Consider the following 134,679-nt stretch of genomic DNA (forward strand, 5'->3'; position numbering starts at 1 on the left):
TTTGATAACAGTGGTAAATTCAGAGAGGTTATTCCCAAAACACTGAGACTGGTAATATTAACCGAACTTTATTATCACTTTACCACTGAGCATCTGGGTGTCCAGAAAACAAAAGTCAAAATATCCAAACGGGATTACAAATTTGGTATGAGAAAGAACATTTATAATTGTGTTGTCATGCCATGTTTATCAAACAACTATATTAATACAAAAGAGACTAGCTATTCTTGATGATGAGAAACCAACTTAAAACAAAAATGTATCTCAGAACAGGCTGGTATGGGTATTAACACGATTATTGATATAGAGAGAACAACATTTCGAATTTCCGAGGTCATCTCCAGGTGAAGAAAGAGAGAGTTTGAATAAGACCGTTGCCAGACACATGTCTTACGGACAAGAGTATAAACGGGCACAGGATTATAAGGGGCGTTACCGTTGGATGTTAGGCTGTTAATTAATATAGATATAAAGGTATTCCTTCATATTGGTTTAACCTGTTCAGTGCCGTAGACGAGATAACTCGTCCAAGCAGATCGGTAAAACAGTGCCACAGAGGAGTTAATTCCTTCTCAATAATACCTAACTTCAACGCTAGATGTCAGCACCATACATGCATTTGACCTACTTACAAATTGTTTCACTTTCGATCCAAAATGGCGTCACGAAAAAGTTACAAAGTGAAGAAGCATTAGAATTGTATTGTAGCATGAAATACTTGGCAGTGAACAGGTTAATTTTGGTTTTAGTTGCTGCATAAGTAGGGCTTCTTTGATTTTGCGTTTGTTTATATTTGTTTTCCTACTTAATATCTGGGTGTTTCCTATGGTTATGTTGTGTTTATTTAATTTGCAAAATTAAACTGTTCAAAAACGTGTGAAAGTGTCATTTGTGTTCTTTTGATCTAGTTTTCATTTTTTGCTTCTTTCTCCAATATAGTAGTCGTGGCAGTTGTTGCATCGTATTTTATAAATTATGTTGGTGTTATATTTGTCAGTGTAGATTTTACATATTATGGAATTTAGTTTTGTACCTGCTTTTTGAATAAATTTGGTGTTTACTGGAATGTTGTGTTTTGTTTTAAGTTTTTTCCAAATGTTGGTTATTTTTCGCTGACGTCAGGAACATATGGCCCGGCACATAAATGTGTTAAGGCATTCGACTCGTAATCCAAGGATCGCGGGTTCGAATCCCGGTCGCATCAAACGTGCTTGCCCTTCCAACCGTGGGGGCGTTATAATGTGACGGTCAATCCCACTATTCGTTGGTAAAAGAGTAGCCCAAGAGGTGGCGGTGGGTGGTGATGACTAGCTGCTTTCCCTCTAGTCTTACACTGCTAAATTAGGGACGGCGAACGCAGATAGCTCTCTGTAGCTTTGTGCGAAATTAACAAAAAACAAACAGGAATATATGGTATACAGCAGTACAAGGTTTTGTAGTTTGTTTTATCTTGGGATTTATTGTTGTTTCTTTGTTGTTGGTCTAGGTGTGTGCGTATAATTTTTTCCACGGTTGTTTAGGAAATTTGTTGATGTTGATGAAGTGTTGTTTTATTTTGTTGATTTCATCGTTAATTTTATCAGATGAACATAATTTTGTGGTTGTGTTTATTTGGTTTCTTAATATGTTGAGTTTTAGTTTTTTTTCATGTGCTGAGTCCCAGGGAATGTATAGTCCAGTATGGGTGATTTTTTCTGTGAATTTTTGTTTTGAATTGTGTATCGATTCTAGTGATTTTGAGGTTAAGAAATACTATTTGATTAGTTTTTTCCTGTTCACAAGTGAACTTAATATTGGGGTGTATCGAGTTAATATGATTGAAAAAAACCAAGTGTGTGTTCTGTAGATGTGAATCCAGTAATTGTATCACCAACATGCCTGTACCAGTATAGTGGTGGGTGTAAGGCTGAATTGATCGCTTGAGATTCAATCTGTGTCATAAAATTGTTGGCTATAACTGGTGACACGGGATTCCCTATGCTTAGGCCATTTATTTGTAGGTAGTTTTGGTTATTGTACATAAAGTTAGTTTTGATGGTAGTGAATTCTATAAGGGTTGCTGGAGATGTGTGTTAATGGGTTGGGGTCTTGGAAATAAATTTCTAAAACTATCTTGCAAGCTTCAGTTGTTGGGACTTCTGTGAAGAGGGAGATTACATCAAAACTGTCCATTAAGGCTTTATGATTTAGTTGATTAAGAATATATTTAAAGTTAAAAAAGTGTTTGAAAAAGGAGCCGGATGATGTTACATATTTAGAAAATGTCCACGCTGTATATTTACTGAAGTTGTAGTAACTGATTCATAGACCCACATTATGGGTCGTAGTGGACAATTTCTGATTTTTGGGGGTGCCGTATAGTTGTGGTGTGTGTGTGCCGGTCTTGCATAGGTAAAAATAAATGTTTTCTGAGATTGTGTTGGTTTTCTTCATTTGTAGTAGTATTTTGTTTAATTGGTTTTCATGTGTTTTTGTTGTAATTGTGTTCAGTAGTTTAAATTTGTTTGTATCTGACAATATGTTGTTCATTTATTGAATTTATTCATTTGTGTTCATTATAACTATTGCATTGCCTTTATCTACTTTTAGAATTTTGATGTTGTTGTTTTGTTTTAAGTTGTTTATATAATTAATATCTTTTTTGTGTGAGGTTGTTTTTAGATATCTTTCCTGTGAAATTATGTTGATAGTTGTGTGTGAAAATTCTTTGAAAAAATGTTTAACATACAGTTTTGTGGTGTTTCAAGGAAATAAATGTTTCCAGTTCTACCTGGAAAGATAGGTTGTTGGTTGTCGGTGGAAGAAGTTATCTTCTTCCTGGTGGGTGTTTTCCGTTATTTTGTCGGTGTTTTCAGTTTGTATAGAGTGGATCACCAGTCTTCTAGCTAGATATTCCAGGCAGGCGTTCATTTCGATGGATGGAATATTTCTAGGTGTTACTGCGAAGTTGAGTAGATGTATTTCTTCGTTTCTTAATTTTCGGTCAGATCTGTTAATTACGAGGTTTGTTGGTGGTTGGTCGTGTCGGCGCCTTTTTTGTTGTTGGTACCTTAATTTATCTGCTTTCTTGTTGTCGTCACCTTAGTTTATCTAGTTTCTTGTTGTTGGCACCTTAGTTTATCTAGTTTCTTGTTGTTGGCACCTTAGTTTATCTAGTTTCTTGTTGTTGGCACCTTAGTTTATCTAGTTTCTTGTTGTTATCTCCTTAGTTTATCTAGTTTCTTGTTGTTGGCACCTTAGTTTATCTAGTTTCTTGTTGTTGGCACCTTAGTTTATCTAGTTTCTTGTTGTTGGCACCTTAGTTTATCTAGTTTCTTGTTGTTATCTCCTTAGTTTATCTAGTTTCTTGTTGTTGGCACCTTAGTTTATCTAGTTTCTTGTTGTTGGCACCTTAGTTTATCTAGTTTCTTGTTGTTATCTCCTTAGTTTATCTAGTTTCTTGTTGTTGGCACCTTAGTTTATCTAGTTTCTTGTTGTTGGCACCTTAGTTTATCTAGTTTCTTGTTGTTGGCACCTTAGTTTATCTAGTTTCTTGTTGTTATCTCCTTAGTTTATCTAGTTTCTTGTTGTTGGCACCTTAGTTTATCTAGTTTCTTGTTGTTGGCACTTTAGTTTATCTAGTTTCTTGTTGTTATCTCCTTAGTTTATCTAGTTTCTTGTTGTTGGCACCTTAGTTTATCTAGTTTCTTGTTGTTATCTCCTTAGTTTATCTAGTTTCTTGTTGTTGGCACCTTAGTTTATCTAGTTTCTTGTTGTTGGCACCTTAGTTTATCTAGTTTCTTGTTGTTGGCACCTTAGTTTATCTAGTTTCTTGTTGTTATCTCCTTAGTTTATCTAGTTTCTTGTTGTTGGCACCTTAGTTTATCTAGTTTCTTGTTGTTGGCACCTTAGTTTATCTAGTTTCTTGTTGTTGGCACCTTAGTTTATCTAGTTTCTTGTTGTTATCTCCTTAGTTTATCTAGTTTCTTGTTGTTGGCACCTTAGTTTATCTAGTTTCTTGTTGTTGGCACCTTAGTTTATCTAGTTTCTTGTTGTGGCGGACCTTCTTTTCCTTGTCGTTCTTTCTGTTAAATGTTCTTTACTCTGTTTTCATAAGCAAGACATCCTTTAGAGAGTTAATATGTTTTACTTGTATTTATGTTACATATTAGAATCAATTTGATAAACTATTTTCTTTTATCTTATACGCAAACCACATATTGCCTCAATGATTACTTTTTTTGTTATTCTTTATAAAGAAATAAATACATTAGTAAACGAAGCCTGCGTATTTACTCTCAATAGCAGGAGCTTCTATGTAACAAAATTCCGCGGGAAAAGATTTACTTGTTCATAACTGCTAAACAGAAACTCACTACCTTTAGAGTTGAAGTTCCTCTTAAAACAGAGCTAAGTGACTGACTATATTAGTAATTAACTCATCATGTCTGAATTGTTGAAGAATACGTGAATATTTGTATCTCTCAATGGTCCATTGTCAATGTACTTATCATAAAGTGTTTATACGTATATCTTTAAGAATAACTCCAGCTATAAAACAGAACAAAGAGATATATCTCAGAACGGCTAGTGTGGATATTAATAATTTTATTGATAAGGAGAGAACCACGTTTCAACCTTCCTAGGTCATCTTCAGGTTAAGAAAGAGAGAGTTTGAATAAGACCGTTGACGGACACACGTCTTAGGGACGAGAGTATAAACGAGTATCGGATTGTAGGGGGTGTTGCAGGTGGATGTTAGGTTGTTAATTAGTTAGTTAGTTAGTTATCACCATCAGATTCCATCTAGGAACATAGGGCCGCAATCGCTTGCGGATTATTCAACAAGTATTTAAGTGAGTAGGTTGTTAGCCCACTGCACCGAGCCGTCCCTAATTTAGCAGTGTAAGACTAGAGGGAAGGCAGCTAGTCATCACCACCCACCGCCAACTCTTGGGCTACTCTTTACCAACGAATAGTGGGATTGATCGTCACATTATAACACCCCACGGCTAAAAGAGCGAACATGTTTGGCGCGACGGGGATGCGAACCAGTGACCCTCGGATTACGAGTCGCACGCCTTACGCGCTTGGCCATGCCAGGCCAGGTTGTGAATTAGTATAAAGGTGTTCCCTTATATTTGTTTAATTTTGGTTTTAGTTGCTGTATAAGTAGGGCTTCTTTGATTTTGCGTTTGTTTATATTTGTTTCCCTACTTAATATCTGGGTGTTTTCTAGAGTTATGTTGTCTTTATTTGATTTGCAGAGTTCAAAAACGTGTGAAGGTGTTTTTTTTCTTTGAATCTAATTTCCATTTTTTTGCTTCTTTCTCCAATACAGAAGTCGTGGCAGTTGTTGCATTATATTTTATAAATTACGATGGTGTTGTGTTTGTCAGTGTAGTTTTTACATAGTACGAACTTTAGTTTTGTATCCGGTTTTTGAACAAATTTGGTGTTTACTGTAATGTTGTGTTTTATTATAAGTTTTTTTTTTCCAAATGCTGGTTACTTTTTCGCTGATGTCTGGAACATATGGTATACAGCAGCATAAGGTTTTGTGGTTTGTTGTATCTTGAGATTTATTGTTGTTTGTTTGTTGTTTGTCTAGGTGTGTGCGTATAATTTTGTTCACGGTTTTTTTAGGAAATTTGTTGATGTTGATGAAGTGTTGTTTTATTTTGTTGATTTCATCGTTAATTTTATCAGGTGAACATAGTTTTGTGGTTGTGCTTATTTGGTTTCTTATTATGTTGAGTATTGTTTAGTTTCATGTGCTGAGTTCCACAATCCAGAAAAGGTGATTTTTCTGTGGATTTCTGTTTTGAACTGTCTACAGTTCTTGTGATTTTGAAGTTGAGAAATGCTATTTGATTATTTTTTTCCCTTTCATAGGTGAACTTAATGTTGGGGTGTATCGAGATACATTTTTATTTCAAGTGGGTTTTTCGTTATCAAGAACAAAAATGTATTATTGTTTAATATGAATACTTCATAGTATCGCTATATATCACTGTATTTATGTATAACAATAACCATAAAATTTAAATACTTCATAATGTATATTTATGTATTACTCCACCTGAATTTCAAAACAACGACCTATTATTATGAAAAGTAAATACTTCACATAATGTTTATGTATCATTCTACCTATATAACAAAACATGACTAGTACTAAGAAAAGTCTTCTTAATTTTGAGATCAGGCAAAAAAAAACGTAGCGTTAAATTCATTGAATAAACATGCAAGCTGGATAAGATAAGGTTTTTCTATTCAAAGTATTTGTTAAATGATTTAGACAGAAATGTACCTTTCTCAATTTCAAAATATTCTACAAACACTTTCACATCTGCGTATTTGGAGAAAATTGGGTCATTGTTTTCAATAATGCATGAACTAAAATTAGTGGTTTAGATTTTAGTGCATTTAATGATTATAAGAATAATCACAACTATTTTTAAATTTTAATTCCAAAGAAATCGAAGTTCTGTAAATTGGATTTCTGGATTTATAATATAATAAAAGGAGAACTAGGTTAAAAAATATTTGATACGACTAAAAGATAATAGAGAAAGATTATCAATAAGGGACAGCACTGGGACAGGCAACCAAGAATATTCTTTAAGTTATAAAAAAAATTCATAAAGAATTGTTTGTTTGTTTGTTTTTAAATTTCGCACGAAGCTACTCGCGGGCTATCTATGCTAGCCGTCCCTAATTTAGCAGTGTAAGGCAAGAGGAAAGGCAGCTAGTAATCACGACCCATCGCCAACTCTTGGGCTACTCTTTTACCAACGAATAGTGCAATTGACTGTCACATTATAACGCCCCACGGCTGAAATTCGAGTATGTTTGGCCCGATGGGGATGCGAACCCGCGAATTACGAGTCGCACGCCTTAACACGCTTGGCCATGCCGGGCCGGTTCATAAAGAAGAGTGTCTTTTCCGACCTGTAGTAGTTAACATTGGAACATAGAATTATGATCAGGCTGGAATTTTTGTAGACAATCTAAAGAAATTTACTCGGAATGAATGCATTTTAAAAGACGGTTCTCAGTCAGGAAATTCAACACTTAAAGTTTTATGATAATGTTCACAGCACTAATTTTGATATCGGATCACTCTAAGCCAATACAACATTAGAAGAAACAACACAGCTGTATGATAACTTAGTTTACAACAGCAACTCTAATGAAATTAATGTTACAAAAGTTAATCAACTTTGCTATCAAGGCTGTCTCCATCTCTTGTCAACCTATGTTTATGTACTTATGAAAACCTATGGCTGGACAGTTATCTATTACAATTCAAACCTCTCTACTAATGACACTTCTATTGTCTTTAATAATTCAGATTTAGTCTCCTGATTTTTAAAATATTGAATAGTAAACATGGTAATATTACATTTACTACTGAACACCAGGAGGATCAAAGGAAATTTTAAACGCAGTGTTTATCATAACAAAACTTTCACTCGATTATTTTAATTTTGAGAGTTTCATTTCTAATATCTAATGGAAAACTTTGCTAAAATATTTTTTTCATATTGGTTATGAGATACCTAGCAAATGTGATAGTGTTAGTAAAGAGATACCTAGCAGATGTGATAGTGTTGGTAAAGAGATGCCTAGCATACGTTATAATATTAGTAAAGAGATACCTAGCAAATGTGATAGTGTTAGTAAAGAGATACCTAGCATATGTGATAGTGCTAGTAAAGAGATACCTAGCACATGTGATAGTGTTAGTAAAGAGATACCTAGCACATGTGATAGTGTTAGTAAAGAATTTTTTTTGCAAAAGTGATTTTCGAAATCGTTTTGTTGAAAGCATTTTTCGTGCTTATTTAAATAAATGAAGTGTACTTACATCTTCTGTTTATGATGTACCTGAAATTATTATAGTTATTAGTTTACCTTACATGTGCAAGTATTATTTGATTGTTAAAAGTAAGCTGAGAAATATCATCTACAGAGTATAACCTGCAGGTACTAATGAGGTTTATTTTTAAACCTATTTGTCGTTTTAATTATTTTTTTATTCAAAGACAAATCTCATTTTGTTGTGTGAAAATTCGCTTGTTTTCATTGGCAGCAGGGATATTCTGGTTCCACCACGAGAAAGTTTATAATTTGTATAAACTGCTACTTTTAGGTGTTTAGTGAAGTCTGACATATTTACATACGCAGAAAATAGATGTGACGTACTGGTAACTTATAATTTATTTAAGGTCTTGGCTGCGGCCAATAATGTGTTAGGCTTCCGTATTAAGGAGACTGATTTATACACTGAGGCCCGAGATCGACATTATTAGTTCGATTTATAAATACTTCATAGTTTTTTTTTTGCGTATCATTCCGTCAATATAACGAGACGAAAACCTCCTGCCATGAAATGTAAATACTTCATAGTATCTTATTGTATATGATATTCAGGCATATTATATTATTTCTACCTGCTATAGATATTTACGAATTTATGAAATATTTATTTTAGTTAGTTTCGTGTATTTTGGTGTAAATACTTGGTCCAGATTGTTCTAGTTGCTTTATTATAGTTAGTAAATAATGTACATTCTGTCCAAAAGGATACTGCAGTAACATGTAGTATCGAGTTCAAAAATAGTGACCTTAACATTTTTTGCTGATCGATTCAACATTGTCTGTATGCTACAGCCTAACAGTGATGTGAGGGGTCAAAGTTCGAGAAATGACATTGCCGACCGGTCTAAAAAATCGAATCTACTTGTACAATTAAAGCACACTTTCGTAGTTCATTTTCTATTTAGAGATCGACAAGTGTTGTCTTATTTGGAAACCACCTTGTTTGGTGAGGCAAAAGTCTATTCCGAGGGAAAGCTGTGAATCTCATTGTAGTCCACAAGTGACTGTCTTTTCGTACGTACAAGCACACAGGTCTACCTTGTCATGTTGACCAAACATCCATCCTTTTTATCAATGTTTCTCGTCTACCTCGTCATGATACTTTTTGTTTCGTATGTTTCATAATGACGGTTGTGCTCCTTTTCTTCAACTTTTCTTTATTATTTCTCACATATCCTCGGAAAAACTCAATGAAGTGACCAAATACACATTTCACTCCTAATTTCCTGGAAGAATGAGAGGGGAGTATTTTCTTATAGCAAAGTCACATCGAGCAATCTGCTGTCTCCACCGAGGGAAATCGAATTCCTGATTTTAGCATAGTAAATCCATCGACTTACCGCTGTCCCAGTGGGAGATTTCCTGAAAGAACCTGCTGTTACTAGTAGATCTAACTTTATGTACTTTATTTTAATTAAAACTTTAATACCCGTACCAGCCGTATTATAAATAAGTTGTAACTTTCTGATAATTTTCAAGAAATCAGTTTTCGTCTGAAAATATCGCATTATCGCTCCATCTACATAGCAAACCTAAGATCTCTTATCAAGAAATATAAATACCTCAGAGTGCCTTTAAATATAAATACCTTAGAGTACCTTTATACATCACTTCATCTATGAGATAACAAAACGATCACATCCTATTATATTTATCGAACTTACATTTCTTTCATTATCCATTAAACTCTCTAAAATAATCGATCGATTAATGCCTTCGAGCATAAAGTTCCGAGTAAATACCGAAAACAGAGTTCAGTTACTAAACCTAGTGTGCAAGAAACAAAACAAAAAGTATCTTAATCTTTTGTATTTTAACGATAACTCAGTGAACTGGTGACGTATTTAACTACAAAAATACACAATTTTACCACGACATTTCACAGGTAGTGTATCAAGGCAGGCATTTCCTCAGTAATAAATGTATGTAAACAGAAATATATAGTTATGATTTGAATATTTGCTAGTGGCAAGCTAGCCTACGTTTTTCTTCTTTATAACGTTATTGATTCATGGTTGGAAGAGTGACTTGATAAAATTATTTTAATTATCCTTTTTTATTGCCCCACGTAATATTAAGCACCTAGTTTGACAGACTAGCATTGTATCATTTTTATGTATAGAAATATGTTCAAAGGTTTTTGAACTCACAAGAAAGTATATAAAGGAGCAAACAAACTTTATGCCATGAATAATATAAACGTATGATATCATCTTTGTATATGCTTGATTTTATTTGATTTTGCCCTAGCTGACGATCTTCACTCCAAAGGTATCAGTGTTTTATTATAGCCATATCGAGCTATGTGCTCAGCTTACCAACAGATATCGAACCCTTCATTTTAGCGTTGTAAATTCAAAGACTGACCATTGTCTCACTGGAGGATACACTGCAGAATCTTGTTTGTAGTCAAAGAGCTTGTTTAATTGGATATTAACAACAAGTGTGTAACTCTTTACAAAAAATTTACACACTCGTCTAACATGGCTTTAAGTGTAATAACGTTATCGTACCCGGCATGGCCAGGTGGTTACGGCACTTGACTTGTAATCTGAGGGTAGCGGGTTCGAATCCCCGTCGCGCCAAACATGATCGCCCTTTCAGCCGTGAGGGCGTTATAACGTGACGATGAATTCCACTATTCGTTGGTAAATGAGTATCCCAAGAGTTGACGGTGGGTGGTGATGACTAGCTGCCTTTCCTCTAGTTTTACACTGCTAAATTAGGGACGGCTAGCACAGTTAGCCTTCATGTAGCTTTGAGCGAAGTTCAAAACAAATCAAACCAGAAACATCTTCTTCTTGACAGCCTGAAGCATTAGGAATACTTCTTTTATTCCGTATAAAAAGTTCTGAAATGGTCAAAAACAATTGTACTATTTATATCCAAAAACAGGAATAAAATACTTGTATGTAAGTGTAAAAAAAGAAACAGAGAAAAATACTAATATTATTCCATAGGCTATTATAGAAAGACCTAAAACCAGATTAAAAATAATCATATATATATATATATCTTTTGGCTATAGTAAAAAAAACAACAACTAGTACTAAGTATTCAATTAAGGTATTTTTTTTCGTTTATTTCAAAATATTTTGTTCCAATGAAAGGCAATGAAACAAACATGGTCCTGGCATGGCCTAGCGCGTTAAGGCGTGCGCTTCGTAATCTGAGGATCGCGGGTTCGCGCCCGAGTCGTGCCAAACATGCTCGCCCTCCCAGCCGTGGGGGTGTTTTAATGTTTCGGTCAATCCCACTATTCGTTGGTAAAAGAGTAGCCCAAGAGTTGGCGGTGGGTGGTGATGACTAGCTGCCTTCCCTCTAGTCTTACACTGCTAAATTAGGGACGGCTAGCACAGATAGCCCTCGAGTAGCTTTGTGTGAAATTCCAGAAACAACAACAACAGAAACAAACATTTTCTGTTTTCTAACTAATCTTCACATTTAAGGATACGTATTGTTTGCTCAAATAGGTTTGAATACTGTAATCTTCACTTGTTGTAGCTCATATTGTTTGTTCAAATAGTTCTTTCTATAATTTTGCATAACGACTCATTTTTGTCAAGAACGTTTAATGTCATTTAATTCTTACGTTAAAGTAATAAAGAAACGTGTGTGTGTGTGTGTGTGTGTGTGTGTTTCTTATAGCAAAGCCACATCGGGCTATCTGCTCAGCCCACCGAGGGGAATCGAACCGCTGATTGTAGCGTTGTAAATCCGAAGACATACCTCTGTACTAGCGAGGGGGCAATAACGAAACGATTTGCCTCATATGTCCTGTGTACAAGAATCCAAATTCAATTATATAATACAAGAATAAGGTTATCATAGTTAAAACATAAACCATTGAAAGTATTTTCACAATTTTTCACTTTTAAAGCATCTCATTTTTTTTAAAATTTCAACCAATACGTATAGAAATGCAGTTTATGTACTTCCTGAAATAATACTTTGTTGGATTGAAATAAAATTCAATCTATGAACCAAAAGATCTTACACAATAAAAAATATACTGTTTGTACCGTATTTCAATCTTTCATTTGATAAACAGAATTATCTGTAAATACATTAAAATCATTACAATTGGAAATTTAAGGCTAATTGGGTATATTAAAAATAACAATTGAACATATTTTGTCTTGGCTAAAGGAACAAGATACGAACCAATATTAATCTTGTATTTGTGATGTAAGAATTTTAATTCTATAGCTTGTGGTATCTTCAGATACACTCGATTTCTAAAATCTATCAGACAGATAATTTTACAATACAAGCAGATTATTTTAGGTGTTATTTACAAAGATAACTGAGTTCTCTTAGTGTTTATGATATAATGAGACGAGACAAATTAGTAAAATTACTAACAGTTTCAATTATTTGACAGGGAAAGCACAGCTACTTCAATAAGACTATGGTGAGTCTTAGAGTTTTTTCTCTCTAGATTAGCTTACATTAAACTAAACACGATTATCTTAAAAGTAAACCTTTACTTAGTGATCTATTCAGGTAGAACTGAATAAAGAAAACACTCCAAAATTCAATAGATTAACACGCTTTCTTTATCCAGTCGACAGCGTCGCTTCATAACCTTTGTTCCTTCACAGCATTAATCAACTGTTATACTTGGACAACGTCATAATCGACCAGCAGAGGATACTACAATACCAAACCTTTTAACCTGAATGCTATATACATATTACCGCAATATCCTTGTAAACAGTAGAAACATCACTTACTATATAAAACAAAGCAATTTGAACAAGGTAGTCTTAACGTCTTTCTGAACCACGTGCTGCAACCATTACAACATGGAAACTAAATATGAGATTTTTATAAAATTTATATGTCGCTAAAGAAGGCAGAAAATATAAAATATGCTTATTTATCACAATATTTCTCTTTATTTGATCACAAACTATTTACTAAGCACAAACATTTATATATATATATTAAATATCTTACAAATTCGAAAAAACATTGTTGTTCATCCTGTATGGGGCATAGTAAGAAAAAATACACGATATCATTACAATCGAGATGCCTGGCATGCCAGAAATTGGTTTTGCTTTGTCCAAGCAATGTAAAAAAATAAGACTAATGAATGATCATAATGAAGATGTAGGAGTTGAAACTCGATGTGTCATAAAAATGAGCAGTGTGCATTTCTTTTAATTATTGCTATTAACAGAAGAGAAGGAAAGATATAGAATAAACAGCGTTGATATAGAAATTGCAGTTAATCCCTGGAATTATAGGCTCTCCATAAAATTATTTTAATAATCAAGATATCTGGCAGCAAGGCCATGACAAAAAACCTTAACAATTGTCAAATGTCAAACAATACGAAATTTCTTGGCTGGAAAATAGGTAAAGAGAGAAGTTCTCCAAATATGATGCCATAAGTCCAAAAACAACAGTTTATATACTAAATATAAATATCTTCAAGATAGACCAAAATCTGAGGAAATTAGTTATTTACTGGAAGTTACCTGGAAAACACAGCTTCTCAAAATCTGCAGTCTATTGTCAAAGGAAAAAGATAATTTCAGACAGTGGCCATAAATCAGTCAAAATCAAATTAATGCTTTATGCAAATACAAGTGGACCTCTCAGGGAAAGAGTTTGTCAAATAGGACTTCAAAATATTTAACTTAATTGGGCAGTCATATGATAATATTCTCGATTTAAATGTCAAACAATGATAAATCACAACAGGGTCAAAATATAAGCTGGGCTAGATCAAAGGGAATGACTTTGAATTGCCTTTCTCATTTGAACTTCAATCAAACAAATAACATTTTTAAGGAAGTGTTCGAAAACGTGTGAAGGTGACTTTTTATGTTCTTTGAATCTGGTTTTCATTTTTCTACTTGTTTCTCCAATATAGAAGTCGTGGCAGTTATCACATTGTATTTTATAAATAATTTTGGTGTGGTGTTTGTCAGTGTAGTTTTTAGATAGTATAGACCTCAGTTTTATGCCTGGTTTTTGAATAAATTTGGTATTAACTGGTATTTTCGAACACTGATCAAATAGTCAAATAAACACAACATAACCATAGAAAACACTCAAATACTAAATAAAGAAACAAACATAAACAAACGCAAAATTAAAGAAGCCTTACTTATACAACAACTTAAACCCAAAATAAACCAATATAAAGGAACGTCTTTATACCTAAATTAATATAATAAAATAAATAAAATTATATATTCAAACATCTAACACCGCCCTCTACATTCCGACACTCAGTTACACAACCCCTTCCTAACATGTGGTCAGCTTCCGGTCAGTTACCTCTTTCCTTTTTTGTGAACCTGACAATGACCGAAGAAGGTCGAAACGTTGTTCGCTCTTGTATATAAAATATTTTCTCAACCCAAACGAGCCGTTTTTGCATATATATTTCTTTATAAGTGGGTTTCTCGACATCATTGAGTATTTTGTGTTTGTTTATGTTTCTTTTTTTATCGTCCCCCGCTAGTACAGTGATATCTCTCTGGATTTACAACACTAAAATCAGTGGTTCGATTCCACTCGGTGGGCTGAGCAGATAGTTCTTTGGGGCTTTGCTATATGAAATACACACACACACACTCTTTCTTTATTTAGTATTTGAGTGTTTTCTGTGGTTATGTCGTGTTTATTTGATTTGCAGTGTTCGAAAATGTGTGAAGGTGACTTTTTACGTTCTTTGAATCTGGTTTCCATTTTTCTACTTGTTTCTCCAATATAGAAGTCGTGGCAGTTATCACATTGTATTTTATAAATAATGTTGGTGTGGTGTTTGTCAGTGTAGTTTTTACATAGTATAGACCTCAGTTTTGTGCCTGGTTTTTGAATAATTGTGGTATTAACTGGAATGTCATATTTTGTTATTAGTTTTTTCCAAATGTTGGTTATTATTCTGCAGATGTCGGGGAATATATGGTATGCAGCAGTATATGGTTTCGTGATTTTTTAAATCCTGGGGTATATTTACTTTTGTTAGTTGATTTTGCTTTTTATCTAGTTGTGTGCGTATAATGTTTTCTACGGTTTGTGGAGGAAACTTGTTGGTGTTGATGAAGTATTGTTTTACTTTGTCTAATTTGTCGTTAATTTTATCTGGTGAGCATAGTTTTATAGCTATGTTTATATGGTTTCTAAGAATGTTGAGTTTTTGTTTCGTTTCATGTGCTGTGTCCCAAGAAATGTATAGTCCAGTATGGGTGATTTTTCGGTGGATTTTTGTTTTGTATTGTGTATCAGTTCTAATGATTTTGAGGTTAAGAAATGATATTCGATTACTTTTTTCTTGTTAACATGTGAAGTTTATGTTTGGATGTATAGAGTTAATGTGACTGATGATTGAAAAAATTAAGTGTGTGTTCTGTAGATGTGAATCCAGCAACCGTGTCATCTACATATCTGTACTAGTATAGTAGTGGATGTAATGCTGTGTTGATTGCTTGTGTTTCAACTTGTGTCATAAAAATATTGGCTATAACTGGTGATACTAAATTGCTCATGCTTAGGCCGTTTGTTTGTATATAGTTCTGGTTGTAAAACATGAAGTTTGTCTTCATCGTGGTGAATTCTATGAGGGTTGCTAGTTGGTTGCTGGGAATGTCTATTGATGGGTTAGGGTCTCGGATATGGAGTTCTAAGCCTATCTTGCAGGCTTCAGTGGTTGGAACTTCTGTAAAGAGAGATATGACATAGAAACGGACCATTAAGGCTTTATGATTAAGTTGATTAAGGTTGGATTTGAAATTAAGAGGGTCTTTTGATGAATGAGCTGGCTGATGTTACATATTTGGAGAATGCCCATGCTATGTATTTACCAATATTGTAATTAAACGATTCATATGTTGGCATTATTTGTCGTAGTGGACAATCTGGTTTATGAGGTTTGGGAATGTCGTATATTTGTGGTGTGCGTGAGTCGGTCTTGCGTAGGTAGGAATAAAGTGTTGTGTTTTTTAAATTGTGTTGGCTTTTTTCATTTTTAGTAACATTTTGTTTAGTTGCATTTCGTGTGTCTTTGTTGGATTTGTGTGTATTGGTTTAAATTTGTTTGTATCTGATAGGATGTTCCTCATTTTTTGGATGTATTCATTCATGTTCATTATAACTATAGCGTTTCCTTTATCTGCTTTCAGAATATTAATGTTTTTGTCTTGTTTTAGGTTTTTAATGGAATTAATGTCTAATTTTTATAAGGCTGTTTTTTAGTTTTCTGTTTTCTGAAATTATGTTGATGGTTTTGTGAGAAAAGTCTTTGAAAAAGTTCTTTGAGATGTTGCTTTTAGGTGTTTTTGAAAAATATAAATATTTAATTTTTACTTGGAAGTTTGGCTGTTAGATGTCAATAGAATTGTCGAAGTTATCTTTTTTCTGTTGGTTGTTTTCGGTTGTTTTTGTTTTCTGTGGAAAGTATCACAAGTCTCCTGGTTAGGTCTTCTAAATATGTTTTAATTTCTAAGGTTCTACATTCCTACGCTCAATTACACAACCGCCTTCAAACATGTGGTCAGCTATCGGTCAGTTACCTCTTTCTTTCTTTGTGAACCTGACTATGACCAAAGAAGGTCGAATTGTTGTTCGCTCCTCTACATAGTGCTTTCTCTATCCATATCAGCCGTTTTTATATATATTTTTCTCTACAAGTGGGTTTTCTCGTCATTGCGTAAAATCTGAATAATGCTATTATGTAAAGTAGTGAGATTTATCACGTGAATGATTATACCAGTTCATACCAGATACTAAATGATCTGTTATTTAACTTATTGGTGGCTATATTTCTTTATATTAGTAATATAGACGATGTTTAAGTTAACCTGCTCACTGCCTCCCTGCCCCCCAGTGGCTCAGCGGTATGCCTGCAGAGTTATAACACTAAAAACCAAGTTTCGATACCTGTGTTGGGCAGAGCACAGATAACCCATTGTGTAGCTTTGTACTTAATTCAAAACAACACTGCCTCCCCTCATTTTAGTTATGAGCGAAATGTGTTTCAGAATATAATCCCTAGGTGGGTCAGCGGCAACTTTTTATACTGATAATGCTAAAATCCTGTGTTAAATTTTCACGGCCCGGCATGGCCAAGTGGTTAAGGCATTCGACTTGTAATCTAAGGGTCGCGAGTTCGAATCCTCGTCACATAAAATATGCCTGCCCCTTCAGCCGTGGGGCCGTAATATCGTGATGGTCAATCCCACTATTCATTGATAAAAGAGTAGCGCAAGAATTGGCGGTGAGTGATAGTGACTAGCTGCCTTCCATCTAGTCTTACACTACTAAATTAGGGACAATTAACGCAGATAGCCCTCGTGTAGCTTTATGCGAAACTCAAACCAAACTTAAATTTTCAGTGGTTGACAGAGTGCAGAAACATTTCACAATTTATTCTTTTTCGATATTTTTGTGTTGATTTGTCAAGAGTAGTTGAAGCCATCTCTTTACAAGAGTTTAAAAAAGATTCGGTGAGTTCCTGAGATAAAATATAGGCTGGGTTTAACTTTTTATTTTCTTGTTTTTAACCCGGGTATATAAGGATAGCCTTAGAACCAAATGGACCGTTTAAGACGGCTGTTATTATCATATATTTCATTTTAGAGCCGAACGCCCACATCGATGACCACTTAATAATGGTTCAAACCAAGCACCCAGATATCGCAAACAACCAACGGAAATCTTCCAACATGAAACCACCAAAATACCGCCGAGACCAGATCGTATTAGAAGAAACATGAAGACGGATTCAGACAACCCGACTCAGAAGACGACAACTCCCATTGTTAGCAACACGCCAAGTTCCAGTAGTTCAAGAAAGAAAAAGGACAGTTCATGCCAGACTTCAATCCCAGTTCCACAGAATTCAACAACCAGCCAGACTCAAACCATTACGAAGATAACCATCGACGCGACAGCACAAACTGAAAAACAATCTACCTCCACGCAGAAAACTCAAACCAAAATCTCGAGAAGAAACAAAGCATCACAGACCAGCGAAGAACAACTCACCGAAGAACAGCCAGTAGTTCCACCACCAAGACCACGTTTCTCGCTTGCACCAATGGGCTTCAAGTGTGGAAACAAGTTCATGATGAAGTTACCACCCGATCTACAAGACTAGCAGCTAACAGTTTCCACGTATACCACCAACATAGTTCATAATTTTATTTTTATTTTTTATTTTTTTTGTGTGTGTTTTTCTTCTTCTTCTTTGTTTGTTGTTTCTCTTTCTTCCCAGCTACTTCCGGGCACGGTCTGGATAGATTATTCGGCGCCCAGGCCGTGAAAGTGGGTTTTCTCGGGTACTCCCGTTTCCCCCCACAGCAAAATATCTGGCATCGGACCTGTAGGTCCCAGCCTCATTCTGAAAAGGGCCGTTTACCCAGTCAAGGGTATCTAATCAATCACAGTAAATTTTAAAAATCTATTCGCCAGCCGCCAGTGTACTCCGTCCTCGAGCTAAGGTCTGGCTCACTTCACTTTCGCTGCTTTCGTCCAGTTCTTCCGTCCTTCCTCTCACTCACAAATACACCACTCCATTTTTTGAAATGTTAAAAATAAAGTAAAAATTCCACGGATATTTTAAAACATTTCTCATGTAAGGGGACGATGAGGAACTACAAAGTTCCTGAACACCCCAGTTGGAGAGAGAACTCTTCTGATTTCTCTCTCTCTAAACTAAACCCCTGCCACGTTAGTTTGCGTTTGCGTTTGCAAATGGACCATTGTTTTTCGTGTCTTGTTGTGTTTAGTTATATTTAACTAGTTATTCGTGAATTATTACTTTACTCAAATAAATACATTTCAGTTAAAATATAACATTCATTTGTATTAATAACTGTTGTAAAACAAATTTTAAAAGCATTTACCCTTTTCCTGATTTAAAACGTAAACGTAATAATGTATCACCTTTCTTGATATATTTAAAACTTTGTAACTGTAGATGGCAGTGTGTCTTGCTTGAGAACTATGGAAGCGAAGAAAGCGAAAAGATCGAAAAGTAAGAGCAGTTCTTCTAAGAAAAAATCGAGAAAAGAAAAAGAAATAATTCAGTCTTTACAGCATTATGATACATTGTAAGTATGAACATGGAAGTTAAAAGAAAAATTATAGTAATATATTTCCTGTAATGAAAAGGACTTGGTCAGGTTTGTACTGGCGGATAAACTGGGCTGAGTGTTTCAATGTTTATATCACTGTATTTACTGTTTTGTAATTATTTTTGGCTGCAATGACTGTGACAGTATGATTATGGATTATGATTGAATACAAAGTACAGTTACTTTATAAGCCCTTGTTCTGATCAGAAATATTAATACTTATCTTATCTGAAAGGATAATCTACCAATGAAACTTTTATTATTATACTTAACATTTGGTAAACTCGTTTCTTGCGTACTAAATAATAATTTGAAGTTTACTCTGATAGTTTTGTTCAACTTAGTGTAAGATAGTGAAAAATAATAATATTTTATTAACAATAGTGGAGCACATGATCTCAAAGTATCACTTGTTTGATAATAAGTTTATTTTAATCTGAGATATGTGAATAAATTACTGTTATTGAAACTTCAAGAATTTAGAAGTAATATTTAACTTGTGGTATCCCAGCTTAGAACGCTAACAAATAGTGAAATAGATATTCTGTAAAACTTCGTGTGTAGTATAATGAAGAGTAAAATACATTATTTATACTGTAACAATGTCTTACCGTTTTTTATATAGGGAATTTATGAAACCAAATATGCCTTGAAATTAATGCTTTTACCATAAGGGTTTGTATGTAAGAAGAAACAGTAACTTGTTATCCATAAAGAAAATCAACTTATGTCAATATGTAACTGTGTTTTAATTGTTCTTGTTCAAAATACTTGACTACTTATACCTCCACTTTATCATGTTAACTTCAATTTCAGAACAGGAAAGATAGACAGTTTCACAAATATTAACACTGATAACAATATGTTCCTATACTAACAGTCTTTTAAGTTAAGAAAGAGAGAATATAATGGACTTATGTAAAAGGTAATAAGTAGAGGAAGTGGTGAAGAAATTAAACAATGTGGCTGTTTGTTTAAATACATTCTAGTTCATAGTAAAACAAAATACACTGTTTATAAATGTAAAACCCCTGTGTGAACTTCAGAAGGGGAATGGAGTCCCCTATCATCTACACATATATTGCAAGGAGTTTATGTGATTTATTTTTGAAGTATTATATGATAACAACAGTAAAAAAAAAAAAAAAAAAAAATCATATTATTCCATTCTTTGGACTACCAGTTGGTGTGGATGCCTGTACGTGGTGAAGGGACCTCCCAGAGAAGTTTCTGTTATTCTAGTTTAACTCCTCTGGGATCTGAATGCCCACTCATGTTTACTGTGTATGAAAACCCATGAAGGGGATGAGATGATCTTGATAGTTGAGTGTTTTAACCCCAATACATCAATTTGGCCTTGAATTCCCGCAGACTGTTGGCCTCGGGGTGGCTTCCCAGGGCTAGTTGACTGGTCTTCTTGGGCTCGAGCCAACTGAATACTATTGTTGGACATTCTCAGTTGGTGTTGTGGACATTGTGTCTCATGCTGATGTTTGTGCATAGTGCTCATGAAACCCTGGCATTGCTACAGTGCCCTTGTTTGACATTATAGTTTGTCTCCTTGTAGGACTCCATTGTGGGGGGGGGGTCATTGGGCACCAAATCTTTCTTCTTTTCTTATGAGTTCCTCAAATTCTCTGAAAAATTAAACCATAAAAAATAACTAATTGGTAAATCATCATATCTTGAAAACTCAACAGCAGCTTTCACTCAATTATGCACCTATATCTCATTTTCTCTTACTACATTCTTTTTCGGATAAACCTTTAGGGATTACAAGTGCATGCTAGCTCTCCAAAGTTAGTAAAGAAGCTACATTTTGGGGACATCTTGGTGAAAACATCTACCTTGAAGTACAGTGAACTCTTGAATTCAAAGGCCATTGGGGAAAAAACCCATTGAGGTATTCTTCATGCTAATTTGAATTCCTTATGAGGAGTTATTGTTTAGGCACCTTTGTCAGTGTCTTTTTTTTGCATCATGTGGAGATTCTTCTGACTTCAATAGATAATCAAGTCAACAAGTGATTGTCTACTCCTATATCTGTCATTCCTTCCATTGACTACATACGTCAACTTCCTTTGGCCCTATCTTTTAGTGTTTCTTTGAGTCCATCTTCCTCAGTCATGAGAAGCAGAATGATTATGTGTTCACTGCTTCATTTGCTAGAATCAATGTCTGCCAATAGAGACCTGCCCTCTTGTTAAAGAAAAACAATGTAGTCATAAATCAAAGGATTCATTGCCCATTTTTCCTTGAGTCATCTGAAGAAGATGGATGCTCCCAGTTGAAAGTACTAGTAGTCTTATTTTTGCTGAACATCTTTTGAACCATTCTGCTATTCCCATTTATATGGGTGATTGAAAATCAGGTGACTTCATGGGTTCTGCCATGGATTGTTATGACTTGGTGGTCTCTCACAGCATCCCTTTTAAAGTTGTTTTTATTGCTTAGTTGTATGCCATTTTTCATGCTGTAGGTCATGTAGAAGCTATGCAGTACACTGATTGCACTGTTTACACTCATTCTCTTAGTTTTCTACTGGCCCTGAAGTCACTTCTTGTTAATACTTACCTTGTTCTTGTCAATATTTAATGACAACTGGCTTATTTAACTTCATTTTCGTCTAATTTTCACTTTTACTGGATACCTGGTCGTGCTGGTATTAACTGGAACAAGCTCACTGACATCACAGCTAAATCTGTCTGTTCTGTTGCTATCATGGCCATGCCTGTTCTATATATGAACTACAGTCTTCTCTTGAAGGCTCAGCTTTGCATCAGTTAGCAGTTGACTTGGTGTAAGCATCATGATAACAAGGTCTTCCAGATCAAACCTTCTTTTACTCTTTGGCCGTTCTGTTTCTATCAGGATTGGAAGGAAGAAGCTGTGCTGGCTATGCTACATATTAGTAACAGTTTTTTTTTAACTCATTGTTTTCTTTTTTCTGGGTCTAATCTACCAAGGTATGGCTTTTGTGACACTCAAGTCACAATAGGCCATATTTTACTGTTGTGGTACCCATTAACGGTACCATCATTTTCAACGTCTTTTCCATGAGTTTATCTATTATGTTGGACAATGTCATTATTGATAGCACCACTGTGCAACTTAATTATTTTTTAAATTTTATTTTCATTGACCATTGGTCTTTCTGATTTTATTAAAATTTTTTTTTACCTTCTTTTGGAGCCTTTTTGGTTCTTAACTTGATTTATTTTTATCTTGTATAATATTTTACTTTGATATTTTTACAACTTGTTTAACACCATAGAACAATAATCATTCAATCTGTTTTTGGACTTCTCAAAGATGTTAGCACAAGTTTTACAAATCTAGAAGCAGAGCAAATTTGGATCATGATTCTTGAAGACATTTACCCAGTTCTAAGATTCATTGATTGTCTAGCAATTTCTGTTTAAGCTACATCAGAGGCAATTGTTGGGGCAGTAGAAAAAAAAAATTAGAAGAAACTTCCAGATCCAGACTGAAAAAAAAAACTAATGTGGTTTTGTGCAGATGGAGCTAACATTAATCAAGACACCTGAAAAGGAGCTCAAAAATTTTTCAAATAAGAAGTTTCTTTGATTTAACAATTTTGAATTTATACTTTGAGTTGACTGAGTATTTAAAAAAATTTACAGTACAAGAAGATAAAGAACTGAGCACATGAGGAATGCAAAATTCATTTTATCCCTGTTCGGCTGGAGTGTGAAGTGAGGATTCGTGCTATTCCATATGAAGACATACTGATCAACTCATTGGATACAGCACATGTAAAAAAAGTATTTGAATGAATTATGACATTAAATTGTAAAATGGTTTCTTTATTTAGGCTCTGCCTAATAACTGTGTGCAGTAATCCTGTGTGATATACTATGTCAAACTTCTGTTAAAAATTCTAAAGGTTCTTTAAGTTTCTACTGTACATGTTAAAAACTAGCTTAGAATGTCTATAAACTATAATTATAGTGTTCTATGCTTCAGTAGATTAAAAAAATGTGATAAGTCATTATTAACAGCAATCATCCATTTCCAAATATTACAGTTGCACAAAGATACACAGCATCATTCATACAAAATTATAAAATTTAATTTATTAAATGTGTTTGTAAGTTTTATTTATTATTTTTTTAAATTTGACATGTATTTATAAAAAGCATATATTAACTTTTAGAAGAATATTAAATTTATTTTAAATTTGTATAGATTGTATTTATAAAACTTACTGAATTAATATTAGTAAATATAATTTGTTAAGATGTGTATTATAATTTCTCCTTTCAGTTAGCAGTCTAAGTATAGGAATTCTAAAAATCCAAACAAGCCATTGGAGATAGAATGAGTTCAGCATTGACTGCTGTCTTGTAAAGCTCTATTACACAACTTGGATGCTACTATCCTGCACTGTAATCAAGTGAGTAACTTGTTTTTCAGGAGTTTAATAAAGTATTATGATAAATAGAATTATATTTATAATTGTTTTCTCAGTGACAATAGAAGATCACCTGTTTTTATTTCAACTTTTTTTTCAGGTAAAGCACAGAAGTAGAGCAACACCCAGCTAGAATGGGCAGTAGCTGTTTTCCATTAGACAGCAGGAGAGCTGTATAAGTTCTGTTATTTGATAGTGAAACACTTTGAGTGTTTCAGGCCCTTGAGTGATCTTTTACAGAAAGAAAATGTTTGCATTAAAGATATAATTTAGCATTAAATGTGAGTAAACTGTCTCTAAAATCAGGATTGATTAATGTTAAACAGTTACTGGAGCAAATTATTATTAGTGAGGGCCATGCCAAAAATTGATTGTTAATCATATGCAAAATCTAACTACTGAAGTAAATAATGCACTGCATGAAGAAGATGAAATCATACTGTGAGATGAAGATTTATGTTATGCTGTACTCTAAGCTATAAATCCATTATCGTAAAATGAGAATGATAACCTAGTTCTCTTAAAATACGATAATGATCTTGATGAAACATGAGATTAAACAGTATTACAGGTGGTGTCTGTAATACCCATATCATTAAGTTTGGACTAAAACAACTGGCTGTACAGAAGATAAAAAAAATGTTGAACATTTTTTAATCTTTTTTTAGTGGAAGATTTAGTTGGTCAAATTATGTTCTCTTAAATCCCAAGGAATTAATGTCTGTGATTAAAATCTGATATTTGTTCAAAAATTAATATGAACTGATACAAAGTTGAGGGGAAAAAACCCTTAAAAATAACCTATTTTACTTCAAAAAATTTACAGTGAATGAGCTGAAATTTTGGCTTAGCTGACTACTGTTAAGAAAGCAAGTAAAATGTGTCACATGATGTGATATGAAGAGTGTACAGAATTATTTTCTTGATGATGATGATTGGAAAGAAGGAACCTAGAAGAAGACTACAGTAAAAGAACTTACAACTACTTAGCTATATACAACCAGAATGTGCATATCTTTAAATTTGGAGCAAAAGTAATTAAAAAAAATAGCATTAGCGTTATGTAAGGTAGGAGATGCCATGATCATGTTTCATGCAAAACAACATGCCATCGATGCAAGAATGTTTTTTTCTTCGAAACTTTCAGGTTGTATACGTCTACTTTGTTAATAATTTACCACTAGTAAATGAATTGGATCAAGGTCTTGGTATAATTTTGCCGTTAATTTAAATTAACATGTAAACAAAAGGGTTATATTTTCAATTTCAACTTTAAAATCAATAAATCCATTTAATATATGTTAGAGGTTGAGTAGATTAAGTTTAAAAAAAATTAAATTTGTAAATTGGCAAACTGTGTGACAGCCACAGTTATTGTAAAGTCAGAGTGGAATGCATTATAAAAATTGCATTGTGATATTGTTATTTCATAGAAGGGTGATAGTACCTGAAATTTATTGCTTTTAGGAAGGACATATAACCACCCTTTCTGATGCAAAATATTCATACACTTAGATAATAAAATTATGTTAAGATCATGGAGTTAGAATTCTTAAGGCAGAAATATCCCTTTAGCTTAACGTTACTGGTAAGCAAAGGAATATGGATCAAGTTTGGTCACAATTCTAAGAAAGACCTACAATGAGTCATGCCTGCTGTACTAAGCTAAGTGTAACAGATAAAAATCTGAGATAAAAAAAAGGTCAGGCAAAAGTTGTCCACATGTATCAGACAACAGTATGCTACATTGAAGAAGGATCTCCATCTGAAAATAAGACCAAAAGTACAAATAGTGTAAAGATGGAAACAGCAGAGAAGATAGTATCAGGTTTATTTAAAAATAGGAGAGAAGATGGTGCCTAGTTTGTTTGGAATAGGTCACTGAAGATTTTTATCTGTTAAACGTGCTATTTATCTCCAGTTCAACAATCTTATTCCTTATGCAGCTGATGAATGAAATGAGGATTCATGCTTTTCCATATGAAGAGATACTGACCAGCTCAATGCACACAGCACAAACAGATTTCTGTTGTAATCAAATAAGAAAATGATGGTTTATGATGTACTTTAAACATGACAATCTGATGAAAGAACCCATTCCAAAAATAAGCTACTTTGCAATGTTATTGTTGAGATAATAGTTATCAAACAGATCAGGATGAAACATGATGGAATGGGATGTAGCAATGTGATAAGGCTCCAAAATTGTTTTAGTATAATTTAATCAATCCTTTGTGGACACTGGTTTGTACGTTACTGTTGTATCAGCATGCCAATACTAGTTTTCGTGTGAAAACTAGAAATAAATAAAATTATTTATGTGTTGTTGTCTTAAATTACTTATCAACATGTGATAAAACTTATAAACTTTTATCTGATTTCCATACTTATCAATGCTCCAAAGCTATAAATAGTTATCTAATCAGTTTATTTTTAGGGCTAAATTTGAAAAAGAAAACAATCTTTATAATATTAACTGTTCTTATTTGCATATTGGAGATTTGTGTATCACCTTATTTGTGTTTTATGGAGAGCACAGTTTTATTAAAACAATGTTTGAACAATAGAAAAGACCATTTTGAAAAAAAAATTCAAGCAAATATATGATGTAGATGTGAACAAGCAAATGGTAACAAATACATTTTAATTTTAATTTTGTTTCTTCAATAATAGCTATAATTCTTCAATTCAGCTTTACTGCTTGAAATTTGGTTATGAAAAATATTGCTAGTTTATGAGTTTCATAACCAAATTACATACATAATTTGAACTCTGTACTGATAATGGATTTTTTTTTAATGTGGTAGTTTCACAAGTTTGAGATGTATTCATATGTGTTGGTGTTATAGATCTTGATTCTTTTTTGTTTTTACTTCACTGTAGTTATGTTCTATATTCATTGTTTGTGTTTTCATTTATTTTATATGATATTTTGCAAGCTTTTCCTTGTTACCTGTGTCCTTAAACATCTATGTCCAAAATGCATGTCTACATAACCATATATCTTATAAGCGTAAGATACACCAAATTCATTGCATTATAATCTTGTAACCTACAATAATTAAAAAACTTGTGAGTAGGCTTTTAATATTATTGTGTGTCTCATATATATCTAGGACAAATTATTAAAAAAAAAGCACATGCAATACTAAGTGTTGTTATAGTTTCCATTAAACTCAACAAATGCAAAATTTGGTAGAAAAGAAAATTTCATTAAATGTTAAATTGCTTGAAAGAACATACACTAAGGTGTTTGGATCCTATTATCACATTATGTAAAGTAAAAGGTGTTTGACTTCTTCAGAAATGAAAGAGAACATATTATTTGGTTTCATTATAAGCAACTTAAAAGACAGTGTCAGATTTATAAACAGGATAGAAGATGGTGTTAGTTTTTCTTTTTATAAACAGTATAGAAGATGATGTCAAGTTTTTTTTATAAACAGTATAGAAGATGGTATCAGGTTTTTTTATAAATAGTATAGAACATGGTGTCAACTTTTTTTTATAAAAAGCTGAGAAGATGGTGTCAAGTTTATTTATAAATGGCTCAGAAGATGGTGTCAGGTTTTTTTGTAAACAGCTCAGAAGATGGTGTCAGGTTTTTTTGTAAACAGCTCAGAAGATGGTGTCAGGTTTTTTTATAAACAGCTTAGAAGATAGTATCTGGTTTGGTTTGAATTAGATCAATGAATATTTGTTTTTTAAGATGCTATTAGTGATAAACTTACAATTACTATTTATATTTTTTGAATAATTTTGCTTTTTAAAACCCATTTTTTCTACAACTAATGTGTTTTCTTACTTGTAGCTATGGTCAGGCACCACCTGGCCTTGTCCAGGAAGAGAAAGAGAAGCCTGAAGACTGTATTCCAGACACTCCTGAGAACAAACAAGCTAGGGAGTTCCTTGCTAAAGCTCCAAGTAGAGGTCTATGGATGCCCCTTGGTAAAGAAGTCAAAGTTATGAAGTGTAAGAACCAGATGATTTTGTATAAATTATAACCTCAGTTTAAAAAGTATTAGAAAAGTGAAAAAAAGCATGTAATTCAGTCTTGTATGATATTTGATATCTACTTTTGTTTAATTGCTATGAACTCCAACTTTAGAATCAAAATCATGGCAGAACTTTTCAGCTGTTTCAAATAGCTATAAGATATTTGGTGCTACTATCATGTGCGGACTACATAGATACTATTGTTATTATGACAGCACCATTTTAAATATGTTCTGTCCCAAGGTTTGTCCATAATGTTAGACAGTGTTATTGGTGATGGTGACACTGTCTACTTTGGTAAAGTTTTTAGTTTTTTAAAGGCCATTAATATTTTTAATGTCATTTAAGTTTTTAATTTATACATTAAACCTTTTTTACTGTGGTTCCCTTTTAAGAATCACAGTCAAATTAGACAGTCACAGAAATTAGACAATGACTGTAACATTAAACAACTCAACACCAGGACTGGAAAGGCAAATTTTCAGGTGACTAATGCTGCTGTTTGAACTACCCGCTAGTCATTCTGGCAAGTTATTATTAAAATTTTGCTGCACGTCTTTTAAAACTTTTATTGCTTTACTTTTTGAAAATGGCCATAATGTCACATGACTCGGAACCAGGACTGGAAAGGCCAATTTCAGGTGACTGACGGTAGTTTTTTTACTTACCTGTTAATCTTCTTGGCAGGTTATGATAATTATCATTATGCTACAGAAAGTCCTTTACAACTTCTCTTAATGTCGTTTTTCTCTTACTGCTGTAGACTAGATGTAAACATTGGTTTTATGGTATTTATATTTTGTTTTACCTTAATTTCCTTTTATGAATTTTCTTATGTTTACTTTAATTTTACCTTTTTACTGGATATTTGGTGGAGATAGCCTGGCTACTTTGTGCCATAAAACACTAAATCAACCAACCAACTATTGTTATGACAGTTTTACTGTTCATTTATTTGCAGTTGGTGCCAGTTATTATAAATAAAACTTTTAAAGTAACAAGGTACAAAGTACTATTACATAACGTGTTTGGGATCTAATGGATTCAATATTATTTTAATATCTATGTTTGATTCAGTTTGATATTTTATTTATTAATGGATGTAACTTATATTGTTAAAAATGTATTGCCCAAGTTCTGCCTGTTCTTTAAATTTGTAGAAGATTCTTGAGAGAAAGAATCAACAATATGTTTTATGAAAGCACAAGCATATTTTCAATTTTGTTGCCAGGTGAAGTTTTGAGAACGTCACCTTAATATGTCAATTTATAAACTTTGAGAAACAGTTGAATAGAATATTATTGGTATGCTACAGTCAGTATACTATAAAGTTTGGAAGCTATAATTGTGGTAAATGCTTATTAATCAGAAAACTATAGATATTTGACCAGGAATGTGTGTAGATTTTGAACAATACAAAAGTTTGACTTCAGTGAATTAACTTTGGTCATTAGTATTTCTACGAACACATTATATAACTTCTGCAGTTATATAAAGTTTCTAAAAGTTTTATATATATGTCATTATTTCTAACAACTATTTGTAATAATAATTATTATAAATTGTATTGTTGTTTGTATATTAAAATATATTTGTGTTGAGAAAGAAAATTGTGTTTATCAATCTCATTGATAAGTATCATAAATTTAATACATATCAAGATTTAATTAACTTCTAAATTAAGATTAAAATCTCCAGTTTAAAATAATACATAATGTATATAATATAATATATCAGAGACTCGTCTGAGATAAATTATAATACATAACATAGAGCAAATATAATTGGAATGAAATGAGTTCCACCAATCAAAACTAACATAATTATAACTTAAATGTAAGGTATACTTTTGGAACAGACAACTTAGTTATTATTATTATTATTATTTTCTGAACAAAAATGTGGGTAGATATAGATTACTTAGTAAGAAGTTATGTCTTAGGGGATCATTAAAATGGTGAGTATGATAGTATTTGTGTGGACCGTACGCTATATTAGTACCAGATATTTTTTATCACGTTATAAAAAGTAGTCTGTTGTTACATAGTTATGCCGTATTTTCCTTTTATCTTAATATAGGCTGGAGGTGCAAAGTTTATGGCCACAGGACTGGTGACAAAGAGTGTCCATTGTTTCTCAGTGGCAACAAAGAAATAGAAAAGTTCCGATATGTAAGTTTTTAATAATAAACTTCTCTTTTATTCATACCATCAAATTTGCCTTGTGAAATTATACTTAATACATGACACTATCCATTTGCTGCTTATATAAATTAATTCATTTAACTCTTTTGTGACAGGCTTGGTATAAAATACAAAAGTGATATCCACATCTGCACATTTTAAGTGTTTGTGCAATAACTTTTAATACAGTATGTGTATCTTCACAAAATTTAGTAGACTTTAGTAAACATTACATGTCTTTTGTATATAGGAAATCATACTTCCAATAATGTACTTTTTCCTTTATTTCCTCAATAGAGTACCACCCATTGCTAGCAGTATTGGTAGCTACCCTGAGGGCTTAGGTCTTGTGTTTTTTCACACTCCCCATGGCAATTGGGGACTAAGGACTGGTCATCAGTTTTTTGTTGTCTCAACCACTTCATCATACTCCACAAGTTCCCCATGGAGTATTTTCTTTTATCCAGAAATGGAAGTTTTCATCTGGTGATAAGGGCTGGAAATGAGTGTCTCCTTTGCATATCTCCCTCTCCATGTCTAATTAGCACTTCAGTTTTGACCTTTTCCTCACTTTGTCCATCTCAGGGTAGTTTAACCAATTTATGCATTCCCATTGGACTTGCTTCAGCTCCATAGATGTTTTTTTGCACACTGTACAAACTTTTGCTTATTATTTTCAGGCTCTGGGGATGAGATTCCATTATTACATGGACATATGGCTCCTTTTAACTCATTTCAAGCAGGAACCGGCCACTCATTACCTGCTTTCTGTAGCAGCTCTTAGGCCTGGTTGTTACATTAGAGGTACTTACTTCAATCCACCAAGTCCCTGTGCTTTGGGAGTTTTCTTCAATATCAATCATGCTTGACCTACTCCTTAACATCTACATTCCATGGACCTTTTAGTTCATTGTGCCCTCTTGGCTCGGTCACTTATTGCTCACAATGGAAATTTGAACAGAATCTTCTTTTGCTACCTTCATCTTCCACCTTTCCTGTGGTGATTGACCTAAATCTATAAATCAGCAAGCATGCCACTTCTTCTCCCTATCCCTATTAATACCTATTCCTCTTCCTCTGTTTCCCTCACTTCTGCATCAACCTTGATTTCCACTTCCCATTCTACATCCCATTCTGTGTCCTCATGCCTGGTTTTTGTTTGGTTCTTGTCAAGAGAATCTGACATCACATGTGGAGTGACCTCTCTGTTAGTTTCTTCCATTTGTTTATCTTCTACGGAAGCGTACCAGTGCAGGTAGACTTCCTGCTGACTAGCCTTCTGTGATTTGGGTGACAGAATTTCTCACCTGGGTCCTTGGTCTCCTCTTTTTCTGGTTTCTGGGCAACCCTTTTTTACACCTTTCATTTTTCCAGTTACCATGGTTTTTTTTAACTTTCTTTATTCTCACCCTACTTGTATGTTTCTTCCAAGTTCAGAGGCCTCCTAGTTCTCCTTCCTTTTGGGATTGGATTATTACCATGGTCCTTTGTGCTCTGACCTTATCTCCATTTGAATCACTTTTCTTGTTCTCCTTGTCCATTAAGACATATTTCCTTCTTCTCTTAGCCTGTAATGCTCCTACTCTGATTTATTTGCTGTTGACATTTCATGTACAGGTTATCACTCTGCCTATCTTCTCCTTGTTTTTACCAAATTTCTGGTGGCTTGGAAGAGTTGTTTTTCCTTTTTTTTTACTTTCTACCTTCTATCTTCCATCTTTACTCTCCTCCAGATTCTAATAGACTCTGTGTATAATCAGAGATCTGAGGTGCAATAATGCACGTACAGCTACCCTTCAGGGTATGGATACCTATCTTTTTATACTCTGATAGTCTGTCTCCCTTTGGGTCCATTTGGCCTGTTCCTCTCTACCTTGTTCATCCTGTATCTTATTCCATGTTTCTTCCAGCCCACTCCTTTTTCTCACATTCTCCATCACTTTTTGTCTTTGTTGAGATTTTCCATACTGGGACGTGGACTATGCCCAATATGTTCTTCTCTTGCTATTTCAATCGCATTGTGCTTTTGTCCAATGTCAGGATTTTGTCTTCCACCTGTAGCTATGCTGTAGACTTTGATATGACTAACTGGTAAGTTTTGTTCATTTTCCATTTTTTTGTAGGGACTTTTCTTTCTTCCCTTTTATAACATGGATCCTGCTTTGTAGTAAGCGGTGTCTGAACAGGCATTTTTTAACTTCGAATCAGCAATTTAAGTCGTGTAAATTTGCTTTATTGTCCATGGTTGTACATGGTCATCATAGAAATGTGATGTTCCACAAGAATGCTGGAAGGTTATATACCTCACATTAATTGCTTCATAAACATGATCATTCTGGACAGTACCACGCATGGATTTTATGGGTAAAGCAGAAGGGTATAACTACGCTTTTTTGCCATGCCTTGAATGTATAATTTAGTATGGTCTGCTTTTCAAAATATGGTTTTGTCATCACCTATTCCACTGCCTTTAGTGGGAAGATTCCTCTGTACTCTGCAACACATTCTCACAATTCTTATTGAGCGGAGTATGGGAGTCCATAGTTCTTACCACTTTCCAGTTCTAAGTTGCTGGAACTCAAAAGAGTTGTCTATAACCACTCAGTTGAAAGTAGAACAGTGGTGTTCTATTGGTGTAAATGAGATTTGGCCTCCTTGTACTATATACACATTTAACATTATCAACAACCACTGGAGTTGATTTTTTACCAAACTGGTTAACACATAGTCTTTTTTTACACATTCCATACCAACTGATTTTTGTCTCAAATGCAGTTCACCATTTTTGATTGGGAGCCCTCATCTTACCTACATATGGACATCAGTTCCCATCATTGAGTTGTGTTCAAGTGATACAATCAACATATGTCCTTGCACAAGTTGAATCCATCCTCTCAAAACTGGATGGCTAGTCTTGGATTGCTCTAGAGTGTTGGTCTTTATGTAGTACTCCATAATTGAAGTGGATCTTAATCCTCAATTATTGGGTAGGAGGTGCAAATGGTATGATTCTCATTCTGTCCTCGCTTGGGTGTAGTTGACTTGCTGAGTATGGTCCAACATGTTCTATCCACTCTACAATTTGCAGTTTTTGCCCTTCTGTTTTATGAATTATAGACATGAATGAAAGGTATACCTGGCTCAAAAGTGGTGTGGTTCCACCTCCTCTAATCTCTTGATCTTGCGATTGGTTATTAGTACCATATGAGAAATTATAATTTTTCTTGTGCTGAAAATGTATTTTTAATAGGTACTTACCTCCCCTCAGACTTATCACCCTTTCTTCCCACTTCTCCAGCACTCATGCCTTCTGCCAAACTTCAAAGTGAAGGTTTGGTAGAGGAGTGTAGAGGGATTTATGTGCATTACATGATCATGCTATGCTGCTGTTGGTTGATGGATGATGATTTGAATGAGATGCTGAATCATACTAATTTTAACATTAAAACATTGATATATATTTATTTTTATTATATTGACTGTACTTGGCTAACATTATAGAAGTTGCAATGATGCAGTGCATGTGCACTCACATTACCATATTTAAGAATATAAAAATGGCTTCAACAAAATGACCTGTGATGGCTGTGTTTTAATTCATTGGTATTTTTGTAAGATAGTCACTTCTCAGTTATAATACACTATTACTATTTACATATAGGTTGTTAAGCTTAGTTTTGTTAAAATATAGAGCTGTATATAAAGAACTATAACTAACAATTGTCTTCTAATTACAAACTTTTCTACCAATTTGCCTACATGCTGTGGGGTGCTGAGCCTTATTAATTTTCTTGCATGTAAGATGTGAAAGAAAATAAATTTTTTAAGGTTTTATATATACATTTTGAAATAATATCATAGAATTCCACCATAACTTACCAAGTGTATTAACTTAGTTGTATTTGGATTTAAAAAAATAAGAAATTTTATGCTCATTAAAATATTACCTTATGATTTTGAATTTGGTATAGAAAGAAAGAGTTCCACATCTGTTTATTTAAAAAGGGCTGAGAAAGCCACTAGGAGGACATTCTGAGCTTTCAATTGGTTATTCATACATCATGGACAGAGATTTGGGTATGTAAGCATTTTTGAGTGGGTGTGGAAGCTGTGTTTGAGCCAGTAACTCCAGAGATTACTTAAGCAGATAGAAGGTTCTTATTTTATTTTTTAGTTTGTCAATGTAGGTAATTTGAGTTTCTAACTCATAAGTAACTAAATACTTTGTATTGGGACATCACAAACATTTAATATGAACCCATGCTTCATTTAGTATGCCATGTGACATACAAAAGTTGCCATTTAGATGTGTTTTTTCAATATTTACCTGTAAATTAAGAAGTTAACTAGTGTATAATGCTAAAATTTGAGTCGTAATCTTCAATTTGATGCCAAAGTTATTGACATAAAATACTAGTTGATTACAATTTTGAATGTTAATTAACAAATGCAATGACATGGCCTTTGACCCATGACCTGTGTCAGTAGGGTTAAAGAATAAAAGATACAACAGTTTATCATACTTATTAATGTATACCATTGACTTTTTGCTTTCTATTTGAAATGTTAAAATAAATTTGCCAAATTTCAAAGAAGAAACCTAATTTATTAATATGCCCATGTTTTTCTTCCCTTGAAATATATTAAGTGATTGAGTTGTTTTCAGTTTGTTTTAAAAGCAACTCACCCATTGTGATTTGGATATGTAATTATTACTTGTATAAATATGTTTTTATGGTGAATTTGCACTTTGTATTAAATGTTTGAATTTTTTTCTCATTTGCTTCAAAATCTTTTTTTCAAAATGTTACCATTTGAGTGCTTACAAACTAAACCTTCAGTTGGTACTTCTGTTTTGTGAGAAAAATAGTTTTAAAATGTGTTCAGATGTTTTAATATTATAAAATTAAATGACTTTTCTGTAATTAAATGCAAATTCTTATTGAAAATAGTAGAATTTATAAATTAGGAACAACAATGTATTCTTCATAAAGAACTATTCCATTTTCTGTTACCTTAGGTCTTTACTGGGGTGAATGTTATAAAAAAAATTTCTTTAGTCAACAGAATTTCTACAATAGATTCTGAGTTTCATGTTCCTACTTTAGGTGTTATACCTCAAACACTATTTTCACAAGATGTAAGTGGGGGAAACTCATCATTGGATTTCTCTGTTATTATTTGCCATGAGATTGATCATTGTATGAATTAGCCTCCTCCTTTTGAACTTGCCTCACTAGTCCTCCTAAACAAGCTGAACCTGTTTGAGTCTATGAAGATTTGATAACCTTTTTATATCACCATATTTTGCAATTTTTTTCCCTACCTCTCCTGCAAAATCAGCTAGTCCTGATACTCCATTTCTTGACATGATGTCTCAAGTGTTTAATATTTTATCTAGTTCCCCATTTTTTATGATTCAGTATTATCTCAGTGTTAGCTCATTTGTCTTCTTCTGCTCTTGCTTTACATGTATGTTTTCACTGTTGTTGTGATCTTCTAGGTTCCAATGCAGCTTTTCTCCTGGGTTCATGTGCTGCCACTTTCTTTTGTATATTTATGTATGGCCCTTTTTTTCCTTTATTGACATGTTTTTGATCATGAATCTGAAACTTTGGAATTAGATGTGAAATTTATGCATTCAGCACTCTACCTTTTCCTCTTTGGTTGCACCTTTATTTCAGTTGGAGCCACAACAAGCCCTTTTTTCTTTCCCATCGTGGTTTTTACCTACCTTTCCATGTTTCTCCCTCCAGGAGTTTATTATTTTGTTTTATTCAACATTGATATGCATGTTGTCAACAGTACCAGAGACTGACAGTCTAGTTGGAGCTTGATTGTATGATTATGTTACCCTTTGGTGATCTTTCACAAAAGATTCATAGGTTCTTTAGGTTTTATCAGAAGGACTTGTCTAATTATTTCTTTCCCCATCTCCTTTGCCTCATGTATGATTTTCCTTTCCCAGCACCTGTCCAAGGTGGTACAATTGTTTATCTCAACAGACCACTGTACCTGTTCATCATTTTACTCCAGACTGCTTGCTGCCCTCTCATTAAACTGGAGACTGGCAATCTGTACTAGGTTGTCCCACCTTAGTCTAATTTTAATATGCCCCTTTTTACCTTGGAGTATTTTTTACCCTAAGGTGGGCTTTTATCCTGGTGTAGAGATGACCAAGGGGATTGTCACAAATGCTTATTGCATATCTTGATATCTCATCACTTGCAAACCTCTCTTTAGTTTGTACTCTATATAGTGTTTTATTTGTCTTGCACACTTTCTTTCAGACTTGCTTTGGCACTGTATGCTTTGTTGAGTGATTGGAGCATTTATTTGTCACTCACATGCTCTCAGGTTGCACTTTCCACTTTGTTTGGATGATTGAATAATGTGAACTTGTTCTGAACAGGAGTCTGCCTGTTACCTTTATCAGCTGCTGCTGGAAGCAGCTATAATGGGTTGGTTGATCAAGTTGGAGAAGTTCTTATGACGACCTGTCAAATATCTTGTTAATTTGAATGTTTTGCTTTATCAACGTTGTCTTACTTGAGTCTGTCCTTTTTCTCTTCAACTTCATTCAATGGGTTTTCAGTTCTGTTACAGTATTTGAGTTTCTGTTGCTTTTGGGGATGTGATCTTTCATAATAGCCTTTATAACCTTTGGTCAGGCTCATATGGGCTCTTCAAAACCAGTGGAATCTTGCATGGGATACTTTATTGGCTTTTATTACCATTCCTCCCACCCTTGTCAACAATTGGCATTGCGGTTAGACACAACTTGCAGATCAGCAGATGTCCTATTTTTTATCTCTTCATCTGGTTTTACACATTTCATGGACACATTCCTTCAGGAATGGTCAACAAAAAGATTCTGGGTTAAGGTCTGTTGTTAAGGGATCTCATCATATCAACATTCTAGAGCTTCTCACTGTAAGTTAGTTAATTTTCTCCATGTGGCCAGCAGTTGTCTGTCAATAATCCATTCTGACTTTTTTTCAGTGGTTGCTTATCTCAGTCACCAGGATGGCACCTGTTCTTGACCCTTCTGTATTCATAAGTTGGATCGTTTTTTGAGCCCCCTCACTTGATATTCATATTAATGTGTGTCATGGTCCAGGTGCTTTAGCTCTTGTCCTGGGTCAGATTCCTGTCCAGACAAAAATCTATCCAATGGAGTGGTCTCTTGGTCCTTTTTCTTTTCCAGTGGCATTAAATTCATTGGAGTTCTTCTCACACTGAGGGTTTTAGTATGTCTGTTACCCATAAATTGCTTTGGTTTTTGTCTCCTGTCCCTTATATTCTTGCTCTGGTTATTGATGTTTTTTTGCCAGGAATGGACCAACCCATTTGTCTATCCTCCTGTTCTTTTTCTTTGGGTGACTTCAATGATCCTTAACACTCTATGTTCAGTATGCGTTCCATCCTTCTGTTAGCAACTTCTTAGCTATTTCAGCTGTGGTTTCAGTGACTTCTCCAACTTCCTCCTCCATATCTCTTTCTCTGACTCTGTCCCTTTGCCATCTTCAGTTACAGTGTTTCATCCAGACATTCCTATGCTCCTTTATAATACTTGGTTTTCCTCTTGTCATCAGCAAGAAGATCCAGCTTCTCCTAATAGTTAGCTTCTTTTATAGCTTGTTTCATTTAACTTTCTTCCATAGAAATTTCTGAATGCAAATGGAATGTTTTCTGTCATTGGTTTCTAGGTGTAAGGTTTTTTCCTGTTCAGTCCACTGTTCTTCATCATGTGCATTTTCTCACTTGACTTTTGGATCAGGGATTTCCTGTCTGTTCAATTTCAGGTTTTCAGGTAGCCCTGTATCACACCTACTGTTTTCCAGTTCTGCAGGTATTTACCTCCCCTATCTTTGATCTGTTGATGTATTCCTTTTGGTATTTGTCATTCACCAAAGTGGGCTGCCCTTCCAAATGAGGATATTAATGTGGTCCTGCACTGCCTTACTTTGTCTACATTCAAATCACTCTCCCAGTGCCTCTTGTTTTACCATCCCTTATATCTTCCTTCTTTCATTTATATGCCTGTAGGTGTCAATGGTCTGTGTATTTGCCATTGATGTTTTTCATGCTCTTTTTCCTTGTATATATCTTCCCTTGTTTCCACATTGTTTTTCCTCTTTACTTTTTGGCTGCTCTTGAGACTAACTCCAACATTTAGCTGTTTTTACTTCCTTACATTTCACATCTTTATCTTTGGCCTGATTCAGATAGACATCTGTATCTTGTACATGCCTTTCTTTATTATATTGCCTTTTCCTATGGTGCCTGTTGATGCCTTTTTCTTCCTTGACAGCTATCCTCTATTTGTGATCTTTCTCCTTCTAACTTTGCCAGTTGGATTTGAGTCTTACTTCGATTGACTTATTCTTCTTTATCATCTTTTTCTCATACTTTGTTCCAGATAATTTTTCATCCAATTTGACATTTGGTCTTTTTATTAACATTTCATCTTCATCATCTCTTAAAGGTATTTTTTCAATTGGTCATGGAGTCTGTTCATGTTATCTTTCTCTCACTATTTGCATTGCATTGCAGTTTTCTTCCTCTTTTGGTTATTGTCTTCTGTCGATAACCATTCTTTAGAATTCACTGAGACTTTGAGTATTTTTTTTTTAACTTTTCAGAGACTTTTACATATTTTTTTCTTCCTTGTTTTTATCCTGCTCTGTGGTGAATGGTTTCTGACCAGGTATTCTTTAACATCAAATCCACACTGTATGGCCATGTTGACTTACATATTATATTTCCATAGCCATGCAACTTACACTGCAGAGGTGGGTGTTCCACAAGATTGCTTGTAGATTTATCCTCATGATGAAATTTTAACAAAAAAATGTGTCTTATCCAGATTGCTCATCCTTGGAGTGCATGGGTAAAGCAGAAAGGGATATCTGCCCATCCTTACCATGCTTTGTGTTAAATAAATTGGTATGGTCTGCTTTTAAAAATAGGATTTTGTGGTCACCCATTCCACTATCTCAGGCATTGTCATTCCTCCAAACTCTCCACTTCCAAGTTGCTGAGGTGGTGGACAATGGAGGCATTCTCCTGAATGGATTAATGAAATACAAAATATAAACACAATATAGAAATGATTATACAACCATTCAGTTAAGAGTTGGGCAGTGGTATTCTGCTGGTGTAGATGACATGATATCCTTAGTTATGAAAGAAATATAAATGGGAGTGAGCCATAAAAATTGTATCTCATCCCTTTGATTGTTATTTCTCATCCTACTCACAAGTCAATGTTGGTTCCCATTGGCTGTTGGAGTTAAGTTGAATAATCAACATAACTCCTCACACATGTATTATAGATGTCTATATTCCTCCATAAATTATACTGTTCTTACTCCATCCATGTTGTGGAACAGTGAAAGTACTTGTAGATTATTATGATTCTTCTCCTTCTACAATCTTTTGATGTTACTGTACTTGGTGTTGTTCTGGTCAATTTCACTTTTGAGGGAGATGGTTTACATCATGCAGACATCTTTTTATTTCTGGATGTAAGGTTCCCGGATTAATCTGTCAGTTCCTTATATTAACATGTGCCTCATTTGTACGTTTGAGAGTTCTTGATTCTATCCAGCCTTATGAACTTGAGGGGAAGACAGTGTAATTTTAGAATCTGTCTTCCCTTAGGGAGTGGCCTTTAGATGTTTTTCAAGGATACATCTTTCTTTCTTTTGCACCAGTCCCTCTACTTATTCATTGTGGGATTCAAGTTATATCTGTGAGAGAGATAATGTACCATATTACAAGTCATAATTTTTCTATACTGAACATGTATTTCCATAGGTACTTTCTTACACTTACACTTTCTACTTGTAGTTTTATTACTTTTAGTCCATCATTATGTTGGAATGTTATTGCCTATATTTTGGCTTTGAGAATTTCAGGTTAGTGACTGAAACATACAATGAAAACTGTTCTTATATTGTTTTTTTCCAACTGTGTTTGCCAGTATATCTTCCAGTTCAGCTGAGTTTGCATAGAAATCAGAACAAGGTTGTTTATGCTCAGATTAAATACAAAAGAATTCTAGATTTAGTAAGATTGGTAAGTGAAAATAGTAGTATTAATATATTAAGTTAGAGCTTAATGGTGTAACTTGTATTACAGTGTTAGATTAGGCTTAGAATGTGTATGAGGCTTATTTATAATTCAACTTACTGGTAAATTGTAAAATAGGTTAAGGAAGCAATGGCCCTTAAAACTGAGCAAATTCACATGCTTAGGAAACACTTGACCATTTCTTACACTCTTCAAGTTGAGCACAAAACAAACATATGATGTTACACTGTCTGAAAGTACACTTTCTGTCATACATCATATAAATAATTAATGCCACAGGGATAAACGAAGACATAAACTGTTTTAACACCATACTTAGGAATAAGGAAAACTTGAAAATTAATACAAATGTTCTCTATAAACATTCTCATAACTTGAATTAAAAACACTGCCAATTGTCTGCAACATTAACGAGTTATGGACAATTAATTTTTATGCCTTAATTAGTGGTAATTAGACTCGTAACAAGACAATTGGGAAATATTGTTGAATTTAAAAAATTTCAAGCTATGGAAGGGTTTAATATTGACAAATGTAATAAATTCATTGTATAGGTCACTTGTTAAGCTACAGTTGGAGTATTGTGTTCAGTCTTGAGCTCTTTATCTTAGGAAAGAAATTGAATTCTTGGAAAGGGTTTGGAAGCGGGTTATTACAATGTTGCCTGGGATGGAGGGTTGTCATATGAGAAGATATTAAAATTTCTGAAATTTTTTTTCCTTAAAAAAAGAAGAGTTAAAGGAAATCTGATTTTGGTGTTTAAGATTTCAAAGGGAATTGATAGTGTTAGTCTTTTTCCATAGTTTTTCATATTTAACAGTTGGACTAAGAAACAAATATAAATTTTGGCAAGATAGCAGTCATCTTCAGCCAAACCAAAACAGTTTTATTTTTTTCAATAGGGTGGTTGACCTTTAGAATGGGTTACCTTCAGATGTTATTAAAGCAGAAAATTTGTATTAAGATAAATCTTAATAACTAAATGAATTATAAAGGGTGACTTTAAGCTTTTTATTTATTTGCTTATTTATTTAATGGTTTTCAGTTAGTTTAGATGATGGAACAACTAAGATAGACTAATATGTCCCTGGTTGTTTCAAAACATTTATGTTATAAGCTTAGCTTGGTAATATGTTGATGAGAAAAAATATCTGTTTATGAAATTCTTTCCCCAAATTTACAATCGATATTTTTTTTAAGTTATCTTTATGATTATGTACTTTATATGATTTATAAAGTTGCAACATGAACTTTTTTTTTCATGCAGTAAGAAGTAGTAGGCTTGGTAACTTCTTTTTATACACTCAACTATATAAAGTTTTATTTCACCAGTAAAGTTGCTGTGTTAGGCTTTGTTTATTCTGGGTTTTATTGGCTTATGTAATTGCTTGAATGAGCAAAAAAATCTCAAAAAAAGAAATGGAAAATATCTGTAAATAAATATAGAATGGGTTTAAGACTTATTAAACCTTCTAATGAATCATTTTAAGTTCCCTTGCTTATAATTTTTGTATTGTAAAAAAAATGCTATTTTATTGTATATTAGTTGTCATAATTAATTAAACACAATGAAACTGTACACAGAGATTTTTCAAATCAGAACAAATGTAAAATTTACACTTTTTAAAACTTTTGTTTTGCAAAAATGTAGGAAAACAAAAATCAGTAATTGAACTGCAACAAAAGTAAGCATTTTTATTATTTCTTAAAATAGATGTCACAATAAAATATTTTCAAAATTGCAAACTCATTAATTCACACAGATATTTTCAAAAACTACACAGTCTGTAAAAAAAAAAAAAGCCAATCTGAAGTTTCAAGTTATTTTATTCAGTAGTTTATTCTAGCAATTCAATAAAAAAAATTAAATCTTTGAAATTATTTTGCTAATGACTAGTAGATAATACTTTAACATGGTAATAATTCAAAATTATGAACTTTCACTTTTGTAAAAATAATGTTTTGATCATAATGAAGGGTTTTCACTTACTGGCTTAAATCTACACACACTTTGTGTGCAGCCATGCTTTAAATGTGTCATTACACAGCTGAAAACACATAGGTGTATGTGTGTATATAAATAATGTTATTATTGTAGTTTTTCGTTTCTACTAATATTGAGGTCAAGCTCAGACGTTGATCTTGGTTTCTTTTATATTAACTTGAAATGAGTGAGACAGTTTAGCAGAAATTTCTGTATATATATATATATATATATTAGTAGTTTATAATGCAGATGTTAGAATTACTTTAGCATACTTTTTTAAATATAATCCATGATTGATAATAGACACTGGCCTAGCCAGCTTATTTTACACAAGTACAAAGGCAGTGTTAAAAATTACTTGTATCTAATTGTTGGACTGAGCTATTTGTGAATAGTTATAGATTTGCATATCAGGTTATGTTAGATCATATTAACAGTTATTGGCACAATATTCAACTACTAGTCATTGTTGCCCTGAACAGAGAGCTAATCTTTTCCATTTCTTGTCTGCTTCTTTTGTTTTATACATTTTGCTGCTTGTGATCAGAATTGTTTGTTCTTTTCCTCAACACTTGACTCTGAGATACCTAATCAACATCAGAAATATTTATCCATCTAACTCCCCTCCCAAAACAAATTATTTTGTGGGTCTATCCTGTCTAATCTCTAAAAAGAAGCAAATCTTGTTTGTCAGTTGACATGACAGTATTCCATGGAATTTCATTTTGACACCACAATGGCAGAACACGTCTTTATAAAATACATATACATTTTCACTTAAATCAGACCAAAAATGTCGTCTGTCATCTATAGAAAAAATTGTATTATAGAGTTTTCATTGACACTAAAAATATAACGAGTATGCTAATTCAATATCCTTATGGGCCTACTATTATAGGGGTTTAAAGATACAAACAAAAAGAAACAAACCTACCTTTATATATTAGATTCTTGTTGAAAAATCTTACACTGTTATTGAGATTTAATCCCTCCCTACATCACTACAGCTACATAACTAGGTTTGTTAAAACTCTTAATAATGTGATTTTAGAAATTAAGTATTTTTGGTACTTTATTCTCAAGCACTTTGTGCCTGCTCTCACAATGACCAGTGACACTGCAATGAAACATTTCAAGGTATTTCCCATAGCCTCAGATGAACAATACTTTCCTCAGCCTTATGTCCTTACCTTTTCTTTATTTCAAGACTTGCATTACATAATACTTATTATTTTTTCAGTAAATATTAACAGTAAATAAAATACATATGTACTGGAAATTCAATGCTGCAGTTATTTTCAAACTAATCATTTCTCTTTCCAGATACATGAAGATCCAATGCTGCAGTTATTTTCAAACTAATCATTTCTCTTTCCAGATACATGAAGATCCAATGCATAGTTACATTACAGAGTCCAAGAAAAATGAGAAAGAACAAAGGTTAGTTGCTAAAAATGTTTGGGTTGTTATATACTTAGCAATTGGAAATCATAAATTATTGTGTTTTTCCAGTTGCTTGTTCTTTTCTTGGCTTTTTCTTTTTTACATGGTGCAGTGTCACATGAAAAAACATTTTTTATAAAATAAAAGTTTTGCATAAAAGAGGTTGATAATGGTATCATTTTTTTAGCTGTGTTATATTGATTCTTTTTTATGTCTGTGAAAAATATAACTGATGTGGGTAATGTTTGAGAAAAAGTAATTTTTCATAAATAAAGATTTGTTTATCTATTTATTATTATTATTAACATAACTAATTTTATTTTATTTATTATTATTATTAACATAACTAATTTTATTTATTATTATTATTAACATAACTAATTTTATTTTATTTTTTCAGAATTAAACAGCTACAGGCCTTACTTATATCTTCAAGTTCTAGTTCTGATAGTGATGATGACAGTTCTTCAACTTCTACCAGTTCTGATCCAGAACCTGAAAATAGACATCGACAACCATCGAAAAAGCATAAACATGATAAAAAGAAGAAAAAGAAAAAAAGAAAATCCAAGACAAAAAATCATAAACCCAAAAAATAGTTTTTTTATGATTATCAATTAGAAATAACTTTTGAAACAATTCGGTTTGTTAGTTTTGTTATGCAATTGACATATGATGCTTTTTTCTTGTTTTTTTTTTATATAAAAATGCTGTCTATTGAAGAATGAACCCATACTTTGAATTCTTGGGTCCATAGTGTATTATAATGGGATGAGTGCATAACAAATGCAGAAAATTATGGCTTCTGTTGCAAAAGATGTATACATTATAGTCTAAAGTAACTTAACTGTTGTGTTCTGTGTATCAAAATATATTTTAAAAATATATTTTACTGGTGGTAAACTTTTCTGTATTTTTGCTTAAAGATAGGAACAACTCTTAGTTATTACTGCATAAGTACTAAAAGTGTAAATTAAAATATTTTCTCACTTTAGATGCTTAATATTTTTTTTTTAGTGAAATCCATCATATTATGAGATTAGCATCAGACATGTGTACTCATTTTCCAACTGTCACAGACTTAAAATCTGATTTGTATCCATTAATCTTTTGTGAGATTAACATCATGCACATGAACCTCATTACAGTCTTGGGTGCTAAGTTTCAAACTGCTACATAATTAGAATCTGTTTGTATCCTGTAATGTTATATTGTGAGATTAACATCAAACAGTGAATCTTATTACTGTTAAACCATCAGTTTCTAATTGCCACAGCATTTTTTCTTCTTCATTCACTATGAGTGTATTGTACAAACATGTTTCTTTAACAGCAACAAAAATGTATTTCCTCCAGAAATCCATGAGTGTATTCAAATGTTACAGTATTGATTTCACCCTGAAAGTTACCTCTTCGTGTATAATAGGCAGAAGCTAATATTACTGAATGACATTCTGCACCAAGTCAGTTTTTACTTCTCTTTACATCATGAATTTACATTTTGTCCTCATCCTACCCACTGAGATTCCTTTTACTAAAGTTCTACAAGTCATGAGAGTTGGAGAAGACAAGTCTCGTGTATTTGGACCATGTTTCTCATTCATTCTTGTCTTGATATGAGCAAAACCAGTGTTGATTTAGGATCTTGTAGCCTAAGAAAAACTTATCAGGAAAGGTAATAAAATCCTAGAATCATGATGTTTCCAAAATAGGTTAGTCTCTTTAACATTGTTAATTTGATGTAACTTTATTTTCTCTGTTTTAGTAAACTTGAGAGAACAAAGATAGTAAAAATACTAACACATCTACATGGAAACAATTGCTGACTGTGGATGTCCATCAACTTGAAATGTTTTCTTTTCTTGAATCCAGAAGCCAGTAAACTAAACTTTACTCCTTGATGGATTGTAAAATTAGTCAACAAAATGGACATGTTTTTGAATATATCCTCCAGTAGTTTCTGTATAGTCCACTATTAAACAACACTATCCATCTAAGCATATTTTATACATTGCCAAATAGCTTTAGCAGTGTAACTTAAAATCTTTGTTTTTGGTTTTCACATTGTCCCTCAGTTTGATAGATACAGCTGTGTAGTAAACCTCAACAACAGCCCACACCAACAAATTATCTTTAGCTATTTATGCAATTATAGTAAGAATTTTAGATGTAATGATGATAAATGAAGTCACAATAACACAGTGAAAACCTAATTTAACATGAAAATTCAGCTATTTGCCATTTCATATTACATATAAAAATCATTTGATGCAAGCTTTGTGAGTTTTAGAGAAATCACTTAAGTAATAGATGTCAGTTAACAACCCAGTATTGACAAGAAAACAATTCTTGTTTGATTTCACATGGTATATTCATGAGGGATTTATTTCTGAAGCTTTAGATCAAAGTGTGTAAGCTTTATCTTCAGTATAAAGTCTGAACTGCAGTCCTGTTTATTAGTTAAATAGGCATGGGGGGATCCAATGATCTGTTATCTTATTGGAAAATTTAATGTTAACTCTACTTTTGAACTTGATACAATCTTTTTGTAAAATGTGCAAGTTTGTTGTACACAAAAAATCATATGTATTGCAATGGTATTTGTACTCGAAGATATGTCAGCAAATTTATGATATCAATCTTACTCAAATTCTGACAAGTTGCAGGATAAAAATACCTTTTTTGTGTGTACAATTTATATATTGCATACACATAACCTCTAGATGCTCCAAAATGTACATCTGTAGTTTTCTACTGTGTTTTGTATACTGTACCTCTACCATACTAAATCAGTAATGTAGGGTAAAGTAAACAGTTGGTACATCTGAAATCAAATACATAATACTTTGTTAAATTGTACCCTGTAAAAGATTTTAGAATTCACATTTTGACCTCCATCTGTGCACATAGACTTAAAAAAACCTTGGAGACTTGCTTGCACAATTTAATTTTTTTGTTAACTACATATGTTAAGTGGTACATTTTCGGGCTAGTTAATTCATCTTCTGTATTTTCATAATATGGCTTCAAATTCTTCATATTGTAACTGATATAGTATGTTCTAATTGGTGACTATCTGCATTTTCACAAAATTTAACCATTGTTCATGGTATCAGTACCCTATGTGTTAATATTACTGTCATGTATAGGTTCTCGGGTAGTAGTGATAAGGGACTATGTAACTTTTTATACAACACCCTTATAGGTTTTGTATAATTTGGGTGGCTGCAATTGTTTAAATCATGGGTTTTTATACATCTTATAAATAAGAAAACATTAATTCCTTGAAAGTTCTACATATCTATTTACGTGCATATTAGATTCAGCATGTGTGAATAAATTTATAGAATTACGGAATGTGATAATTTTTTACTTTTCCTTAATATTTTTAGTTCACCACAGTGGCTCAGTGATATTTAAGTGGGCTTACAGTGTTAGAAATAAAACTCCTCTTTTGAGTATTACTTTCCAGGTGTTTACTAGATCTTTAGATATGTTGAATGGTATGGGTTTGGTTAATGTGTCGAGTGGTGGATCGTAGTGTATGAGGATTCATTACATAATGCTATTCAACATTGTGTCACTGTGTCCCATTGTTTGGTTCAAGGAGCTGAACAAAGTTCTTGTGGTTCTGGGTGCTGCTAGCTGACTGCCATTCATGTGTTCAATAGCTCGAAATTAGGAACTATTATCCCAAAATCCTAGGGTCTTCCATCAAAAGACGATTAGGTCTGAACCATAGGGTTTTGACCTGACTGTTTGACCTATATCAGAATAAGATGTCATTCAAAATATGCACGTTTATTTCTCCATAATTTTTTTATTCAGTAAAGCATCAAAACTTTTAACACCTAAAGTTTTTATGTTATAACTTCATTTAACAATCTTTAACAATTCTAAAGTTGCATTTGAACTAAGTATTGCACATTTCACTGTTAAACCTTGGTTAAGCTTAACTCTTATTTCAAAATACTTTAGAAATTCCCTTCTTTTTGATTCTCTATACAGTTTCTGTTGGCTTAAATATCTTGCTCTTGAAACATTTGCAATTAATTCCAAGATTGGTTATCACTTATTCACTTTAAGGATTTTTTCATATCTTTTATTCTGTCACATTATTAGAGATGTAGCATTTTTATGGCATAATTTAATAGTAAATAATGTGCCCGAACTATGAACCTGCGGTCGCAACTTCTTTGTGCAGTAAGGTGCTATTGATATGCTCTTAGTGTTATGACCCAATTCCTGTGCTCGATCGGACAGCGTTACTACAAGATTTAGCAGATAAACGTAGAATTTGCATAATAATCCCAATATGTAATAGAGATTAACATGGCAGCTAAAACTACTAATTAAGAATATGTTTTCATTGTATATGCATCACGTTCAGTGAAAATAATATTAAACGTCTAATAAATTTAAAATAATTAAAGTCGTATTCTGTTTGTCCAATCTGACTAATTCTCCTATAAATGGCTTCCAACAGAACAATAGAACCTCGTTAAGTCTAAGATTTTCTTTTGAGAAGGTTTTGTTAAAATCTAAAATATGTTTATATGAAGTAAATGTAGATATTTTTAAGTCTTTGCTTTCTTTTGTATCCACATAATTTCTGTAACTTTAGCAGAAAGGTTATATAAACAAATATGTTAACTAGTATCGTTAGTTTATACCATCTAACTAGCAGCGTAAATACCTTGTTTATAAGTCTGAGGTCAGTAATACACATACATAAATATGAATAATAAGCTTCTAATTTAGTATTTGTGGGAGAAGGAGCAAATAAGGAAAATGACGTCTAGTTCTTGTTTCGTCTTGTATGGCTTATAATGTAAAAATTAAAAGAGCTAGTTTATTCCACCCTCATGTGAGTACGAGGTCTGTTCAAAAATACGCGGACTGTTTGAATTGCGCGGCTCCAGTTGGTTCCAGGGGAATCCGCTTGGTGTCGCTACGTTCGCACAGATCAGCTGATTACGACGCCATTTCCCGATTGCAGATATCTTCATTTGTGTATTAGCTACGCGGTTTTAAGTGAAGTGCGATTTTTTCGTTTGGCGGATTTCAGAATGAATGACATGAAGGAGCAACGACTTGCTGTGAAATTTTGTGTTAAACTTGGAAAATCTGCGACTGAAACTTTTGCTACGCTTAACACGGCTTACGGTGATGTTGCTATGAAGCATACGGCATGTTTCAAGTGGCATGAACGTTTTAAGGATGGTCGACAGTCCATTGAAGATGATGAGCGTCCTGGACGTCCTTCCACGTCAACTGACGACCCACACGTCGACAAAATCAACACCCTGGTGTGGGCAAATCGACGTCTGACTGTCAGAGAGGTTGCTGAAGAGTGTGGGATATCAGTTGGATCTTGTTACGAGATTTTGACCGAAAAATTCAAGATGCACCGCGTTGCTGCGAAATTTGTGCAACGCCTGATGACGGACGAACAAAAAGCCCATCGCGTCCAGGTTTGTCAGGAACTGCTTGATCGTTCAGAAGAAGATGAAAACTTCTTGTCAAGGATCATAACAGGTGATGAATCATGGGTTTATGGTTATGACATTGAAACGAAGGTCCAATCGTCCCAGTGGATGGGTGAAACATCCCCCAGACCCAAAAAAGCTCGCCAAGTTCGATCCAAGGTCAAGGTGATGCTGACAGTTTTCTTCGATGCTAAGGGTGTTCACCACGAGTACCTCCTCGAAGGCTCCACAGTGAACCAGACTTACTACATTGAAGTTCTGAAACGTCTGAGGGACGCCATCCGTCGCAAAAGGCCAGAAATGTGGAGGAGTGGCGACTGGTTTTTCCATCACGACAACGCTCCAGCCCTCAGAACTCGTGAGTTTTTGGCCAAACACTTAATCACTGTTCTTCCCCACCCCTCCTACTCATCTGACCTTGCGATTTTTTCTTGTTCCCCAAACTCAAAAGACCCTTGAAAAGAAGAAGATTTGAGACGATTCCCGAGATTAAGGCAAATGCGACGAAGGAGCTGGAGGACATTACAAAAGAGGCGTTCCAGGACTGTTTCAACAAGTGGAAACACCGTTGGGATAAGTGTGTGCGTTGGGGAGGAGAGTACTTTGAAGGGGTCCCAGACCTGTAACTTCTAAATAAAGTACATGTTGTTTTATGACGTCAGTCAGCGTATTTTTTGAACAGACCTCGTATGTATTTATAAATGTACTAAAATTTATACGAGTGTTCTGCATATGGTTGGTTCGCATCCTTCTGAACAGGATGGGAGAGATAAATTTGTGCTTCTTTTCTAACTACAACCTTACTAAATGCTGTTAGTGTTTAGTCCTGTTCCTGTATCATGCCTTTATAGTTTAAGGCCACTGTTATTTTGGAAAGGTCGGATTTATCAATTTTATATTAACTTTTGACACATAGAAATAATATTTAGAGGTCGCTAGCATTACCCCTGAACTGACAGATAATTTCCCTCCTTGCCTAGTATTAATCTAATAGAAAAATAAAAGCTGTACTTTTGTGGAAAATTGCCCTTCAGCTGCTGGTTAAATTTGAAGTTCGTTGAAGGATACCTGCAATTAGATAAAGAAGCAGGTTGGAAGCATGTCTACACAAGAGTAAAAGTATCGTATATCTCACTTCGAAGTAATTCAGAAGTTCTAGTAGCTATTTTAGATTTCCATAAATGCTATAATTACTAAAGTAGCTATATTTTCGGATAAAACATCAGGTTAGTTTACATTTTAGAAATATATGCAATTAATTAGTGTGTATCTTTTACAATACAAGGTAGAATGCATTTCCGAATGTCGAGATTAACCTCTCTGAAATAGCTTTTACTCATTTTATGGCAATTAAACTCCATTGTATTTTTATCGATAGTTTGTTTTTTAATAACAATGTATATCTTGTATGTATCATGTCATTGAAAAACAATTGACTGATAATTAAATGCGTGTCCGGCATGTCTAGGTAGTTAAGGCGCTCGAGTCGTAATCTGAGGGTCGCGAGTTCGAATATGGTTAATTTCAGTGATTGTATTTATTTTCATTATTTTTTGTTATAGGTCCTGTTATGTTTAAAATAATCAGTTTCTGTTAACCCTTGATCTATGGCTATTTTAAATGCGTACAGAATGTTTGCGAACCGTACACCGTATAAACACCTTCTCATTCAACTGCTGGCGGCAAACCGTACGCTATACAGTAAATCAGCGGTCAAAGGGTTAAAAATAGTCCTCTCATTCCTGTTATCTTAGACTTGAAAGCCTAATTTAATACTTAATCCAGCGTGTATTCAAAGTATACATAATCCTGCCTTAATCCATCCGTTCATGAAATTATAAGTAATCCTGTCATAATCGAACATGTATTCAAATTATATATAACCCTGCCTTAATCCAACCTCTTATTAGGTTATACAAATCGTATCATAATCCAGTCTGTCATCAAATTATAAATAATACTACTTTAATCCAGTCTGTAATCAAGTTATACATAATCTTTTTAATCAAGTCTCTTATTAAGTTGTGCAAATCCTAGCATAATCTAGCCTTTTATTAAAGTTCACGAAGTATCATTAGAAAGCGTGTTGTTAGGTTTGTTTGTTTTGAATTTCGCGCAAAGCTCACGAGGGTTATCTGTGGTAGCCGTCCCTAATTTAGAGGGAAGGCAGCTAGTCATCACCACGACCGCCAACTTTTGGGCCACTCTTTTACCAACGAACAGTGGGATTGATCGTCACTAAGAACGTCCCTACGGTTGAAAGAGCAAGCATGTTTGGTGTGACGGGGATTCGAACTCGCGATCCTCAGATTACGAGTCAAGCACCCTAACCACCTGGCTATGTCGGGCCTGCGTGTTATTAGGACAGGCGAAAACCAGAGAGAAAGTTGGTAGGTTTGACATCGTAGTTCCATGAAGTGGAACCAGAGGGTGCTAATGCCATGATAGACGCAAGTTGTCCAGGAAACGTGTTGGTAGTTCCATGAGTGTAACAACACGATTTAGAATTTGTATGATATAGATGTGTTTTTTTCTTATAGCAGAGCCACATCAGGTTATCTGCTGAGCCCATCGAGGGGAATCGAACCCCTGATTTTAGCGTTGTAAATCCGTAGACATACCGCTCTACTAGCGGGGGGCATTATGATATAGCTAAATATAACATTAACATTAGTAAAGTCTTAAAACTAATAATTTAATCTGATTTTTTATGTTTACAGTTTCAATTTATAAGTAAAGCATTAAATACAATTTACAAAGGTTAACAGTCTTGTAAGGCTGCACACACGTCTTAACTTATGTTTTTGTTTTCAATTATATATTTACTTGTATTACATGTGTTTCACAAAGTTGGGCATTGCCACTAATAATACTGTTTGTATAAGAAGAGGAGGATAATAAACGCATTATTTCAAAATCTGTTGAACTTCTTTGTTTAATTAAATGTAAGTATATTATTTGCTTGATTTAACAATAAATCAGTTATCAACACAATATTTCTTTTTAAGAACATGTCCCAACATGTTTTAATTATGTTCTAAAAGTAATATAGTTGCTTCATGTACAAAAGACTTCAGTAATTCATTATTTCTATGTTTAATCATACGTTTTGCTGTTTCAAGAGCTGGTTAATGTTAGTATCACATTTACCATAGTGCTGTAAAGCTTTTATCACAACTAATATTTTTACAAATATTGAATGAGACAACTGATTTTGTTTTTATAACTTGAAGTATTGAACTATATTGTTAGTTTCTGTATTTAATCATACTTTTCACAGTTATTGTTCTGAAAAGGACACTTTCTTAAATATCGTACACTTTCACTTGTTTGTATTTATGCTATTTATATAACTATGGCTTTTTGTTTTTCTATGGAACATTGTCTGTTTAAAGTAACACTGTCCTTACTAATGATAATATCTTGGGCCAGACCTAATATGGCCAGGTAGTTAGAGTGCTTGACTTAAAATCTGGGGGTCACGGGTTCGAATTCCCGTCACACCAAATATGCTCGCCCTTTCAGCCATGGGAGCGTTATAATGTTATGGTCAATCCCACTATTCGTTGGAAAAAGATTAGCCCAACAGTTGGTGGTGATGACTAGCTGCCTTGTCTTTGGTCTTACACTGCTAAATTAGGGATGGTTATTGCAGATAGCCCTCGTGTATCTTGGCGCAAAATTCGAAACAAACAAACGTCTTGGGCTTATAGATACACTGCAAAGTAACATAAGTAAAATGACAAGTTTAGATAATATGAAAATAATATCAAACATTCTTTAGTTTATATTGTTAAGAGAAATCAAACCAACAATGTTAAATAAATAATACGCGTAAACCAATGAGTAAGCCATTCACATCATTGGATTTAGAATACAATACGTAATTTGTATTGGTAATTATTTTTCTATCCTATTATATACATACATAAAACAACATTTTGACCTTCTTCTTTCTTAACCTGAAGATGACCTCGGAAATTGAAACGTTGTTCTCTCCTCATCAGTAAAAGTATTAATACCCATACCAGCAGTTCTGAGATACAAATGTCTGAAATTATATTTCAACCTTTATAAGTGTGTGTAGAGACTTCGTCAAAGTTCAACATAACTAAACTATTAAAAAAGCCATTAACGTCATTACACTACAGGCCAACGTCTATATTTGTTCATTTTAGGCGTTTTTTTTCTTGATTAAAATGGATTCTTTAATTTTTCTGTCCAGAAATGTATGGTATTTAAATAAGACCTCGACATTTGATAAGATGCTATCGTGTTTGTGTTATGCCATGTTATTTTCCATAACATTCTGCAATAGCGTTGTTAGGATTGAGGTTTTAAATGCTACACACATGTTCAGGTATTCGATCATGTTCAAGTCGACAAGTTTCTCCTGTATGACTACCAGAGCTTCTATCACAAGTTACTTTTTTTTTAACTTCGCACAAAGCTACATGAGGGCTATCTTCGCTAGCCGTCCCTAATTTTGCAGTGTAAGACTCGAGGAAGGGCAACTAGTCATCACCACCCACCAGCAACTCTTAGGCTACTCTTTTACCAACGAATAGTGGGATTGACCGTCACATTATAACGCTTCCACGGTTGAAAGGACTAGCATGTTTTATGTGATGAGGATTCGAACCCGCGACCCTCAGATTATGAATCGAATGCCTTAACCCACCTGGCCTTGCCGGGCTTAAGTTACTTAAAAAAAAAACGACGTTTATGCTTTGGCATCTATCATGTTGTCCATATTTAGTAGCTTTACAGTTATTTTTCATTTTGTTTCTTTCCTGTATACTGAACTTATTATTAATGATTTAAAAGAAATACATCTGGTTTTATACTAGTGTAATAGGTAAGTCTGACACTATTTATTCTACTTACTCTCGTGATGATAGTACTACCTATATATAGAATCTCCAAATAGTCTGATCTTTAAACATGCTTTCTTTATTTCTACGGTTCTTTTTACCAATCAGAACTTCTTATTATGTTGTGTATAAATTCCTGTGAATAATTTTTTTTTACTAAAGGAGTCTACAAGGTTTTCTTAGCCTCCTCTCACGTTTTTTTTTTCTTTTTACAAACTTTGTCAATCTTGTGGAGGTTTTCAATAAAATCTCTTTTTTTCACAATCCAGACACGGCTAAGTGGTTAGGACTCTTGAGTCACACTCTGAGGATCTCGGGTTCGAATCTCAATCCCTCTAAATGTGCTCGCCCTTTCAGCTTTGGGAACGTTATAATGTGACGATCAATCCCACTATTTGTTAGTAAAAGAGTAGTCCAAGCTTGCGCCGTAAGAAACGTGTCCTCTATTTAAAGGTTGATAAAAATACGACGTTTTCACTAATTACTGTAAAATACTGCCTTTATATTCATAGGAGAAAAACGTTGCAGCGGACTGTTAAAATAAATCAGTTTACTGTATACTGTTTATCTGTCTGTATGTTCTTCCATCAGTTTGTCTGTATTGATGTTTATTTAATACTTTTATATATAGTTCGTGTTTAATATCTTGCCATTTTCTTTAAGGGTATCAGTTCTTTTATGCATGGTGGGCTTTTACTGTTCTACACATCGATCTACAATATCAATATACCCGATACTGTTTTTACAAACAGTAGTGTTGTCTATGGAGGTCTAAAAAAAGAACTGAGTGAAAGTGTTGAAAGCTATCTATTCAAAGAACAGTAAGATTTGATCAGATGATAAAGATTATAATGAGGGATAAAACAGACGTAAGTGTGATGAAGTAAACATTGGCGCGTCTCTTACAATGTTAAGATTCGGAATTCGATCCACTCGATGAACACAGCAAATAGCTCAATGTGACTTTACTGAAAAGCAAACAAACTCTTACAAAACTAGTTAGTATGATAAAACTGTTAAGAGTGTCTTTCAATGCCAGACAGAACTGAAAGATTGTAAACGTGGATGAATTAACAACTAATGTGCAAAGACTAATTTATCAGAGTGTCTAGTAGTAGTAAATTCAGTGTAGTGGATGTGGTGATAGAGAAATGTAATTTATAGAACAAGGATTAGTGATTATCGTATCATAAAAAGTACCTGTCTTAGAGAATAAGACATTATCATTATCAGTCAACATAGACGAATCCTCCAGCAATATGTCTGCAGACCCACCCCTCTAGAAACCGGGTTTCGATACCCGTGGTGGGCAGAACACGGATAGTCCATTATGTAGCTTTGTGTTTAATTTTAAACAAACAAATAAACAAAAACCACGGTTGAAATAACAGAGGATATCTAGATACTCAGATTAGAAAGTTTAAACCAAATCTGAACTGTTAAATGGAATCATAGAGCACATCCATTAATGTGATTAACATGGTTTATATCAAACTCGAACAGTCTGATTAACATGGTTTATATCAAACTCGAACAGTCTGATTTACATAGTTTATATCAAAGCCGAACTGTTAGAAGGGATATGAGAGAGAGGAAACATTCAAGTTGTCTGGTTAACAAAATTTAGATCTAATTCAAAATGTCAGGAGGAATAAAACATTACGTCCAATTAATTAGATGATCATGGTTCAGAACGAACTCAAAATGTCAGAAGTAACAATAAAATAAACCTAAAATGTGGATTTTACCTTAGTTTAGGTTTCTTCAGTTCCTTGGATTAGAGTGTTGAGGTCAAAGTTTTGTAAACGTTTTCGTAAATTTGTTATTACGATGCAGTAATAGTGTGAAACGTGCTACTTTGTCGATTATTTCGTGCATGTATGGACGCAACAACGAGCGAACATAGATATGGATTTTAAACATGTTTAATTACACAAAGAAACTTTGAGAGAAGATTGAATTATTGTATCCTTTTAACTAAAATGTGTAATCATGCTTTCTCTGATAAATGAAACATTAAATTAGCAAAAGCCAAAGAACATTTATCTTAATTATTTCCTTAAGCAAACAGAAAGGTTGTCATACACATTTCAATGGAATTATATATTCCTGAAGTAATGACAATTGTCGTCTGCCGGGAAAAACTCGTGCTCACTGCAGTGTTTTATATATTAAGATAATTTAAGATTAAACTATGTACTGTTTTTCGTTATTTTGTACTTAAATCCAGGGCAGGGCATGGCCAGATGGGTAAAGACGTCTGACTCGCAATCTGAGGGTCGCGGGCTCGAATCGCCGTCGCACAAAACATACTCGCCCTTTCAGCCGTGGGAACGTTATAATGCGACGATGAATCCCACTATTCGCTGGTGAAAGAGTAGCCCAAGAGTTGGCGATGGGTGGTGATGACTAGCTGTCTTCCCTCTAGTCTTACAATGCTAAATTAGGGACGGCTAGCGCAGATAGCCCTCGAGTAGCTTTGTGCGAAATTTTAAAAAAAACAACAACAAAAACTTAAATCCAACATACAGATTTTTTTCTGTTTCTTCAACATTACGAATGGACAATCATCAGGAAATTAACTTATAAAATGTATCTTTGTTTTGCTTACATTTAAGTTGTCTTTCTGGGAAATATATTTGTTCTTTTGCATATTATTTTTATTACTTTGCTTGTGAATCTGATAACTCAAAAGTGGCGTGATTCCCTCTATTCGTCTCGATCGTATTCACGGTTTAGCTTCTCTAAACTAAGACTGTGGTTAGATAATGTTTGGTTAGCTAGTCAAGTGTTGTTAATCCGTTGATTTTCTAGTTTTTAACATTGTTATGGAAAATACCATTGCATATGTTTATTTCATATTTTTAGGCTACTTGCTTGTAGATTTAAAACGTGGAGCCACACAAAGTGGGACTATTCGCAATAACCTATTGGATGAACCAAACCCCGAATTTTAAAGTTATAAGCCCACAATTTTACTTCTCAACCACCTGATGAGGCAACCTTCGGGTTACTCTTAGCCGAAAAGCCTTTTAATATCATTGAATGGAATTCAATTTTAGATCAATCAACTAAAGTACAAAACGTGAAAACTGTTAGATGACTACATCTGCAACTTTTACTAAATTCTGTTATGTAAACTTTAGAAACAGATAGTTCACTTTTCTTTCCATAAATGAATACGTACATTTTTAAGTTTATTAGTAATTGAATCAACTTCTTAAGAAGAAGTACAGCATGATTTAAACGAATATTTCTTGAGAATATTTCAGAGATAAATGAGCTACATAATTTTGATTGGATTCATAACACTATGTAACATAAATTTTGTTCCTGGATAGTGTGTGTTGTTTTTTAATTGCTTAAGTTGTAAAAGTACAGAAAAATGGCCATTATTCTCTTCAAACTTTGCTTTTGTGACCTGGATAATAAAATTTAGAAATTAACCTATTTTCTATGTAAAAATGGGCAAATTTCCATATTTTCATTTACATAAGGTTTGAATAAAACAACATACGAATTAAGATTTACATGTATTTACACTAAAGTTATATAAAAATGAACAAAAATGTTTAGAAGTGAGTAGTTTTCCGAGATTTGCGACTGTAATGTAAATCACTTTCACGTATCAACCCCAAATATACTCTCCCACGCTCTTTGGTAGTGGCGTTCAAAGTCCAGTATATCTTATTGGAAGCGCTCGCCTTGCTACTCTCAGTATGCTCTCATGTTGTCCTTGAATTTATCAAGATGAGTGTCAAGAACATAGACTTTCAGGGACATCTTGCAGCCCATTTTGCCGAAGTTCTTTACCAGAGCCTCAACCAGTTTCACATAATTTTCGGCCTTATGATTGCCTAAGAAGCCCCGAACCACTGCGACAAAGCTGCCCCAAGCTATTTTTTAAGGCTGCAAACTCCTTATCAAGAGCTGTGATAAGGTTCAAGCTAGCTGTACTCGTTATGTCTCAAGTATTTAATTTTCCAGTGAATTTTGGATGGATCGTTATTCCTGTGCTTACTTTCCTAGGGTAGGTAAGACTCCAGTTGGATTTGCATCCAAAACTTTAATAAAAATCCCATTGTCTATTAAATTGTCTATTTATGCGTTTACTGTATAAATAGGATATTATATTATGTCTATCAATATAATATGTTATTAATTCTTGTTTCATTTCAATTTTTAAACCTGTGTGCCTTGTCTTAAATGTCATATTGGCAAGATGTTAAATTTACTCTAAGTTTTGGTTGAGAATAATAAACACTTATTGCCTAAATTAGAGTTCTAGAACAAACCTTCCAGGTTGTCATGGAGATACATCTTTCTTTCTTTGTTTTTGTCTTTCTGAAAGTACTTGATAGGTTTCATTTGGTTCTCTCTGTCTTTTTGGAAGTCGCTACATTTTGTTCTCAGTTCTCTTTCCTTTTGTCTATTACTATATTTTCCAGTTCGGAGTGGATGCCGAGACCCCTCTTTCTTTGACTTCCTTCAACTCGCTTTCCTCTACTTTGATTTCCAACAGGTTTCCACTTTCTCTTATTCTTTGGTTTAATTTATTAACATCATTTTCTTTCAAACACTTACTAACACCATTCACTTCATTTTGTTTCGCTTCTATCTGTTGTTTTCCAACAGGAAACGAGGAAGTGGCTTCAGTTACTGAGGCGAATGTTTTCAATTGGCAAGCAGGGAAATTATGGTCATTCCACAATTCCGGCAGTTTTTCGATTCTTTACTGGCGTGGTCACAACATCAGCAAATCGCTACATCACATGCAGCGGCAAATTGGTGAATTCCCTGGCACCTTGCACAGAACGTAACCATTCCTTGATATTTACCGATCATCAACAGCTGTGGACAATTACAAAATTAGGGATAAGTTTTAGCATATACATTTTTCTTCTTACGGTTACCAATGGTTACTTCGGGGAAATCACTGTAAATTTTTCTAATTACCTTAAATACTTTACCGTATTCTGATAATACTTATGTTAAACTGTAATTAGGAATTTCATGGTGGAGACCCTTAATATTCACTTATTTAAAGTTAGCCCCTGTTAGGGTGAGCTTAGTTTTTTCGCTTTTTATCTAAAATGAAAATCCTCACCCAACGCTTTGTTTGTAGCATATATCTTTTACCCTCCCAAACTTTGTAAACTCCCCACTTCATTATCATGGATTTACACACATTATGAGGGAACATCCCTCCCGGAGGACTTAAAATACTACCGAATTCGGCCTTTGTAGGCTTTGGTTAACCATGTTACGAACGTAATTAATTCCACTTACTGGTCTTTTAACAGACAGGAAACCCCTTTTTCTTAAGTCTTTAAACTAAACTTAAAAAATGGGAAACTTACTTTATTTTCTTCCTTGAGTTGTTCTTTAAACTAATTAAACCTGGGGAAAGTTAAGAGAAGATTTAACTTCCTAAGAACTATGGTAAAAACAAAACGTTCTTTCTTTTTTTGAGCCCAAAAACAACCTGGCATGGCTCAGTGATTAGGTCACTCGACTCGCAATGCGGAGGTCACGGGTTAGAACATGTTCTTTCTTTCCGTCATTAAGGTGTTGTAATGTGGCAGTCTATTCCATTTAAAGAGTAGCTCAAGAGTTGACAGTGAGTGATGATTGCTAGCTGCTTTCTTCTTAGTCTATCGCTTCTAAATTAGCTAAATTGGAAATGACTAGCTCAAGTGAAACTAAACAAATGCACAAAAATGTGACTCAAGAGATCACCTCGTTTGCCTTTTAAGACCATCTTTCTTATAAGTAAAACCAAAATAACCTTCTACACACATACTTGTATCCAATAACATTGGACTAGAGACACATGGTCAGGTAAACACGTGTATAAAAATTGGGGAAGGTGCAACCTTTATAAAAATCACATTCCTGATAAACAACTCCCCTATATGATGAGGACTATTATTTCTTTTTTGAATGCATTCTCGAAATAGATTCCGAATCACGCTACTCTGATAAATCAGATATAAATTTACAAACTTTCGCACCTTAAACTTATTAATCCATAGCTGTCAGCTTCTTCTTCTCGCATGTGAGCCCCAAACCATTAAACATTTCAAGATTTCTTCTCTTTATTAAAAGAATTCTAAGAATTTTTATGTTATGTGACCTATTTCTAGCTCAGATTGTTTAATGGCTACCACTTTTTCGAGCATTTGGACAACTTTTTACGGGACAAAAGATTCAATAACAGAGCAGCACCGGAGAATAGCTTTAAAGAAATTTTAAGTTCTATGACTTGAGAGTTTTATCGTCATGACATAAATAATCTTGTTTATCGTTGGGAAACGTGTGTAGATTCACAAAGTTCATATTTTGATTAATAAAGTTCCTTTTGATTTTTGTTTATTTCTTATCAAAGTTAAAGTTTATAATCCGTCATTAGTTTTCGAACAATCTCTTACAAATATAAGTCCAACATATTTATCGTTAACTTAAATTTAAGAAGAAACTAAAATACCTGTAACTTATAACAACTTAAAGTTGTCGTAATAACTTATAACAACTTAAAATTGTCGTAATAACTTATAACAACTTAAAATTGTCGTAATAACTTATAACAACTTAAAATGTCGTAATAACTTATAACAACTTAAAGTGTCGTTGTATTAATATCGTATTCTCCTTCATTTCTGAACTTTTTTTAAGAAAACAGTAAAATCTTTGTTCAATAAATTTAAGCTCATGACCATGACTGTATTATCAGTCTTACCTCAACTGTTATTTTCTTTTTCTCGTGAACTTCAGAATGACACTTATTTCCTTTAGTATTTAACACTTATATAAGACTGGTATTTTTAATATTTAATACTCATATAAAATTAGTATTTTTAATATTTAATACTAATATAAAATTAGTATTTTCAATATTTACTACTAATACAAAACTAGTATTTTCAATATTAATTACTCATATAAAATTGCTATTTCCCATATTTAATACTAGTATAAAACTATTACTTTTAATAGTTAATACTCATCTAAGACTGAAAATTTTCATTCATTAATTTTTTTATATTTCTATTCATTAATGCTTAAACAAATGAGCTGCAATTAGAATGAACTATTTCACAGTACTGATAATATAAACAGAGGGACTTTCATGTGAAACTGGCATTCATTCCATGAAAATTAGTCACCAATGTGTATTAGCATATGTCTAGCGCTGCCTAAGTCACCAGTGTATACCAGTATGTCTAGAGCTGCCAAGGTTACATCCTTATGCACGAGATTTGTAGTTATTCGATCTGCATGTAGTTTACGTTGGGTCACGTACTTAGACTATTGGGTTTCCCAAGTTTTGTGACTGAAGGTTAAGGAATAGAAAAGAGTGGAAAATAATACCAACACAATTAAAATCATTGTTTCACGTGGATATACTTAAATTGCGAATCTATTGGGAACGTGTGTATTGTAATACAGTTGTTTCTGTTGTTTTGAATTAAGCACAAAGCAACCCAATGGGCTATCTGGGCTCTGCCCACCACGGGTATTGAAACCCAGTTTTTAGCGTTGTAAGTCCGCAGACATACTGCTGAGCCACTGGGAGACTTGTAATACAGACTTAAGCTCTTGCTTCTATTGTTGTTGATAATATAAATCTGTTCTTCTGTGTGTGTGTATGCACGTGTGTAACTACAACTATTTACAAAACATTTTAATAAACGCCCACAGATTGTTTTCTTTTTAAAATTTGCATAAAAATATTGTATACTCACTATTTTCTATGATAAGTATATTAACTTAGAAAAATTTTAAACGCATAGAGAAAGGCTTTGTGGAATTGAAAATCATGGTAACTTACTCTGCGATGTGATTTTTGAAAACATACTCTTTTATGTATGCCAAATATCGTCGTAAGAGGGACTACAAATATTTGTGTAAAGAGAGAAAGAAAATAAATTAAATTTGCTTTTGAAGTATTTAAAACAAATACATATAAATATTCTATACAATTACATATAAATATTCTATATAATTAATTGTGAAACGTTTTCTCTTTTTCTTGGTTTATTACAGAGCAATTGTAATAAATTTTAAAAAACCAAATCCCAATCTTCGTGTGTTTTTACAGTTCATAGAATTAGATTGCTTTCGATAATGGGCCTAGATGTAGCCTAGTGGTTAATGTGTCGAACAGTGAATCCAAAGATTTAAAGCTCGCGTCTAGTTATTTCAAAATAAAATTGTGTAATTACGCTCTGAACTAAGAGGCATCGTAAGAATGACAGTAATATCCCAGCATTCAGTTAGAGTTACCTAATTTGAGATTATTAATTCAAAATTAGGAATAACTAGAGCAGATAACTCTTAAGTGGCATTGCACAAATATCCCTAACAAAATGTCATAATAATAAACTATAATTCTGTTTGGTTAGAAGAACAATACTAGTTAAAACTGAATTAAAATTACTGTAATGGTGCTTTGTTGTAGGAAAATACTTTTATAATCTTGCTTCGAGTAGATTGTTTTTGTTTTGAATTTCGCGCAAAGCTAGACGAGGGCCATCTGCGCCAGCCGTCCCTAACTTAGCAGTGTTAGACTAGAGGGAAGGCAGTTAGTCAGCACCACCACCGCCAACACTTGGGCTACTCTTTTACCAACGAATAGTGGGATTGAACCGTCACATTATAACGCCCCCACGGCTGAAAGGGCGAGCATGTTTGGTGTCACGGGGATTCAAACCCGCGGATTACGAGTCCAGTGCCTTATCCGCCTGGCCATGCCAGGCCACTTCGAGTGGAAGATAATAGGAAAATAATAAACATATGGTACACCTATTTTGTTGCATCTCTTTGTGTTAAATAATTATGTCATTATTAAGGTGCTTCAGTTCGTACAAATATTAGAGAAAATTGGGTATCTTTTTCTGCAGTCTTATATACGTATAGGCAATATAGTTATTTGGGAAATATATCAATCAGAGAAAAAAAATACTGTTTATCTATTTTGATACAAATTAGCTTTAGTTTATTTTAGTGCAAAGCTACCCAATAGACTATCTTCACTTTGTTCATCGTGAGGAATTGAATCCCGAATTTTAGCGATCTAAGTCCAGAAACGCACTGCTGACGTACCAAGAGACCTGAATTACATGATAAAAACAAAAATCTACTTGCGATTAAGATGTTCACGTCATGAGTTGCTTGGTAAAGTGGAAGTAATTGTAATTTAAACTTGCAATGAGGAATTGCTGTTACAAGCTACAAATAACTTGTAACTATTCTGTTTTGTAATGGGGCACAACCTGAAATGTTCAGTTGGCTGTCCATTCTTATTATTTTGTTTGATATTGAATTTTTCGCCAAGCTACACGAGGCTTATCTACGCTAGCTGTCCATAATTTAATAGTGTAAGACTAGAGGGAAGGCAGCTAGTCATTACCACCCACCGCTGTTGGGCTACTCTTTTACCAATTAATAATGGGATTGACCGTCACGTTATAACGTCCCCATGGGTGAAAGAGCGAACATGTTTGATGGAATATAGATTCGAATTCACGACCCTTAGATTGCGAGTCGAACGCCCTAACCACCTGGCTTCTTTTTATTTAAGATATTCATATTCAGTAGCTTACCTCAAGAGTTAAGCACAATTTATTAAACGTATCAAGTACAAAAACTCATATTAAATTAGCTCTTTTCTATATTCTTGTTTCAGTTTTAGTTTGAAAATTATAGCAATCTATAATAATATATTGACAACGAACAATTTTAAAATTGTCTACTTTATGCAAACAAATTTGAAATTTAAGTACAACAAGTTAATTACTATAGTTACACACCATTTAAATTGTTTAGTTTGAAACTTAGTTCTCATTTCGTAACAACAACGAAATGCATTTAGAGCAACTTTCAAAAACACTTAAGTCCTTGGGAAAGAAAAGACCTTACTTCTTAACTGCTCAAACCTGTCTGTGTTGTTTATTGTTTGCTCCAGGTGGCTATTTTGTTGCTATATTACATATAAATAGAAGTTTGAAAAACTCAGTGTTACAACGAATTATACACTGCACTAAATATCAACATTTTCAGGAAAAAATATGATTAATGCCAGAAAACTTATATTCTGTTTGAAGAGACATGATTATTAATTTACAAAACTACTTTAACAGAATATTTGAAATTCATTATGAATGTTATAAAATTAACACTGAGAACTGAGTGAGCTACAAACAAGTACTCCAGAATATTTTCAAAAGTTTTTTTTCTATAAGATGCTATTTTAAATATAAGTATTATAAAAAAAATTGCGTTACTTATTGTAATTTATCTCAGATTAGTTTTCGATTTATTATGTTACGTATTACGATTTCAAATAGCGAGGAATTTTAAGTTCAATTTTAAAGTTAATTAAATATTAATATGTATCAAATTTATGATATTTGCCAATAAGATTGGTACACACAGTTTTCTTTCTTAACACAAATATATTTTAATATAAATACAACAATACAATTTATAATAATGGTTATTACAAATTATGATTTATATACAAAAGTTTTATAAGTAACAAACTATACTCAGCCTTCTATCTGGGCTAAAACTGAATATTTTATCGATTGTCAAGGTCCACGACGATCTAATTAATTTTGTGTTGATACACAAATACATTTCACTTGACAAGAATACTAGCTAGCTCTATTTTTGTTTGGCCTAATTCGGTTTACAAGCATACTTTTCACAAAGGAATATAGATATCTAATGTCCTCGAAGAAATTCCAACGTCCGAAGTTATTCTCTAATGTAGAACAGTTCTTGATGTTCGAAATCTATAAATGGTCCTCGTCACATTCTATAATTTTCTGAAGCGTTAATCACAATTATGGCTTCCGAGGCTTATAGTATACTGACCGTAGCTGACCAATAATAATTATCTTTTTTTGTCTTGGCTACCTTTTATACTCTTTTGGCGACATTCTCGAACGTTTAACAATATTCGAAGATACGCTAGTGTCTTCACAAAACACTAGTGTTAACAAAAACCAGGATCTAGTTACTACAGACTTATTCTATTTTACAGATCCGTTATGAGTGTCGAGTTATCACTAGTATTAATAAACATCAGTGGTTAGTTACTACAGACCGTATTCTGTTTTACAGATCAGTCAGCAGAGTGTAGTTACAACAAATATTAATAAACATCAGTGGTTAGTTACTAGAGACCGTATTCTGTTTTACAGATCAGTCCAGAGTGTCTAGTTACAACTAGCATTTATAAACACCAGTGGATAGTTACTACAGACTGTATTCTGTTTTACATATCTCTCGAAAATCTTCTAAAAATTTAGAGAACAGGCAGGACTTGTGCAATACACATTTAACAATGCAAGCCACGTGCATCAAACTGAAACAAACGCAAATATTAAAATGTATAACAGTAAATCCGTTGTAGACTACTATAATCTCTAAACATATCCTAGGCAAGTTATAACTTCCATCTTCACAGGTTCAATGGTGATCTTTACTTCTCACTCTACAAAATATAAATAATTTGTTTTATTGCTAAAGGTACAACTTCAAATCTACAACGAAATAATTATAATTTCACATTGTTGGTGTTTTCAACATAAACGGCTCATTAAGCACGACAAGTAAGTTAAATGGACAGGTCATTTAGGCATAATCACTGCTTTAGAACTGCTAACATACTTGGTTATACTCTTCACTGAATACGTATTCATAAACAGCCCAACGAGATAACCATTATGACATGACCAACTTGTAGCGAGGACTTTCACATTTCACAAAGTTCGTGTTTATTGTTGTTGTTTGGTGTTATGTGTAGAAAAGTTTTTAAGTGACAATTATTCGAAGTATATTTAGAAGAGCTTTAAATAACCCGACACTGAAGCTAGTGGTAAACATATGAAAGTAAGTGGTTATTTACGATGATGTGTTGTACCAGGACGGAACGCGTATCAGCTATCTTCCCGTAGGTCGGTAGTTTGAAAGTAAACACGGAAGTTATACCTGAACTCTAGGGGTCTTTGACCAAACGTTTAACCCACTAGGTACCAACCCTATTGAACATAGAAATACCGGTATTGTGAAGAAAGCCTCTTGGTAAACAGTGGCTGAGTTTCTATCGTTAAGACAAATGAAGCTGAGTTAGGCCTAACTGCTACTAAAAAAGGTTGGTTGTATCGTATTTCACACATATATATATAAATCTGAAAGTTCATGAAAATAAACTCTCAGACAAAGAAGACGAAAAATGTTTTCTTTCGCTTTTCTCAACGTTTGAATAATTCTTTTGCAATATAGTACCATTAGTTTTAATTTTTGAAAAAGGTCATTATAACGGCAGCTGATAAAAATGTACATTCCCATGTATATATTATTTTCGTTAACCTTGTGAATGGTAGCGTCTTCGTGTATTCCACCCTCGGGATTTCTTTACTTTTAGTAATAAAATGCATACTTTCTCATCAAACATTAGTATTACAACCATATTGTACATGGTATTAGAATAACTTAAATTGTATTAATTCACCCACAATATTATAACGGTCAGCACAATATGTCCAACGCAGTTTTAAAAAATTCGAACTAGACAGCACTAAGTAAAAAGGCTGATAATTATACTAAGTGTTAAAAGGTTTACATAATTATAAGGAGTTTCTTCGTCTACAGTTTTATTTACCCTCCACTGTCTTACTAACTCCACGTGCCAACATCCTAGATAGGTCAGAAACGTCGATCCAAGAAATATGTTGGGGTGGGAAGGAAAGAATAATTATTCATAAAAATCTGCTCTATTTGTTAGGAACAAAATGAAAATCTACTCTATTTCTTAGGATCAGAATGAAATTATATTCTATTTGTTAGGAATATAATGAAGATATATTTGTTAGAAACAGAATGAAATCCCTAACTAGACATTTGATGGCAAAATTGTCAAGATCTTCGCCTAACATGTTTGGCATTAGCATTACCAAACCCTAGAGCAGTGGTTCTTAACCTTTTTCAGTGTTTGCACCCCTTTCAAATCAGTAATCATTTCTCGCACCCCCTGGAGAAATATAAAGCATACTCTTATGTAAAAATATAGATTTGCTTTAATTATTCATGGGCATCCTCGCACCCCTTGGGAATCATCTTCGCACCCCCTAGGGGTGCGGGCACCCCTGGTTAAGAACCCCTGCCCTAGAGGCATTTTGAACTCATTCTACTTTGCACGAGACGTGTTATGCGACCTCACTGACTAAAAATAAATGCTTAACTAAAGCGTATTTTGTCGTCCATAAGAAAAACAACAGTCCACCAGTTGGCGGTAGTTGCTTCCCTGCCTTCCCTCTAGTCTATCATTTCAATAACAGGAATAGTTACATGCAGATGGCTCTTATCTTTGGGCATAATTCTGTAACAAGTGCTGCAAAATAACTGGAGATTGCGTAAATTAAATTGTATCTTAATGTTCAGACATCAGACAACAACACATCAAACCATAGTCGAATATCGAGAAATAAGTAAGCGCCATAGTAAAGTTTACAGTTTTTAATCAGATACATGAAACCAGTCTTCGATGTGAATATAAGTCAACAAAAACGATCACGAGTATTTCAACATTTATACGAACGAAATGTTTATTTAGTAAATAAATATAATTACGCTACCGACCCGGGTTTATTTTTGTTGTTTTCTGTTACTCACCTTATTATAATGAATCATCAGACGTTGTTGTCTAAAAGCAAAAGAAAAGTAAATTTTCTTTATGATCTAGAAATTATTCAATTGTTTGGCCTCCAGTTATTCTTGTATTTGATTTGAAGCAACAATGAAACAGCTGAATTACTTAGAAAAGAGTTAATCGAGCTTCTACCATCCGGTTTATCCGTGAGTAACTGGGCATTATTTAACGATATAATCAGCAGTGCCTGAAACGGAAGTGAAACAAACACACAAATATTTTGCAATAAATACTTAATCGTTGTTACACAGTTCAATGTGGCATTGCAATAACAAGCAGAAAATTAGTGTAGGTATATTTCATACTCACTGAAGTGATGAGATCGAATTTCCGGTCTAGAAACATCAGACTTACTGGAGACTAGGACCTCTCTGTGGATATTAACTGGTAAATCTGCCCTTGAAAAAGGACTTTATTTACAACGCCCACTTACAAGTTCTTACCAGTGTTTCAGTAAATCTGTTTATTAAATCCTTAGAGTCTGTAAAACTTCATTAATACCCCTTTCATGTGGCTTCAATTTGAAAATTAACAAAATTTAAATTAATTTGAATTATTTTGGAACCTCTTTGTATAGTGTTCATAAAAGTTTCCAAGTAAATCGATTCAGTCAAACTAAATGCTTTATCTCCCCTCCCCAAAAAAAACACAAGAAAAAGCACTTGATCCCCATTTTTGTGAGTCCTTCAAGACTTTTTCTTGATTCCCATTTTCGTGAGTCCTTCAAGACTTTTTCTTGATCCCCATCTTCGTGAGTCCTTCAAGACTTTTTCTTGATCCTCATCTTCGTGAGTCCTTCAAGACTTTTTCTTGATTCCCATCTTCGTGAGTCCTTCAAGACTTTTTCTTGATCCCCATTTTCGTGAGTCCTTCAAGACTTTTTATGATTTGTTTGTATTATGTGACGGTAAAACTCCCAAAGGTGAAATTTCGTCTGATTTTGTCAAAAAACAAAACAGAAACAGACCTACACATACAGCTACAATCGATACTTAATATTATACTTTAGTTACTTATACAACATAACAATCTGGTATTTGTGGATTTCTCCAATTATCCAGTTATGGAAAATATTCGGTGAAAATAACTAATCGTCTAGTGAGAATATTATTTTATAACTTTTTATACCTTCCGCTAAGATATGAACTATTAATATATGGGTCCGGCATGGCCAGGTGGGTTAAGGCGTGCGACTCGTAATCTGAGGGTTGTGGGTTCGCATCTCCGTCGCACCAAACATGTTCGCCTTTTCAGTCGTAGAGGAGTTAAAATGTGACGGTCAATACCATTATTCTTTGGTAATAGAGTAGCCCAAGAGTTGGCGGTGGGTGGTGATGACTAGCTGCCTTCCCTCTAGTCTTACACTGCTAAATTAGGGACGGCTAGCGCAGATAGCCCTCGAGTAGCTTTGCGCGAAATTAAAAAACAAACAAAACAATACTAATATATGTCACAATGAACGGTAAGACTAACTAGCGACATTCTTTGTACGTCGGCAGATATTAAACTTGTATTCTAAACACAGAGGATATGGGTTGCAACTCTGTTTGTGTTGACCTGAAGATCACTTAAGCACGTTGTTCTGTACTTCTTTTTAATTTAAGTTTTAATACCCGTATCAGCCGTCTTTAAAACACATTTTTACTTCAAGCGGGTTTATCATTATCATGAGATATTAAAGTTACGGTAACGTTCATCACTCCATTGAAAAACATACATCAATGATTTTTAAAGCGTTGTTAAAAGAACGATACAAAATAAAACGCATTCACAAAACTATCTGGAAAGACCATTTGTTAGGGTAGTTGATGTTGTTGTGAATTAAGCACAAAGCTACACAATAAGCTATCTGTGCTCCGCCCACCACGGGTATCGAAACCCGGGTTTTAGCGATGTAAATCCGTAGACATACCGCTGTACTAGCGGGGGGGGCCTATCTTTGATGTTTTGTTATGTTACAAATCGTAACTGACGATGCGTAACAAATACGATACATGAAACACTATCTGTTGCAGTACGTTTTGTTTAAAGTCTTATCTCTTCTAAGGAAGGAATAATTTGTGATTATGATAACCTTGACTGGACTGTAACCACAAAAGTAATTCTGCATAAAAAGATCGAACGTCCACCACTCTTCTTATTCGTATTGCATTTTCTCATAATTCCGTCATAGCATCTTTGGTACGAAAACAAATACTGTTCGCCCTTTCTTTCTAAAGAGAATGATTGGATAATTTCTTCTTTTAATTTACAGGTTGGGTCATGTATTAGTAGATTAATGAGTTTATATTAAAATTGATTTGTATCTAAGATCAAACCTGCACTCTTACACACAAGAATCGTCAACTTGATAAGCCTTTGTTCTTTCCACGAACTGCAAGTTCAAGATAAATCACTTAGAAACAATTCTAACATAACTAAAGAACAGTATATTTTTAATACAAACAAAAATATGCATTATGTATCACAACTGTATTGCAAGCTAGATTGAATACATCAGGGTAAATGTGTCTAGGTAATAGTAACGATATCTTCTAGATTGAATACATTCAGGGTATAAATATTCTGTATAGTGGTAAGTACAAGTAGATTGAATACATTCAGGATATAAATATTTTGTATAGTGGTAAGTACAAGTAGATTGAATACGTTCAGGATATAAATATTCTGTATAATTGTAAGTACAAGTACATTGAATACGTTCAGGATATAAATATTTTGTATAATGGTAAGTACAAGTACATTGAATACGTTCAGGATATAAATATTCTGTATAGTGGTAAGTACAAGTAGATTGAATACGTAGATTGAATACGTTCAGGATATAAATATTTTGTATAGTGGTAAGTATAAGTAGATTGAATACGTTCAGGATATAAATATTCTGTATAGTGGTAAGTACAAGTAGATTGAATACGTTCAGGATATAAATATTCTGTATAGTGGTAAGTACAAGTAGATTGAATACGTTCAGGGTATAAATATTTTGTATAGTGGTAAGTATAAGTAGATTGAATACGTTCAGGATATAAATATTCTGTATAGTGGTAAGTACAAGTAGATTGAATACGTTCAGGGTATAAATATTTTGTATAATGGTAAGTACAAGTAGATTGAATACGTTCAGGATATAGATATTCTGTATAGTGGTAAGTACAAGTAGATTGAATACGTTCAGTGTATAAATATTCAGTGTATGTATGTTCCACGTCATGCTTGTGAAGACTTTCTTAATAATCAGAAGATGTTTCATATTTCAATATAATTCTACTAATCTAAATTGAAACACAATTCTGATGTGGTTGAGAAAGCGACGATAATAAGACATAAAGTGTTTATTATATCAATACAAGTTATTGGAAATATCTGAATAAATTACTTAAGGATTTGTTTAAAATGTAAAATACTTTCTTAACTAATATCTAAACGTTTACAATAAAGAAGTAAAGTTTGACAGTTTCGTAAGTAGCTAAGGTGAATGTTTTTTTCTCGTTTCAGCTTTAAAAATTAACTGCTTTATGTCATCGACTTTGTTTTGTGAAAAAAACACTAATATTAATATGTCTATTATCAACTAAATATTGTTTTAGGGAGTACATGTTGCTTGTTTCCATTTCAACGGCTTGAAAATTTAATAAATATATAGGCTACTAAATTTATGTCTTTTGAATGACACAATTACGATTACTGTGTTTATTTATATATTAACAACCTATGATGTACATGACTTATTACTTTATCATGGCTTTCATTCAACAACACATTAATTGTTTTTCTACCAAGATTCTCATTCAACGATAACACATCAATTGTGTCTCTACCAAGGTTCCCTTTTCAGCAATAACATTAATTGTTTCTCTACTAAGGTTCTCATTGAACGATAACACATTAATTGTTTTTCTATCAAGGTTCTCATTCAAGAAGTTATACGTACACACTATTTTCACTACAATTTTTTTTTCAGTGATAAGAATTATTTAAAAAGTAAACAAGATCTAGTTTTTTCACTTAATATCAGAGAACGTTAATGCAGTTCAAAAGTTCGCTCACATACACGTACAATTATCCTTATATGACAATAGTACATTGTATAATGTTGAAAATCAAGTCGTCATTAAACAAGAAACTCACAGAAGGCTAAACACTGTGCAAACAAGTTTATTTAGTGTATATTAATAAATAACATCCTCTTTTATTCAACAATTTTTTTCCTATTTCCAAAATTATAGTACATTTTTACTATTTCAAAGTTTTTACCTAAAACCCTAAAGTACGAAAATCCAATTAAGGGTCTAAAATTTAATTAATATGTTTAGGTTCACTTATTAATAAAATATCTAGTTTGTTTAAAACAAAACACCAATTGTCACTTGTTTGAAACAAAACACTAATTGTCACTTGTTTAAACCTAATACAGACTGAACAAGAAATATTTCATTTATTACGACAATGATTAGAACACGATTTCTTTGATCTCGCGCTTTTCTAAAGTTTTTACAAGAAACCATAAAAAGATAAGTATCACTATACTACAGTTAATTGTTATGTTAGTGAATTAAATTACGGTGAAAGTTCAATTGTGGGGCTCTGTCTTTATAACAATATTCCATGTTGTGTCACCTGTACTGTTTCATTTCATACATTGAAATATTCCATAACTTTAATAGCTATGATGTTTCATGCGGTATTTATACACACATATGTGTGTACATATACACGTAAAACTAGTGTAATCAGTTTTCTTTTACTTGCTTGCTTTATTTTAATAAGATTTTATTCGTTTATTTTAAAGTTCTCTTTCATTCCTATTGAATATATGCATAAAAACCTATTCAACTTTTAGGCTTACGCTTAAAAACACTCGACAATCTGATACACAGTCTCAGCAAGTCCAGAAGGAGACACTTGCGAGGTGCCACTACAGCGATAGATACCGTTATCTTCAGGTAAGACATTCCTGATGTAAAGGAAGGATCTGTCGTGGAAGTGTAGCACGCTGCATCGATAGTTGTTGACATAATGAACGGAGCAGCTGGGACAGTAATAAGGAAATGAAGAGTCAACGAAGAAGTACGGCCCTTCAATCTTTTCCCAAACAACGTTCTAAAATGTAACAAGAGAGAGAATAAATCAAGCATTTTAATTGGATACATATTCTTACCTAGTAGTAACCACTTGATACTAAGTTCATTAATGAGCATAGGGAAGAGAGAGGATGGAGAACCGAAGACTTCAAGCCAAAGATGGAAAGATTAAAACTGATTGTAAGTTGTAAAGTACTGAATAGAAAACAGTGCACAAACAAATATCTGTAGAACATAAATTACAATTAATGCAGCTACACAATATACTATACACATTCCTTTACAGTGACAGGCAGAAAAACCTCATACAAGTACAAACGGTAATGATTATAAAATTACCTGCCTAAAGTTATCCAATCCTCAGAGAGTTGGTTCGTCAATGGTTAACAAACAATATAAGTCTGGTCTTAGCCGTTCTTAACTTTCAACTAGAGACTAGAGAGAAGGCAATCAACTGGTATCACCTACCGCCTGAAACAGCTAATCTTAAATGAATATCCCTCCCACCAGCTGAAATTGAAGAATCTTTAAACACAATATCTCAAACCAGGGACCTTTGGATCCCAGAGGCGTAAGATGCAAAGTAAAGAGGAGAGAGCCTGACCGAGCGAAACAAGGTAATGTGAGATACAGATGTATCTATTATAGCCAGGATCCAGGTCTTGCCTTACGATCCTGGGAACTTCCTAGTTCTGGATTAAGTTCTGTGAATTCTCCTGATTTCCTAAAAGTCATTTTTAGCCGCGGTATAACGGCTCTTAAAATGGCTCCAAATTTTTTTCCCCAAGTATAAACTTTTAGCTCACTTCATCATCTCTTCACCAATTTGAGATAAAATTACAATTTTAGGCTCAGAAAGTCAAACCCTATCGACTGACGCATTAGAACACGTCCATGGTCTCATACATTAATTTACTTTAATCCTGTATAAAATAATTCAGGTTGAGGCTTTGCTGGCAGAGATTCTGATAAGTAGTGAAATCGAATCGGGTAAACGCGCGTTCCACGCTTGATGTCGCTGGCACACTAAAATATTGTTAATAAAAAGTCGGGAAAAGGTCTCGTAGATTAATTTGCTCTAATCTTGCCTAAAATAATGACAAGTGATGCGGCTACTGAGAATGTTTCTTTGTTTTCCTAGTTCTAATGCATATTTTTACTGACACAGACTGAAAAACTAGGAGCTCAAACCCCTCCATTTCTATGCCAATGGATTACCAGTCTGAGATATTAATCACTAGGCCACTGTTGTGCCAATTTCCAATGTAGAAATGCCTGATTCTTGTAGAATAGCCGTAATAACCATAACACGCTATAATTTTATCCAATATTTTGGACGATTGTGTCACACCTAGAAAGACAGGTACAGTATGTATAATCAACTTCTAATCAAGCGAAGTTATCAATACCAGTAGTACAACAATTGAATCGAGATACATTCTGAAACACTTCATTAATGAGCTAAAAGTGAATTACCAAACACAGCCACTTGGAGAATATGTTGGTCATTAATGTATCTTTAAAATGTTTGAACAATTAGTATCAAAGCTCCAAAACAAAAATCCTTCCCAACAATTGAATTATAAAAATGTCTTCTTATTTCACAAATAGTTTGTTTTCAGATCTTAAAATACAGACTCATAAAACACAAATTAAAAATATATTTATACGTACACTACGAACTACACAAAAATCGAATATCTGCAAATGAGGTGTTGTATATAGTTTGTAATTTACTCACAGAGACAAGTTTAACATTTAGTTCATCAAAGTTACATTCTAATTCTACGTCTCTTCCGCCACGCAGTTGACGTACACGGCCTTTTCCAACAAAGCGCCCGGGATAAGGATTAATATTGATGGTTTCTGGATATTGGTAGATCGTATTGGGAAAGAAAGACAGACGATTTAAGCTTGTCGTCTTAATAATCAGGTTTGCACCTGTGAAAAAAATAATAGAAATAACACGCGTTACAAACTGTTTCATGGTGCGTCTAGCGACTTGAATGTCATTCAAATAAGACACACTTCTGGACTATCTTCACTTGCTTTTTATAGATTCCTTATTGTCTCAAAACTGGTTCTAGACTTGTGATTGCCTAAAGCTGGGTCCACAGTCGTAATGTGTGTTGTTAGTAGCGTTACTGAAGCGACTCATTTCAAGAAGCTACAAGTTCAGAAAGTTCATAGGAATGTGAACTTACAATTGAAACGTTTTTGCTGGTGGTTCGTTCTTACCCAAGTGCACGATGTATTATCCTTAAGAACCAAATTATGTTTTGCGTTTGAAAGAACGATTACATTTTTTTTATTCTATTTGTTTCCTCGAGATCGGATGACTTTTCAACTTCTAACCCTGATCAAATTGTTAAATCTCCACTATCAACCCTTGTTAAAATGTTCCTAACCTTAATCATCATACATTTATAGAAATAGTATACTTGGATCATCTCCAAAATATCTGTTGTTAAAAATACCCAAAAAACTTCAAGTGAATAATCCCTTCTTTAGATGAAGTACGACACATACTGTGAAACTTTTCTATGCCCCTCAATGGCACAGCAGCATGTCCGCGGACTTATACTGCTAGAAACCGGATTTCGATACTCGTGGTGGGCAAGACACAGATAGCCCATCTAAACCGTTAAATCGCTCTTACAATTTTTCAGCCTTCAATAAGTAATTCTTGATGACAAGAAACCCACTTGAAATAAAAATGTATCTCAGAACGGCTGTTATGGGTATTAACACTTTTATTGATAAGGAGGGAACAACGTTTCGACCTTCCTAGGTCATCTTTAGGTCAAGAAAAAAAGAATTTGAATGTGACCGTTTACAGACACATGTCTTAGGGACGAGAGTATAAACAGATACGGGATTGTAGGGGGCGTTACAGGTTATTAATTACTATAGGTATAAAGGTGTTTCTTTATGTTGGTTTAATTTTGGTTTTAGTTGTTGTATAAGTAGGGCTTTTTTGATTTTGCGTTTGTTGATATTTGTTTCCCTACTTCGAAATAAAATCCTGTCTGGAAAACCTAGCTAAAAGACTGGTGATCCACTCTACACAGACTGAAGACACCAACGAAACAACGAAAAACAATCACCAGAAAAAAAGACAACTTCGACAACAATTTCACTGACAACCGAAAACCTATCTTTCCAGACAGAACTGAAACAATCTATTTTCCTGAAACACCTCAAAACTGTATCTTAAACAACTTTTTCAAATAATTTTCACACACAACTATCAACATAATTTTACAGAAAAGAAATCTAAAAACAGCCTCACACAAAAATATATTAATTCTATAAACAACTTAAAACAAGACAACAACATCAAAATTCTAAAAGTAGATAAAGGCAATTCTATAGTTATAATGAACACAAGTGAATACATTCAAAAAATGATCAACATCTTGTTAGATACAAATTTAAACTACTAAACATAAATCCAACAAAAACACATGAAAAACAGTTAAACAAAATACTACTACAAATGAAAAAAGAAAAACACAATCACATAAAATATTTATTCTTACCTACGAAAGACCAACTCACACACACCACAACTATACGGCAACCCCAAACCTCAAAACCTGGTTGTTTTACGACCCATAATGTCAACCTACGAATCATATAACTGCAACCTCGGTAAATATATAGTGTGGGCATTTTCTAAATATATAACATCAGCCGGATCCTTTTTCAAAGACTTTTTAACTTTAAATATATTCTTAATCAACTAAATCATAAAGCATTAATGGCCAGTTTTAATGTAATCTCCCTCTTCACAGAAGTCCCAACAACTGAAGCCTGCAAGATAGCTTTAGAACTTTATATCCAAGACCCCAACCCATTAACACACATCTCCAGCAACCCTTATAGAATTCATTACCACCAAAACTAACTTTATGTACAATAACCAAAACTACCTACAAATAAATGGCCTAAGCATAAGAAATCCCGTGTCACCAGTTCTAGCCAACATTTTTATGACACAGAATAAATCTCAAGCGATCAATTCAGCCTTACACCCACCACTATACTGGTACAGGTATGTTGGTGATACAATTACTGGATTCACATCTACATAACACACACTTGTTTTTTTCAATCATATTAACTCGATACACCCCAACATTAAGTTCATCTGTGAACAGGAAGAAACTAACTAAATATCAGTTCTCAACCTCAAGATCACTAGAACTGATACACAATTCAAAACAGAAATTCACAGAAAAAAATCACCCATACTGTATTATACATTCCCTGGGACTCAGTACATGAAACAAAACAAAACTTAACATATTAAGAAACCAAATAAACACAACCACAAAACTATGTTCACCTGATAAAATTAATGATGAAATCAACAAAATAAAACAACACTTCCTCAACATCAACAAATTTCCTCAAAAAACTGTGGAAAAAATTATACGCACACATCTAGACCAACAACAAACAAACAACAATAAATCCCAAGATTCAACAAACTACAAAACCTTATACTGCTGCATACCATATGTTCATGACATCAGCGAAAAAATAACCAACATTTGGAAAAAATTTAAAACAAAACATAACATTCCAGTAAACACAACATGACTAATGACTAATTATAATATAACATACTCATGCAGAGTATCTATTGGTGTAATTGCTATGTATTTAACCCGATAACAGTTGCCATTAGCTTGTTTGTATGTCTATTTGCTAATGTAATTACTATGTATTTAACCCGATAACAGTTGTCATTACTATGTATTTAACCCGATAACAGTTGTCATTGGCATTAAATTCTATATCCAAAATTGGTATTTAATTGATTTGAATTGTTACTGTATTTCATAACATTGGGTATAATATGACACACAATTACTGAATATTTATGGGAGGCACAGACATAGTAAGTTAAGGCTAAAAATACTGGCAAAGGAAACTGTATGTAAGTGTTAGAAATAATTACAGAAACTTTGAAATCAACCCTCCAAATTTCCTCTGTATTATTATAGTTAATGTGTAGGTTTTGTTAATTCCTATCCAAGAAAGTGAAACTTTTGTTCAAGCCAGAAATGGAATGGAGGAAGCGTGTTACCTCAATGTGTATCTTTTCGTTTAAAAACAACTAAATGTCCTAGTGTAATTTTATTTTGTCTCTATTCTTCAGAAGTTCGAGGTTGGTTTTCTGATTGAGTACACTTCGAAGGTGAACTCTGGGAAACTATGATTGGCTTGTATGTTTTACTAAAGATAATTTGATCAGTTGTTGAAATAAAATTGTTTTAAAGTCAGTCTCCTACTTGAAAGAATTAGTTTCATACATGTCACGTGAGAACTCATTTATGTGAAAGAGAAAGTACTCTACACAGGATTCACTGTGGTGCCGGATCGTCGACTATTTTTAACATACTTATGCAGTAGTGTCATCTATTGGTGTAAATCAGTAATAGTAAGCTCTAAAGGGGAAACCAGCAGCGTTTAAAATTGCACGATACCACAAAATATTTCTCACGCTTTAAACTCTGAGTGCGATGTTAAAATTACAATTAATCCCTAAGCAAGAATGTCGGGTTATGCTGTTGACTAGCTGTCTTCCATCTGACCAGCAATTAAAAATTTGAGACAACGGCAGACGACTTTAGTTGTTTAGCCATAAATACATTATAGATACAATCCAGTAATTTTAGTCATGAAAATGTCTTTTAGTTCTTGAGTAAACTAATTCTTCACATTTTAATGGCTTGTGATTGCTTCTTCAAATTTTACAATGAAATGCATTTACATAGCTCAATATATCCTCGTATATTCAAAACGCACGAGTTAAACGCCGAAGTCAGGTGCACATCGAAAACAAGAAGGCCTAAAATTTGTGATAAAAGTCATTTAATGTGTATATGTTTTCCCATACACTTTTTTTAGTTACACCATTTCATATTCATAACTAAATATATGTAAAATAAATCTATTTTCAGATGTGTTTTTGTCTTCTACAAGTTACTACCCAACAATACTTTTGTTAGTGTTATAAATAATTAGTTGAGAGAACGATGACAGAGGAAGAATTTTTTTCCTAAAATATAAATTTCTATATGTAGTATAAGACTTTTAAAATTAAGTTATTATTTTAGCGCTGAAGGATGGACAAATTTTGAAAAACTGACGTTTGATACGAAAACAAATAAATCACAAATGGTAAGCCTATTGACTCAAGGTATTGCCTAGCCAAGTGATTATTTTATATAAGCATTAAACCTAATAACTGTTTGTTGTTGTTTTTTTGTAACTTGTAGTACAGATTTGACCCCTGATATCTCAGTGGTAAGCATAAAGGCTTATAACGTTAAAAGTCAGATATTTGTACCCACCTGTACAGAGAAAAGATATCCACAATAAAAGAAATCAACTGAATGTGGCATGAGTTTTGGTTAAAGAAAGAAACAACATGAAAATCGTGGGTCCTTCCCATCTGAGGTGTTCGGAAACTATTGTTACCCTTTACACTCGCACGTAAAATATAGTTGACTTCAATGAAGTGTTTGAGATTTCAGGTACGTAAGTTGTATCTAGCTGGTTGAAGATTTAAGGAAGAAACCAGTGTTAAAGGTAGATAAAAGGCACACATGAGTTATTTAACTTATGTTGTTGAGAGTATCTGTTGTTTGACGTTTTAGGAACCCAAGGCGTATCACACAAAAATTCACGTTGATTAATTTCGTAATAATATGTCAAGTAGCCTTGTGGTTAACTTACTATTAATATTTAACCATTGAATATAAAAAGTAAGGTGATAATAATTAAGTAAATAGAAGGTAGTTAAACTAATTAAGAGACCAGTTGAGCAGAGGATCCTTTCAGGGAGGACAGGGAGTTGGATGTCCAATTAAATTGAATTGTAGGGGTAACTGGAGTATTAGGAAGTGAAACACACATTAATTGGCTGGGGGCCGAATTAACTACCCAACCAGTGACTGATAGCCCAATTTGTGGCTTTGTGCTTAAAAACAAACAAGCATTAATTTGTTTTTGTGCCCCATTATTATCAGTTTGTTTTTGCTGATATAATTTTTGTGATTCTATTTTATATATGTTTCAAAAATATAATAATTATTTAAGTGTAAAATTTTGGGAAATCTTATTTTTCTTTAATGTCAATTATATAATTAGAATGTAATATATTAGTCATATATTTTATTAGACGTCATTACAAAACTTGTATTCATAAATATGCGAGGAAAAATATTTCAATATGATGCCCTATATATCTCTTTTAATAGGTCTTCAGTATTGATTAAGTGTGATGGAACATACTTTAAAATGGTTTAAAATATTGATTTAGTAACCGCAAGACGATTTCTACTGACACAAGTAATCATAAAAGTGAAATTTGTTTAAGGTCTTTAGAGACTCTATGTAGTTCAGTTATACGACTACAGAGGGTTTTAATTCTGACAAAACACATTCTTCTTTTATACATTTAATTATCTTTTTGGCTTCTTCTTCGACCGTTTTTTTTTTTCGTATTTTCATTGTTATGTTACAGGTTTTCCATTTGTTTTTGTTTCTTGCTGTTGTCGTTGAGTAAAGTGGTTTTACATTGTACTCTTCACTTTTGAATGTGTTTTATTATATTTTTGCATAGTATTAAAGAGTTCGCTTTCTTTTACATTTTTGTTATTTCATACAGTCGCTTTGGGTGTAGTGCTTATTTGCATTTTCTGTTTTAACTCTACATACATAGATGGGGTTAAAATACAAATGTCACGACTTTTGACACGATTCCGTTCCATATGGTATTATATATTTCGTGTTAGAGTTATCAACTATTCATTTTACCACACATTCGTGATAGAGGAAAAATAAGTATCAGATACAATATAGATAATATTGAATAATTTTCAATATAAATATTGAAAAACAAAAACTGTAAATATTATCCCTTGCACGAACTTTAAGATGGACAAAAATGGTTTTGTTCTTTAAATTAATATCATCTTGAGTCCTGACTTGTCAGAATCTGAGTCAGACTGATGTTAATACTTTAGAGATGTATTTTGATTAGAAACACTTTTGTGGCACACCTGATGTTTGCGTACAACATACTTGTACATTTGATTGACCATATTTTGTATAGATGCACATATTAAATTTGGAATTACAGTCAACGTTCCTTTTCTAATAAGTATTTAATCCAATAAGTCAATCCGTGCACATTCGGGTAATATGTAATAATTTCAAATCATGAGAAGCTGTGTTACTCACAATATTTGTCTGTATTGTTGGAAAAGCAATTTGTAGGTGGGGATGGAGGTGAATAACTTATACCAATTCTTTAATTCGTTTCTACCATTTAAATTAAAGACAGCTAGGTCGGCTTTACGATATAAAATAGAGAATTATAACAAACATACAATGATTTTCTTTCCCTCTTATTTCATTTATAAAGCTTTTTTTTTTTTTAGTACCAAAAATCAGTAAAGGGAGTTTCTCTCTCCCTAATTGCCAGGGTTACACTGGTGCTTATTCGTGAACAAATTCATACAAACTAGAACATATTGTATAGTAACTTAGAATGGTCTCTTTTATTGTCAAGTCAGGTAATGGTAATAGAATTTAGCATTCCTAATTTTGTAGTGACAATGATAATCAGCCACGTGTTTAATGCCTACACTGTAAAAAAATGGAACTCGTATATAATGTCATGTTTCCTCAGCCAGGAACAAGATGACTGAACAAAATGATGATTTGAATAAAAATTGTGATATGCTTTCTACACAAGAAGAACTCTTCACGAAAGGTGCCAGAAAATGTATTTCCATTTAAACTTTTAGTGTATTCGTATAATAGAAATATGAATAGTTTCACTGAGTTTTATAAATTATAATCGACTTTAATATTAATTCTTAAGAAAATGTGACGCTTCTTTTTAAAGAGTACTTATGACCAAATAAAAAGCTTTTCCTACAACGTTTTGCTATAATAACATTGACCAGTCCATGTTGGATGGGTAGGTTAGTATATATTTTCGGAAAGTGATCAAAAGGTACAAAATAATATCGAAACTGTCCACTCGTGGTTGTAATGCAAAAAAATAACGCATCTTGTGAAAGTTGTGGCCACTGTCTGGGGTTGTAGAAGGAAACTCGCTGGTGTAAAAAGTTATTGCCTGTAAAATGTAGCATTGTACCTCTCCTTTGAACCTACCTTCCCAACACTTAAGATGGTCTATCATTGATTCCTTGGTAATAACTAAGCAACTCTTCTATGTGATATATGAAAGAATGTGTGTGCGTGGCTGTGTGTTTCTTATAGCAAAACCACTTCGGACTATCTGTCGAGCCCACCTAAAGGAATCGAACCCCTGAGTTTAGCGCTGTAAATTCGTAGATTTACCGATGTACTAGCGAGGGGCTGTGATATACGAAGCTACTTTCCCAACGCTGAAGTTGGTTTATCATTGACTCCTTGGTAATAATTAAGCAACTCTTCTAAACCCTGACTACTTGAACAGTGTCAACCGAACAAGACTGATACCTGACTACTTGAACAGTGTCAACCGAACAAGACTGATAGCTGACTATTTCAACAATGTCAACCGAACAAGACTGATAGCTGACTAATTCAACAATGTCAACTGAACAAGACTGACATCTGACTACTTGACCAGTATATACCAGACAAGACAAATACATGGCTAGTTGAAAAAAGAGAACCGAACAAGACTGATACTTAACTACTTGAACAGTATAAACAGAACCAGACTCATAGATGGCTATTTGAACAATGTCAACCGAATAAGACTGACGCCTGACTACTTGAACAGTATTAACGGAACAAGACTTCTACCTGACTACTTGAACAACGTATAACGGACAAGACTGACACATAGCTACTTGAACAGTATTAACCGAAAATCGAAAAAAACTGATACCTGACTAATTGAAGAATGTCAACCGAACAAGACTGACGCCTGACCACTTGCACAATGTATACCGGACAAGACTGATACATGGTTACCTAAACAGTGTCAATAGAACGACTGATACCTGCCAACTTGAACAGTATCAACCAAACAAGACTGACACCTGACTACTTGAACAATGTCAACCGAACGAGACTGATACATGGCTACTTGAACAATATCAGCCGAACAAGACTGATAAACAATGTCAACCGAACAATGTCAACCGAACGAGACTGATACATGGCTACTTGAACAATATCAGCCGAACAAGACTGATACCTGCCAACTTGAACAGTATCAACCAAACAAGACTGACACCTGACTACTTGAACAATGTCAACCGAACGAGACTGATACATGGCTACTTGAACAATATCAGCCGAACAAGACAGGTACCTGCTACTTGAACAGTGTCAACCAAATAAGATTAACACACGGTTATTTGAACAGTGTCAACCAAATAAGATTAACACACGGTTATTTGAACAGTGTCAACCAAATAAGATTAACACATGGCTATTTGAACAGTGTCAACCAAATAAGATTAACACATGGCTATTTGAACAGTGTCAACCAAATAAGATTAACACACGGTTATTTGAACAGTGTCAACCAAATAAGATTAAAACATGGCTATTTGAACAGTGTCAACCAAATAAGATTAACACATGGCTATTCGAACAGTGTCAGCCAAATAAGATTAACACATGGCTATTTGAACAGTGTCAACCAAACAAGACTGATTCCTGACTACTTGAACAGTGTCAGCCAAATAAGATTAACACATGGCTATTTGAACAGTGTCAACCAAACAGGACTGATTTTTGACTACTTGAACGGTGTCAACTGAACAAGACTGATACGTTACTACTTGAACAGTATTAACCGAACATGCCTGATACCTTTCTACAGGAACAGTATCAACAGAACAAGACTGATACTTGTTACTTCTTGAAGAGTGTCAGCCGAACAAGACTGATACCTGACTATTTGAACAGTATCAACCTAACAAGACTGATACATGGTTACTTGAACATTGTCAACAGAACAAGACTGATACTTGTTACTTCTTGAACAGTATCAACCACACAAGAATGATACATGGTTACTTGAACATTGTCAACAGAACAAGACTGATACTTGGCTACTGAACGAGACTGATTTATTGCTTCATGAACTGTGTGAACCAAACAAGAGTTGTTAAAAAGTTATATAGACCTTTAAACACAGGTTAAACATTGTTCTAGATTCTTGGAGTATTTTTAGACAGATAAGACATTGTTCTAGTTTTGTTGGATATTCAGAAGTTTTTAATTTTTAAAAATGGAAAATAATTTTTTTTCTAGTTTCTGAAAGTTATTAAGAAACCTATTTTTAAAAATTAGTAAAACGTTGTTCCAGTTTTTGGTAGCTAACCATAAGTCATCTTACCCTTCAAAAGAAGGTTAGACTATTCTAGTTTATGATTTTTTTTAAGAAGTTACCATTTTAAGTTGGACAATAAGTAGTTCTAGTTTCTGAGAATTGTTAAGAAGTTAAGGTATTACGTTTTGGTATTTCATGGAGATTGTTTAGAAGTTCTTTCTCCTTTTACAACTATATAAGATGTTGTTACAGCTCCTAGGAGGAGCTAAGAGGTTACCTTACCTTTTAAAAACAGTAAAGTTTCTGTTTTTTAGTTACTCTAAAGACGATAGTGCTACTCATCCTTCAAGACAGTTGTTCAGTTTCTATAAGCGCACAACGAAGTATTTTACTCTTTAAATGTCGGGAAGACGCTATGCTAGTCCAGAGACTTTATTAAAAATTTGTTTTGTCTTTTAAAGATATATAAGATTTTGTTCCACTTTCTGGAAGTTATTATGATGTTATATTATCCTTCAAAACATGAGCGATATTTTTCTTGTTTATGGAAGCTATTGAGAATTTATATCATCATCGATACAAATCAGGAGTTTTACAATCACTGAAAACTGTTAAGAACTTATCTTACCTACTAAAGAAAAGTAAGACTTTGTTCAAGATGCTGGTGGTTGTTAAGAAATAATCATAGCTTTTAGACAAATAAAACTTTGCGCCAATTTTTATTTGAGACAAGTAAGAACTTTTAATAAGTTTTGAGGGTTGTTAGAAGGTGTATTACTCTTTAAAGACAAGTAATACATTGTTATAATTTCCAGACTGCGTTGAAAGGGTCTTATTTTTTAAAAGAATCTGCTTAAAGTTCCTTTAATTGCTAGGGACTGTTAAGAAATGAAACCAACTTTTCAAGATAAGAAGATCTCTGTTAAATTTGTTTGATAACTGATAAAATTGTGTTATGATGTGTAAAACTGGTCATGACGTGAGTTTTATTATCGAATATATGTTTCCACTTTCTCATAAAACAAGTAATTCTAGTGACATTTGAACAAAAACTGGTTGCTACATTTACGTGGTAAACCTTATTTTTCCAGGTTTCTAAAGATTGATAAATCGTTGTTAGAATTTATAAAAAGGTTTCTGTTTTTTTTAACTATCAAGAAGATTTTTGAAATTGATATGTCTTCAATACGGGAGGTGTGTCAATGGATATTTAACAAAAATATGAAAATAATAGCTTTATTATAAGAACATATAACAAATAACTGAGGAATATACGAACTTCCTATCATTGACTTTTTTACTAGTTGCAGTAGTAAGGATGTGTGTGTGTTTTCTTTTAGCAAAACAACATCGGGCTATCTGCTGAGCCCACCGAGGGGAATCGAGCCCCCTGATTTTAGCTTTGTAAATCCGTAGACTTACCGCTGTACTAGCGCGGGACTACAGTAGTAACGATAAGAGTAAATTTTACTTGGCTGTTACTATATTATAAACCCATGAAATATTCACAGAACATAGATTTAAATTTAATATATTTTCGTCTATGGGTACGTGCTTGATTACGCAAACCATATCCACTCTTACATGCACATACAATAAGTGAACACGCACATATGTTATCGTAACTATATATAACGTTTAAAACCGTGTAGATCCAAAAATATGTAAACATCAATATTGTGAAACGAATATATATATATATCTTGCTTCTGGTATATAACATATGTCACTCTGTGTATCTATCCATTTTACGAATAAAATACGTTACGAGAATTAGCTCACAAGGTTAACGTAACCAACAGTTTATGCCCTAGATAAAAAGTTTCCGTGTTGGAAGACTAACTTTAGGCTATATATATATTGAAATGTCACATGCACGTTAGTAGATTAGGGCCGTTATAAAAGCTAGTGGAGTTGTGTGGACTACGCTGTTATTTTTACTATATGAGTAATTCTTATATATCAGGTTCGTGAAAATGAAATTCTTTGCTTCTGTGGTCTTGCTTCTTGTACTTTTTCCTGGCATATATTGCAGTGAAAAACAACACACGATAATGTCAAAAGATGAAGTTTCAAGACCTACTATCTCCCCTGCCCAGCTTCTGGGAATTCAGACTGACGAAGTGAGACCAGTGGTCATGGTCTTTCCACCAAGAAATATCAGTAGCACAGCCCGTTATCGGGCCACCGTGCTTATAGTAACTGTTACTGTCCAAAACCCTCTTGTTGCTCAAGTAATTGGAAACGAATCTTTTCACATCGAAGAAGAAACTTTTCAAAACACTGGTATGAACCTCACATTTCATCTACGCGGGGTTTTCATTGGTTACACCACAGTTTTTGTTCAGGTAAAAAGAATACTCAAGAATTTTCTAGTTCTCAAAAATACAGAAAGCAGTCAGAACATGGAGAGGTTACAAATACCAATTAGTGAAAGCTCCGAACGGCCAGAGACTCCAACTATGACCCATTTCTTAGTACAACTGGAATCTAAATTACATCAGTCCAGTTTTTCTCTAAACGATAATTTCAACAATACTCGACTCTTTGAATTTTCGGCCAGTGTCATCAGAAAACCGTCGGTATTGAAAAATGTTTTTACCTTCTTGGTTGCTATAGTAACTGGTGTAAATTTCATCAGTATGGGGTGCCAGCTAGATATGAAACTCATCAAGCAAATGTTATTGAAGCCTGTTGGTCTTATTATCGGGTTTCTCTGTCAATTTCTATTTATGCCTTTGGTAAGATTTTTTTTTTCATATTGTAACTTACACATGTCATATATTAAAACTGTTTTTTATTCAAAACATCACAGGCTATACTGCTCTAGCTTAAGTGATATTGAATTTATATTAAAGGTATAAAAGATTAAAATCAATTTATTTAAATTCTTTACGTGTTTATAAGCAAACTTTTGTTGAAACACATTATAGAACACATACTAATAAATAAACTGTGCATGCAATTCAACTTCTACTGAAATTTCTAAATGCACGTAATATTTAAGTTGGATTTTTTGAAATACTTAATGAAATATAAGGTTTAAAACCTGGAGAGCAGTTGGTTTACGTGTTTCTTTTCACAAAAACTACGTGAGGAAAAAAAACAAATAAGTACCGATTACTCCACATTAAATGTTTTGTTTTTGTTTAAATAACTTTTTGATATTAGACTAAAGCAATCTTCGTGCATACTTTTACTTGTCAATGATAGTATATGATAAATTTTATAAAAGTTTGGGAATGAAAATTAAATTTTACAAGCAAAAATCATAAATGAAAACTTTGAAGTAAATTTGAATGTATGTTTGTTTGTTTTTCGAATTTCTTGCAAAACTACTCGAGAGCTATCTGCGCTAGCCGTCCGTATTTTAGCAGTGTAAGACTAGAGGGAAGGCAGCTAGTCATCACCACCCACCACCAACTCTTGAGCTACTCTTTTACCAATGAATAGTGGGATTGACTGTCACATTTTAACGCCCCCACGGCTGAAAGGGCGAACATGTTTGGTGCGAAGGGGATGCGAACCCACGAACCTTAGATTACGAGTCGCACGCCTTAACCCACCTGGCCATGCCGGGCCTAAATTTGAATGTAACACCAGCTATTGTACTATACGTATTGTGTTTCAGTTGTCTTTCATTAAGCACAGTAAACTGACATTCACATAAGATTATCCTTTGGTGACAATCGTTTTAACTTTGTGAAAGATGAAATATTTCAAAATTAATCTAGGAATATGCGTTTAGACTCCTTTATATGATGCGCTGGGCGCATTTTTGTTTTTCTTATCACCTTCATAGAAACATTGAAGATTCCCTTCTTTGAAGTGATGTATTGTTTGGTTCTATAACCCATATGAACCTCACTATTTCATACTTCACCACCTACTGATCAAGACTGGAAGTCATTTTATTAATTCGATCAAAGCGATTTGATTTTATATACAGAATGATTGCCTATTACGTGAGTGGATTGTATAAATTTTCCAACGTTCATGAATAAACATTGTATTCGCTTCTTGAGAATTCAGTAGCATAAGTATTGGGTAGTCTAATTCTATGCTATATTAAACCTTAAATAGTCTAATAATATAATGATTTAGGATAAATATGATATTGACTTGAAATCTGCTTGCTCTTTCAGCTGTAGGGGCGTTATTGTGACCGAAACCCCACTATTCGTTAGTAACGTTGGCAGTGAGTGGTAACGACTACCTGCTCTAGTCTTTCGCTGCAAAATTAGGGACTCTGAGCACAAATAGTTGTTGTGTAGTTTTGCGTGAAATTCATAACAAACAAAATGTACTGTTATTTCATTCTCAAATATTAATGAGTTTGTTGTACTTTTTTAGTGCAAAGATACACAACGAGTTGTTTAAACACTGTTCACCGCGAGGGAATGAGCCCAAATTTTAATGTATAAGCCCATGAACTTACTGCTGACTGACCAGGAAACTATTAATGAAAAAATATTATAGTATCGAAATACCTTTGAATTATACTTGTAAAACATGGAAAATATAAATATATTTCTAATAGAATAAATGTTTTCCTGCTTCTAAAACAGAATATCCAAGTCGCCGTTGTAACAATAAGAATCTTTAACTGGTCTGGATGAAACAAAAGGACCCTCATAAAGTGGCTAACCTGGAGCAATCACATTGCTAATTTTGTATTCCTCCCACAAATTTGTATAATAACGTTGTATTTAATTCATACGTAGTTGTTTTTTGTTGTTGTTGCTTTTTGTGGTTCTAAGAAAATATTGCCCTAGTTTCGGGTTATTGGTATATAGCCTCCGATGCGATAATATACGCGAGTAGATAAGGCAGGAAAGGTTAAAATAAAAAATGCAATTTCTTCGAGTTTATCTCTCATATAAATTTTACTTTGCTCGAATGCTTTTATTAGCCAAAAATAATTGGTATTTAAAGACTAAATTAGACTCCACACATATCCTAATTCGCAAATAAACATAACTCAAACAATACACCTTAAAAGTTGTGATCATATACTTGATCGTAGAGATTAAAAACTATTTGGTTCAAAGTCGTAGTTGCACAGTTATTTGTACAACCTGATATATATATTAACACGTCTAATTCAAATACTAGAACTTGACAAATATAATAGTACCACACCTAGCTCTAGAGATTGACAAAAATCATAATTACACACCTAATCGTAGAACTTAACAGATGTCACAGTAACATATCTCTTATTATCGCCCCCCCCAGTGGCTCAGCGGTATGTCTGCAGACTTACAACGCTAAAAACCGGGTTTCGATACCCGTGGTGGGTAGAGCACAGATAGCCCATTGTGTAGCTTTGTGCTTAATTCAAAACAACAACAATTCTTATTATCATCAGCAGATAGCCCGATGTGGTTTTGCTATAAGAAAAATACAACACTGTTGTTATTATGTGGGAAAGTACAGTTTTCCACATAATATTAATGGCATAAATCGCAAAATGTAAAAACAGTCTTCAATCTTGTGTGACTTTATCAGTATGTTTAGATCTTGATTTTATTGTTTCAACAATTTGGGGGGGGAATTTTTATCACTATTATTAGGACTGTTGGTTTCACTGCTTCGTGATTTGGGGGTGATTTTTATCATTACTTGGCCGGTTGGTTCAGTTACTTCCCTGTGTTTTGAGTGATTTATATCAGAATTATTAAGCCAGTTGGTTTCATCACTTCACGATTTTGAGGTGATTTGCTTTACTTTTATTAAACTCGTTGGTTTCATTGCTTCACGATTTTGAGGTGATTTGCTTTACTTTTATTAAACTTGTTGGTGTCATTGCTTCATGATTTTGGGAAGATTTCTGTTATTTTATTAGACTCATTGGTTTAATTACTTTCCGATTTGGGGTGATTTGTATCACTTTCGTTAGGCCCATTGGTTTTATTGTTTAAAACCCTAACACCGGGTACAATTTTTATGAACTTTTACTGCATAACAGTTAACAATACCTACCCTTCCTGTAATCTTGAAGCTTTCCTGAATGTTAATGACAACTTTTATTCCCTATAGTCTTAAAGTTAATCTGAAAGTTAACAATAACTACCCTTCCTGTAGTCTTAAAGCTTTCCTGAATGTTAACAACAACAACCCTTTCTGTAGTGCTGCAGCTTTCCTGAAAGTTGGTGATAGCTGAGCTTTGCAACAGTCTTGAAAGTCTTTTAAATTTTAAACTAACTCTACCCTTGTTTTTACCCTCTTTAGGTCTTAATAAGACACATATCAGAAACATTATGCCACGTTTACTGTACTACTGAAAAAGGTAAAACCTTATTTTTGTAAAGCATTTGAATTACTGAGAATGAATATCATTATTTGAAAAGACCACTAAACTGTTTTTGTTAATAGTAATGGATGACTGAAAAGAATAAACGTACATTGATAACATACGCTTTCTAATGTCGTATATATCTTTAACCCATTTGTGACACGAACATACATATCCTCAGTTCAGCTGTGACAAGCGCCTTTTATCATGGTATATATCATAAATTCAGCACAGACACGTGTTTTAACGGCCCTGTCATGGCCATGTGGTTAAAGCGCTCGACTCGTAATCCAAGAGTCGCGGGCTCGAATTCCCGTAGCACCAAATATGCTTGCTCCTTCAGCCATGGAGGAGTTATAATGTGACGGTCAACCCCACTATTCGTTGGTAAAAAAGTAGCCCAAGAGTTGGCGGTGGTTGGTAATGCCTAGCTGTCTTCCGTCTAGTCTTACACTGCTAAATTTGGGACGACTAGCGCAGACAATCCTCGTGTAGCTTTGTGCGAAATTCAAAAAACAAACAAAATACTTCTGTATGTTGGGAGAAGGGTAAATGATCTTTACAGAGCTCCTGGCACCATATCCTATAAGTCATGTCTTTATATGGGATCATTACAAGGTTATTATTGGACTTGTTATTGCATGTTATACACTTAAAAATCACATAAAAATACTATGAAGAAAAATGTAATTACAAGGAACTCGCTCAATGGTTTAGAAACTGTAATAGAATCTTGTCATTCTAAAAAAAGAGAGAAAAAAAACTTTAGCAGTAAATATGCTTATTCTTACACTTAGCGTTTGTCCTCTTCCTTGTATTGGGGATAAGGTTTTATCCGTAACAAAAACACTAGAAACAGTTGTTTTTGAGATAGTGGCTGAATACATTTTCGTGGCAAAATCACATATCAGTAGTGAATAACATACTTAAACCATGATTAGTTTATTGGTCATTTAGTTCATTGCTCTTTTTTTTTTTCTGTTGGGTAACCTAATTTGGCAACTTTTTTTGCCAGCATTAAAATTACCACCCTTACATACTTATTGAGAATGGCACTTCGCTTCTCGGTTAACGCTCTAATTATCTGTTTAACTGAATACATGATCACGTCCTGCTGATTTAAAATATATATGTAATAACTCGTTACAGAGACTACTGTGAATTTTCTCACTTACTTTTTTACGTTTTACCAACAACTTTTTTTACGTATCTAAAACGAGTAATATGAGAAATAAGAACTTGATATGGATGTAATCTATGTACAATAACAATTTACGAATGATCTGATACGAGTGTATTGAATGTAAAATAATAAGGTAATAAAGTTTGTTTAGTTTTCGTTAAGCATAAAGCAACACATTGGGTTATCTACGTTCTGCTAAACATGTTTTTGAACGTAATAAGCCTCAGTTTAATCGCTATTCCATCGGAGACATTTCGTAAAAATTTAATTACGGGCGTAATGCATGCAGGTGATAATTTAATACAGATAATACGAGTTCAGTCTTCGTAGAATAAAAATTTAATACGAATGTAACCTATGCATAAATTTCAGCAAGAATTTTATTAGGATGTAATGTTTGTATAATAATAATAATCTCAAAATATTTAATGCGAGTGTAATGTTTATAGAATAACAATTGAATAATTCCCTTCCCGGTGATGTAGCTGTGGTTTCGCTAGATAGTAGATAGGGACAGTGTGAATCTCGTTAACCCTTTCATGCGCGTCACTAATTAGATGACGAGGTATTTGGCTACCTCAAGTTATTACGTACAGTAATAGAATCTTTATGATTCTATTAATAATTAAGTTATTACGTACAGTAATAGAATCTTTATAATTCTATTAATAATTAAGTTATTACGTACAGTAATAGAATCTTTGTAATTCTATTAATAATTAAGTTATTACGTATAGTAATAACTTAATAAAGATCTAATATGAATATAATATATGCACAGTAATAATTTAATAACGACTTATTACGTGTGTAGTGTATGTATAGTAAAAATTGAATAAGAGTGTCATTGGTCCCTTAGAATTACAAGTCTATATATATATATGTGTGTTTAACTCATGTAATTTATATCACACAGGTGTCTTATGGGTTTGGCTACGCTCTACTTCATGCAAACATTAGTCAGAGACTTGGATTCTTCGTCTTAGGATGTTCGCCAGGTGGCATTTTTAGCACCTTCTGGACTGTACTGTTGAACGGGGACGTTAATCTCAGTCTAGCAATGACATTCTTCAGTTCTGTAGCTGCACTTGGTACGTACTTAAGGCGAAATTAAGCCTAATAATTACTAGCGTGTTTCTTACTAGCTGGAATACTCGTTCCCTGTCGGAAGTTTTGTGAATTTATTAGGAAATTAAAAGTTACTTCCTTTATATGTAATTGTAAAAAAAAAAAAAAAGACAATAAAAACTGCAAAACAGAAAATGTGAAATTGTAAATTTGCATGTATCACCGCATAGACCTAGCAGACCTTGCCAAGTTCGGTGAAGATCTATCTACAGGTAAGTTAATGGTAAAAAACGCCTATAATATAACTAAAAATTTGTATTTATCTTCCTATGGACCCAGTAAGCCTTTATTCGAAATTTGGTGAAGGTCTATCCACATCCTGTGGAATAACTACAGACAGTACTATCATTCTTATTATATAGATATAATCTTCCTTCAAACTTAACTTCCAGTACACTGTCATGCTACTTAGGCTAACTCTGAGTACTGTCAAATATATTATGCCTAACATTCAGTATCGTCGTATCTGTTAGGCTTAACTTTAGTAAAGTTTTCTTGCATTCGTTTCTGTCAGCTTGTACTCTGTAGATGGTGTTATACATTATCGGTGTGGTAAAAAGAAAAATGGAATACGCTACTTAATTTAAAAGCTAAATGATTCAAACTGTTTCATTTGTTAGTACTGTTATTAAGCATTAAAAATCTAAAAGTTATTTTTTCAGTTTTTCAGAGTTTGTCATTATCCAATTCAAAGTTCTAAACGTCGAAGTTCTTTTAACGTACTATATTTCTGATGTAGCGGCAGTTTCCATTGTTTAGTGTGATGAAGTCCGTACTATAAAGCGCAGAATGGCCCATTAGTTTTACATCCTTTCTTTTGTATAAAAATAATACAATTTCAGGTCCATAAACAGAATGATTGAGATGGGGTTCTAATTTGTGTGATCAAAAGTCAACACCTATTGTCCAAAGTACAATCAGTATGCCAAACATGCTAATGCTAATTAGGTCTGGGAATATGCCACCCCCACAAATTTGTAAAAAAAAAGCAAAAAAAAAAAAAACGTGTATGAAATAGAACCTAATCTCTGCATGGTTGTTTACATACAATCCACAAAAATCCAATGAAAAGTAAAAAGAATCGTCATTCTATTATAATATGCATGAGAAGCTAGAGTTGAATTAGTATGTATGTTTTATTTTAGTAAAGTACTGAACTATCTACAAACAGAGTAGTTATTAACTGTTGAACTATATTACTGTTTTAAGCAGTTGTGTACAACCTTATCAACATCTACGCACGACTGAAATAGCATGTTCCATTCTACTGGAGTGCTTTACCATAAATGACTAACATACAATTCAAAGTATCATAGTGATTATATATTAACTCTAGAGGACTCCGTTCTTCTACGGATTTCGTACAATTCAGGTAATAATTATTCAACTATGGAGAGCAGAGTCCGAACGTACACATGTACATGAACTTAATGTCAGTACTTTGTTACATCACAAAAATAGGGGTCTCAGCCTTACCCTCTTGAACCTCCCCCTTCCCTGCGTGATTTTTATTAAAATGAAATTACTGTTCTTAACTTAATATTATATTTGAGAAAACTAATCTATTATATTTTCAAAAAATTATAGTAAATTATGAACCTACTTACAATTTTTTTGTTGTAAGTTTACTGTTTTATTAGCGAATATTAGTTTCTTTGTAAATATTTTTATACAATATAACATATTCACACTTTTCTTCGCGAATACGAGCCAAATCGTTGAGTATGCGTAACTGGAACTGAGGAATAATAGACTACATCACTACTTAGTTTAATAACTTTTCTGATAAATTGATTGACCAGTTTTCACAAAATATTTCGTAAGGAATAGGAGAAAACGCCATTTTATTTAAAAAATAAAATTAGTGTATAAAAACAGACGATATATCCTTAATAAAAACTCTTCATAGTTATTTTCACTGATAAATGACAGGTAAAACATGCCTATTTGGACCGTTTAGACCGAAAGTACATTACTAGCTGAAAAATGTTTTATTTACACCTGTGAATACTGTGTGGTAAACATTACATTCCAAAATGATTCACAAATTGTATAACGCTTGTCAAACTTTTATTAGATTATTGGATTTTTAGAGTAACACATAATGATGTACATCATTTGAGGGAATTAATGTTATGATGCTGGTCTAAAACTACATGTATAGATTTCAAAATTTGAAGCAAATTTTAGGCAATAATTTTGTTATGCATTAAATATTTTTTATCACCAAAAACATCCATAGAACTTACATTTGAATTTATACATGAGTCACCCACTGCAGTGTTTTTCGTTTTAAGTTTAATTAAATTCGAAACTCATCAAGACAAAGAGAACATTAAGTACAACAACTATAATTATATACTGGCGATATTTATGAGTCAGCAATATCTTTAAAAACATATATTTATAAATAAAGAATTTCAATTAAATCATATTTCTTCATAGTTTGTGTTATTGACAGTTTTTATGTACATATATTCATGAAAGTCTTTTCCACTTGTTTCAACACTCAGGTATGATGCCCTTATGGATTTTCACCCTGGGCTCTACGTTGTTTCTGACACACGATGCTAAGATCCCCTACATCAATCTAGTCTTATGTCTAGTGTTGTTGACACTACCACTAGGTATCGGGCTTATGATTCGTTACTTTTATCCAGGCTTAGCAAAGGTATCGGACAAGTTGATTCGCCCTTTTACACTAATCATCTTGATTGTGACCGTCATCCTAGCTTGTGTTACAAACAGTTACATCTTTCCGTTGTTCACGTGGAGAATGCTACTGACAGGAATGTGTATCGCGTGGAGTGGATACGGATTTGGCGCAACTTGTGCGTGGCTATCACGTCTTCCAAAAGCACAAATCATTGCTGTATCCATTGAAACAGCGTTCCAAAATATTGCTATAGCGTATATTGTACTGACCATTTCTCTTCCCCAGCCAGATGCAGACATAACAGCTGTAACAGTTGTAGCTCAAATCATTTTTACTGGTACCCCCATGTGGATCATTTATGTGACCAAGGTTTTTCTTCATATTGTTTCCAAGCGTTGCTCTGAACTTAAGAAAAATAATCGTAATGAAGTCAGTAACCAAATACCAAAGAATGAGTTGAGAAATACGCAGATAGTGAAGTGACAATTATGGATGAATTCGTTACAAGCAAAAATGACAAGGAAAGTCAGAGTCGAACACTGTGCACAAGACAAACTAAAAACGAAATAGTTGACTCAACTAAACAAGTTATTCTGCATTCAAGTTCGATTTTTTAAATATCAAATAAGCAATAAAACTTAGGAAATTAATATATAAGAACCTAAAATACAAACTCTTAGAAAAAATTATTAACCTAATGTCACTTTTGTCATTGAAGGTTTAGTTAAAATCAAACCTGTGAAACTTCTTCCAAAGATCCAAATTTTGTAATGGTTGAGATAAACACCAGAATTAGCGAACAGTTTACGTCAAAATTTATTTTCTTAAAGCACCAGAGATAAATTGGTGTTTGTGAGGAACGAGGTGAATTTCTATATTTTTCGCTCTATAGGTTAAATAACCACTTTAATCTTATAATTTTGGCTTTTTAGAAACATTTTAGGACCTATTTATGGACCACATTGCTTGTGAATCCACGACTTTGTAATTTAAAATATTTATGATAACGTAATATTAAATATATATATATATATATATGTATGTGTATGTGTGTTTGTGTGTACACTATTAATACAGCAATTAATCTCACTAAATACTGATTATTGAATTTCACGCAAGCTTACTTCAGGGTTATTAGCACTAGCCATCCATAATTTAAAAATTACAAAGTAGAGGGAAAGCAAACAGCCAACACCACCTACTACCAACTTTTGGACTACAATTTCCCAAGGAAAATTGAAATTAACTTTCATATTATAATGCTCCCACAGATGAAAGAGCGAGCATGTTCGGTGACTCATACAAGTCCTAATCATCAGACCATGTCAACTCTTCACTATCTTTTTTTAGGGTTTTTATTTATTTCACATAGAAGGTGAGAGGTTTCACCCCATTTATTCGGTCAAATTTCTTCAAAATGAGTGTTGTAACAGGAAAAAAAAAATAGAAAATCACTCAATACAGTGAAATATATGGGCCTCACATGTAATGGACGGTACGAGATTAAGTCGGAAATTTGTAATTTATCGGTTAAAAATTCAAATGAAGAATAGACTCAGAAGCGTGACGAAACACTTGATCAGCCAGAAAATAGAAGACAAAACTGTTTGAAAAACGTTCCTTTGATAAATCCGCAAACATTTTGTGTCCTTCCCAATGACTGAGCTGTACGCTTGAGGGCTTATAACTGAAATTCGTTGTTCCATTCTTTTATGGACAAATAGTCCACTATTAAGCTTTGGGCTTAACAAAAAAGGAAACACTGTGAATATTAGTTTACGCTCGACCAATTAGATGCTTGAGAAATTAAAGAAAAGACGGAGAAATCTGTTGAAGAATTGTAAATGAGAGACATTGTTGGAACACAATTGATAAAACCAAAAGCTAAATCTGCTACGAATATCATTATGATACACGTATATAGAATGGTGAAGATAGACCTATAATGTTATATTGCGCTCAGTATAAGAGATAAATCTTTCTTAATAAGCTCATTTCCAAGTGGCATAGCTGTGTGTTTGCGGAATTACAACGCTAGAAACCCGATTTCGATATCCGTGGTGAGGAGAGCACAGGTAGTCTATTCTGTAGCTTTTTGTTTATTCAAAAGAAACAAACAATGTTTAATATATTTCCTAATCATCATCCAAAGCTTTGATTTTACAAATTATTAACAAACTATGAAGTTACAACTTTTATTCTTAAAAATAACATATATTAAATGTGAAACATTTATAGGCCCAAACACATACCTCTGGTATTATTCTTTTGATACTTCTGTCAATACAAGCCCGGCATGGCCAGGTAGGTTAAGGTGTTTGACTCGTAATCCGAGGGTCGCGGGTTCGAATCCCTGTCGCACCAAACATGCTCACCCTTTCCGCCGTGTGGTGTTATAATGTGACGGTCAATCCCACTATTCGTTGGTAAAAGAGTAGCTCAAGAATTGGCGGTTGGTGGTGATGACTAGCTGTCTTCCCTCTAGTCTTGCACTACAAAAGTATGGACGGCTAGCGCAGATAGCCCTTGAGTAGCTTTGCGCGAAATTAAACAAACACAAACAAACAGTCAATACAAAGGAAGCTAAACTATTTTACAAACAGTTGCTATGATTTGTCAGCGGTAACGAATTTCTTACCATTATACAACTTCACCACAGATATAGTCCATAGATGAGTAAGTTAATTGGCAAGATTGGAGATCATTCGAACATGAACTGTTTAATTTAAAAAGATCTGTGTTCTGGAGTAACACAAACACTTATCTTTATTTGTAAAAGAGCTGTTATCCTGGGGATTTTACTATGATTATATTTTAAATAACTATCTTACCAGTGATGTTCCGTTAGTAATGAAATTACTGGTTTTAGAATTAATATTAATATAACAGCGATCGATTTGTTTTATAAGAAAATTAATCTATTACTACATAAATGCCCCCCCACTAGTACAGCGGTATGTCTATGGATTTACAACACTAAATTCATGGGACTCAATTCCCTTCGGTGGGTTCAGCAGATAGCCTCATGTGGCTTTGCAATAAAAAACACACATAAATAAAGATATGATATCAAAGTGAATTCTTATGGTGTAAACACCATTTCCAAGCTATAGAAGTACGATTATAATTAATTATCTTGTGGTAAAACATAAATATTAGGCCTATTATATTTTAACGTCACGTTCTTTATTTGATCTATTCCGACCACTACTGTATTTGTTGTGTTCTAGTCAACTTGATGAACTTTGGGTTGAACGAAAAGAATCGCCGCAAATGCATATGACGGGCATAATGTGGTTGGAATGTTTTTATTATACAATCTACTAATTCTTGAAAATACATAAAGGACCAGATATACAATGAAGTGTTTAAAATGTAATAGTAATGTCTCAGGACAAGTGTAATTAATTAAAACATAAAATTATAATATAAAGATTTGATCAAAGAGTTATGTATCAAAGTTTTCAGATTGAAACACAAAGCGCAATAATTAGTACGTGATCCTTGAATATTTTAATATAAATTATGTACATAACACTATACCTATTCGTTCAATACGAGTAGAAACAATAACTTGTTAGTTCTAATCGTTTAACGTTACTTAATCAACTTTAAAAGGTATTTGTATAGACCCCACTGGTCGTGGAACTTCTTACGGTGTTTTCAACCTGAACGGTATCTTAGTCGACAACTGGTTAGACGGTTAGTTAAGTTGTTTGTGTGACGACACTAATAACAATGATAATAGTCTTGAAAAAAATGTACTTAGTAGCCTCATAAAAGTTTTCTGTAAGAATAACGTAACAGCATTTCGAACACCTTTCTCTCACTATCACGACTAATAAGGTGTAGAGTCATAAATACCTATGAGGTCATAGCTTTGGTTGCGTTTTTAACTTCCTGCATTGATTCTGCACACACACACACACACACACACATACAACCGAAAGTTCTAACTTGAAAATAGGTTTGGCCTCGATAATTGGCTCTGGTTACGATGATGATTAGGTCGGATTGCCATGAAACACCAAAAACATGTATAAAGTCGGTAAAGAAAGATTGGTTAAAATTATTATTGGTCTTACTACGATAAAATGTTCCACAAACAACGGAAGTACAGAATAAGGCATCATGAAATATAATAATAATAAACTAATGTAACTTGAAAATTGTATAACAGCAAAGAAATATCAACTCATTATGTACAAGTTCTTAAGAAGCCGCAAAGGTGAAATGTTGGTTAAAATAAAAGTTTTCTTTTACCTGTCTAGAGTGTAAAGGTCATTTCTTGTCTAACTTTTTTAAATTAAAATGTGTAAATTCCTCCATTATGCACTACAAATTTCGAAAAACCACGATGACCTTTATCCACATTTGGTGATTTGGAGTCAATGCTTTGAATTGTATGCGCTCGCCAACATGAAGTTATTTTTACCAGAGTGGATGAATACCTGAAACATTTTGCACGTCATCAGAACTATTTGTCATAAGTGTTTGTCGGAATATTATAAAAGAAATTGACCAAGAAGAACTAAAAACTTTTCAAATGTATGAATCATTTGGGTTTTATATTCATTCTAAAAATAAATAGAAAACAAAACATCTTGGACACTAAATATTACACGAAACATTATGGTATATTTTTTTTATAAAATTACGACCTTAATAAAATATTATGATAAAACACAAATATCAAATTAATAAATCTCTAGCAGAGGAAGTTCATCACTAAAATCAACAATCTAAATATACAAAAATATCCTAAACTGTTTGTATTTTTTTTGTTTTTGAATTTCGCACAAAGCTACTCGAGGGCTATCTGTCCCTAATTTAGCAGTGTAAGACTAGAAGGAAGGCAGCTATCCATCACCACCCACCCCACCTCTTGGGATACTCTTTTACCAACGAATAGTGGAACTTACCATCACATTATAAATTCCCCACGGCTGAAAGGGCGTATCATTGTATCGTTTGAATTGATCCAACAATTTCTTTCTTAGCTAAGTAATTTCTGCATAGATTGGATAAGTGTTTGGGATCATTATCTTCTTGACAGTAGAATCCTTTAACCAATAATACCTAAACCACTGGTATATCATAACGGATCAGTATCTGATGGTACTTGTGCTGGTCCGCTCTTCCATCTGTTTTGCAAATACCTCCTCTCGCCTCAGCAGAAAAACACCCCCAAACCTTCACACTGTCTTCCGTATGTTGCATGGTAGGTACTATGCACTGAGGTAAGGATTACTTTCCTCTTTCTTCTGCCGGACGTACAGCATACACTTTGAATCAAATATTTCAAATTTAGACTCATTTGTCCATAACACTTTTCCAAACAGCAATAGTCAAGTATTTGTACTTTTTAGCAAATGATAGTATTTGAAAATTGATATGAATATTTTTAACTGCTACACAACAAAATATTCTATTATTATTGAGTCTTTGTTCTACTGTATATCTGGACAATTTTCTGTCATTTGGTACATGGCCATTTATCTCATGCTTGAGATCAGTTGTAGTCTTCCTTCTGTCCCGAAGGCTGCATAAACGAAAATACCTAACATCATTGTCATTGCATTTAGGTATTCTGCCTCTTCCTTTCCTATTTTCATATTTAATCATTTCAGTCTCATGATCTAGGGTGTACTTAATAGTGTTTGGGGACCATTTTAATTCTACAGAAAGTTGCCAATGAGTCTAACCAGCATTACAAAAATGTTTTATGCGAACTCTCTGTTTTACTGATAACACTATGTAACAAAATTCTTATTTTTTTCTTGTTCCTGGCATAAAGTGTTATTTCCCAGTTGCTTATGCCTAAAGTAAATGCAAAAGACCTATTTTACTCTTCAAACTTTGCTTTTGTGACCTCGGAGCGTATAACGAAAACATGATGGGAGACTATATTTGGGGGCCAATACGTGAAAGTGATTTACATTACAGTCACAAATCTCGAAAAACTACTCACTTCTAAACATTTTTGTTCACTTTCGTATAACTTTAGTGTAAATACATGTAAATCTTGATTCATATGTTGTTTTATTCAGACGTTATGTAAATGAAAATGTGCAAATTTACCCATTTTTACATAGAAAATAGGTTAATTTCTAAATTTCATTATCCAGGTCACAAAAGTAAAGTTTGAAGGGAATAATGGCTATTTTCTGTACTTTTACAACATAAGAAATTAAGAAATAATACATGCTATCCAGGAACAAAATTTGTGTTACATAGTGTAATTGTCTACGCTTTTTAAGCTTAATTTAATAAGCACTGTTTTTGCTAACGTTTTTTTTGTTGTTTTTTTCTGGTGGAAAGCCATTAAATTGATTTATTCTAGCATATACCAGTACTATGCTGTCTTCTTGCTTGCTTCTTTCGATATAGTTAAAACATTGTATGGGATACCATGGCAGTTATTTTATACCCTAAATTTGATTAGTATTTTTATTCAAGCAGAAACCTTACGACATGTCCTTGATACAAGAATATGAGAATTCTAAAGAATGATAAGTATTCTCACCTTGGCGTGTTCAAATGTCAATAGAGACCTTTGTGTCGTACTTTGCATTCTGTAAGAATGGAAGAATTGGCGAAAAAAAAAATGGAAAGAAGAATAACAAAATATTATCTTGTAGTAACATTTTTTGTATAATTAGCAATTAAATATTTTGCTGTTCTATATTACTTTTTATTCGTTTATTTCAGATATTAACGTGAAGATACAAAAGGGTATTTATGTTAACTGTCCCTAACATTGAACAGACCGACTAGAAGAAACGCAGTTAATCAACAAACACGTCATTAATTCTTAGGTTGTTCTTGTCACACCTAATACTGTGACTGGAAAGTCACCTTTATCATACATCTACATCCGAAATTACAAAGTAGATTTTTTTTTTTAATTTGTGATAAAAGGGCAGGAAAACAACGCCATGTGCGCGGCCACCTACATTTTGTACGAAAGAATCACACTGTTTAAATTCACAATACACTATTTTTTTATACACGATTTTTTACAATAGAACAAGACAAGTATCTTTCGTGTTTTTACATTAAGGCCCAAATGCTTATTTACGCCGTGATACTTTAATTGAACTCAAGTGCTATAAAATTATTTCAGTGTTTTCTCTACCATGAAGAATAACGTAGTTTACTAACTTATTAATTACGTTTCAGTTACATGCACGCCAGGTTTATTAATAATGCTTCTTTAATAAGAGGTGTTTGTAATTGTGACACTGTTAGTAAATAAATAACTATACTTTTCAGTATTATCAGGTCATCAAATCACCTACGATTTTTCCTTCTCTAGGTAACGCACTTTGAGGCAGTTTGATGAAACACGTGGGATACATATATATTTGCTCGCGCATACTCAGAGCTTTAATTGACTTTTCTTATATTGCTTCTATAAAATTCATCCTAACTCATATTTGTTATATTAGTCACATGACTAACCATCACTTTTTTAGCTTTTTACGTTATCTATGAAATGTTAAGCTTTGGATGATATAAATCACAAGTTAATTTCCTTATTGATATATTTCTGATACTAATTCAATCAAAAATAATGTTCTCCTTCTGTGAATAACCGGTGAATTTATATATTTGCAATGCTAAAATCCTGGTTTAATTCCTCGTACTGGATAGAATACGAAAAGACCCTTGTTTAGCTTCGTGGGAAACAACAAACAAGTAGTGCCACCTATTGGTGGTCTACTCTTACGTCTGCTGAGAATATTTACAATCACCTTTTTTAATAAGCATTTCTCACAAGAACACCTCTAGAAACTTAGCTCGAACTATGGACTGAAGTAACGATATGAAACTCTTAAAATTATAGAATAACATAAGAAATAAAATAGTGATTCATGGAGTTACAACTAGCCCTTTTACCGTTACCAAACTGTCAGATATAAAACTAGAATTTCAATATGACCGATTCTGAAATACATGTTCCACATATGCAATCAGTAAAAAAATAAAAATGTCGTTAAAGTAAAAAAAAACACATTTGCATTAATAAGCATTTTTCTGTGATTGCATATACTTTAAGCATTCCTTCAACATATAGGTGTAGTCTCAAAAATATAGACACATATTTTTATAATAGTCATACTCAGACTATCAAAGGCCATTACAAATCCTAACATTTTTTTTCTTTTTGTTGTTGTTGCTAAAGAAATTCTAAGATGATCACAGTTTTCAAAACTTCTGTCAAGAGTTATTGTATATCTTTTCGGAACTCAAGACATCTATTCGTCTTGAATTTGTGGGGATTGTGGTTTTACATATTTTTTTTCTTTCCGTGTGCGTGTTTGGCTATTAGACAACTCGATGAAGGACTCGAAATAGAAACGTCGTCTCAAAGTAAAACAAAAGATAATAAAATTATGTAAAAATCATTTGTCTTAAGACAGATTGATGAAAGACTCGGGCCACAAAGTGAAAAGTAATCTGAAGGAAAAACAAGCGATAATAAAAGTATATAACAGTAATAGGTTTAAGAAGACCTAATGAAAAACTCGGACAGATCGCGAAACGTCCTGTGAATGTGAAGTATGAACTAACAAAATTACATAAAAGCAATTGCCTTGAAAAGCTGATGAACGATTCGACACAAAATCCGAAACGTCCTGTAATATGGCACAAAAGGCAATACAAATACGAATGCATTGCCTAAATCCACTTTAAGATAACGCTTTAGCACCTATTGGTGGGAGAGCAAAAATGGATAGGTGCCCAGCTCATACCTGTATAAGTCTTGGTGTCTGCGACCCCATTACAGAATAGCATAACACCGAAACATAGACAAGCCAATAGAAACCCATGGAATAGAAGTTATTGTGTTTAATATTTACTTGCAGTACAGTTATACAACCTTTCTACATTCCGTTTACAAGATGTGGAAACTATATGTAGAACATATGTACAAAAGTTTATAAAAATATACAAATGCACGTGAATAAAGATACATTCCACACTATTTATGAAAGAACAAATTACGATGGTATTTCCGGTCATTACACTATCTACGCCAGATGGAAAAACATCTTGCATTCCTTCTGTTTTTACATCACTGTAAAATTCTTTTGTGTCTTTTCCATGTTCAATAGCGTGATGTTCAAAGTTTTGTTCACTAAGCAAATGTTTGGTATCTTTTCTGTCATCTTTCTAGATATCACTTTTGTCGATCGCTTAAAAAGTCTTATGTCGATAGCAGAGACAAATCGTATGCCCGTGATGACGAGAAACTCACTTGAAGTAAAAATGTAATCTCAAGACGGCTGATATGGGTATTAAAACTTTAATTAAAATAAAGTACAGGACATCGTTTCGACCTTCTTACGCTATCTTCATGTAACCTGAAACCTCAATATACAAAGAGTGACACTAAAATTGGAGTGGAATAATAAAAATATAAGATTTAACATGACTCATTTTTATATCAACGTAGTTCTAATAGAAATTGAATTATAGTTGTAATCTTAGAACATTTTAAATAATAGTGAGTTGTTTTATTATTAATACTCTGTAACTTTTTATTATAATGTTGTAGTAACGAAGATACGTGAAATAAATAAAATAGTTTAATAGGGATAACAATATAGTTATTTTACTTGTTAATAAATATTAACGTTATATTAAAACACACTACAAGGCATTACTTAGTTTAAAGATCCTAGTACTATTCAGGTGAATTGTATTAAGCTTAAAGATAAGTGAATAAAAAGTTGTATACGAATCTAATGCTTAGTTATTTTATTTGTTTTTTTCTTAAATATTTTTTATATATTCTAGATTAATTCTAAAACTTTATCGATCAAATGTTTCAGAACACGTGTATTAATAAATAGTACTTTAATATATTTACATACAAAATAGGTTGGGCAATAAAACCTGTGTAGCAAAGATTTGTTAATAGAAAACATGTAAAATAATAAAACATACTTGCATATTTAACTTAAACTTTAATTTCTATTACCATACAAGGTGGTGATGCTAACTTGTTATTTTTTACCGTGAATTTTTGGAAATAGTTGATTTACTTTAGTTTAAAACAAGATAATTAATGAAAATTACACATTTTTTAGTCACTGTAAAGTTATTGTTAAATATAAACATACATTACATTATTGTAGATAATCAAGAAGTGAACCTCATTCTTGGTAAAGATAGACTTTGTAATTATTTCCCATGGATGTTTATTTCTTAGTAAATACGAGATAACTGTTAATAAAGTCGTAACTTTGGGGAATTTTTGCAAATAACTCAGAAGTTTTAAAAATTATGCATGGTGGGTTTATTCACTATCAGGTTATGGAACCTACAAAGAACAAAATTTTTTAGATTTATTGCTAATATCTAATACAGATATGTTTCATAGAGCAAAGTTTCGAGAACGTCCAGGTGAAAATGTTCATTTCTCACTCATATTTTGGTTCTGAAAGGATGAGACAAGAACTTTGTATTGTGAAATAGGTAAGTGAATTACTCGGAGACGGTGATGAAATGTGGAAAACTTTAAAAATAAGCTTTTAGAAATTCGAAATAGATAAATATCTTGTAGAAAAAAAAGATAGCTGCTAGTGAAGAACATAAGGCTGTCTCATAAAGGATATGATGATGAAACTAAAGAAATACACTATAAGTTTATGAATACTTTAACTGATGAACGTTGTGATCCGATATTTAGAGAATTATAGAAGATCAATAAATTGGCCAAACAGAAGATTAGCAAGTAAAAATGTATATCGAAAAAGGCTGGCTAAAAGTATGAAATTTAATAGTAGGTTTTCTTTAAATACATTACGAGTAAGGAAAATGAGATGGCGGGAGTGTAAGTCATGTGATTAATGACACAAAAAATCTCTTACTTACACTGTACTTAATCAGTATGTGATGACTTGGTTATTAAATTTTACTTTCACTTTAATTTTTATAATAAAATTGCAAGTACTATTCTTTACCCTGAACAGTTATTAGTTTGAAATAAAACCGAATAAGATGATTAATTGTGAGCGTTTTAAGAAATGCTTCAAAAGTGTAAATAATAATAAGGTTCATAGGTTAGATAACATTTACCCAAGCGTTTTTAAGGGGTTACTTACTCGATGTGATAGCCACTTGCTACTAATGCTTTTAAGCTCTTGAATAGTAGGAAAGTGCCACACTACTGGAGGTTTCTTAACATTACCCCTTCTTTCAATGGAAGTGATAAAAACTATCCAACAAGTATAGGATCATCTGTGTTATTTAGTGTTGGGAACAGACTTTGAAATGCTGAAGGAAAAAAAGATGAATTTAAAATTTAATTCAATGGTCAGCATATTTCACTGAAGAAAATTCTTGTTTTACTTTTCTTTTGACATTCGTTGAAGAGTTTACTGTTATGTAAATAAGGATATAGGTCTTCATTTCACAGAATATTTGACAAGGTGACACCTGAAAGGCTTATTTTAAAATATTTCTGTGGGTGTGGGGGATAAGTAGATCCAGTGAATACAACACTGATTGGGTAGAAACAAAACACAGATTGGTCATAAATAGAATCCAGTCAAACTGAATTAATGCCTCACGGGTTAATGTTTGGATCTTTCCTTATTTGGCCTATACAACATTGACTTATGTGAAAAAATGGCAATGAATTATTTATGTTTGCTGATGACATTAAGGTTTTGGTTGTTGTTGGCCCTAAGGAAGAGGGTGCTGCTTTACAAAAAGATTTGAATTAAATGGTAAGTTGAGTGAGAAAATATCAAATGGTTTTTAATTATAGCTTGCTTATGTACTTGTTCAATGCACAGGAAAGAAGTGATGATAGGATAGAACCCGTTTACATGTCGTTCATCATCAGTTTATCTTCTTCGTGTTGCTTCTTCATGAGGCATATTTGACCATGCCAATTCTGTTTCCTCTGCTTCAGTTATCCTAATATTAGCTAAGATTTCTTGAGGTTGTCTTGACATTCACTGACCTTTTCTTGCTAACGGATGACGTTTTCTTTTTTGCACTGTTTTGAACTATTTTTAATCGTATTCAGAATTTTAGTTTAGAATCAATTTCATAGATGATTTTAGAAATTAACAATGGAAATGAAAAGCTATGATGTTTTAATACAGTGAACAAGTCATTTTTTAATTCGAATGTTAACCACTATATTAAGTCTTTGATTTAATCTATAACGATATAGAAAAAAAATGATGTAAATATGATAATTTAAAAACATAAAAAATCCTAACTCAAATCAGGTATGAAAACGATACAGCCACGTGCACTGTAACCACTCAGCCTCTTTGACATGGAGATGCTGGAATCCAATGTTCACAAATATTGAAAGAGCTTGCTTTAGAAGTTACTACCTACCAATAAAAGAAAATTATAAAAAATCACAAGTTAACTAATATTTGAACATAAGACTTCTACTTGAGGTAAATTGAAAATACAGAAACTCCCCATGTACAGCAATCCAGTTCGTATAATGAAATAAGAGCTACAATAAAAACAATTGTTATAGCCAATTAACTATATAAAAACTATATAAGGTATCCAGTTCTCACACCAAAATATATTAGACCCATTTTCCGGAGAAAGATTCCACGACTTATCAAATACACCTCCCTAATCATAAAATATGATACGAATGAAGTTGTTTTAACTTGGAATGAGAAATCTGAAAAACTTTGAAAACACTTGCACTAAAGTTTTTAAAATTACGAACATTATGCATACAGCATTGCATTTATTGAACCGATAATCAGCTTGTATACCGTAGTTTACTGTGTGCTGTTTCTTGGTGCGAACTATGGCAAAGCAAACAAATTAAAAAAAGAATTATGGTTGTGATATTCTTATGTTATTTTAACTGTTTAATGTACCTAAGTTACTTACGTTTATTGTTTGTTTGTTTTTACTTACATTGTGTGAATAACTGCCTTCAACTTTTTGTCCATTTCGAGGCTACTTTTAAACTTTTAATCACTGACAGCCTCTGTCCATGAATGTATGCCAACTACAATACGTTAATCCGGAAATGACCCTAGCATATTATCATTTATAAATGTCAACTGTACATCCTGCTATCTCATTAACCACGATGTCTCTACTGTAAGAATGTTTTTATCTCCTCTTCAACGTCATCGAGGAGGTAATAATGAGGGTTTTCTCTTTCTTTCTTTACTGTTACTATTACTGAGACGTTAAAATAGAATAAAATATATTCTTGTGGGTTAACAACTTGGATAAGGACGTAATGATTTCTTAGTATTCAGTTATTATTTATTGTAATTAAAGTTTATTTAACTTGTATTGATGGATTTCCCATCATGCTTTTAAACAGGTTGGGCTGAAAAGTTAAGTTCTTGCGATATTTATTTCGCATGAAACTTTTGTTTCTTTGTTTGATGTTAAGCGCAAAGCTACACAGTGAAATATCTATGCTTTGCTCCCCGTGAGTATCGAAACCCGATTTTTAGCATAATAAGTTCTCAGACTTACCACTGGAGGGTATGTGCAACGTTACATAGCTCTAACTAATTTTATTCTTTGGTTTCTCTAACGATAACGAGTAAAAAATATATCAGATGCAAAACACGTGCATGAACACTGAGACCTAGTTCAGAGTTCAGATACAAGATGCCAAAGTTAAAGAAGAGCTCTCAGATGTGTCTGTGCATGTGTATCATATCATAACCCTTGTTCTCTCATGGTAACATTTACTTTCAAGCGCAATGTTTAAGAAACAGGTTAATTGAAGCTACAGAGTAGCATCTTGTAAATTCTATATAAAAATAATAGAGAAGATTAGCTTATGAAAACAGCAAATAAACGTCATCTTATTTTCAACATCAGTTCTATGATTGTACGAGTAGTGGTCATGCTGTAATTGCTAATAACCGATCGACTCACTATCTGTAAAAGCTAGTATTTCAAGTACTTCAAAATTAATACTTCACATTCTATACATCACATCGCGTATCTCAGTGGTTAGCGGATCCGAATGTACATCGTTTGTGTTCTGCTACCGAAAAAAAATTATAATAATAATTTCACTCCGATTTCTGGAGCAGTGGGTGTTTTATACGAATGACAGTCAAATCCCACTATTCGGTTGTACAAAATTTAGTGCTAGAATTCGGGGTGGCTATTGTTGAATGGTAGTTTTTCCTCTAGTCTATAAGCTCAAAATTAGTGACGGTTGGTGAAGATATTCCTTGAGTATTTTTTGAACAAATATCCGAAAACAAACACACAAAATATCTATATGAGGATGAGCAGGTGGTTAGGGCGCTCGATTCATAGTATCATAGTCGCGAACTGGAATCCCTGTCACATCTTTCAACCGTGGGGGCGTTATAATGTAACGGAAAATTCCACTATTTGTTGATAAAAGAGTAGCCTAAGAGTTGGAAGTGGGTGATAAATGACTAGCTGTCTTCCCTCTAGTCTTACAATGCAAAATTAGGAAAGGCATGGGCAGACAGTCCTCGCGTATCTTTGTACAGATTTCTAAAAACAAACATACTGCAATTAATTGCTTTGTCTATTTTTCTGTAGACAACTCTCTTTATATTGTTCCAGTAGTTTTTTGTTTTGTCTTACGTGAGATTTTAACCCTGAGCTAAGATCAATCTACAACCATCTGGATTATGTATTTGGTACTTTCAAACTGAACGATTCCTTCTGAGGTACAGGGGTTAAAAAGGCGAGGTCAAAGATGCAAGCTTCAAGGAGAAATTTACTAATTCAAACTGCAACCAGTCAGAAACATCATCTTCACTATTATTCTTAATCGAATAGCATAGCATACAGTCACTTGTAAAAAGACTCCATAGTTCAATGTTTTATTCTTTGTTGTTGTTTTGGCATTGAAAATAAATTTTATTAAAGATGAAAAATCGTTTTATAATATGTAATACTTATTCGAGTTTGGATCATGTTTGCTTTATGAAGTAAAGCCTAATTATAATAAATGTTGTAAATAACGTCCTCTAGCGGGTCTACGGTAACTTTAAAGACTTAAAATATCTAAATCTGGATTTTGATTTTACACGATACGTAGCTGCGAATCTAAAAAACAATTGGTTTTTAACAAATAAAGTAAGGAGAAAACTCGTGCTTTACTCACGAAACATTGTTTTGGTTGTTGTATTTAGTATTTGAGTGCCTAAAGTTAATAAAATTCAAAGACAAAGGCATCTTAGTAACTAAAAGGTTAAACCTAAGTGGAGTATACCTATTCTATAACATGCGATGCCAACCAAACAAGTATAGTGTAAAAGACACTCTGAGCTTATGGTTTGGTCAAAAATGACAAACCAATTGACTTATCTCGTGAGATTCAACAGGTCTAACGACGCTTTAAAAAGCTGGGTATCAGGGACAAGTATTAAAACTCAACTGGGTGACAGTACCGATCCTGTAAAGTCTAATTGTATATAAACAAATGAAGACATTCGCATACACAGAATTAACACGTAAAAACTGCTCTCTGAAATAGGACTCTGAAAGATAACACATTCATTCTTGAAATATCTTTCCCCTTGTACTGCATAGTAATATCTACATTCACATGGTGACGTCATCCATAATTTTTCAGTCATAATTTAATTTTGAATAGTTTAATGAATTTTAGAAAGCTTCCCATGCATACACACAATTCACTGTTTTGATTATATAGATACATTAAGAATAATACCTAAACAAGTATTGAATATACTTTTAAGTACACATTATTATTATTTGCAACATAGTATTTTGTATTCTAAATATTCACAAAATTTTATTATAAGATATAAATTAATGTATATACTACAAACAGGTTCTCGGGTTTATTATTTTCAACTACCCACTTCTTCAATACTGACTTAATATATTTTTAGCATTAAATAGTTGTCTTATTTTATTTGAAATATTACTATAATGTTTTGGATCTTAAACATTTCTTTTTTTTTTCTTTGGGAATTTATAATTATTGGGCATCTGTTCTATTGTTTTATGTATTATTTTTATTTTTGTCAATTCCATATATTTTCGCTCAAAATATTTATTTTTCTATAAATGCATAATTTACGTAACGGTATTCGTAATATGTATTATTGGTAATTTTATACTATCACATTGTCATAATATTTTTAACAATAACTTTTGCAAATAAGTATCAACAACGTCCTCTTATATTTATAGCAAATTTTCATTTTTAGACCCTAGTCTAAAATTGGAAAAATGTAGCATACTCGTGTCCTGGCAAACTTTAAAGTAACTTTCCTGGTCATTTCATTCAGGTAATGCTCCTGGTTGAATGACAATGTAAATGCCAGTCTCCTCCGACATTAAAGTTTTTCCAATGTGATTAAAAATTCCTCTTGCTGTGGCAACAACTCTACGATTGCTATCCATAAAATCAGAAGACAATGGTCTCATGATAAAACATAAACAGATAAAGTTTATCTACTTAGATTTAATGTAGAAATTTGGGTTTGATTGAAACAGTTATTTTTGTTAAGTTTATGGAATCAAACAAAAATATTTAATGTAACTAATCAGTGCACAAGCTTCCCGATTCTCAGGAAATTAGTTTGAAGACAAGCAGAGCATTTTATAATGACAATGTACATTTTCCAACATGCAGATATCAACTTGTCATCAACATAATATAACTATTAATACACAAACAAAAAAGATCAATCATTCTCACCTTAAACTGTTGTTAACTATTAACAATTAATGTAGAAATATTAAACATGATAATATTTGAATTAATTATCTACATTTAAACCAACAATTATGATAACTATCTACCTTCTAGAAAAGTTGGACACAACATTTAATTTGAGAAACACAGTGGAAAGATTAACTTTTGATACAACTGTATCAAACTGAATGTGTTAATTCAAAAACTACCTGTAAATTAACTCATCCTGAAGTTGATTAAATTCACAGTGGCTTTGTGGCTTCACAGTGGTAAAAGATTTAAATGTTGAGTCCCCGTGGGCGAGGACGAATCCGATTTTTTGTACAGTTCAAATGCACTGTCACGGTTTTCTTTGTTGGACAGATCCAGAAGGCCAGGAGGATGGGATTAAGAGGCATGATGCTCTTGAGAGTATGCCATCTCTTATCTATAAGGGTTACTGGCAGAGCCATGTGGAACGTTTTGATAAGGTCCTGTGCCATTCATCAAAACTGGGAAAAATGTAGAATTCTTTTCATTGTTTTTACATTTTTTTATAGCTTATTTCTAGCTTATTGTTATAACAAATTATGTTTTGTAATTGTAATATTTAAAATTTGCACGTTTAAGATATAAAAACAACGACAAAACTATTTTTAATGGCTCATAGGTATTATGATTGAAAAGTATATTATCTAGCAACACTAAACTTAAAACGATGTTGTTGTTTTTTCATAAATTAACCACTCTTAATGAATTTATTTTTCGTAGTTTATATGTATAGTACAATTTTGCACAATTTGTTTGAATATAGAAAGGGTACAATATACAGCAAAAATAGACTATCTAAGAAAGTAGTTTGTTTTTCAGGTGTTGTTCATTCTCATTCTTTCTTCCCAATTTTTGTTTTTTTTCTGTTTGATCTCATATTAAACGACATCTACTGTTGCTGGATCAATCTAAATAATTGTCATCTGAAAATCACATGCGTTTGTTTTGATACACTTTTTCTGCATTTACTTCCTTCCTGAACTGATCCAGTAATATCCTGAATTGATCCAGTGATATCACAAACATATGAATATGAAACCTCTTGTGAGACATAAATATATCGTGCAAGTAGATGAAAACGACATTAAGAGATAGTTTACATAATCCAAATGATAACAAAACAAATTGTCCGCAATTTTGTTCTGCAATAAAGGCTGTGTTTTCTCTTTTTGCTTCGTCAACTTTTATTTGAAGATATCCACTGTAAACAGTATAGCGACCCAAATAACGTACTGAAAGCAGAGTTATGCCTCGACAGTAGGTAAGCACCTTTTTTTTTTTGTGGCTTCATCATCCAATAGTCCACACACACACACACTGTTGTAGATCCATCGTTTTTCACAAGTTCAAGTTGGCGATGCCAAAGGACAAATACTTGAATCTATTTCTTATTCTTCCATTATGGCTTTCTCGGCCTGTTCTACAATTAGGAGTAATGTAATTTGGTCTACTTCTCCGAGTTTACTCTTATGGTGCATTTTATGTGTTTGGAAAAAGTCATAATGGGGCCTTACTATTCCACGAACAACTCACGTAATCTATAGCACTGATTGGCGGTACGGCCCTGCACAGTTTGGTAAGCTAACCTCATTGATATATTTAATAAATATACTTTTATAAAGAGAGGGAAATGTTTACAATGTTCTCCGAGGTACAGCCTCATCTCTTGCATTATTTTGTTCAGAGTTAACTAATATTTAATGCATATAAGGCTGTTTTAGTATAGGACTAAAGGTAGTGCAAGAAGTTATGTAAAATATGAAAGAGAAGCAGACTAATTTTGGGTTAAATATGCATTTGAAATTAAAATGTTTGAGTAGAGCTGGTAATAAAGGTCATTTTATACATTAAAATTTAATTTAGAGACCTTAAAAGAGATGTGATATTAATGTGAAAAGCCAGAAATTATTATTACATAGGTACTCGATAGTTCTTAGGAACTCGGTTATGCAAGATAGTTCAACTAACCAGAAGTAATCCCGTGTGGTTCACGAACCCATTTTTTTAACCTGGTCAAAATTTCTCACATTAAATAAATCCAAGGCACAGCCCTCCAGTGGCTCAACCATATGTCTGCGGACTTGCAACACTAAAACCCGGGTTTCTATACCTGTGGTGGGCAGAGCACAGATAGCCCATTGTGTAGCTTTGTGCTTAATTCAAAACAACAACATCCAAGGCACAAAATTATCTTTATTTTCCAAAGGGAGATAAAAGATTGTTACCAAAAGAAAGAAAAATGGCTAGATGAAAGAAACGTATAGAATAGGCCCAGAGTCCAGTAAATTTCGAGACTTAATAACAAAAGAGCTACGAAACAAATGCAAAAAAAAACTTGTTAGTTATAATAATTTTAAAGAATTAGAAAGCAAGGTTTGGAGCACAAAAAGTAAGGAAAAAAGATGGGATTGTTTCTTTGTTTGTTTTTGATATTCGCGCAAAACTATACGAAGGTTATCTGCGCCAGCTGTTCCTAATTTAGGAGTGTAAGACCACTTGTTGTGGAGAAGAACTTCAGTGGAGACGTTTGGCTCTGTAGTGAAAGAGCCATGAGTCAGAAGATATTCTGATACTTGTTTAGAAAAGGTTACCACCTTCATGAAATGGATAGGTAGGCCAGAAATTCTGGAACGGATTCGGTGTAGGGTATGCAGGCTACCTGAGGTGGCTGCTTCCAGTGATTGTTGAATATTCTCTGGGGAGACAGATGGATGAACGTCCATAAGAAAAACATAAAACAGGCCGGTTTGGCTTTTCGTGGCAGAACACCAAACATTGGTGTTGGCATTCCACGGTTTACCCAAGAAGGTAAAGTCGTCTGTAGTGGAAGGCTGGCGACAACCTTTTATAATATCATGCATTTTGTTAAGGTTAAGTAATGTGATTTCACACACGAATCTGTATTTGGTTGCTGAAACAAAGGTCACAACAGAGAAACTTAGCTACATGCACCTTTCATTTAGTTGGAATAAGCACCAAGTTAGAAAAAACATACGTAGTAGGGATAAGAGGAATGATGGCCACATCCACTGTGAGGTTCCAGGTTGTCAAAAAATCACCAAGTTTTGTAGTGTTATTCTACCTATTCCTATCTTGTTTCCTTACTGTTGGTGCTCTCATTACTACATTTATTATATATTTTTTTTAAAACTGTTAACTTTTCAACCTAAATTTCGAATTTCACGAGTAGCGATCATATTCTTCTTAATTTTAAGTGTTTATAGCTTGCAACACAGAACAAGATAAACTTATTAAAATAAAATTGATGACCAACTAGGTATAAATGTACCTTTACTTCTTTGGTAGTTCAAAATACAATGTGTCTTTCTTTCCCTTTTTCAATTCTTTAATTACGCCATGAAATAAGTCCTTTAGCTTGTTTTAAAGAAAATGGATATTAATGCTAGAATTACCCCAAACAAAATGTTTTATTTAAATATTCAGGCCCTATCTAAACTTCCAAGAACGTCTAATTCATTACCATAGTTTAGCACAAGAACAAGGAACAATCACAAAGAAAATAAAAGAACCTAATTTCATAAATTAACCACAAAAATACATCTGATGACACCCCACTTGCCCATTAATGGCAGAGCGCCATGTCTACGGACTCTCACCGTTAAAAATCGGGTTCGGTATCCGTGTTGGGCAAAGCACAGATAGCCTATTGTAACGCTTTGTGCTTAATTATGGAGAAAAATAATCAGACACCCACTTAACATGCTTTTAATTAATTATAACACTTCTATCCGTATTTGAAGCAATATCCAGCCTGTTCTTGTTCCCCAGCGGACTTACAACTTTAGAAACCAGGTTCCGATACCCGTGGTAGGCAGAATACAGATAGCTCATAATGTGGCTTCTTAATTACAAACACACCAGTCCGTAGTTTCTGAAGCTTCTGGCACAGCAGTCTTCAGTTCTACGCATATTTACATTTTTATCGGTGTGTGTGTGTGTGTGTATTTTCTTATAGCAAAGCCACATTGGGCTACCTGCTGAGTCCACCAATGCTATCAGAGAAAGAAATAACACTTCAATGCTAGACAGACCCGATACGGCCAGATGTTTACAACACTCGACTCGTACTCGAATCCCCGTCACACAAGACATGCTCTCCCTTTCATCCCATAGGATATATGGGATAATGTTTTGGTCAATCCCACTATTCGCTAATAAAAGAGTAGCCCAATAATTGGCGGTGGGGGTAATGGCTAGCTATCTTCCCTCTAATCGTACACTACTAAAATAGGGACGTCTAGCGCAGATAGCCCTTGTTTAGCTTTGGGTGAAATTCAAAAACAATCAAATAATAGGGGATAATTACACTATGTAACAAAATTTTTACTTTTACTTGTTCCTGGGCAGAAAGTGTTATTTCCCTATTACTTATGCCTAAAGTACATTGAAAAGACCTATTTTTATTTTCAAACTTTGCTTTTGTGACCTGGATAATGAAATTTTTAAATTTACACATTTTCCAGAACATTCCAGGTAGATTCAGTGCTGAGTAGCTGATAGAGAATTTTCTCGAACTTACAAGAATTTTCAAGAACTTTCTAGAATGTTGTAGAAATTAAGAGAATTTTCTAGAACTTTTGATATTAATATATATATACAGGTGCTCACCACTCACCACTTCAGTTTAGTTCTAGCTGCCTAAGTGAACACATAGACCTATCTGATTTTATCAGAGATGGCATCAAGAAGCTGCAAACATTCTCCAGACGCATTCTGCTATGTATGTGGCCAATTTATCAAGACAAGAACGAAAAAGTACTCTGTGACAGCATCTGCTAAAATGTGTGAAGCCTGCAAGACATACTTCGGCATGCCTGTCGTGGATCAAGACAAACCCTGGGCACCTCATTTTACCTGCGAGCACTGCGAGAAAACTCTAGAAGGTGAAACGGACAATTTTGCTTGCTTGAATAGTAAGATTTTATATTATACAAATTTTAGACCTTTTAAAATTCGGTGCACCTCAAAGAGGAATACAACAGCGTCAAGACCTTGCTAGAAGCCTTGAAGTATTATGAGTATGTCTGGAAGGTTATCAGAGACTTCAAAATGCCTCCAAGGAGGCTTTACCAAGTTTCCCTGTTATCTTTGCCTTTGTCCTCCGATAGTACAGCGGTAAGTCTACGGATTTACAACGCTAAAATTAGGGGTTCGATTCCCCTCGGTGGACTCAGCAGATAGCCCGATGTGACTTTGCTGTATGAAAACACATACACACACATATCTTTGCCTTTGGGACAGCAGGGACACCGTAGCGCACTACAACAGGAAACACTGATCACAAAGGACCGAGTTCTCTGAGGGGAGGCACAATGTCAAGTGTGAGCCACTAGTGGACCTCCAGAATGTGTTGTTCTCACCATTGCACATAAAACTGGGTCTTATGAAACAATTTGTCACAGCTCTTAATAAGGAGTCTGCAGCCTTCAAGTACCTTCGAGACATATTCCCTAAACTGTGTGAGGCAAAGGTCAAAGCTAGTGTTTTCGTTGAACCACAAATAAAGATCCTGGAGTGCATAGAATTCCCAAAAGTATCTCAATAGGTTAGGGAAAAAAAGCTTGGAGCAGCTTTGTCGCAGTGGTTCGGGGCTTCTTAGGCAATCATAAGGCCGAAAATTATGTGAAACTGGTTGAGGCTCTGGTAAAGAACTTCGGCAAAATGGGCTGCAAGATGTCCCTGAAAGTCTATGTCCTTAACACTCATCTTGATAACTTCAAGGAGAACATGGGAGCATACTCAAAGGAGCAAGGCGAGCTCTTCCACCAAGATATACTGGACTTTGAACGCCGCTACTAAGGAGCGTATAACGAAAACATGAGGAGGGACTATATTTGGAGGCTAATACTTGAAAGTGATTTACATTACAGTCGCAAATCTCGAAAAAATTACTCACTTCTAAACATTTTTGCTCATTTTTGTATAATTTTAGTTTAAATATATGTAAATCTTGATTCATATGTTGTTTTATTCAGACCTTATGTAAATGAAAATGTTCAAATTTGTTCGTTTTACATAAAAAATAGGTTACTTTCTAAATTTCTTTATCCAAGTCACAAAAGTAAAGGTTGAAGGGAATAATGGCCATTTTCTGTACTTTTACAACACAAGCAGTTAAAAAAATAACACATACTATCCAGGAACAAAATTTGTGTTACATAGTGTTATTGGCTACGGATAAAACATTTGATCAAGTTATTTACATAAAATGACAAGTTAATTTACATACAGCCATGAACAATAACTATCAGAACATAAATACCAACGCCACCAAGTGTCAACCATTTTGTCCCTTTGTGAAATTAACATTATTATATTGGGTTTCCAGTGGAATCAGAGCCAGCATCAGACATAAAGAAACTCAACTTTAGTTCAACTAAATGATAGAATAAAAGTTACATAAGTACGAATGTAATAGCAATTAACTTAAAAAGTCATCTCACATCGGAATAAATAAAAGGTTTTCAATTTTTTTACATCGCAATCCTTTCTCGAAGAATATTGGAAAAGGATAAAATAATACCTAAAAATAACAGTAGTCCTAAAGGTGTACGTTTAGTAGCTGTAACATACAGTAGGTTACGTAACCTTATGCTTGGGTTTTACACTATCGTGTATCAGGTATATAAAGTATAAATGGTACTCTTTTAAAATTAAAATGACTGAAACCATAGCACTCAAAGCACTGGGGACATTCCGTCTATCAGACATAATCAAATAAAGAGATACAGAACCAGACGACGTCAGGTTTTTATTTTTGTCTTTAGAGATAATTCTTATGTAACAGTGACGATGAAATCCAAATATTTGATGAAACATGCGTAGTACAAGAGTTGGCGGTGGATTTCTTACTGACCAATTCTATTCCCTCTAGTGTGTCAGTAAGTTTCTAGAAGCCTATGCACAAATCGTCCTTGAGTAGCTTCACCGAAAATAATTTTTAAAAAAATGTCGTAATTATGTTTTCAGAAACTAAAATTTATACGATTAAAATTTATTTTTATCACCTTGAAATGAAAAGATCATACCAACCTTCAAACACATGGTAATTTATCCTTTTACAGATTTCTTTCTCCCTTACTTCATAGACATATATATAGGATGGTGAATATTTTCGCTCTTTTACAATTAGGTGACAGTGCAGAGTTAGTGTTTCCACAATATTTAATACACGTTCACTGCGTGATCTCTATAAACGAGGTGATACAAATTAAACTTTAAATGTCATTCTGAGCAGCATAAGACGATAAAAATAGTGTTGTTTGCGATTTTGGCTTGTAACCAAAGTTTTTCTGTTCAACGTGTCGCTGCGTAAGCATTACAATTATATGAGAGATGTTCATCGACGTGGAACATGAGAGTTTTATATGTTACTGGGTTCATTACAGCCTTGAACTTAGGAAGAAAAAACACACACTGAAACTCACACGTCGGTCACTGGAATTAATCAGGATTATTTGTTTCATTGCATGAAAGTTCCAACTCCAATGAGTTGGCGACACTAATAAAACTCTAACATATTTGTTTCGTATTTATTTAGATTGTAGTGGTATAAGGCCTGTCAGAAAGCTGTTTTGTAGATGTTAGCTTGAAAGTCAATAAAAAGTTAATAGTTTCCAAAACGTTTTACATTAAACATTTATAGTTTCATAGTTTAGATTTAAATAGCAATTCACAGAATTCTCATGATAAAAAACTAGAAACTTTAAAAAAGTGTGTAAAACAATAAGCCATTAAGGTTTAAAAGTAAAGAATATATAACATGCCCATCAAACACAACCTACAAAGAAATACACCAGTTTAAAGAAACGTCAAATTTAGTAATCAAATATAGAAGAAGGTATTGAATTACATAATTTGTAAAGTAATAAACTGTTAGAAATGATGGCCAGTTGTAATTCAAGATACTGATACATTATCAGTTCCATAGTGATTATATTTAGCTGACTCACAAGAATAACGGTGAAAGCGTTGTGGTCATAACCTTCACTTTCAGTGTAAGCACATATGTATCTATAAGAATATATACGTAAACCTGTCCGTGAATAACAACAAATTATCATTGAACATGTTTCAGGTAAAAGGAACAAGGAGGAGGGGGGATTTCAAAGAATGTGATCTTGAAACTAATGTGTTGTTCCAGCAGGATAACGCCCTCTGCTACTAAATGTTATGTCTATTTCAAAATAACAATATCAACGTGTTTAAAAGACTCGATTCCACGTCTCTAGAATGCTTATACGACAAGTTTAAGGTGTTAGCTATCATGATTAAACCATAGTTTTCAGCCATATTCGACTGACAAACATTTTGAGACAACAACAGCAGACACCCGTCGAGATCTTAACTTAGAAATACCAGAGACTGAATGACTCAATCTGCAACTCAAAGACAGTAAGTACTCGTAATTTCACACATGGTTACATGGTCTTGCTTTAGACATGGCTGTGTATTCTCAGGTTTGAATGGCAACTCGAGGACAGTAAGTACTTGTAATTTCACACATGGTTACATGATCTTTCCTGAGATAGGGTTGTGTATTTTCTGTTACATAAAATCTAATCGCATTCATAACGATGTATGAAATAAAAATACTTACAACTTCATATTTTTAAAAGTTGTTTTTCATTTAGCACAAAGCTACCCAAAGGGCCATCTGTGCTTTGCCTATCATGAGTATCGAAACCTGGTTTCTGACAGTATAAGTCCAGAAACATCTCGCTGTGCCATATGGGGAGCACTTTTAAAAGAAAGTGTTATAACATAATAAATCGTTTACTTCCTTATACAGCTTTTGTACTGGAGTACTTAATGCTATTCTATTACTTAAAGTTCAGAAATGCTTAATAAATACTTATTTTTCACGACTATGTTAACACAGAGTCACAAGTTAACCAGCTTTATGAAAATACCTACTTGAGATAGAAAACTGGAAAAATTCGTCTTACACACCTTGTTCTTCCACTTGTTTTGTTTCAAAATAATGAACAGAAGATTTTAAAGTAAAATATTTAGGTAAGATTATGCTTGCTTTTCGTGATCTGGTGATTACAGCACTCGACTCATATGTGCAAATCGCAGGTTCGACTCCTGTCACCGAATATATTCACCATTTCAGCCGTGGGAGCATAATAATGGAATCGTCAATCCCATTATTAGTAAAGAGAAGCCCAAGAACTGGTAGTGGATGGTTTGTTGACTAGCTGCTCTCTAAATAAGGGACGGTTAGCGCAGATAGTCCTATAGCATATTAGCGGTAAATTCAACCAAAAAAAATGGCTTTGCTCCTTTTTTTTTGTCACGTAAACTATTCATACGTGTCTCCTCTCCCTCAATGATTCAGCGGTAATGTTTAGGATTTGTTACGAATTATAATTTATTTCGGACTAATGTCCGATTTATTATATTATGTACTTTATGTATTACTATTTCATATAACTGGAAATTTGAATTTAGAAGATAAGGAAATGTCAATATGTATTAAGTTTATTGTATTTGCCAACAAGATTGATACACACAATTTCATTTTTTTAACACAAATATATTAGCTTCTCCAGAAAAAAATGTCGTTTTTCAACTTCGAAGTAGAGATCAGCGTTTCTATGGTAAATAAACTCCCTAAAAGCCGGGCCTAGTATGGCCAAGTGGTTAGGGTAATCGATTTGTAATTTGAGGGTCGAGGGTTCGAATTCCCATTACACCTACAATTCTCGCTATTTTAGCATTTCGGGTGTTATAATGCGACAGTCAATCCCACTATTCGTTGGTAAAAGAGTAGCCCAAGAGTTGGTGGTGGGTGGTGATGACTGGCGGCCTTCTCTCTAGTCTTACACTGCTAAATTAGGGACGGCTAGTGCAGATATTCCTCGTGTAGCTCTGCGTGAAATTCTAAACAAACCAAACCCTGAAAGCTTTCTGCAGCGTCCTGGTTTTGAAAGCATTTATTGTTCAAAAAGTTGTTAAAGTGCTTGAAAAAGACAAATCTGCAGAGAAAATGTATGGGAAATAAGGTGAATGAAGCAGAACCTCGATTCCCAATGCATTTAATTTTTAGAGTGTTATCCTTGACAGGCTCCATAATGCCGTTTTTGTTGATCTTCGGTCATCTTATGCGAAACTCACTTATCCAACTTTTCCTCTTTCTAATCGCACTCAGATGGTTGTCAATGCTTGGCTTGCTTGTGACTAGCTTTTCTGTAAGCTCACGTACCGTTGTGTGAGGGTCTGTTTCAATTGTTTCCCTTGAAGTGTTTTCATCTAAAGATAGTTTCCTTCCACGACCTTCGTGGTCTTCAAGACTTTCATATTCATGTCGAAACTTTTGAAACTAACGCTGAATTGTACGTTTAGTTACAGATCCATGGCCGAATGGCTGGTTGACGTTCTGTGTAGTTTCGGTAGCTTTTCGTCCAAGTTTGAAATCGTAGACGAAAGTCCTTCTTGTCCATGCTGCCTTGGGGAGTTGCGAAAGTTAGACTGAGTAGAGTTGAAACAGCAGACAATTAAGACATCTTGTAAACAACAACACCAACAATAAGTTACTCAGTATTCAGCTTCTAAATGTCATCGTGAGAATTCCGACATTTATTTCTGGATAACCTAATATTTTAATTTACTAACTTAAGAATAATACAATTTATAATAATGGATGATAATTACTAATAGTTATTACAAAAAATGGTTTATATGCAAGAGTTTCACAAACTTACAAACTATACTGAAGTTTCTGTCCGTTGTAGAACTGAATATTTTATCGACATTCCAGGTCCACAAAGAGCAATTTAATTTTGAGTTGATATTGTCACACACCCTGCTTGAGCTTGCTAGTTTAGTGGTCTCAAACCAATTGCAATTTCACTTCTCACTCTGGAAAATATTTAATGTCCACATATAAATTGATTACATCCGAAGTAATTCACTGAAGTTGAATGGTTTGTAATGTTTGAAACCTATAAACGTTCCCAGTCCAATTCTTTAGTCTTCCAATTAATAGGCATAATCACAATTATAGCTTTTAAGGCCTATAGCCCACTTGCTGTAGCAGTCCAATAATATTCTTTATTGTCTCTCAGCGCTTCAGTTTTTATATATTAAACGAGACTCTAAAACATTCACTAATGTTCGTTTGAAACAATGCTGTCAATCAGTAGTATTATATACATACCTAGTACATTGTTGATCCTTACGCACAAGAACGTTCTACAAATTTCGAGAACAGGTAGGACTTGCGAAACACACAATCAAGAATATATGTCACATGAAAAAGAAAACATTACAAAAGCAAACGAATGTTCTAAAATAAATGTACTACAGTAAATTTGTTACAAATTCCTAACCCTAAGATTTGAAGTTTGATCTCTACAGTAGGCATAGCACAGATAGCCCATTGTGAAGATTTATGTTTAACAACAAACAAACAAACATTCTATTAATTAGCATTGCATTAATATTTCATTTCCTGAATTTATATTAAGGTATAGGTTAAGAGAAGATGTACTAACAACAATTGGGTTTAAAACAAGGTGTATTAACAACGACTATGTTTTACAACTGGCTCTAAATAACACGTAAAATTTATAAAAGTCGTCAGGCATTACAGAGAATTTCCTCAAACCTTTCAAACTTTTATGAAATATATTTTCAATTTTTAACACGGATGTTAGCTAGAGAGCGCTAACGTTAAGATAAAATAAATTTGCGTTAGTAGGCCGTAAATGTTCAAGAAGATGCGCAAAGATCTAGTAATATTGCGAAATACCTAAAACAAAAATTATTTAGAAAAACGAGAATCGGCAATAGGTGAAACGTTTTTATAATAAAACATCGTTTTATTCTTTAAGGTATTTATTTTTAGCCTAAGTATATGAATTAGTGTTAATTATTACATATATTTAGATACTCGATCAATTAGCCGTGAAATTGTACAAATACGTTTGTTTTTCCTTAGTGCTGGTACCGTCGAAGTAATTTCCATGTAAACGTAGGCCTGCCTACGTATTACACCAGCGTGCGTTAAGGAAGAAATCAGCTAATATGCTAACGTTTTGTAGACTGGAATTCAGACTTATTTTCACCTAGTAATTTAAAATATCTCGCCCAACTTAAAATGATGTTACAACAACACAAAAAGTGTTGACTGGAATATAGCAAAGCGCAAGAGATCAGATATAATATATATTTACATATTCAGCAGTTCAGGGGCGTAGATTTTTTACATCCGATGGGGGGATGATTTTTGCAACCACTTATGTGGACTGTTTAATTTGCGAATTGGTAATCTCTGATTACGTGAACCTGAAAGCTGTAAACATGCAGAGTAATCTTGTTGCCACGATACTTGCATGTATACTTAGGCCTACTGACTGATACTTACGAACTATCGCTTAGATCGAAAAGCTTAGAAGCACGCCTATATTAAACATGTACATTTCGGCTACTGAAAAGGGCTACATATATGCCTAATTATGCAATTTGATTGGTAAGAACACGAGAATTACAAGAACAAACACACAATTTGTAGGCCTGTGATGCAATAAAACAATTCAACAGACCAAACTGTAGGAGGGATGATTGTATGAACCATACCCCCACCTAAAATGAAGGAGGGTGTATACTCTCCATCCTCCCTAGGATCTACGCCCCTACAGCAGTTGCTTAACCAACCAGGTTTGTAGCTATTCGAACGGAAAGCGCCTATCCTAAACTACTTGACCAGTAACGTCACAAACATTCAGTTGCAGTTTGTAGCTAGAAAGCAATGTAACTCTAATGCTACTTCCATGATAATTAATAAAACCTTTTTACCAATCAATAAATAAGAATGCTCGTATAATAATATACACAGTCTTAAGCTTAAAGCAGTAGTATATATTACGAAACTTAAACATCGTGTGTGTTTTTTACTTTTATTGTAAAATTCATCTCTTTATGTACGCTGTATATTTAATCGCCATCTGTATAACTTTCTGCTAATGTGCCTAATTATTTATCTATCCATCAATCTACATGTTTATGTGTTTGCCATTTGTGAATCTTTCTGTCTATCAACTAATTGTCCCCCGCTGATACAGCGGTAAATCTACGGATTTACAACGCTAAAATAATGGGTTTCGATACCCATCAGTGAATTTGGCAGATAGTCAGATAGTGGCTTTGTTATAAGAAAAAACACACACAAATCAACTTGTTGTCTGTCTCTCTACCTACCTAAATCAGTATCTCTCGGTCTATCTATCTATCACAAAACTTTTGTTTAAATCACAGGACTTCGATAACATTTTTTGAGTTTCCAAGTGCAGCAGAACAAATACTGATTCTAATAGAAGCTACAGAGAATCTTAGCCTTAAATGGTACTTTATTTTTACAGTGAGAATATAAAATGCAAATAAATTTTAAAATATTTTACTAACAGCGTTTCTATCAACAAACATTTGGACGTAAATGGATCTACCGTTGAAAATGTACAAGAAACAACAGAAACATTTACGTTGAGAGGGTTCACGTAACAATGTCTCGTTTCTCTTCTCTCTGGCGTTTGGATATATATATTTGTATATCCAGGAGGATCATGACTCGTTTAACAAGTCGTATTGTTTGTTTTTGAATTTCGCGCAAAGCTACACGAGGGCTATCTGCGCTGCCGTCCCTAATTTAGCAGTGTACAACTAGAGGGAAGGCAGCTAGTCATCACCACCCACCGCCAACTCTTGGGCTACTTTTTTATTAAGGAATAGTGGGTTTGAACGTAACATAATACCGCCCACACGGCTGAAAGGGCGAGCATGTTTGGTGCGAGAGAGATTTAAACCCCTGACCCTCCGAGTACGAGTCGAATACCTTAACCACCTGGCCATGCCGAGCTAACAGGTCGTAGGAAACATTGTTCAATATAGCCATGATACCAAAACTTGCAACTAGCATCATATTTAAAACTAAAGGTGTTATTTTCAAAATTAGTTATATAACATTGAGTGAAAAAAATACTTGCTTTTGTGTGTGTGTGTGCAGAAAACATACTAACTTACAACATCCTCCTTTTATTTTCGCCGAAACTGCTACCGGTCGTGGTGATGATATACCATAGAACAAAATGAAAACAATTTATTTTATTCTGAAAGTAAATATTATTTTTCTTATTCTTTACGTTTCTTAGTACTGTAGCCTCCGAGATCTATAAATAATAAAACAACGATGTTCTCCAGTGAGGGAATATGACGCTAAAATTTGATTTTTGATCACTGTGGTTGTCACAATGCGGATAGCACATTGTGCAGCTCTTTGCTTAAACAAAACAAAATAGATAACAAAATAAATAAGTAAAATGTGAAATAATAGTTTTGAAGAGTTTACTTGATTGTTTTGTTTTTATTTTTGCAAAGCTAAACGATGGCTATCTGCGCTGGTCATCTCTAATTTATCAGTATAGAAGGAAATCAGCTGGTCGTTACCACACACCGCCAACTCTTGGGCTACTCCTTTGCCAACGAATAATTGGATTGACCGTCACATTATAACACTCCCACAGCTAAAAGGGCGAACATGTTAAGTGCGACGGGGATTCGAATTTACGACCCTAAGGTTAAGATTCGAGTGCCCTAACCACCTTGCCATGCTGCGCCTACGGTTACAAACTGAACAAAATAAACTAATGATGTTATAACAGTAAATCTGTTAGAAATATCATTCATTTAGGGTTTTTTCGGGGTGGGTGATTTGAGGATGTATCCATACACATAAGTCCAATGAAATTTGAATAAAGTACTTAACCCGGTAGAACAGCCATAGGTTTGAAGGTTTATAACGCTCAAATTAGGTTTTGATACCTCTGTGAGCACATCACAGATGGTTTGTTGCGTAGCTTTATGTTTAACAATAAAACAAGCAAAAAGACAATATATTTATCAATCGTCTTGAAAAAGTAATAATGTAAACAAACCGTATTCAGAAAGCTCCATCAAATAAAAATCATTTATTTGTCAAACATGATTCAATTAGCGAATATTTACATTAGAAAGTAACACAACTTATTGAACTTCAACGCATAATGTTAACCTGATATATTTTAAGTTTAATAATTATATTCCATTATTTGTCGTTAGTTCATATGAATTTCATATTAGAGTTATGTTAAATAGTTGGTAATTTATGACGAAGGTTAGACCTGTTTGATTACTTCGCTGTACTTCCACATTTAAATCACAACATTAAACATTCTTTACAGAAATGTTTATCATCTACATGTATCAGCGTAGATAGTTTTATACGAGAACCACATCTTATTCATATTGCGAACCCTGGTCTCTGTTCGAGCGTTCATTTGCCTCCCGTATGTCTGCGGATTCATACCGCTAAAAACCGAACTTCGATATCCGTAGTCAGAGACGTAGCCAGAAATGGTCATTTGAAGGGGGTAGTTTGAGTGCTTGATGCAAGCGCCGCAGGCGCGAAGCCATGCTAGGAGGGTCCGGGGAACATGCTTCCCCCGGGAAATTTTAAAATAAAAACATAAAAGAAAATCCTGAATTATGCATTCTAAGACCAACTTTTTGGCAGATTTCAGAATGGCATACCGAGGTGTTTGTCTTATTTTTTAAATCATAAATAAATATATAGGCCTATATATATAATATATAACTTAAAGTTATCAGGCCCAGCAAAGTAGGCCTACAGTCCTGTCATCAACATATAAAATATAGAGTCACAGCACTCAGGAGAGGGCAAAATGTATGTATAGTGTTTATAATCTGTATTCAAATATCATGAACAGTGTATGTTCAGATTCCCTGGATTTCAAGAATTAACTTCACAAATAAATAGTGGATGGCACCGTGGCACTAACCTAGTGCCATTGGCGCCATCTATAGTGAATCATTCACTAGAAGCCAGGGAGTGATTATGTTTTTCCCCCAGTGTGGTCCAAGAAAGCTGCGTTTTGAGCATCGTTGGCTTTCACTGTGGAGATGGCTACTCTACAGTCAACATGCATAGGGTGCTTTCTGCAAGTACTGCTGTCTTTTTGCTTCTGATGGTGCTGGTGTTGGAAGCCAGAAATTGGGACAACTAGTAAAATTTCCATACACAAACTGGAAGAAGGCTGTTGAAGACTTCAAGGCACATGAATTGAAACAATACCACAAGACAGCAAAGAAAAAGGTAACAATTTTCTACAGGTCGTAAACACAAGTTCATCTGTGCACTTGCAGCTTGATGCAACTTACAAGCAAGAAATTGAACAGAACCGGCAATATTTAATGCCTATTATTGATACTGTATTGCTGTGTGTGAGACAGAGTTTAGCTTTGAGGGGAAAATATAATTCTAATCCAATGTTTGTTGGTGAAACTGATGAGGAGCCCGTCAATAATGATGGGAATGTTCGGGCAATTTTGCGCTATAGGCTTCAGCAAGCCTTAAGAGTACAAAGAGGAATGCTATGTATCTGAGTCCTCAAATTCAAAATGAAATCATCAATGCCTGTAATACTCATGTTCTTGATGCTTTGGTCAACAGGGTTAATGCTTCAAAGTGTTTCTCAGTATTAGCTGATGAAACAACAGATATTTCAGGCATTAAACAGTTTTCGCTGTGTGTTAGATATTTGCATGCCAATGACAACTCTGTTGCAATAAGAGAAGATTTTTGCAATTTATACATGTTTATGATGTAACAGGCAGAAACCTGGCTGATGTTATCATAACCAATCTGACAAAATATGGTATTGATATGGCTTACCTGCGAGGACAAGGGTACTACTGTGCTGCCTCTAGGAGTGGGAAATTCAGTGGTGTTCAGAGACACATAACTGAGAAATTCCCACTTGCATCATATGTACATTCCAGTGCTCATTCCATAAACTTGGCAATTTCTGATGCTTGTAAAGAAGTTCCTGTGCGAAATTGCATGGGAGTAATTTCTAGCATTGAAAACTTTCTCAATACACCCAAACAGAAGCACGTTTTGGCTCTTTCGGTGGAGAATAAAGCACCTGAATCGAAAAAAAAAAAGGTTTGAAAGGTCTCTGCTCTCCCCCCCCTCCCCCGTGGGTTGAGAAGCATGACTCAGTCATTGTCTTTCTAGAATTAATCCATGCAGTTGTACATGCCCTTGAGACCATATCAGGTTGGCAAGACAGAGGTTCTGCCACGCAAGCCGATTAATTGCTGTGTTCTATAAAACAGCTAAAATTCATCATCACTCTACTTAACATTGCTAAATTGTTTTCCTTTCGTTTACCTCTATGCAACTTACTGCAGCAACAGAACATTGATTTTGGTGCTGTGATGCATCACGCAGAAATAGTGGAAGATTTAATCCGCTCACTCAGAAATAATACTGTGAATGAATTTAGCAACATTTTCTGTGAGGCTCAAACTCTGTATAGTGAGCTTCAAATTGACATCATAATGCCAAGGCAGGCTAAATGACAGATGTACCGTGCTAACCCACAAACCACTACCCCTGAGGAGTTCTTTCGTATTGTTTTATTTGTAACATTTGTTGATCACTTTCTTTCACAAATATGTGATCGTCTGTCCAGTCACAAAACTCTCCTTACAAACTTCATGTGTCTACTACCATCAGGATCTACCACAGAACGGTCAGAACCTACAGCACAACAATGTGACCAAATTAAAGAGTTGGTCAATATATAAAAGGCTGACATTGACAGCACTTCACTAGCTGCAGTAGGTGAACTTAGGGTTTGGTACAAATCACTTGCGAACAACAGACCAAAAATGTCATAGATGCATATGCAATATGCAATGCAGAAATGTTCCCAGTCATTTCTAGACTGTTGAAAGTATTTGCCACGCTGCCTGTGTCAACGAGCTCAACGGAGCGTTCGTTTTCAACTCTCAGAAAACTCAAAACGTATTTGGGAAATACCACCACTGAAGATTGATTGAATAGCCTGGCCTCATTATACATTCACTGTGATATTAAAGTTGAACCAGACTGTGTTATAGATGTCCTGGCAAGAACGAACAGGCGTTTGAGCCTTTCATAGATATTCGATTGTATTTCTCTAGTTCTGACAAAACTTGCTGTATTAAAAGTGTTCAATCAGAAATTTGCATTTGACCATTTGCTGTGTTTGAAATTATCTGCCATGCAATCACGGATCTTTATGAAACTTCACATGTGGCAACTGAGTTTGTCTAAAAAGTTTGGGTCCATGGGGATTTTAACCCCCAACCCCAACCCCCTTGGCTACGCAACTGTCAGTAGTGGGCAGTATACAGATAGTTTATTGTGTAATTTTGTGTATTTCCATATGTGATATTTATTAGAATTTACAAACTTTGAAAATTCGAAAACATTTATTGTGATATAGTTAAAAAAACAGTTAAAAATATATACTTACCTTTGTTATATGTTTTAATTACTTATTTTTATATAGTTCTTCATTATTGTAAAACAATCTCGTTGTTGTATGCTGTATTGCTAGTATTGTAATTTGTTTGCTGTAGAGAGTTGTGGGTCGTTAATGATGCAATGATCCAGATACCCTCAAAAATATGTAGAAGAAGCTTACAAGTTATACAATGCGAGTAGGCCAGTCTGTTGAGGAGCTGACAATGAATAAATAACATCAAAAAGACTGTAGTGTTGTTTTAGAATTATTTTCAAAATAAGGAATTGAATCAATCCGAGTGTTTTCGTGATGAATTTAGATTTGTGTTTGTTATAGCACTTACTTATATACTTTGTACAAGTAAGATAATTAATGTACAACCTTAGTAACATTAACGAAATCTAAACTTCATTTATGTTGTAAGCCTACGACACTTTTCGGTAGTATACAAGTTGCATAAACCTTAAAGGACGAAATAAAGCACTTTATTTTCGTCACGTAGACTGAACATTGAATAGTTTTCGCTTGATGATTTAAAATAACCGACCAAGGAGAAAACAGTCTTACACATACAACACTTAGCGTCAAAAGTATAGAATTATTTTGATGAAAACGAAATATAATTTTGGCTAAAATAAATTGTTGAAGATGACAATCATGTTTGATCAAGCAGTAAAATTCAATTATTACTTGAGATGATGAAATTATTAAGACAAGACCAGAAACAACATGACATAAAATAATAAGAAAAGATTGAAAAATAAAATAATATTAACTATAAATTTACAGTAAAATAAAATAAGACCTGGAGGAACCAAACAAAAATAAAAATAAATAGCTAGAAAAATATAAAAAGATCAAGAAGGAAAAGATAGGAAAGTAAAAGAAAACCAAGAAAATTAGAGAATTTAAAAGAGGTGTTAAACGAAAAAGAATGTAATTACGTAATGTATAAGTATGTAATGACAAGTGGAATAAAATCAATGGTGAAGTTAAAATACATAAGTGGCAAAATAAAACCTATGAGAACAAATTATTTAATGCAAAGAGTAAAACAGTGACAGCCTTTTCTTTACCAATTCTGGAGTTCCAACTGAGAATGTCATCTGCTATAAGATATTAAATAGAATAACTTATTTAGTCTATACCATATAGCCAATACTGATGTACGACCTCTTACAGAAGAACCTTCCTGGACTACTTGGACCATAACAGTATCAAATACAGTTCCAAAATTTAATTTGGCAGTTCAGCATCAGCAAATTGATAAATCAATGGATTATGATGAAAAAGTATCATGAGAGTCATACCAATCTTAGTTTAAACTTATTTGCAAAGTGAATGAGTAGAACAGAAAGCAGCAAGCCATCTATTTTGCTGCACACTTATAAGGACCAACTTCGACAACATCAAGTAACTTACAGTATGACAGACATAACGTTTTCCATCCATTGGTAGTTACCATATCTAACAGGTTCAGAACCTGCCACCATTGGTAGTTACCATATCTAACAGGTTCAGAATGTGCCACATGAAAAAAATATCCAAAGAAAAGTTATGGAACAAAATATGGAAGAAAGAAGAGATATCAGCCAAATTTCAAACAGATTTGCAAAGACATGACCTATTACCTTTCCCAGATGATTCTCGTAAAACAAAGAATTTGTTGGTACGTTATCATTTTATAGATGCCGTAATAGATTACGATATACATCACTAAAGGAAGCTCTGCAGTTGATAACGGAACTATAATATATTAAAATTGCAGACAAATCACTACAAGCATAATCTAGAAGTTATGAAAATATCAGACCCTGTGTTAATGAAACATCGGTTTCCCCTAAACATAATCTAGAAGTATTGAAAAAATTGATCACACATCTAATTACACAGAATGGAGAAAAGATACCACAAGGCAATAGATACTTTAAATGTAAATTCAAAAGACATATTACCAGCAATTTAAGCCAAGGGCTTATATGAAATAAGAACTACCAAACGATAAGAGATAACTGTTATAATTATGAGAAACCTGGTCATTATAGTCGAAAATGTAGAAATTCAACACTTGTTATCAAATCAAGAAGACATAACCCAACCAGATAAAAAAATAACATTTAACTAATAAGATATCAAGAAAACAAGAATTATTTAGTTTTATGAGGTGAAAATACTCAGCCATTTCAAATGAGAAAACGTTCATTATTTGAGAAAGATATTCCATGAGTCCATGGGCTTATTTATGGCAAAATCTTGCAGTATGCTGATTGACATTGATTCTACAAGTGCAAATATTCGACCCAGTTTATTATTGAAAGAGGAGAAAAACGTCTAGAGATAAATAAGGAAGGGGAACTGAAATGAACAGCAGGTAAACATGAAGTTCCAGGAAGAGGAAAGTTCAAAGGTACCGTTGCTATAGGGAATTTCGTATTTCATGACATTTGGTTACCTGATGTTTGAAAAAGTGTGTATCAGTAACTAATTTTATGTAGAGACATAGATGTGATCGTTAGGTTACCTTCACATAACAATAACTAAACTGGAGGTTTAACATCCAGCTTAGACAAGAATAGGGGCTCATTGCACCACAAAGGAGTGAAACACTTGTACCAGGAATTATGAATACCAATTCTTCATCTGGTAACTGGACCGTAGTGGAACCAGCTACTCAAACATGCCGTGAGGAACTTTTATTTGAAAGAGCTCTCTTGAATAAGAAGAAAATACAGTATAATAATTTATTCAGGGAAAAATTAGATCAGCTTGTGTTAAAATATTTGTGTTGTAATTGCTGATAAAATTGAATTTTATTCAATATAGCTGTAGTATATTTGTCATGAGAAACTCCAAAGGTGTGCTATTTTGAACTGTGTTTTCAATGCAGTTTTCATTGGAAACTCGTACTCTGATTAATAATTCATTATTACAAATTAGAAATAATCTGTTTATGAAAATATGGGTACATGTAAAAGAGAAAGCTCACCTAAATTCCACCCAAGGTAATACATAATAATAAAGAATATCAAGATTAGCTTAGATTAAACATTTAATATACCAGTAATAGTAAAGCTACAAATCAAAAGAAATATAACATAAAGACATAGTTTACATAGCAGAAACGAATTATCCCATGTGAAGTTAATACACTCTAAGGAAAAGTAAGGTCACTATCAGGCTAACTATCTTTCATCATGTTGTGTTTATAGTCAATATTACTTCAAAACAATGTGCCTGTTCTGTTGATTGGCAGCAAATGTGTTTATAACAGTATCAATATCGAGTTGTTTTGCCCTCCTGGAGTTTACTGATATGACAGCAAGGTTGTTGGTGTGGTTGTTACCACTGCTGTTGCGCAAGTATGTCTTGAGAATCTTCAGACATGAGAAACTTCTCTCACAGGCAGCTGAAGTAACAGGCAGGGTCACAGCGATGCATACAAGTTTGTGGAGATCCATGAAAGCATCCTTGTATGGCTCCAGCATGGTTGCAAGCTCCAATGATGTGGATACTTCCTGTCTCTTGTCTTTCTTCCTGGCAATTAGCCGGTTCAATTGGTGGACCTCCACTGCGAGGTCATCCTCTGCCACACCATAGTTTGCTGCAATTCCTACGGATCTATGTCTCTTTGATGTTAATTGTTAAGCAACAACGACGATTGTGTTTTCCATATTTTATGAATATATGTAGGTAACAATATTGGGGGCGCCGCCACTGAAAAGCACTAGCGTGTTGTTGGACTAACTGAAGTTTCTATAACTTTACTTTAAAGTTTATAAATCAACGCTCCAAAAGACTAAACTGTTTATATTGTTTGGTATAAAACTATGATTAATGCTTATTAATCTCGAATCTACAATACTTGACCAGGAACTTTTAACTTCAGAGGATTACCATTGGAGACATTGTATAGCTTTGGCTGTGAAAAACTCACGTGTGATTAGCAAGAGATAATAAGTTACCCGTAAAGTGAACTGTATCTATATCAACTCGAAATTTATTCAGTCATCGTGAACTGTCTATAAAATATTCAGTTCCAGATCAGACAGAGGACTTAATATTGTTTGTAAGTTCATACAACATTTGTACATAAATCATTATTATAAATTGTATCATATTTTATATATTAAAATACATTTATATTAAGGAACGAAACTGTGTGTATCAATCATGTTAACAAATATCATAAATTAAAAATATATCGACGTTTAATTAACATTTAAATCCAAATTACAATTTCACTCAATTTCAGGTCATTTCAAATTGTAGTACGTAACGTAATAAATTGGAAATTCGTCCGGGATAAATTATGATACGCAACAAACACTTTACAATACAGGAAGGGAGATAGTGTCCTGTATTATATTTATATCATTATTATTTCACTGATGAGACTCAGCATATTCAGGTGGTTAAGACATTCGACTCGTAATCTGAGGGTCGAGTATTCGAATCCCCGTCGCATCAAACATGCTCGCCCTTTTAGTCGTGGGGGCGTTATAATGTGACGGTCAATCCCATTATTCGTTGGTAAAAGAATAACCCAAGAATTGGTGGTGAGTGGTAATGATTAGCTGTCTTCCTTCTAGTCTTACGCTGCTAAATTAGGGACGGTTAGCGCAGATAGCCCTTGTGTAGCTTTGTGCGAAATTCGAAAACAAACAAGCAATCAATTTCACTAGTGAGATTTTAAATTTATGAGATAG

At 33.5% G+C, this 134,679-nt stretch overlaps 3 protein-coding genes and 1 long non-coding RNA gene across 11 annotated transcripts; 3 read left to right on the forward strand and 1 right to left on the reverse strand.

Annotated features, from left to right (window-relative positions):
- Window positions 1-18,815: 18,815 nt before the first annotated feature.
- LOC143236770 (retinitis pigmentosa 9 protein-like) lies at window positions 18,816-44,097 on the forward strand. Of its 3 annotated transcripts, XM_076475316.1 has the most exons (7): window positions 18,833-18,941; window positions 22,610-22,741; window positions 23,253-23,382; window positions 27,212-27,372; window positions 29,476-29,567; window positions 43,043-43,104; window positions 43,508-44,097. In XM_076475316.1, exons 3-7 carry the CDS (start codon window positions 23,357-23,359, stop codon window positions 43,704-43,706), a joined length of 540 nt encoding a protein of 179 aa, XP_076331431.1. In that variant the 5' UTR covers window positions 18,833-18,941; window positions 22,610-22,741; window positions 23,253-23,356; the 3' UTR covers window positions 43,707-44,097. The 3 variants fall into 3 exon arrangements, with proteins under 3 accessions (XP_076331429.1, XP_076331430.1, XP_076331431.1); XM_076475315.1 differs by lacking the exon at window positions 22,610-22,741 and having other exon boundaries at window positions 18,827-18,941; XM_076475314.1 differs by lacking the exons at window positions 22,610-22,741; window positions 23,253-23,382 and having other exon boundaries at window positions 18,816-18,941.
- Window positions 44,098-57,143: 13,046 nt separating this feature from the next.
- Window positions 57,144-72,337, forward strand: LOC143236773 (uncharacterized). The gene is made up of 2 exons (XR_013019748.1): window positions 57,144-57,499; window positions 72,033-72,337. It is a non-coding gene; the product is annotated as an uncharacterized LOC143236773 (long non-coding RNA).
- On the reverse strand, window positions 71,330-118,848 carry LOC143236771 (uncharacterized). Of its 6 annotated transcripts, none has more exons than XR_013019745.1 (3): window positions 118,650-118,834; window positions 111,776-112,057; window positions 72,167-72,292 (listed from the first exon to the last, which is right to left on the reverse strand). XR_013019745.1 is itself a non-coding variant. In XM_076475318.1 (2 exons), the coding sequence occupies exons 1-2, from the start codon at window positions 118,659-118,661 to the stop codon at window positions 72,041-72,043; spliced, it is 264 nt and encodes an 87-aa protein (XP_076331433.1). In that variant the 5' UTR covers window positions 118,662-118,848; the 3' UTR covers window positions 71,330-72,040. The 6 variants fall into 6 exon arrangements, 2 of the variants coding, with proteins under 2 accessions (XP_076331433.1, XP_076331432.1); XR_013019747.1 differs by lacking the exon at window positions 72,167-72,292 and adding an exon at window positions 95,138-95,272; XR_013019744.1 differs by lacking the exon at window positions 72,167-72,292 and adding an exon at window positions 107,027-107,235.
- LOC143236772 (ileal sodium/bile acid cotransporter-like) lies at window positions 85,578-95,902 on the forward strand. Its single transcript, XM_076475319.1, has 3 exons — window positions 85,578-86,343; window positions 92,000-92,174; window positions 94,725-95,902. Exons 1-3 carry the CDS (start codon window positions 85,579-85,581, stop codon window positions 95,348-95,350), a joined length of 1,566 nt encoding a protein of 521 aa, XP_076331434.1. The 5' UTR covers window position 85,578; the 3' UTR covers window positions 95,351-95,902.
- Window positions 118,849-134,679: the final 15,831 nt, after the last annotated feature.

This window comes from Tachypleus tridentatus, chromosome 13, assembly GCF_004210375.1.
Source record: "Tachypleus tridentatus isolate NWPU-2018 chromosome 13, ASM421037v1, whole genome shotgun sequence".
In the NCBI taxonomy this organism is placed as follows: Eukaryota; Metazoa; Arthropoda; class Merostomata; order Xiphosura; family Limulidae; genus Tachypleus; species Tachypleus tridentatus.

What these genes read in the sequence shown, in the direction of transcription:
- LOC143236770 (XM_076475314.1), top strand. Translation starts at nt 18,835, where the DNA reads ATGGAAGCGAAGAAAGCGAAAAGATCGAAAAGTAAGAGCAGTTCTTCT. An exon ending in AAATAGAAAAGTTCCGATAT is followed by an intron (nt 29,568 to 43,042) that starts GTAAGTTTTTAA and finishes TTCTCTTTCCAG; the next exon opens with ATACATGAAGATCCAATGCA. An exon ending in AAAAATGAGAAAGAACAAAG is followed by an intron (nt 43,105 to 43,507) that starts GTTAGTTGCTAA and finishes TTATTTTTTCAG; the next exon opens with AATTAAACAGCTACAGGCCT.
- LOC143236772 (XM_076475319.1), top strand. Translation starts at nt 85,579, where the DNA reads ATGAAATTCTTTGCTTCTGTGGTCTTGCTTCTTGTACTTTTTCCTGGC. An exon ending in AATTTCTATTTATGCCTTTG is followed by an intron (nt 86,344 to 91,999) that starts GTAAGATTTTTT and finishes TATATCACACAG; the next exon opens with GTGTCTTATGGGTTTGGCTA. An exon ending in CAGTTCTGTAGCTGCACTTG is followed by an intron (nt 92,175 to 94,724) that starts GTACGTACTTAA and finishes TTCAACACTCAG; the next exon opens with GTATGATGCCCTTATGGATT.
- LOC143236771 (XM_076475317.1), bottom strand. Translation starts at nt 74,260, where the DNA reads ATGAAACAGTTTGTAACGCGTGTTATTTCTATTATTTTTTTCACAGGT. An exon ending in TAAATGTTAAACTTGTCTCT is followed by an intron (nt 72,293 to 74,014) that starts GTGAGTAAATTA and finishes GTTACATTTTAG; the next exon opens with AACGTTGTTTGGGAAAAGAT.